At 41.6% G+C, this 121,885-nt stretch overlaps 1 protein-coding gene and 1 long non-coding RNA gene across 5 annotated transcripts; both read left to right on the forward strand.

The window, feature by feature from the left end:
• The first annotated feature begins 19,653 nt into the window (after positions 1–19,653).
• Positions 19,654–21,667, forward strand: LOC130527630 (uncharacterized). Its single transcript, XR_008951085.1, has 3 exons — positions 19,654–19,818; positions 20,424–20,696; positions 21,507–21,667. It is a non-coding gene; the product is annotated as an uncharacterized LOC130527630 (long non-coding RNA).
• Positions 21,668–33,505: 11,838 nt separating this feature from the next.
• Positions 33,506–102,841, forward strand: LOC130527137 (VPS10 domain-containing receptor SorCS1). 4 transcript variants are annotated; one of them, XM_057035330.1, is made up of 28 exons: positions 33,506–34,301; positions 65,850–65,917; positions 66,977–67,076; positions 72,147–72,305; positions 72,699–72,772; positions 74,516–74,580; positions 75,721–75,839; positions 75,946–76,035; positions 76,565–76,744; positions 78,649–78,795; positions 79,244–79,346; positions 80,317–80,393; positions 80,827–80,918; positions 81,304–81,411; positions 83,752–83,869; positions 84,893–85,026; positions 86,480–86,593; positions 86,928–87,099; positions 87,548–87,734; positions 87,864–87,997; positions 88,705–88,828; positions 90,643–90,755; positions 93,237–93,356; positions 94,824–94,923; positions 97,517–97,622; positions 98,627–98,781; positions 99,693–99,754; positions 100,368–102,841. In XM_057035330.1, the coding sequence occupies exons 1-27, from the start codon at positions 33,660–33,662 to the stop codon at positions 99,713–99,715; spliced, it is 3,624 nt and encodes a 1,207-aa protein (XP_056891310.1). In that variant the 5' UTR covers positions 33,506–33,659; the 3' UTR covers positions 99,716–99,754; positions 100,368–102,841. The 4 variants fall into 4 exon arrangements, 2 of the variants coding, with proteins under 2 accessions (XP_056891310.1, XP_056891309.1); XM_057035329.1 differs by lacking the exon at positions 99,693–99,754; XR_008950941.1 differs by lacking the exon at positions 100,368–102,841 and having other exon boundaries at positions 33,508–34,301; positions 98,631–98,781.
• The last annotated feature ends 19,044 nt before the right edge of the window (positions 102,842–121,885 follow it).

Raw genomic sequence — 121,885 nt, forward strand, 5'->3', positions numbered from 1 at the left:
TGCAGATTAGTGCATTTTTAAGCTTTTTTGATCAAACAAAGGCTCATACCAGCTTATTCTTGTGTGGAGCCAACACTTCCAAGGTTCTAATCGGTCACAGTTGCTCCACGCCCCCAGCCTCGTTATGCTAACCAGACTCCAGCTACCCTCCCAGCTGACCCCACCTTAGCCTGTTATAACAGCTCCTCTTCCTCAACAGTCCTGCATGTCTTTGTAATGTTACTTAAGGTTCCTTTTGCACAACTGCAAATCAAGCCTTCAGTCAGCGTGTTGGGATCCACTTGGATCTACTATTCAAGAGGGCGTCTCTTAACTCTTAAGTTCAAAGGAATTGGAGATGTTTTCCCCAGCCAACACATTTGATGACTATCTAACAGGGATTTTTTTCCCCGCTCCGATATTTATACGTTTATTTGTGAAGCTCATGAATTCTTCACCACAGACTAGAAGGCTGCTGTGACTCTTAATCAGTCCTGCTGCAGTGCTGAATAGAAAACCAGGGTGGTACTTTTCTTCAATTAGAGAAGAATAATGGATAGTTCTCTCCTTACGGGGGCCTTTATATGAGCTGTCACACTGTTCCCGCAGGCTGTTGCCAAGACAGCATCCTTCGGTCTCAGTGGAGATGTGAGGATGCTGGACCTTCAAAAAGAGAGTCAACGTCAGCAGGGTAGAAACATAACCCCACTGCCAGGGATTAACCAAATGATCACTCCGTTAAACTGCAGCATTATTAAAAATGTGAATTCTGTCCTTTCAGAATTTTTAATCCCAAATCAGGCAAAAGTACGAGAACTCTAAATGTGAACCAGCAAGGGATAGAAATGACTTTTCTGGCCGTCCTGGTTCTTTCACTGCACTAAACCGACTATATTTCCTAGAAGAGGTCCTAATATAGGGGTGCAAACTTTAAAAAGGTGTCGGAGCCTCACCCTTGAAAGGTTTCAGTAGAATATAGCACTGTTTTAATAGTGCTTGTTTGGGCCCCCGGATGCAGTTTCAAAACTAGTTTAAAAGCCAAAACTTTGCCAGATCTTTTCAGTTTATTCCCTGGAATCAAGTAATTGCTGCAGAAACTTTGTGCTACTGAACTTCAGCTCAAGGAATGGGTTTTACCATCGCTGTCTTCTTCGGGAATAACGAAAAGCAAAATGTGTGAGATGGAGCCCATCGACAGAAACGGAAAGGCAGGTTAAGAGTGCAGGAGTGGGAGGAAGACCTTATTTGGTCTTCCTCCCAAGAGTCTCAGAAGTGAACAAGGCTGACAAGTCTGAGAGCGCTGAGCACAGAACTTCCACAGTGTTTCTGAAATGGAGAGGAATGGGAAATGACAACCAGCACCAGGAGAAATGATTCACGGGGCAAGAGGGCAATAAATCAAATCAAATCAAATCAATCTTTATTTATATGGCGTCTTATACAATCAAAATTGTTTCAAGGCGCTTTCCAGAAACCCAGGGCCTGACCCCAGACAAGCAACAGTGGCAAGGAAAAACTCCCCTTTAACAGGAAGAAACCTTGAGCAGGACCAGGCTCATGTAGGGGGACCCTCCTGCTGATGGCCGAATAGGGAACATGACAGCAACATTACTGTCTGTATAAAAAGACCACTCTTGAATGATTTTTTTTAAAAAAAATAACAGAATACAGTTAAAATATTATTTATGTTAACGTATTGAGATTGTAATCATTTTATTTATGAGCAATTTTCAAGTTTCAGTTCTCCCTCTATTCTTCCACACCCAAAACAAAATTATTTATTATACTTCTTCAAGAAAGAAATTAAGTGTGGATCATCTCACAACTTAATAACTTTAAATTGTAGACAATATTGCTTTTAATAAACTGATTATTTGAATGTAAACAGAGAACAAAGACGACCGGTGCAATTCGCGACCTTGCATTTAATTGCCGCATGATGGCGCCAAAGTACTGTGTTCAATATATTCCGTTCCAGTTATACAGAATCACTTTTGTATTTAGTGGCTGCACGCGGTCTTCGATGGGGATTGCACAAATCAATACACCATCATTTACCTTCAAACCGAGTAAGGATTAATGCAACACATGTATCATTCATTTAGTAACAGCTAATTATCCTTTTCTATGGTAATTATGTGAGTGTCTCTCAACACAATGCAGGGCAAAATCCAGCTGATAGCAGGGCGATGTTGCTGTGGGTTCGCAGCAATAAAAGAAGTCTCACAGAGCCACCTCAGACACCATTTTACGGACCCAGCTCATGTACCCTTGTGCATCCATGTGCTCATGAATACACGAGGGCATCTGTTGGTCACGGAAGCTTGAAGCCATCTGTGTCATTCCTGCAGTACAATAATAAATAAAAAAAACCTCACTTAAGTCTACATCCTGGCAGATGAAAAGAGGGTTACTGCATGGTTAAATAACACATCTTTGCTTCAGGCAGATCTGAATTGATCCAATTTAATGATGCCGATCCTTTGCACGCCCTGTTGTAGTCACGCAGCGGTTTTTAAAGCTGTGAGGGGATTTCTGTTCCGATCTGACCCAGACCTGAATGAAGGTCATCTCAAATCCTTTTGTTAAACTTTATTTCTTTATCAGTCACTGAACATGATATGTGTGAGAGCTGTCACTCCAATATAGGGTCACTTTAGTTCGGGACAAAAGAGGAGATGGACCTCTTTGCTATCCCAGGTTGTCATTCACAGGTAGCTTCATTAATAAAGGATAAAACGTGCACGCTGCCAGCTGCCTCTGCCTTTGATGCCCCCCAACACGGAGGCTGCTGGTCATTTTCAGTGCAGAAAAGAGTGCATTAGGTGCATTAAACCAGCCTGGATAACAACTGAGTAAAAGCGGCTACAGCCTGACTCTTGAGAACGATGACCTGGACACCCCATCAATCAGCGAAGAAACTCACCTCATGTGACACAGTGTTGTGCAGAGCACTTTCTCCAAATTCACAATATGAATTATTCATTTTCTCTCAACTGAACATAGTCTCTTTTGACAAAGTTGTTTGTGCTTTTTGATTGTGGGAGGAAAGAATCTCTTCCATAATCAATCATAATATTAAGGCCTGCAAAACATCTTTAAACATAAGAAGTCAATAAATAAATAAAATTGCATAAAAACACATTGAAATCAACCAAAGGCCTGAATTTGAGACAATGTAATTATGCCTCCTTGTTAATAGTAATTATAATAGTGGATTTGGAGGGATTCTTTCCATCAGAATCATGACAGCTTTGCTGTACATTATGCAAATAACATCAAACATGATTGGATTTACTTCCACCTAATGGAACATTAGCTAGCTCAGGGACTGCATGTTCAGCTGCATGTGGCCCTGACTTACAAGCGACAGGAGAGAGTATGCATGCATCTATATGTGGATGTGTGTGAGCAATAGAGAGTTGGACAGAGAGAGAGAGAGATTCACAAAAACAGGGAGGCTGCAGGGGGATTGTTTCTGGTCACTGGTTCAGTTCCCTTGATACTAATGCCCCCTGTCAGGCTGTTAAGATGAAGTGTGAGAAGCAGCTACGGAGCAACATAACTAGCAAATACAGACACATGGCTGCGATTGCCCAATGTCGTTGTGTAACCACGTCCTGATGCAGCTGGGATTAATAGTTGATGATTGATAGCTGAATGACAGGTCTGCTGGCTCCACACCACCTCAACGTCGCCCTGCATCTCTCTGCATCTTTCATAATTGTTCCAGTTGCAACCCAGCTAGCTTTAGCAGGAGTCTGAACTTGGGCTTTGTTTAACTGTTGCAGCAATGCCTTTTTCACGCTGAGCTACAGTAAACTGGTGGAAGCTGAGTTTGCTGGTGTAGTGGCTTGAGCCAAAGTGGGAGGTAACCAGGAAACGCCGGTGACGGTGGACATACATCATGAAGCTGGTGCAGAGCCAGTTGCTGGAGGGCACTGTGCACACTTACTTGTTCCATTTTGCCTCCTACGGTGGCCACAGATTGCGTTGAATTAGGGCATTGTGATGCTACATGCTAACGTGTCTGCTGAGTAATCCAGCAAAAGCCTTCATGAGAGTGACATCAGCGAACGGCCAAACGTGACAAATATTTACAACTTGTATTGAAAAATGCTCTTTTATGCTCATTTTGTGTTATCCTAATGTGAGCCCTCGACTCTGCCTGGCAGAAGGAAGATCTATCTGTTGCCATTTCGATGCATTTTACACAAATCAGGTGGTAAAACACTGTTAAATAAAGAGTTAGTTGCTGCTCTTTGCTACAGGCAGAGGAGCTTCCTCATGACTGTTCACTTGTCTTTAAATAAAAAAACAACTTTGACTCCAGACTTTTATTATGGAGACTTCTTCCCCACCACAGCCTCCTTATAATATACACAATACTTGTTTTTTATTCATCATGAACTGTTTCCCACCCTGTCAAGGTCTCCCTTAGTATTTTTTGGGGCTTTAAAATAATTCCTTATCATCCCAAGTAGCCAAATATTGTTGTAACTGTGATGATAAGGCTGATTATATCAAAGATCAGTCAACATTCTGTTGAATGCATCATTATTTTGATTACTCGGGGTGAGAATGAGGTCTTTTCATCGGGATTATCGCTAGTACCCAAGATGTATTTGACAACTGCTTCCCTCTCTTCTGGGGGAGGTTATTCTCCTCCATAGTTACACCCTCATCAGCATGCTGCTGGAGCCCAGAACAGCTCTCCTTGTGCCCACTGGAAGCCCAGTTGTGCTTTTCAGTTTTGAATCCATTGACCTTTTCTCTGCTCCCATTGAGAGCAACTATCACACATTCCCACTTTAAACTGCTGAGCGAGGGAGGTGTGAACGGAGACGAACGGAGCAAATGTCTCATTTGTCCTCATCTAAAAAAGTCATCAGGTCATGCTTCTATCTTACAGCCTGTTACCTGTTGGCCTTTGCGCATGTTTTGTTGTTCCGTCTCTTTACCATGTATGAAATAACCATTATTTTCTTTAGGGCTGAGTTGCCATTTCAGCAGCCAGCGGTGGCATCTGAAAGGTTGAAATCAAGACAATAACATGGACCAAACATTGAGATTAAGAAGTAAAAGTATGCCTGATTGCTAGATAACAGATTTTGTTATATAAAAATAACAAAATAATGAGTTGCTATTAAGAGTCAGTAATTTTTTCTTTAAAAAAGGACATATATGCTTTCTGCTGAAGTTTAAACAACAGACCTTATTCATGAGTGCAGGCAAAAATAGACAAAGATGGAGAGAGAGGGAGCAGAGGAGTGTAGAGTGACTGTTTAGATGCATTATCTTCTTATGTAATGTCACAAGCTATTGTCCTTACAGGTCAAAGCACATTAGCATAAGTGGAGATGGTTAAATTATGACAGTGTGGAGTTGTATTTTTTCATATATGGAGTCATGTTTTTGAGGTGAAGAAAAAAGAAGTTGGAATCATTCTCATTCTGCTTGGATTTCTCATTCCAGAACTGTGGCTGGGGAGAATGATAGAAAGAGGGAAGTCCGATTACAAGGGCTGGACTCCAGCAGAGATGCCCTTTGACACATACTGTGTTCATGATCTTGATGGGACGCCCAAGAGGTTCGGGTTAGAACTAGAATTCAACTTTATTATCATTTCACATGTCACAAGTACAGAGCAACGAAATGCAGTTAGCATCCATCCAGAAGTGCTTTAGAAAATATAAATATATTACAAATGTACATAGAGTATATGCAGGCTCGCTGTAGGGAATGTACAGGCTATGAACAAATCAATTCAATCTTTATTTATATAGCGTCTTATACAATCAAAATTGTTTCAAGGCGCTTTCCAGAATCCCAGGGCCTAACCCCAGACAAGCAACAGTGGCAAGGAAAAACTCCCCTTTAACAGGAAGAAACCTTGAGCAGGACCAGACTCATGTAGGGGGACCCTCCTGCTGATGGCCGGCTGGGTAGAGAGAGAGGAGGAGGGGGAGGACAGAGGATAGAATAGGTAGGAGAGGAGAGGAGAGGAGAGGAGAGGAGAGGAGAGGAGAGGAGAGGAGAGGAGAGGAGAGAGAGGAGAGGAGAGGAGAGGGAGAGGGAGAGGGAGAGGGAGAGGAGAGGAGAGGAGGAGGAGAGGAGAGGAGAGGAGAGAGAGGAGAGGAGAGAGGAGAGGAGAGAGAGGAGAGGAGAGGAGAGAGGAGAGGAGAGAGGAGAGGAGAGGAGAGGGAGAAGGAGAAGGAGAAGGAGGGAGAGGGAGAGGAGAGGAGAGGAGAGGAGAGGGAGAGGGAGAGGAGAGGAGAGGGAGGGGAGAGGAGGGGAGGGGAGGGTAGAGGAGAAAGGAGGAGAGGCACAGAGCACAAAAAATACACTACAGGTTTTACATATGGAAACAGACTATTAATGTAAGTATATGACAGGTTATACCAGGCTATAGATATGAATGCAGGCCCAGATATAAGGTGCAGATAGTTGTAAGTGGTGGTTTAGTCCATGCATTATTGTTGTGTATATGAGGATACAGTCCGTGGCCCCCAGGGGATTTGAGCCCAGAACCTTCTGGCACCATCTTGCCAGTGTAGGATTACAGACTAAAGTCTAAAACATTTTTTAACCTGTCAAAGTTAGTGAGGTCCATTCGGCAGAGTGGCAGCACCGCATGCAGAAGAATAATCCTATTACATAGTAATTACATACAGAAATAGGTAATAACTGATTTGCTTTGACAGACGAGCGCTTGCCTTGCACAAAACAACAAAACCCTATCAGCAAATCTAATGTTCCTATTGTTTAATTGTCAACTTCTGGGAGCAATTGTCTCCCCTCAGACTCCAGCTTTGTGTCGCTGTGTTCATTATTATATTATTACTACAGTGTTGAGACACAGAGAGAGTCTGTTTGGGAGGTGTAATACAGGGAGGTGTAAATTAGTTCGGTGTCAAGTCAACCAGATGGTGAAGGGATTCAACACACACACCAACATCGAGCACAATCTTGCTTCCTTCTTGGTTTTGTTCTGTCAAACCAGCTTAATTTATACGATTAAGACAATTAAGACTGATTTCTAACATTAGTATATTTAGTTACTGGGGCAACCACGAGGGTTTAGTGTTCCACCTGTGCTCCTGTGCTGCTTGTTTAATGTCCGTGATGGGTCTTGTTCGTCTACATCATGGATGATCTTCCCCTCCCACATTTAGCCGCGAGTCAACCAGACTGGTAAAAGAAACTGGAAGATGTTCTGCTTCTCATCCAAGAACCTCTTCCCAAATACTCATTTCTTAACAGCTTTGCCTCTTATGATTCATCAAAGTTTAGCTCCTTCAGTGTCTTTGCTCGCATCCAGGGAACCTTGTGGAACAGGTTCTGTTCTTTCGCTGGTGTCAGAAGTCTCCGTATTTGCAGCGGTGCTGACAACGAGGCATATATCAACGAGCAGCACAGCAGCAGCTAGCATATGTAAATGTTAAAAAAATGCATATTAAAATGAATGCATTAAAAGGGCCGAAATTACAGAGTTTAATCCACTGATGGTGTTCAATGACTTAATTTTCATCTCATTTAATTATTCAAAATAGAAGCTTTACATGTGAATAAAATCCTATTTTCCTTGTAGCATTTGAACACTGATTAACAAGCCTCGATATGTTCAGTCTTCAATTAAATCCGTAAAGACATATTTGTGGTTTTCCATTATTTCTTTGCTCATTAAATCTTTTAGGCTTCATGGTGTAGTGTGTGTCTCTTCTGATATAAAAGGAAAGGTAAAGATTTTAAAAATGACAGCTTATTCTTTTATTCAATATTTGTACAGTGGACACATCTCTGAGTACCTGAATGGGCCTAAAAACCCTCAGGGTTGGTCAAACGGGAGCAGCGGATCTTCCTCCTGAGGCAGTTGACACATGCTTCTCCCCACCAGCATCTTCAGGACCTTTTTCTAAAGGTGGGGCCGACAGACAGCATTTAAACCTGACAAACCGGCGGCAAGAAAGAGCTGCAGAGGACAGTGGCGGGGGGGGGGGGGGGGGGGTCGATGGAGTGCCCCTTCTCTGTCCCAGAGCGCTTCCCAAGCTGCCAAAGCCCTCAGATCCTCTGAACTGCTGCCATCAGAAGAACAGTTGTGGAGTAACCGGGGCAGAACCACCTGATCAGCAGCTGAAACGCTGACGCGGAACATAACCACTACTGCACCTTTGCACCAGTCACTGTGGCAACTGTGGACATTTTCCCCAAATTTAGACAATTAACTGCAGATTCTGCCTATTTTAATGAAGGAACAATAGGAACCTTCGCCCCATCTCTTACCCCCATGACACGGAAAGACTTGTTCAGGCTTTTATCTCTGTCCGGCTGGATTACGACAATTCCTTGTTAACTTGCTTCTCCCCAAATTCTCTGAACCGTTTCCAGATAGTGCAAAAGTTTGCTGCGAGACTTCAAGCCGCTCTCACACAACTGCCATCCAGGCCGCTTCGCATTGGTTACCCTTTAAATGAATCATTTATTTTAATATGCAAAGCGCTGTGTGGCCTGACTCCAAGTTCCACCAGTCAGCTGCTACGTCCTCACGCGCCTGTGAGATGATGATCGGACTAAAATATCCAAAGGTTTATGAGACTCAATTAAAGAGTTATTTGTGGAATTAAAAACGAGTAAAACAGCAGAGTTCTGTTGACGATCTTCGCCTTTGAACCCCCCTTGAAGCCCTTGAAATGAAAACATTTAATGAGGGGAAGAAGAACACACAATGTAAGTGTGAGCCAACCAGAAATGACTGTCTCATAGTAACATCAATCAAGAATGAACCCAGTCTCTTAAAGCACAGAAAAAGATGCAGTAGGTTCATCAGACAACCGACAACGTCTATAACAGCCGAACAGGACACAATCGGTTAAAAATCAATTAGCTACTATGCATTCCGCTCTGGTTTCACACTTGATGACATAGCACGCAAACTTCAAAAGGACACTGCTCCTGAGACATTCGGAGGAGACGGCGACCGCCTCCCAGCAGATTCTCCACCTATGCTCTCTGCCGCCTGAAAGCCCCACTGACCCTCGGTTCAATGCCATCGGACATATTTTCAATAGGCTCATCACCTTTTTCCCGTATGGCTGAATAAATATCGGAGCGACCTGAGCCTCATTGATCGCTGATTTTTTGTTTTATCTTCATCTCGCTGAGATGTCTTTAAGCTGTACGATAACTTCCATGTCAGACGCTGAGTCATTATAAATATTAGCAACCTTGGAGCTTCTGCCAGTGATGGCGTTTGAACCTGCTTCACATTGCATCCTTATATGACAACAAATATCAACTAGCTGTGTTTTAGACACTGCCACAACTTTCCTTTTGAACTAGATGAACAAAAAGGGGACTGGGAGCATTTTCATCAACACTTTAGTTTAGTTTAGAGCAGTTTGACGGCAGATGTTGATCGAATTTGAGCTATAACGTGGAGCGAAGCACTCTAGCTCTGATATCAGTGAATTTACTCTCCCCATTAGATAAACTCTCCCTCTCATCATCTCCTCTGTGGAGGCCAGTGGAGAGGCCATCTCTGCTACAGCTAGTACCAGTAGATTGAATAGAATCCTTATTTCTCACTCTAAATGATCCAGCTCTCCTCATTAGGTGACTTTGACCTTTCTTGTTTGGGGCATTAATGATGTCTGACTTAGTCTATGCGTGGACTTTAGATCAAAGACCTTCTGTTATTGACGTGCATTCAAAAGCCATAATCTGTGATGCACATGGCACTGCCAGTCTCTTTAACAGGAAGCATTAATGGAGAGTTCGAAACACATGTACATGCAACAGCTACCTGTGGCTCAGGTAATGCGCTTGTTGCTCCAGTGATGCGGCGGTCGTGTGGTAGGTGTATGATTGTTTGCATTCTGATGGGGGAGTTTGGGACATTGGGTCAAATTTTACCTCAAAAGAAACAATTTCATCTTTAAATTTACAACAATTTAAAAAAGTCTGCATATTATCATTATTATTATTAATGTTGTTATTTTTTCTCAGTATTATCATCATAGCCAGGATAGCTGATGTCTTGACACCACCCCCCCCAACTGCTCTGTCAGCTTCTCATTTTTTTAAAAATGCAAATAATTAAAAATATTAATGTAATTCTCAAACATTTTCTCCTGGTCGCATTATGGCCTGAAGAATAGACACGTGAAGGCAACAAAACTGACACGTGACTCATATTGATATCAGTTATTAGTGTATTCTGTGAATTATTTAGCATTTATAAGAAGCCACGCTTCACCGTCGAATGTACAGATTCTCATTTTATCTTCTCATCTTACTCCTAAACACAGGGAGATGCTGATAATTAGACCAAAGGTTCCCTTCAATTATTTGCTTGTTGAACAGCAATCTGACACTCTTCCCTCTGTTTGTGCGACTGTTAATCATGTCTGTTCTCCAACTTTTTGGTTCCAGATGGCTTTCGTAATTGCATTGTTTCTTCTGCAGATGTTCAGTGGTGCAGCGTCGGAGCACAGCCTGTGCTGGGCTGATAGAGAGTGGGAACATTAAATGGGGAAATAACCATTTTTGCAGACAGCTTCCAATTTTTTGTGACACGGTGGAATCACCACTAATGGGCTGGTAACCATTGGATGGCTGGAGACCACATTAGCATGGTACCATTATCTGGAGGACAAATGCTAATTTATATCATGGTGGAGGCTGGATCGAACACGCGGGAGTGAAAAAATGGGAATCATTTGGAACTGGAATTTAAAGGAACGCCAAGACGTATGCAGGGGCTTCTCATTATTTTGTAGGGATGAGGCAAGCGTATATTTTCATGCCAGAGAGGACAGCTGCAGCAACAGAAACACGAGTTCCAGTTCCAGGGATTAAGTTCTTGTAGAGTTCCCTTGCTGCTCTGTTTGTTTTACGATCCATCTCACTGGTGGAAATGGCCAGAGTATGCAAAATGAAACCGTCTTTTTGTTATGAAGGCAGTAACCGTTCAGTAGTTGGAAGGCCTTGGAACAGATTTACCATTAATTCTGAGATTGCTATAACCTTAAAGGCTTAGGAGTGTAATGAGAGAGGGTTTGTGTTTATAGTGTTATTGCAGAAAGATGCAGAACAGAAACCTGTTTTCCCCAGATGGACGTGTGAGCGCGACCCCTCTGATTCCATCTGAATGTGACAGATGTGCTGATGAGAGGAGGTCAGCGACGTAACAATTGTGAAAACAGCCCAATTTTCCCGCCCCATTGTCTGCATGGCAATAGCATCGGCAATGAGTAGGAATCATATTATCCTGCGGATCCCCGACCATCAGCTGTGCCATTTCAGACATTGCCAGGGAAAATGAGACTCCTGCATGCTCTGACTCATCTAGATGGGCTAAAGGTCTGTTTATGCCGGCTCTCGGGTTTTGACCAATCGTAAGTAGCGCGGAAAATCAACAACTACGCAGCTACGATTAAGGTCATTTTTCACCCACAGTAATCACGAATGTGTTCGACAATTAGCTTGAACCTTGGCACAGTGCTCCGATGATAATTTAAGATTGTTGATTCATTTAAGCTATTATACCCACCCCCACCCCCAACTCATGCTGCCAGGCCTCAGTGAGACAAAATAGGTGTTAAATAAAATAGTCCTGTAGTCTCACATTCTTCTATGTTTATTGTAACTGACCTTAATTGTGGAACAAAGACTCTCTATTGGGCTCTCTATTTCTGTTTTGCAGAAACAGGAAGTGTTTGAGAATGTAAATGACCAAAGTGAGAGTTTGAATCACTGTTCCATCAAGAAAAGCTGATAGAACCTAATAGAAGGCTCTACTGTGAATGCCGGTACTCTTGTGCTTGCTCTTATCTTTAGGAGTAGATTATCTTTAGAAGTCAGCCCCCCTACTGTGGAACCAGCTCCCTTTCCAGGTGAGGGAGGTGGTCTCCCTCTCTACTGTTAAGATTGCGCTAAAAAAAAACCTTCCTCTTGTAGAAAGCTTATAGTGGCCTCAAAGGATTTAGAGTGTACTGTTTCCTCACATTCACCTGTCTGCACAGAATTAGCAAATTTCACTGGACAGTAGTTTGGACTTAATTCTTCTGTTAATATTAGTCAATGAAACGGCCTTAAATATTGTGACTTTAGTAGAGCTGAAGCAGTAGCTACGACCCTTAATTGTATAGGCTGAAGTGTGAAGCTGAGAGTATAGTGTTGAGTGAACGGTCTCACATCAGGAGCAAATGTGGACGTTCATGCTTCAGAGGATTGCTTTGATTAGGATGGAAGTAAGGCACATTGGAATATATTAAATATATCCTTCAGTCATTTATCAGAGTATTCTGTTTGGATTAAAGCAATGAGGACACTGAAAATGTTCAAGGGCTGAAGAAGGGAATTAGATTACACGTTGTGCTGCTGTCCAGGATTTCACCAGACCACAAAATTGTTCCGCAGCAATAAATTAGCAATAAATTAATAATCTCTTCTCACTCACCAACCTTTTTAAAGACTCAATCTCAAAGGAATTCGTGGGCGCATTTATCTTAACAATAGAAGTTCACACAATGTGCAGCAGAGCTGATTTATACTGGGGTACCTGAAGCACTCGCATTAATAAGCCATATGTGACATGTTCAATTAATTATTCTGCACAGCAAGTGACCCTCCAACACTGTAGTCTTTCGCTCAATGCTCAAGGCCTTGAAATCCAGGTCCCCATTCACCTGAGACGGAGGGAAGACAGCTGAAGGAGTAATCTAGTGGTGTGTTTGTGTGTGTGTAACAAGGTCAGTAAAGTTTGAGTCTAGCACTTTCATTAATTATAGAAAGTGAAATAAAATAACAATAAAAATAAAATCAGGAAAAGTGAACCTTTTTTAAACAAATTCTCCATGTAGATGTGTAAAAGCTTTTATGATGAACACACATTAACTTAGAGCGTTTGTTCAAGGAGACCTGTCTCGAGCATTTTTAAAGCTGTATGGAGCAAGGATGAACTTTTTAACTGTAAACATTAGCTTGAACACAAGAAAGTCTTTTTTTGTTTCCCCTTTTTTCTGTTTCCCGTCTTCTTTTCATTTTGAAACCATACTGCGGTTTTCTTGTGAATCAACATGTGAATGAAGACTTAATTCCTGCAGAGGTTTATATGAGATTTGTTCACGCTGACCGTGACCAGGAATTGGCCACTTTTCTCTGGTGTTGCCTTTGGTTACACACCGACTGTATTTCACTTTGACTTTAAGCAAAGAAAGAAAATTGGGCTTTTTAATGTATGGAAATGTCAAGAAATCATAATAACGAGGTAATTCAGACAAAAGGATTGCAAATGTCACTGTTACATGTGCAGATATTAAGGACACAAATCAATGTTAATGGTTAGTGTTCAAATCTACGTGGTTGTGTCCTTTATTTAGGAAATCGGGGCTGTACAACCAGGAATATCCGCCTGACACTGGAAAAATTGACAAACAATATAAATTAAATGGTAAAACAATGGAATAGTAGATTTTGACTGTCAATTGCTTTCCGATTTTGTCTTTTTGAGATACGGACCTCTTGTCACCTCCCAAAAAAAGAAATTACAGGTGGTTTCTCTGAGCTCTCGCTGAAGGATCAGTAAGTGCTGACAGGGTAGATCCCTCTTGATCAACAAGGCAACGTGAGGACAACAGGAACGTTTGTATTTTCTTTTAAAATCCGGCGACAATGTCCGGAATCCTCGGTGAAGTTGCTCGGTTGAGCGTTAGAAGCCAATCAATGCAACAATATATAGGAGCTGCATGAGGGACCAAGAGCCTGTCTGACCTTGGCTGGAATCAGGAAGTTTTTGGCTGTGAAAACACTCTGGGGGACTGTTAATCTGATGGCTTTCAAACATTTTCAGCTGATTCATTTCTGTCTCATCAGAGGTATTACCATCCTCAAAAGGATTAGAGGAGGTTTTAATCAATAAGTCCTAAATTGTTCTTGTTTATAGACTTTAAAAGCTTGACTAGTGGGAATTTGAATTAAGGAACAGCTGCTTTTGTGCTGCAACGAAAGATCTCTGCAAGCAGCAGATATTAGAGGCAGCCCACTGCATCAGACACTTGGTTGTCATTCAAGGATTTCAGGCAAGGCAAGATGTTCAGGCAGGTAGTCCAAAATCAAGGTTGTCCCGAAGTCAGTTGCAAGTCGCTTTTGCCTGACGACCGCCGGCAGACCTCGCCAACAATATTTGGTATCCTGGTTTCATCTGAATGACACAAATGCAATTATCAGGGTGACACCTCATCAGAATTCATTAGAAGCTGCTTTCTCTGTGAGACAATGTGACTATTATGTCGAAATCCATGTCAGCTATTTTTATCATATCTTCTGCAAATCTGGTTTTCAGAGGATTCACAGGGAGGTAATTACCTCACACTTGGGGGAAAAACCCAGCATGGAGGCTGTTAGACAGAAAGATAGAGGGTTGGCATGAAACCCCAAGGGGGCTATCACAACAGCAGAGGTGTGCAGGCAAAGAATTGAAATGTATGAGATAAAATCACAGCGACATTGAAATTCACAAAGCCTCGTAGAGCTGTAATGGAAAGCTAAATGTCAGCAGCAACGTTGAGTTCGATTAAACACACCCGAGAAAACACAACTGTTTTTCAGGAAAGTCCCACAGTGTGCAGGATTTTAGAAATTATAAAGTTTAAATGAAATGGTGGACTTGACAATGATGATATATGAAATTTGAAATGTTGGTAATAAACTGTATTGTATGTTTTCTTCTATGCTTGCTGTTTTAATTTGAAACTTTTGTTCTCCCTGGTAGCCAATTTTACTTCCTGTCCTGCCTTAGCTGATTATTGATGTGTCTCACCTGTGTCTTGTTTTCCAGTCTATTTCAACCCTCCCCTCTGGGTCTCTTGCCAGATTGTCTATTAACTTTGTGTTACTTCTAGTTTGCCTCTTGTGTTTTACAGGGTTTGTTGTTTTTATTTTTAGATTTCCACCTGCTTCCTTCCTATTTGGTTGCCTGAATCTCAAGCCGTTTCTTATATGACCTTGTGCCTCTTATTGGGTCAAAGGTTACATAGTGGACTTTGTTCCTCTACTTGGCTCCCTCTGGTTGCCCCTGGGCCCACACTATCCAGCCTTCACCAATTAATCAAATTAAGAGTGTTATCTAAAGTCAATGTATTGAATAAATGTATGTAAATATGTCATTTTTACTGACATGATCCTCTACGACATCTGACAACAATGTCTGTGGCTGGTTTGCACCATGTAGCACAAACTTACTCAATATGTTTTATTTATTTATTTTTTCTGGTTTGACAGCGATTGCACAATGGCTGCATAGAAATGCCATGCATGGCAATGAATGCATTTTCAAACGAGGAGAATTTCCCAGAAGGACGCTCATACTGAAGGTTAAATTGTCTCTATGTTGACAGCACGCTGCGTCACATTACTGAGCTTTCCTTCTCTTCAGTCCCTAGCAGGTTGGCCTGCTCTTGTCAGATTTGCACCATTGACGCCTAAAACATGTTCACTACATTTAAATAATATTCAATCCAGCCATTTTGAGGTCAGTCACCACAGAGTTAGTTAGACTAGATGTGACAACGACTAGATAATGGCCATCGCATTAGGACACATTTACTCAAATATTCAAGAAAGGCAGCAGAATATAATCGCCTCCCCTGATCATCACCGACAGCCTCCATTGCTGATAAAGATGTGCTTCATCTTTCATGTTCTTGTTCAGACTCGCTGCCAGCGAAGACACGGAGGCTGGCCGGCTCCGATGTCTGCACGCCAGCTGACACAACCAGCGTTGATTTAGTCCAGAGACCATCCTGGCAGGCATCTGGGGGGGATTATTGATGGTGTTGTGGTTAATTGCATTTATTTGTGTTTATGGCGTGAGAATTACTCTAAACAAACTACTTTGTTTCTTAGTTGTGTCAGAGGAAACCAATCACTGTGACAAGGATCCATGGACCTATTTGGTGATGCATCTGGTCTTCCTCTCAAACAGCTATGGGTTCTGAACCCTGCTGAAGGAGAGGATGTCAGAAGAATTTGGATCATCTTGTGGTTTTCATCGGTGAATGGTGCTAACATTTAACTTTAGGCCACCGCGAGCTAGTCTATGTGATCCACGCATGCGTTAGATTTGACCTGGTAGCAGAAGTGTCCCACTGGGCTGTTTCTGAACAATCTGCTGTGTGGTAGCAACAGGTGGGAACCAAAGGTCCGGAGACCCCTGCGATGCTGATCGCTGCCTTTGATGTAGCCGTGGCCGCTATCTCGCTGGATCGCTTCTTTATGGATTGTTGTGGTGTGACATAGAAGGTCAACCGCCGTGGTCAACAAAGTCATCAGCTAGCGGGAGGATGTGACTCCACCTGTAATCCAACTACCCCAAACTGCATTTACATGAAGTCTGGTTGTGTAAATTATTCAGGCCACTCCAGTGAGATGTGTCTGATTTAGAGGTGCATGTAAACACACCTATCATACCTGACTGACGTTCTTTAGGGGATACTGGAATTCCCTGAGTTGTTATCGGGATCCTTCTCTCTGGTCTCAATTGCTGGCAAAAAGTCAGATTCAGTGAGGGTCGGAAGCCGCCAAGGCTTTGACCCTTTTTTGTTATTTTGTCCATAAACTTCAAGGACAAGTGTTCTAACCTGTGTCTGGAGGGGGGCCATTTTGGTGACCTCAGGATTGGGTCTCTGCTTTTTTATGCAGATGATCTGGTTCTGTTGGTGTCACTGGGACATGATCTCCACTCTTGGTTGGAGGGGGGATACAAAGGTTTTTCAAAAGTCCCTGCAGTGAAAAGTCACATTTCTGAGTTACTTTTTTTTTTTTGCAGGCTGTATAAGTTTCAAAATGCTGCTTTGGTCCAATTGCAGTTTTAAAAATGTCTAGACTACTGTTCAAGGAATGTGAGGCAAAATTGAACACTGAAGCTTCCCAGAATACCACTGGTGACATCGCTTATAAATTTGAAAGTAGGGAATGAGTGTTTACCCATTTGGAATGGTCATTAGGGGTGATTAATTGAAAGCAGTGGTCTCTAAATCCCACAGACGATGTTGTGATCAGTCAACATGACTGTTTAAGAGAATTTGTGGGATGAGGTCTTAAATTGTCATGGTGTCCTTGTCCCACTCAAAGGAGGGATTAAGCAGGGGGATCATGGAGTGTGTCTGTGCATGAATCAAAGCCTTGTTTAAATACACACACACCACTACGATTTCAAATGAGACCTGAAAGCAATAACTTCTTTTATAAATTCACACATATCGTTCTTTTTTTTGTGCCCCTTTTTAGATTTTATTTAACTGGGTGTATTTTGAATTAGTCCATTTAGATATCACAATTAAACACCTTGTCAGTTATTAGTCATGATGGTCTGGAAAAGCAATAACCTAGGTGATCATTTCTCTAAATCTTTTTCTTTTCAGATTTTTGACATGTTGTATGGTGTCTCCATTTTATTTCATTTCCTTATGATGGGGGGAAAGGAGACACATCAGATGTAAAGTAGTTCTGGCAAAAACGGCATTGATGTACCAAAAATGTACCAACAGCAGTTATAGCATCCGTATGAAGATTTACCTAATCTGCAAAAGCAGCAGTGTTAAATGTTATTCTTGTCCACAGGATTCAGTAGCTATTATCTATTTATGACCCTTCATGTTCATTACGCCACATTAACACATTTCTGAAGTGTTCTCTTAAATAAAATATGACCGTTAATCAGTATTGCATTAACAAGAGAGCATATTTTAAAAGACTGCGTCTCAGCTTCAACTTTGCCTGGGAGTGCTCTGAAAAAGATCCCTCAGTGAAAATAAAGGTGGTTATTAGTAGCCAGGGAACTTGCAGCACTTTCTCATGATGCTTTTTGACATCTTTTTGACAGCTGACTGTGACATCGGTGCACAGACACTTGATTGGTTATTGACGTCTGGTGATTAGGATGTCTGCTCCAAGTCTGGTCACGCTTTCTGAGTCTGTTGAGCTGGATGACGCTTCATCTGCTACAAAAAAGACGAAAAATGAAGTTAAATGAAATGAAGAAGAGAATACGTGCAAGCTGTATACAATGATCTGTAAACCAATGTGCAAAAGTTTAAGGCAGGTATAAACTGTAGAGCTGAGGAAGCCTTTGAGATTAAAGGAGAAAAGTCTTGCATTTAACAAAATGCAGGGAATCAAATCAGTATTTGGTGTGACCACCCTTCCGCATTTGCAGCATCAATTATTGCAGGCATTGGCTATTGGAGAAACCCGGCTGGTTGGCTGTTCCTGAGGTTTGGCTATCAGGGAGTCCATTTCAGGCCCCCAGGCGCTGACGGAGAGAGGGTTCAGTTGAGCCAGTACCCTCCTCTCCCCCACCACACCGATGGAATCCACAGACTGAGAGCAATACATGTGATTGCCTGTCATTTGGGTTCAATCCCATGTGATGGAAGTCCCATTTGCCTCACCCACGTGCATCTATATGGCTTGAATTAAAATTCTATGGCCTTTGTGACACTTCTATTTCTCCAGTGTATTAATCAAATCAATAACCTTCAACACTACAACTGATTATGTGCCACCCTCCTCCATATTTTATTTACCTGTGTGGCTTTATGGATGATGCAACCAGTACAGCAGGGTAACTGTTAAACCAAGATCATAGTACCATATTGATTTAAAGCGGTGTTGCCTTGTTGCGTTGCTATTTCTTCCTGAATCAGCAAGAAAAAAGAGGCAGCTGCCCAAGAAAGAAATTAAAACGGGGGCACCAGTCTCTCTGCCGCTTTGTGATGATTCTCACTCTTTTATGAATCCTCAGAGGTGTAAAGGTTAAGAACTGTCATCAGGTTAGCCATTGATTGCCATTAGCGCTATCCTCTGCTAAATCACCTTTGTCCATCCTGACTCGTATTGATTGCCAGGCCCATTCTATTAGTTTGGATCACAACGGCTGTCCTGTCAGGTGTACAACCCGATTAGCAGCGCTCTTCCTTCAGCACGACGCACATGGAGCCTGAACGTCAGCATGGAAGAGCTTACTCAGTCACAGGCGGCTGATCTGGTGAGGCTGGGGAGCCTGTTAAGCCTATTACAGTACATTACACAATGTAAAAAAAAAAGAAAAGCAAATAGCACCAAACAATCAGAACAACACTATTGTCTGATATGTCTGTAACCTAGCTGGCAATCATCTTACCATTGGCTTCTGCTCGAAGCTTTGGCCCTTTTTGTCATAAGATACATGACTAAAATGACCTCCTGTTCCTTCCCGCTTCCTCCATCAAACATACTGTCTCATACGCTCACCTGTGACTTGGCTGCAGTCATAGTTTCAATCTGGTCTGTTGTCTGTCTCCCCCCTGTCCAGACTGCAGCAGCCAGAACCGCAACAGATGAAATATGCTTGTTAGTGGATGCTAAACTAAAAACTAGATGTAAGGCTGTTGCTGGTTTGCTTAAAAATTCCAAGTCGAAGGGCTGCTTAAATTAGATTATTTTACATCTCAAACAAATCCACATAAATCCATACTGTTATTTAAATGTATTGGCATTTTTTTTTGTTGCATTTCCCCCTTTGTGCAGACCGGACTCTATGAGGGTACATGTTTAATAAGGGCAGGGTGGTATAACAGTTGTGTCAATAGATATAAATGTCAGGGACCAGACGAGAACCCAAATGCGACACCAGAGTTCGACTGAACACCGCTTTATTGTCAGGAACAGACAATAGACAGGATTCACCGGGGAGCGGGCAGGATAGAATAGTCGGGGACAGGCAAGGTCGAGACCGGGCAGAAAGCAGACAGAATTTACTGGGGAGCAGGCAAGATAGAATGGTCAGAAACGGGCAAGGTCGGAACTGACGTCCCCAGGAATATCCAGGGTCACCCTCATGGGAAGAATGGGTGGGTGGGGGGTCAGTACTCCTGTGACCCGGATGACTCCAACCCACGGTCCTCGTTCTCCGCCCCCACGTTCAGTTCGGGCCTCCGAGGTCTGGCACGACCTGAGAAGACTTGCTGTAGAGCTTTTGACACCCTTTTGACTTCAGCATGGTTCCGAGAAGACACACCAAGACACACCTTAGACACACCAAGTGATGATTTTTTTCTCCTCACAGGCTTTGATTTTCTGCTTCAACCGGAGAATCTGAAATACAGCATGAGACCTGGATGAGGTGGCATTCACGTCAGCAGGGTGCTGTCTGAAGAATTTCCTCAATCCATTCCAGTCAGTCCAGCGGGGACGGGTTGTGCGCTGGGTTCATTGTTAGCCAGATCGTACTGTCAGGGACCAGACGAGAACCCAAATGCGACACCAGAGTTCGACTGAACACTGCTTTATTGTCAGGAACAGACAATAGACAGGATTCACCGGGCGGGCAGGATAGAATAGTCGGGGACAGGCAAGGTCGAGACCAGGGAGCAGGCAAGATAGAATGGTCAGGAACAGGCAAGGTCGGAACCGGGCAGGCAGGCAAACAGGAAAATGCTGGAAAGTCATCAGAACCACGAACGACGATCTGGCAGGGAGCTGGCGTAACTCCGGGAACTAAGAAGGGGGCTCATTAGTGTTCTGATTCATAACAGGTGCGTGGAGCGAACTGACTCACGGGCGAGATTGCCCACAGCTGTGACAATAAAAGATAAAAGTACCCAGATTTTGGAGGGTCTGTCTGCACTAACAGGGGCCGATAACGAATGTCCAAGAGCCTTCTTACTGCAGCAAATGTAAGAATCTTTAAATCAAAATGAATGAATCAAAATGTCAATGACTTTAGTCTGGACACCATTTATTAAGTTAAATTAGTAACTTGCGGTACTATTTTCCAGGACACCGGGAGAACAGTAATGAAAAGCGTAACCCGTGATGACCTTATTCTTAATCTAATTGCATTGATATGGAAGTATTTAATAAAGTAAAGTAGAAATATGTGTGTTAGAACCAAGAGGTTTCCCTTTTCCTACAGCGCTCTTTCTTGTTCTTTCCTGTTTTTTATTTTTTTACAAAAACAACAGAAATGACAGTGAAGGATCTGCTGTGTACATTAACATCCTAACAGCTTTGATTACCTCAAATACAGGCAAATCTGTTAATTACATCTAATTAAATGCATGAAAATCAAAGTCATCTGTCAGGGAGGTCCTTTTTACAACCCCCGTGTGATGGAATCCATCTACATGCTGCATTCTTTCATTAGATGTGGAGGAAAAGTCTCCCACCATGTAGACACAAGAGAAGCCCAAAACAAAAAAGGCGAGGAGTCATTAGCGCACCTGCATTATTAATCTCTCAGCCCTCCTCTGATATTAGGCGGCATTGATTATCTATGATCCGTGAAGCGCTTCCGTTTAATCGGTTGTCAGGGGCAAATTTCACATAGGAATCAGATAATGAAATAAACATAGTTGGGAGATACAAATGGAGCGCCGCCATCTCTTTGAACGTAAAATAGTGAATTGTTTTAAGATGGCAATAAATAAATAAATAAATATACACACACATACGTGTGTGTGTGTGTGTGTGTGTGTGTGTTCAAGAACAGAAATATGACTAATCAGCTGGAGGGGTCCAATCTAACTCCAGTCAGGACTCCGCGGTCTCTTCCTGCCTCTCAGCGCTGTACACGGACAACAACTCAAAGGCTTTCGGATGCTGCATCAGTCAGAGAGAGATGGAAATTTTTGTGTCTTTGAGTTTTCAAAGGCAGGCTGAGTCTGATGCGTATTACCTGAATATCTTGTTGTTCTGCTTGTCGACTTTCTGATTCTGTCTTTTTCTTTATTCCGCCAGGATGTGGAAACAGGGCAGGAAAAATCCAGCATGTTTGGGTTCGGGGCGACTCTCCGTCAAGCTGAGCCTGATCCAAATCCTCAATGTCTTCCTGCAACCCCCCAAAATATTATTTTTTCCCCCATCCATCCCATCATTAAAGCCTTCAACAAAAGTGGCGGTTTCAGGGGAAACGGTTCACCTCTTCAACTGGTTTGTATTCTCTGTGATAAATCACAAGCTCTATCAGCTTCCCCTTTAAATCCAGGCACACATCACACTGGGGAGGCCACAACTTGAGCAAAAAAGCTTAATTCCGTCTGTAGTTGTAGCTCTCGTACTTTTTCATTTTACATTAGAAAGAAATCAATAGTATTCTGCATTCACTAATGATTCTCTGATTGGATTTTCCTGCTTACTGAATACACAGCATTGAAACTAATTATAAAGCTTCAGAACCTTGGCTCGTTCACGATGGAGAGGAATCAATGAAATCTATTATCCACCCAACCTAGAGGTCTCACCTTTACATCTCTGTTTCAGCGTCCGTTAAGTGAATTTAAGTAGTTTCATGTGAGAAACAGTCGTTTTCATAACTGACGTAACTACACTAAAATGTGACCTTTGTGAAACAAAGACCTGAATTAATATGAACCCTTTCACAGTCAAATCTGTTAAATGTTGGGCAAAACTCTTCCTTTTCATAAACAGCTACGATACCCTTAAAGGTCCTGAAGTGTTTTTGTTGTTTCCTAAATCACAGACCGCAGTGAGAAATAGCTTTTACAGAAGAGAGAGTCTTGATTTGCACTCCCCCAAGTATATCAAGAGGTGTCAACACATGGTTGCTTTTAACACATTAGCAGGATGGAGCTACAGTAGGAGGAGGAGGAGGAGGGGAATAGAGATTGGAGAGTCTAATGTCATTCAACGCCATTCCAGCACCCTTTAAAACATATATAACTGTCGCTGCTAGAACATATATAACAATCTACCTACCTAGCTACACTTTCTATCATTATCATTGTTACAACACCTATTGTCATAAGACCGACATCAGGCATATGAAAGTATGCCTAATAGCTTTACCAGACTTGAAACTCTACAAATGTTCAGCTCTGGTGGATTTTGTTCGATCTTGAGAGAGATGAGCAGGTTTCTGAGCCTGCATATGGGCTGGAGATTGAGCAATCCTGGGAAGATGTGTGTTAGAAGGAGGTGTCGCACAATATGATGGTCAATGGGCAGGAACCAGTGACCATCTCATAGGGAGAAGGATCGAAGAGCTGGACTGGCTAAAGAAGCTGATGGCAGTCCGGTTGCTGAACCGACCATCGGCCGATCCAGATGTAAATACATAATGTGAAGCCTATTTTCATTTACTTGTTTTATATTATATGTTTATTTTTCTGAATTGATTGCCACATGCATGAAGGATCACTCCCTGTCTTTATTTTCATATGTTGGCCAGTGACCAGTATCTCTGCAACTCAATCTGTATTTTAAGTCAGGATTAATGTAAATACAGTTTAGGATGCCCAGTGTTATATTATTTATTCATGCCACTAGGTCAAATTCACTCATGCATATTTATCAAGAATGGAAACATTTAAAATTCCAAACAAAATCTCAGTCCTTAAGATTTGAGTTAAGCAACAATCAATCTTTATTCATATAGCATCTTTTACCATCAGAATTGTTTCAAGGCGCTTTCCAGAATCCCAGGGCCTAACCCCAGACAAGCAACAGTGGCAAGGAAAAACTCCCCTTTAACAGGAAGATACCTTGAGCAGGACCAGGCTCATGTAGGGGGACCCTCCTGCTGATGGCCAGCTGGGTAGAGAGAGAGGAGAAGGGGGAGGACAGGTAGAGGATAGAATAGGTAGGAGAGGAGAGGAGAGGAGAGGAGAGGAGAGGAGAGGAGAGGGGTAGAGGGAAGGGGAGGGGAGGTAGAGGAGAGGAGAGGCATAGAGTATAGAATATACATACAAAAATACATTATATGGAATTGAATAAGCTGCTGGTTGAGTGGGTCAGCGGGGTTGGAGGTCAGTATACAGCTCTGAAGTTCAAGAGAGAACAAAGTAATATTAGATTGATCATCCTTGCATCTGTCTAATAACTTGATTTTCCAACATTATTTCAAGAAAAAGGGTCTAAATTATTGCATGGAATTTGAACTTTTATCCTTCCAGGACTCATGTTTTGGGAGACTGACAGGAGGTTCAACAAGGAACAGCCAGAAAAGGTCTGCATGCAAATAGAAAAGTTACAATGTCTTTTTTTTCTGTGGATATCAGAAAAAACCTCTAGGCCCAAATGCAGGACTCCTCCATGTGGCTCCTCTACAAGACAGTTGGATGTGCCAGTTGTAGGAGACCCTGACCATAAGCCCATGAGCAAAGGCTGGGGTCTCCCCCCGACCAATGTTATTTTCCATTGTTCATACTCGACACTTTATTCACATATTTAGACACACACAATTCTGCGATAAGAAAGCTCATTAGCCATCTTTCACTACTTGGTAACCTCCTAATTCTGCCTCTGTTTTTGGAAATCAATCGATCGATTCCTAACTACGCTGACATGTGCTCAGGAATCAACCACTCATCCAACTGCAACCAGCTCGCTGTGAGCCTTCAACCCCTGGGAGACATTTGGCGTTCCACAGACCTCTGCAAATCAAGTGTCCAATTTAAAAAGGAAGTCTGGGAATTGATGCTGTAGCAAAGGACCCATAATTGGCATCCTTCTTGTCTTGTTAAAGGGAAAAGCACTGGGATGAATCCTGCAAGTCGGGTCTTGGCCTTTAATAGAAGCTCGTGTAAACAGAACAGTTTCCCATAGAAAATGACAGAATGTAAACTACACAAAATCCACCCGTTTAACCTTTATACACTATGTTGCATGTGGATTAATTAATAAATGACGATAATTGCTGACGATAATATTCTTCCAAATAATTTTTTAAGCCATAAATACAAAACGACACAGCCTGTGGTTTCTGTCATAAATCTTTTCATCAAATCACTCTTTTCATTCATGCTCTGCCTTCAACCTTCTCGGTGTCCTGCTGCACGGAGGCAGCTTTGATGGATGCACAGTTCCTCTTCGCGGCCTCTTCTGGTTCAGTAAAGCATGTTGGTTTAACAAGTCTGTGCCAAGAACTTAATCCCCCACGGGAGGAAACAAAGACAAAAGAAAGTAAAGAAAAGATAAGAAAAGGTGGAATCAGTTAGTTGACGGACTGACTGTTTATTAGTTGCTGGAATTCTCTGTCTTGCTAGTAATGAAGGGAACTTTCAATACACGTTGCTGCTGTTCCAAATCCCAGCTGGTTCCACAACCACCAACATCTCGGCTCTGTAGGAAATCACAGCTGTGCAAGCAGCCTCATCCCTTTATGAGTCTTATTTAGAACATGCTGACATGCCAATTAGTTGCTCTGGTAAGTGAGCTGTATTGTCATTTAATTAATATTTCCTTTGCCAGTTGAATGAGAAGGCACAGACCTTGAAATGACTCTGCAGACGGCTTATCATTGACGAGACATTCACAATTAAATCGTACCCCGGTGGGTTTCTTTAGCGGCTTGTTGTTCGAGTGGATCAACATTAGTCCTGTTAGCCAACGCCTATAAAAGCACTTATATTCTATAATACATACAGAACATCACCCACTCTTGATGACTATAGGAAATAAGTCTTTTAGGTGTGATAATGATTTTTATTATTATTATTATTGCTACCATGATTGGGACAGATGGGTGGTTAACAGAAATCCATCTTACTTTTAAACAGCTTGGACATGAGGATTTTATTGGACATCAAAACAATGCTGAAATATCCCAAAGGAGAGCTGCAGCTTGAGAACAAGTATATAGTTCTTATATAATGTTTAATCCTTTGATCCTCACATATTTGAGAGCTGGAGCACCAATATCTGCTCCTTTTCCTCCTGTAGCCATTTGGATGTGTGTGGGATTAAAGGAGGTTTATGTAGCCAAATGCTGCATTTAAAGTGTGGAGACATTTTGGAAGAAGTGAAAGCGGAATACTTTGAGTTGAGTCTGATTTAAAGTAGTTGTGACAGAAGCGGTGACAAAAATGATGCTTCTCTTCAGACCCATCAATAACGGTGCCTAATGGAGGTATAGAACTGGAACGATGTGGAGTTTCACTTGAAGTTTTCATAAATCATTCACTCAAAATGGCAGATATAAAAATGACTTGCAGCGACAGGCTGCATTAGGAAGCTGCAGGAGGAAACACTGTTACTTTGATAGTTAAGAAGCTATCGGAGAACTTAGTGTGTTTATGGGATGTATGGATTCAAGTGAGACACCAGTTATAACATAAAAGATACAGTAACCTACCAGACAATGAGGTACAGTACATGCTTGTCACCATTAGATTGTGGTGAGACCTAAATGACCTACAGCAGAATAACTAAGATGAGGGTCAGACACCGCCTTAACTACGGCAACTAATAACAATCTAATCGGAGCATTTTTCCCAGGAGCCACTGGGAGATGAGAATAAAACCAGAAAGGGGGGCTTCTATCCATTGTATGGTAAGCTATAGATGTTTTGCTTCTTGTGTTTTCTATGCTGGTTGTTGTTTGTGTTTTAACTGTTGGTCTGCAGGGCAGTGGGACGGACAATGTGGATGATTGGCCCCCCTTTTGGCTCACTGGCTGATCATTTGTGACCGTTTGGTTGGTTTAAACTCACCTGCTGATTATTTGCGACCGCCTGATTTACGGTATTTAAACTCACCTGCTGATTATTTGCGACTGCCTGGTTTATTAAACTCACCTGCTGATCATTTGCAACCACCTGGTTGGTTTCAACTCACCTGCTGGTCATTTGCAACCACCTGGTTTATTAAACTCACCTGCTGGTCATTTGCAACCACCTGGTTTATTAAACTCACCTGCTGGTCATTTGGGACCGTCTGGTTGGTTGAAACTCACCTGCTGATTATTTGTGACCACCTGGTATATGTATTATTCACTGTGTCTCTCTGTTTTTTCATGGTTCGAGCCAGATTGAGTCACCTCGCAGTTTTTGCATTCATTAAAGTTTAGATGTTTCCTTAAACCCAGGTCTCTGCACTTTAGATCCTGGTGTTCAGATCCTGTCACAAGATGGACTACTAGCTCTACAATTACTAATTATAAACTGAAGAAGTTTTCCAGGCTGATGTTAAATGTGGAGATGGTGTCAGCCTACCATACTCACAGATGAGCTGGTTCCACCGCTGCCTGATCGCAAAAGTCTCAGTCACCCATTTGACTTTTACTTCTGGTTTCCAATATCTTTAAAACAGTCTAATGGTTTTTTTTATAGTCATATGGCGCTATCAGCTCCTCCTAATATGATGGCATTTGTCCTTTAATGACCTCACTGGTCAGGAGGAGTATTTCAAAGTCTGTTTTTTAGTTTATGGATTGCCAATGAGGAGAAAGTTATGAGAGAAATATGAGATTTCCTGGCAATTACTGCCGCTAAAGCGTTTTGAATGAGCTGAAGGTATTCCAAAGAACACTATGGGTATCATAATCACATAAGTAATTATATGACTCTCATGACAATGAGTAGAATTGGTCCTTGGGAAGGACCTTGAGGGCTTGACAGACATGCCGGTTAAGGAAATCCATGTTCAGGATTAGAATATTGTCTGTTTAATCCAAATGGCTGTTCCAGCAAACTCAGGCATCCTTAAATAAGTCTCAACACACATCCACCCTCTTGGTTTCGAAAATCAGCAAAACATGCATGGATAGTTTACATACGGGACGAGGTTGACGCGGTAAACAAGTCCATGAAGGTTCTCATATATCCAGGTCGGGCTAATCCATCATGGTTGGATTTGCTGTTAATATTAGTTTCTTCCAACAGTTCAGTAAACTCTGTTCAACCTTGATGGAGTAGTGAATGAAATTTAGGCAGATTGACTTTTCTTACTACGGAAACAGACACATGAGGCGTATTTCCACTGAAAGCAGTTCTGGGTAATTTTACAGGGCCGGGGCCATTGGTGCGTGTCGCTTTCTGGTTTTGGTGACATCCGTTAGAAAGGGACACAATGATTACTGCCGAGGGCTCGTATCCCACAGTGCAGATGCAAACATTGAGAGGGCCAAGGGAGGGGAACGGTTCTTGGAATTTCCCAACCCCCTGGGATTTACAGGGGGCTGGAGCTTTTACAGGAACTTCTGCAATGGAAACGCACCCATAATTCCGGTCCTCTTCTTCATGACCCAACAGGTGGCAAAAATGATGATTTATGACAGTTTATTGGACAATCTGATTTTAATTTCATTCATCAGCTAGAGACTTCCATTACAGCCATCGAATTATTGCTCCGTTGAACTTTTCGCAATCATTCAATTGTGGAGTGTTCCACAGGTCAAAGTTGACTGATTAGCAAAGGCCACTGAAAGTTAAACACCTCATTAGCAAAGCCTCTCTTCCTATTATTCTCTAAGGGTGGCAGGTCTGCGCGGAAGTTTGAGCAATGAAAATCAGGTGCATGAAGGCAACGTGCAAATTCTCCCATGAAAGGTATTTTGCCAAATGTCATTAACTCAGACCAGTTTTAAAATGTAATGGTTCAAGAAAGGGTTTCTTTAATGATAACTAAGACGAAAGATGATCATTGAAGAAATGTCGATAAATATTAAATGGTATTAAAGTATCAGAGTAAACATAAGTGTGATTAAATGATCTACGAAAGGTGCAGTCCTTCACCTCCATGAATAAGTCACCTTTTGCACGCGGACATACACAAATGTAGAGTTCTGACTCAGAGCAGAGAATTGGAACAGAATTTCTACAATAGTTCCAACCCAGCTGGTAGATAGCAATGCTGAAGGTCACAGGGACGTTGAAAATGAAATTCATTAATAATTATCGCTTCCTCTTTCTGAGGACACTACTGATGTTTCTGAGCAGCCAGGATTAATATTTCAGGCTCACTCGGAAAGCTTTTTAAAACAGTCCCAGTCCACCCGTCTCATGGACTGGGTCGGCCTCTGTCCTCACCTTGTATTTCACAAGACAAGTCGAGATTTTGGCAGAAAACCACAGTGGCAGCTCCATAAAACCTCCCCCAACCACCTTATATATTTCTTGGACAGTTGAATAGAATATAAATAAAACAGCAATTTGAAATAAAAAAATTATAACATAATGAAGGTGAATATGTCCCCCCAACCAGCAAGACCCCATAGTTTAACCACATAAGATGTTTAATCTGTCCAGTGCATCCCGGATGAATGAAGTTTAATTCCCAGTTTGTCTTAAATACTCATTTGAAACAGTTTTGTGAAAGGACATCTTGTTTTTAAAGTCTTTTTAACTTTTATTTTTCAGTGTTCTGATCTCATGAATTCACTTGCTTGCCTTGTTAAAAAATCTGGTTTTCATTTTCTTTGTCTTTGTCTGCTTATCCACATACATCATCTACCAGCCTCAGCAGTGACACCAAACTCCCAGAAAACTCATTTCTACCTTTTGTATTGGCCATCTTGTCCTTTTCAGTAATTACTCAAAGCTTGTAACCGCAGGTGAGGGTTAGAACATGCACCGACATTCCATTTGGCAAGATGTGACCTCCATAAATGTAAATAATTCTAAATTCACAAGTTCCAGCTGAATTAATGTAAGATAAAAGTAACTTTTCCTGCTTGATGCTAGTCAAATGGAGGGTTATTTTTCATGAAAATTTTGGATTTTATGCCAAGTGTGTGTGTGCGGAAATCAATGTTTGACCACTGAAAATGTCTAAATCTGGTCATCCAAATGTGCTGTTTTGTCCAAATTTCAGTACTTTTTTTTGCAGAAAAAAACAATAATAATAAAACATCCTGTGTAATAGTTATTTGAGTGTACTTACTGTCTCTGAAACAGCATCACACATTGTTGGTCTGGGAATTATATTATCCTTTTGTCATTTTTGGCCGAATGTCCTTAAACACAAATAGCGGACATCAGCCAGCAAGGCCATATAATAAAGTGTCACTTCTTTGATTAAAAGTAATCTCTGTGCCATGTTCATCTGTTTTTAACTTTGAGGTGAGGTCGCGCTATAATGGGAGAAGCATGATAATTTTGTGTCAGAATAAGTGAAATATGTGTGGGTGAAAGGATGAGTCAAAATGAAATATCTGGATGTCAAATTTGGGAACAATGCGTCATTCAAAAAGTTACAATGAGTTTGCAATGGAAAAGGTGAAAAAGGGAAACAGGTGGCAAAACAAACAACAAAACAGCAGTCACTTCTCTAGTCCTTGGAGAAAATAAAAAGTACGGCAGCTACCATCCGGGGAGGCAAACGACATCACTCAAACATTAATGATGTGTGTCACCGTCGACAATCAACCATTTTCATTTGTTTTAGACCTGAAGTTGTGCAGATTTATGGACTGTGCTGAAACTTGCTACACAATCCCCAGTCAGCAGTATTTTTCTGGCGGACATTTATTTAAGTTGTACTCAGCAGTTTCCAGCAACATTGAGAAGCCAACTGCTAATCAAGCATTAGCCCTGTTAGCTTCCTAGCCTGATGGGACAATGGATAAACAAAAGCCTTGAGCTTGAAACGGAGCTCCTTTATCCACCAGAGTGTTGAGGAGCTTACACTGAAAGGTGCACATTAGCTCAAGATGGCTAAAGAGTGAAATTAGGTGTGTCACATTTGCCGTGTGTGGCGTGTTGCTTTCAGTTAGCGATGAACGAAGGTTTGTTGTCACAGCGCAACTTCACAGGCACTGTTGCCATAGCAACACAAATAGACAGTCATTTCAAGCACTTCAAACTAGCGTGCAGGTAACTTGCTTGGTGTTTTTTGACCCCCTTATGATGGCAAATCAGTGTAGAATTCTGGAAGCTATGGCCCCCGCGGCCTGGACCACAGACATCAAATGTGCCAAGGCACAACTACTTAGTAGGAGAAATGACTCACACACTGGCCTCACAAATGGCCAAAAGTGCACCACTGAGGGTGGTCCGTGCTCGCTTTAATGGTCCGTGCTCGCTTTAAAAGTGACAGTCTTGCTTCCATAGCAACCGAGCATGATTCATACTATAAAGATCAATATTTCTAAATGGATGAGAAGAAAGAGGCGCGCAACTTGTTACTAACAGAGTGAAACGAGACGTCAGGACAGAAGACGCGCTAACAAAGAAGGCCCCACCTGGAACCCTTCTGGATGTGTTTGGAAATGTGTCTACCGGCGAGACCATCACAGGGGAGTAATAATGATGATCGCACATTTTATTGGTGTGTCATTGACATGGATCATAAAGATAGTTGTTACTGTCACCGTTGAATCAGCAGCAGGTTCACGCTTGCAAATAAATGTTTATTCTGTTTGAAATGATGTGAAATCAGAATGTAGTTGTTCTTGTGGTTAAATGTGGGCACCGATTCTTTAACGGCAACTGTGTTGCGAGAAATTTAGTCTGCACAACACAAAATTTTCCATGTCGTGAAAGACTATTGACGTCACCAAACCACCCGATATCTCAAATAAAGCCAAGAACATGCGTCTCTTCAGTAATTAACAATCAGTAAAAAACTTGCAGTAATTAATCAGAATGTCTGTTAACCAGAGTGAGACAGATGTTTTCAGGAAGTAACGCTTCACCTCCTTTGTTCAGTCTGTGTCTACAGGGGTGACTGGTTAACATATTTCAGCCCTCACTTCACTGCACTTAAATTCCCCTGTGGATCTACACAAACATGCACACAATCATGCATGTCCTTGTAGGGCGGTTTAGAGCACCACCGTTCTGGTGCTATGGTTGCTATCACAGCCTTTTGGTGCCAGAGATTTGTTTTTATGGCAGAACGTACATCATCCATAGGTTCCATAAATCTCCATGTAGACACACACTTATGAGGAAAACCAGCACTTACTGCTTCAGGAACTTACACAAATGGGTTCTTATGCATCAGGATGTTCTGTCACGAGCTCCAAACATTTTAAATGACCTTTGTACACTTTATGGATCACCATAACACTTTAATGCACGGGCACTAGTAGATATGTGTTTAAGTGTATTAATGAGGCTTCATTATTCATGGCAAAGCTAGTTGTAGCCTCGTTGTGCCTGGTAGTTAACGTGTCCCCAGTAACATCAAGCCTTGGCTTTAACATCTAAATAAAAGGTGTCAAAAGACTGAAAATGATACGGTTAACATCGTTAATTGATTAAATGTACTTCTTGAGAATTTCCTTAAAGGAACTATTCCTCAAGATATTTGACCTTTAATGGTTATCAATGGTCCAGTTGTGTATATAAGGACTTAATGAGCCTTTGAGGATTAATGGGCAAATTGAGTTCCAATTAATAATTACAGGCAAGTGTCCAATCTGTGACACAATGTGTCTTACATGTGAGTTTTTCTGGTCTGAGGCTTGACTCTGTAGCAAGAACCCCCCAAAGTCCCTCATTGATGATACAGGTGCTGGTCCTGGAGTCCATAAGAGCTGCTAGGGTGTGAGGAGCATCTGGGAGGAGGCTCGGGGCTTGAAGGGGTGGCTTTAAGGTGTGCGGAGGTTTCAGGAGACTTGGACTCTCTCCAGGGACTGATAAGCTCTCATTGACTGAATGTCCGAAAAAGTCATTGGCAAGCCGCTCTGGCAATGGCAACGTGTCTCATCCAGGATAAAGGAGGTGTGACCCAGCTGTGGACGGAGTCCAACTGGTGGAAAGAGAACTCCACAGGACGGAGGCAGAGCAGATGTAATAAATTGTCTAAATCTGTACATTTAAAAGTCTGTTGCAAGTCAAATGCACACCCACACCCACAGACACACACCCACAATATAAATAGTTTCAGGACAAGAACGGCCCCGTGTTCTTCCTCCATCTGTTGACTGGAGTCGAGGTCCCAGGATGACAGCGTGATACAGGTGACACAGATACAACCTGACAACGTGACTCCAGCTTCTTCATTTCCAGCAGGCGGCCACAGAACATCTATACTTCAAAGTCTGGGACTTGGGCCAAAATGACGACCTTCTTAACATGGATGAACTTGTGAAACATTTCAGTCCAAGGTTACAAAAAGTCAGTAATTCTAACATCAGATTACACGTTTTGGAATTTCAATTTAAAGAAGTATTTTTTTCTTCCTTTCCAAATGCTTTAAGTTATTTTTAAGTTGTATTTTCACACTGTTTGTGTATTCAATAATAGTTGAATTCCAGTGCCATGCAGTACAATTATATTATGAATTGAATTGGGTCTACATCCAAAACGAGTCAGTAATTTTATGAATAAAAGTGAAATCTACCAGTGATGCACAATCAGCTGCAACAATCAGACAATGTGTTAAAATGGGTCTCCCTAGTTTGGCCTGTTGAATTTTTTATTGCTGAATAACAGCAAAGATCGAGCCTGACGCTACATTTAACTGCATATTAACACGTTCCAATTAGCCGGAAACCCGCTGCGACCTGAAAAATCTGGATCTAAAGTGGTCCATTGTGGGCAGAATCATTCAATTTTCATTTAGTAAATGAAGAGATCTGCTCCCCCTGAAGGGAGATTATGATGAAATCTGTACCAGGAGAGGCTCGGAGGAAAATGTGCCTGGGAGGAGAAATAAGAGAGCAACTTGCTGCATCGGCTTTTACTGGCTGTTTTAATGATTGGCTGACTGAAGCATATTGTGAATGCCATAAAATTATCTAAAAATAAAGTCAGCCCCGCATTACATCGTCAATTTCTCCGGCTAATTTCTCAGCTCCTCCCCCTTGTGTGCGGGGCTTCAACTGAGTAAATCCTCCAAGTTGGACCACTTAGACTTTTGCAGTGCTGCATTTGGGCAACGGCACAACTTGCGCAGCAGTTTCTCTTCCAGCGACGCGCGGAAAAGAGATTTGGGTTCGTAGCGGCGAAGCAATGGAGAGGGGGATCCAATTCTCTCCTAAGTGGCAGAGTCTGCTTTTGGCTTTGCTCTTGGTGGCCCTTTGGTTCTCTCGCTCCTCAAAATCCGAGATCACCTGCAGGTCATGTCAACCTGGAAACAAAAGGCGTCCGCAGGAACTGCTGCTAAAATTCGACGCGGGCATAAAAGGAGAGGTTTTTGGAGCCGTGAAAGGGGCGACAAGTGCAGAAAGTCAGCGGCGTCGTTGCGCGGAAGGGTCCACCGAATGCGTTCAGCAACGCGCGGTGTCAGTGATGGAACGGAATACGCGCCACCTGCTGCCAAGCGGCGACCCCGGCGAAAGCTTCCGCTCAAAGACGAAAGTTTCCCCGGTGAGTGGACAGCAAGAGGTAACCGAGGCTTCCGTGTCCGACACCGAGCTCAGGAAGCGTCTGAGGAGGAACGCTGATACTAAAAGTGAAGGACGCCTTTCAGCCCGGACGCAGACGCTTTCCGCGAGTGCGGCTCCGCGCAGAGTGACGCGCTGGAGCGGAGAGGAGCGCAAAGCGGCTGCCGCGCGGCAGGATGAGCCCAAACTGAACAGCTCCACCTTCGCCTTGACTGGAGACTCATCTCACAACCAGGCTATGGTGCTGTGGTCCGGCCAGAACAGCAGCGTGAGTCCCTCTGCCCATGTCAAATATCACTCTGCCAAAGAAGAGAGTCTGTCTGTCTGTCTGTCTGTCTGTCTGTCTGTCTGTCTGTCTGTCTGTCTATCTATCTATCTATCTATCTATCTATCTATCTATCTATCTATCTATCTCTATCTATCTATCTATCTATCTATCTATCTATCTATCTATCTATCTATCCATCCCTGAAGGGTCCACTATCAGGGGTCTAAATCACCCATCATTGCAGAAAACTTCCTTATCCTCTCTTCTCTTGGGGGCATCATGGCAGTAATTAAAGCTGCGGCTTCTCCAAGTGAATCAGAAGTGGAGAAATAACCCGTTTGGGTTTATTTCTGGTCAGAGCTCACGTTCCAGTCACTTCATTAGAGATAGATGTGTCCAATTTTTGCTAACAAGAATTCCAATTATAAGAATAAAGATTCCTATCGTCCAGCCTGTAGAGTATGTGAAACCTATTAAACTCTATTGTAGTATTTTTTGTTGTTATATGTGTATATATAAGCATTCTAATATATACTGTACACTATACAAGTAAAGCTGAAACTGAAAATTTACCACTGTAGCAACTCTAGAAGTATTTGGCACGTAATTTATTTGGCAAATAAATTACAACATCCTGGATGTTAAAAGAAGAAATAAGAATCTATTTATGTCATGTATGTTTACAGTTTATTTCTTACCATACAATCATCTAATAATATATGCTTTTCCCCAAACTCGCTATATTTACAATTATGTTGAAAATGTTAAGAAAAAAAAAGAAATCTTACGGATTTAAAGTTTATAAACTGCCCCATAGCCACAATTCTAATAGTTAATTCATATTAGAACAACAATAATAAACCATTATACATATTAAAATCAGTTATAACCCCAACCACAAAATAGAGAATAAAGACCGTGGGATTGAATGTTGAGTATTATCCTCTTTTTGGAATGTTTTAAATACTTATTTTACCAGCTGCCTTGTAAAGGATGGTGGAAAAGTAAAATGCTTAGCTTCATATGAAAACTGCATTTGTTGTGCATTCGTGTTGTTTTGTGCTTTTTTCAAGTGTGATTAGCAAATAGCAGCAGGCTAAAGGCAGCGGAACACAAGACCTACTTTCCTGCTGGGAAACAAACCTTTGAATGCTGCTACAGAAATTGAGGAAATTGGGAATTTGTCCTCAAAGAGTTCCACAAATCCTTGCCACCGTCGTCCGGCTCCCACGTCGAGTGTGGCCCCCCACACCGTTTAACTCCCTCTGTAACAAAACCAATTATAGTCGAGCATGTATCAGCGGCTCCCATGCTCTGCGAGTGGAAATTCCATCAGCTGCTTGAGGTGGTTCTGTGGCCCAGCCTAAGTACTGTAGCTCATGATGAAGTGGAGTTGCAAGAAAACACCCCTGAAAACACCTGAAATCTGAATTCATTTGACTTGAAATATGCAAAAAAAAAAGCAACCATTATTATTTAAGAGCTCTATTTGAGTTTCCTAGCAGGAACAGACATAATAAGGCACTTGTGGAACTATAGAACAGATTTCCATTGTTCTTCCTGTTGACAGACGCTACTTTCTTGAGGCTGCGGGAGAACAACAGACCAATCCCACATGGAATATGCAGAAATGTTTCTATGCAGGAACAGACGTTGTTTCAATTCCAGCTGCAGGATAAAGAGCCCAGTCGTCAACACGATGCTAACAGAAGCCAACAGGATGCTGAGGGTCAAATATCATAACGGACGCACGGATCATGCTTACATGTAGCAACACACATGATACAAACATGTTCGGTGGTGGATGTGTGCTGGGGGAGCAGCATCAGTGTCAGAGACTCAGCAGAATCAATAAACGGATTTGTTAGGCAGGAAAAGAAAGAGACAAAACATGGAGATGCTCAAATCAGTGAAAGAGCCGATGACTGTAGCTCAGGTTCTAAGAGTCATGGTGGTTCGTTTGATCCCGGAGCCTTTTGAGCTGCACGTTGATGTGTCCTTGAAAAGGCACTTCAAAAGTCACGTCAAACTTTAATTATAAAGCACATTTCAAATCAGCAAAGTTGCTCAAGTCTTCCGCAGATAAAAAGAAAACATAAACTCTACAAACGTGTGTGGGACCTAAAAAAAAAAAGCAAGAAAAAGGATGCTGTATCAATCTGAGTTGATGGCCATGGCAAATAAATTCCTCTTCAGAGAGGACCTAAACACCTCTGGGGTCTGAGCAGATCTTATGTGAAGCTATTCCAGAGTCTAGTAGCGGCCACACTAAAGGCTCGGTCACCTTTGGACCTCATCCTGGTCTGAGGGACCACCAGCTGGAGCTGACTGGCTCACCTCAACCATGTTTTGGGAACATAAAAATGTAAAAGGTCGGATAAATACTGAGGCCTCCACACCATGTAAGGCTTAAAAAACCATCAATAAAGCTTTTAAAATAATCCCAAAATGAACAGGGAGCCAGAACTGGAGAGATGTGTGTTCCAGTGTTCCAGTGAGGAGACGGGCAGATGAATTTTGTCCCGGCTGTAGGCGATGGAGCAGCGAGTGGTCAATACTGACATGCAAGGAATTGCAATAGTCAAGCACATGTAATAAAAGCACGGGTGACCTTTTCTGAATCTGCGGGAGACAAATAACCTTTAACCTTTGCCAGAAGCCCAAGTTGAAAAACTGACCTGTGAGTCAAATAAGATATCGAACCCTCTAAAAAGTTCCGGAAACTTTGTGGAAGTGGCCGTTCCTGTGAGTCAGTGTGTAACTGTGAGGGTGAGTGGATCCATGCAGACTTGTTCTTTCAGTCCAGTTCCCAGAGAACTTTTATCAGCAATGAAATCCTGGACATGTTTCACCTTTTAAAACACTGTGTTAACTGTTACCCAGTACTGAGTGCTGGTTCCAGTGGCGCTCTGGTACAATCGGGTACCATCAAGCCTAAAGAAAGCCGTAACATGAGAGAGCACAAAGATCACAGCAGATTTAGCCCAAGACCCAGCTTCATTCACAAAAGTAGTTGATTCTGAACCAGAAAATAAATGAGAAAATAACAATAGTGGGCAGAAAAATACAAAAGTATGAAACTTCAATAACTTCTCAGGATTAAAAGGAGTGAAAGTTGAGAATGTGTGTGTGATTCGGACAAGAAAACACAAGGCTAGTGTCAGAGACGGAGGTGGCCTGTGTGGGCTTTGGAGGTCATGTGTTCAGTGGGAGTGGGTGAGTCGAGCTGCAGAATGGGCATCCCAGTAACATGGCCTGCCCTCTTCTGGAGTGGCTCTACTGATACACTCCTGGCAATGTTTTAGACTTTGTGCTGGGTGTTACAGGCAGCAGTTCTGAACTGCAGTTGCATTTCATCTCTGCTATATAGATCTGGTATTGGCTCAATGAGCATATGACGTTCTTCATTTTCACGTTTTCCCTCCTGGTACTTAGAGTGACGCTGGAACAGGTGGAGGTCATCGTCCTGGGCACCGGGGGAGGGGATCTGCTGGTGTTGCTCAAGGTGTTGGAATCCACTGTAAGCATCTGGACTGTTTCTCTGGGCTGGCTTTATTATATAAGACAGTGATGCTGTGCGTTCGTGAACAGAACACCTCGGCTTTTGTAACTGCCGGAGAAGAGACACCTAGGACGGAGGCCAGAGTGGACAGGGACAGGCAGTGGTGCGCGTTCAAGACACTGGGGGAATTGGTTTGCATTATCACTCTCCAGCCCACTGTATTTGGATTCTAACCCCCGAGTGGCGTCGTGCACATACGCCAGCCGTTAATTACCATTGAAGAATATTGCAGCAGTGGGAGAGCGTCATTACGATTCTGAGGGAAAAAAAGGTTACAAGTAAAGATCATTCTTTCCACAAGAGTGGTGACATATTACGCAGATGGATGCTCAGCAGACACAGGGGCCGTTTGATTTACATTACAAAATGTCAGGTGTTGAATACTTTGCACCTGCTCCTGCGATCGAACGCTGGGTTTTTAATATGGCATATGTGCTGCTCAAAGTCGTCCTCCAGTCGAAAAACGGCTGCGTTAAAATAGCAATCATAAAAAATGAAACATCCCATAATTTTCTTCTAGAGCATGTGTTAATGTGAGCCACATACAGGGCTCCAGCAGCTCCTCCAAGGGAACATATGGAATGCTTGAGATTGCACTGTGACGTCAGACAATCTGCACAATAGAGTACACTTACATCCACCTGCATGACTCCCCCATAATTTCATTCTTTTTCTTCTTCAGCAGAGGGGATGCTTGAAGATGCTAAAGTGATTACATTTGAATCTACCACCACGTGTTCAAATGTTTTTATAGTGTATAGTGTGCAGCAGCGGTGAGATGAATCTACTATGAGCTCGTTCAACCCACACTGGACTTGCTGTAATCAAGCCGTTGTTACTACATCAACACGGTTGGAGATGGTGCGAAAATTTACGAGTGGGTCTGTTTATCCATCTAGAGAGATATCTGCAACTGTTATTAAAAGAGACATTGTTCATGTTAATTTCTTTAGAAATGTTAAAATAGGTGCTTTTTATTGACAGTAAGATTGTACAGTGTCATCCCAACCACTGGTGTCCATATTGGAACGGCTGTTGTAGGTGTTGAAATGGCCTTAATTTATTTTCCTGAACCTCTGGATTCATTGTTCTACATCAAATCAGACTGGATACATTCACGTTATAACATGTATCCAGTTTAATCTCTGTGCTTTCAGACCTGTTACTGAACCTCCCGTGAGGTTGCAATTAAAATAAAGACACACTGAAGCATTCAGCATGACCAAATCCACCGTGTGTGCCAAGTGGTCCTCCAGGCACGTGCCCGAGAGTCCTGATCTGGCTGGCATATGGCGTCACGCTTCAGTGAGCAGTGTTTACTTGCCATCAGGATGCAAAGCTCTCCGTCCTCCCTCCAGAGGCAAAATGTCCATGTGAAATAATTACAAAAATGAGTTTATCAAATGTAAATGTTGTAGAAACCTTTCTGATTTAACATGAGTATTCAGTCCGTGAGTAGGAATCAGCAAAGAGGAGAAAAAAAGACAGAAAAAAAGAGGCTGATTAAGAGTTCTAGTGGATGCTCTTGAAATACCATAAACTGACAAGAAGCAATGCGTGATGGGTTCTTCTCTGAGGCCTTATAATGTTTTGTTTTCCTTCCCAATAGTAAAATGAATAAATTCCTTTTTGGTAAAAAACAGACTTTTTCCACTTTAATAATTCCACCTTAATAAATTCTACCTTGATAATTCAATTGAAATCCGTACATTTGAAGTGCTGTACCATCATCACGTTTCAACGTCCTCAGATGTGTTTTACCCCCTGATTAGTATGAGTGAGATTATGGTGGTGGGTTTTGGAGTTGAAAGGTTTTTTAAGATGAAAACCATGTTTTGAGACAAAGGTAGTGATAGATCCAGAGGATTCAGCAGTCACCTGAACCAGGCAGCTTCTGGAGTGGTGGATCAGAGCGGATTTAAACCCTTTCTGCCCATTCTCACATTCTGTGGACGTCTCTTGCGCAGACCTCTGCATCCCATTTTTTTTGCTGTCTGCAGATCAGCATTAATGAACATGTGCTTTCCCATCTTCCATATTCATATTTCCTCCACTTCCTCACATGAAAAGCAGCAAACGCAGTGTGAGCACTTGGAGTTCATTATGTTCATTTTAGCTCGCTGGGATGGCGGTTTAGGACAGAGCGGTTCTGTCTGTGAACTCAGTGGAATGAGGTGCAGAAGAATTGAATATGTTACTGCTAATGATCAAACATTAATGAAGAAATGTGTTGAATATTCAGTTGCCTTGATCTTATTAACACCATTAGAGTTACAAATATTTTCTGCAATAACTTTGTTGCCTTTAATCAAGATGATTGAAAGGTGACGCTGCAAGATTTAGTGCCTCTTCCAGTTTGTAACTAATATCTACATCAGCATCTGTGCATATAATGACACATTTGTGCAAATTAAGCAAATGAGTTTCAGTTCACGGCGTGAAACTCACAATCCATAATCCATAACTAAATGAGTCCCAATTATGGTTTTCTGATGGAAACAGGTAGGAGGGGAAGAGTTTTGGCAGGCAGATCATTGTCACAGTGTAGCTGTTAAACGGTTTGCAGGCACGTTGCGGCATTTTTTTTCTTAATAATGCACACCGACTGTGGGGAATTACAAATTCCTCAGGCTGTAAAGACTGAACTATGAATAAAAGACCCACTATTAGTTTCTGGGCGAGCGTCACACTAAATACTTACTTTAGAGTCCTTTGAAATCTTTTCATCTTTTGTATGGAACATTGTTATTTGTAGTGATTACTATAAAAGATGCATCAAAGGGTCCCACATTCTTATTACGCCTTGGCCCAAGTCATGGATCTTCAGCTTTCTACTCTGCCACTTGCAAGGCCTCACAAGAGGTGCCCGTATGTTTTATGATTAAAAAATGTCTGCTCCACAAAATAAATCACTTCCTACTCTTTGACAGGCTCCATCTGTTTGTGGAGCCAGCCTTGAAAAGGCTCAGCCAGGACAGATGAAGACGTCTGGAGATGCGCTACCTGCCACATTTGCTAATGCTTAAACCGATTAAGCTCAACCGTGTGAATTACCATGTATCACTCTGATGCTTTGATCAGCCCAACTGCTTTTGTCATGGGCCTTGAAATCCACATCCAACCATCATAACCTATTAGAGAGCAGCAAAATAAACAGTATATAGTGCAGCTTCAGCAGCACATCATAGTGAGAGCCTATTCACCTGCTATTACACATGATTGATTCATGTGATAATGGTATATGTAGATACGTGCCGGAATTAACCCTGAATTTCCGTTCAGTCATTCCTTCACCTTTTGGTTGGATAAGTGTGTTTGACTTCTACTTAAACCTCATCAGAAGTTCAGGTCTTTGTTAAGGGGCATCAGTAATACAGGGGTCTAATTATTTCACCTTTCAGTGCATCCATGGTTGAATACCTCATAAAATGGGTCTAAACAATATCAACCTACTCAATACTTCACTTGCTCAATCTACTGTATAAATAAATTAATCTGTGAATGTGGGAAATCTGGACCTCTCTGCTCGGCTGCTGCCTCAGTGACCCACCTCTGGATCATGGTTTCTTTGTTTAAGACAAAAATTTTCACAGATTGTGGTTACAGCCAAGGTGTCAAGAGAGCTCTTGGGTCTTCCTGACTTTTCTCAAGTCTCTGTCCTGGCATTAGTCTCCTCTTGGCCTTTTAATTCTATTTTAATTATAGACCAGTTCCTACGTGGTAGTTTTAAAATATATTGTTCGAACCTTTGTGTCTTGATTAAGCTGTATTTCATTACATAAGCTCAATGTTCTTGATGTTCTGCGGGTATAAGTGAGAGTAAAGGAGATAAAAACCCAAACAGATACAGAGTGCAGGCAACGTAACAAATGGCACCATGTCCTGCCAACAGGGGGAGCTGCAGCACCCTCAGCACCCACCCTCCAGCAAGCAAGTTGTGCTTAAGAGAAGCAAAAACTCATAAAGTGTGTGCAAATTACTACAAACTCATTAATGGCTCTCTCTCTGTTTTCTTGTACTCACACCCATCGAGTGCACCATTGAGGTCCTCTTGTGTTTTCCTCCTGCTCTGCTCGGCTCCGCTCACTTCACGCTCCGCTGCCCGTCATCTACGGTCTGGGCAGGATGGGTTGTGCATGTGTTCACTGCCTTTTTTTGTGCTGATGAGATGACACAAGTGACGCAAAAGTGATCGACTCTAACAGTGACGTTTAGCAGGCATCTTATTGGTCATGTTTTAGATCAGATGAGTGACAGATACTGTACACACACAAAAAAGCAATAACTGTGGAAAATTTAATCTGATTCCACTTGAGTGATGGCAAATTAACATCTGTTTTAAGCTAGAATATGACTGTAATGACTGTACATTAGGACTGGTGCTGCTAGTATAAATACTGCCCAAGTTTTTATTGCAGTGGTATTGAGTGAAACTCCCCTCATTTGATGTGGCAGCAACTCAGGCAGTTGAGGACTGGGCCAGGGGGTCAGAGGGTTTTCTTCTTCGGAAGCACGGTACCAGCATGATAGCAGGTCCCCAACTGCTCAACACGCCTGTTCAGAGCAGATTGTTCACTCTGGCTCTTCTCCCTCAATGATTGCACGTACACGTGTTCTTTATATGTTCATGTACTTATGTGATTACTAAAGAGAGTAAAAACAGTGATTCCTCATCTATGAGGACTTAACAGATTAAAGCTCAGCTTCGTTTCTGGACATCCTTTTATCAGTTGTTGGGGAGGGTGTTGGACCTCCAGCAGCACTAGCTTTTGATGTTCCTTTACTTACTTTGGTAACCTTCCAGGCTGAGGACACACATCTCTGAGAGGACATTCCATTTCTGGGGAGATGCCAAGGCCCAGCTTGGCAGCTTAACCAGGTGCTCGTGGTTCCAGAGTCAGGGATGGAGTCAGTTAGTGTTCTTCAGTCCAGATGGCCATTCCATATGGCTGCACCACCCAGCTCCCATCGTGCACCTCCAAAAACCAGGAAAAAAAGGGCGAGACGTAGAAAAACAAATGTGTATTTAGATGGATCCAATGTGCCACCTCATTTCAAAGACTGGGCATATTTTAAGTCATTTAAAACATTTGCCTCAGATGTTTATTAGGATCTGTACACCTGTGTCCTCAGACTCTCAGACCGGGTCAGAAATAACTTTAAAATAAAAACATTTCTGGGAAAAAGAAGCAAAGGGAGAGGCAGAGATGATTGATGCATCTTCCTGGGATGAACACAAGTGCAACAGAAGCCACTTGTTCAGAGAACAACAATCATGATGTCCAAATACAGAATTTTAAGTGTATCTCTGCTAATTGAAATTACATCCATGAGCCCAGGTGCATCCTCTGATGTCCTCATGTGGGCTTCTGGACCACTCAGTGTTCTCTCCTCAACACACTGAACTTGTCCCCACCAAGCCAGCGAGCTATGACAGATGGACCGTATCCGGGATCAGTAAGAGTCGGAAAAGCAAGACAAGGCCTTGGCAGTAATCCTAACTTTATGTCAAATAAGTGTAGAGAAAAATCAGGGAAAAGAAAGCAGAACAAGAGAGAGAGAGAGAGGTGCCCCAATGAGGCACATTGGAGTTTAAGCCTGTAGCAGCACAACTGAGGAAAGGCCTGTGATCACCTTAATTATAAGCTTTATCACAAAGGAAGCTTTTAGGTTTGGTTGTGAACACTGACCCGGACTGGGAGCTGGTTCCAAGGAACAGCGGTCTGAAAGATGAAGGCTCTGCCCCTCAACTACTTTCGGAAACCCTGGCAAATACATTAAACCTGAGAGGGCAGCACTAAAGTCAGAATATTAGGAGTTGTGACAGTCTTGAGAAGGTGCAGAGCTGTGGAAAGGAACAATACTAAAGGCAGAGTCAAAGATCAGAAGCCTTTCTGCGTTGCTGCATTGCAAGTTTCACGACCACTCTGCACAGCGCACACCCCCGCAGGCCTCGGCTGGGTCCCCATTATTGGCAGAGGAATCTGCAACATCATACTGTAATCTGGAAAAAGCGGCTCAACTGTTGGCACATGTTTAACATCCCTGTTGTCATTTGCTGTCACTTACCATCTGATTATAACCTTACTTTATCGGACAAACGCTTATTCTGACATAGTAAGGCTAAATTTGTATTCATAAATCAACGCTTTCCTGAGATAAAAGTCAATGGATCCAAATGAATGGATAAATAAATACGATTTAAAGGAATAAAGACACTGCAGCAACATGACACCTCTTAGATTCCTCTAAGGCATAGAGAAAGAAAGGAACATCATAGCCCTTATGTAGGTGTAAACCCCCCCATCCCCACACACACACACACACACTGCTCTCAGATGTTGACTGAATCAGGTTAGATACAGGAGACAGAAGCATCACTATTGAAAATGACAATGCCTGAGCCCTGTTTGAATATTAGCCGCAACCCCCCCACCCAAACACCCCCCAACTCCCCCGCCAGCAGACTGATGCACCAGCGTCTGTAGCAGCCGCAGACACAAACCCTACCCTCATGATTACACACCAAAACACACAATAGAAATATGAGTCCACAAAATTCCTACGTTGGAATATTCCATCAAATCTGCGCAATTTGATGCATCGCTGCTTTGAGCACTTTCGCTTCCATGTGGAAATTTGCAGCTTTTTTATTGTTATTTTTTTGTGCCGCTGGGGCACATCAAGAGAAATGAGGGGTCATTTAGGCTGTGGCAGTTCTTTCCTCTATCTTTAAATTTGGAAAACATCTCAATGATAAACCAGGGTTGACAAACTGTAATGTGCTTTAAACTGTAAAGTGCCTGAAGGTTTCAAGTAGTTTCTCAATTGAAGTACTTTATATTTATACCTTTAAGGAAAAATAATGGAGCTTCTCTCTCAAATGTTCTTGAATGTGGTCATTGTTTAAGGCTTGTTTTATCTTTTAAGTAGGATGTTAAAGCTTTTAGAATCAGTTTATGAGTCTAGTTTTCAATGACAGAGGCCGATTCATTTCAATGTCAGTGTACAAACAGGACCAACATCCCCGTGCTTTAGTTCACAATTTTCAAAAGAATTTTTCTTCTGAAGTATCAGAAAAATTTGAAAAGACAAGTTTTTGAAGGGGAGACCAGAGTTCAGTTCAGCCTCTCATTGGATCGCCAAGTATCCTCAGATTTAAAGTTCCATCTACAACTTCTTTAAAATCAGTAATCATCTCCATACTAATTAATACAGGACTCATCAGCTGCATCTCCATGACAACGTGCACAAGATTCATAATATACTTTTTCCTTCAACTAATCTCACAGCACTGTTTCAAAAGCACCTCTAACAAAAAGTATTTTTCTAATATCAAATAATGTGAATTCATATAATTTATTAGTAAACGTTACAACTTTGCAATAATATGATTACTGGGGGAAAATGAGAGGATTCTCTAGGATCCCTCTGGATTCCCACCTATGGGGAAATGTACAGTATAAATTGCTTTTCCATTAATCTCTGCCCATTCAAAGGGCTTCTAATAGTACTTATTTAGTTGGATTGATTCCAGAGTTCTTCCCCAAATAGTTACAAGGCGGAACCTTAATACATCAAATCAAATCAATCTTTATTTATATAGCGTCTTTTACAAACAAAATTGTTTCAAGGTGCTTTCCAGAATCCCAGGGCCTAACCCCCAACAAGCAACAGTGGCAGGGAAAAACTCCCCTTTAACAGGAAGAAACCTTGAGCAGGACCAGGCTCATGTAGGGGGACCCTCCTGCTGATGGCTGGCTGGGTAGAGAGAGAGGAGAAGGGGGAGGACGGGTAGATGATAGAATGGAGAGGAGAGGAGAGGCACAGAGCATAGAAACACATACAAAAATACACTATTTATGCAAGCCGAGTGGGTCAGCGGGGCCGGAGGTCATCACGCAGCTCCAAAGGCGGCGATACCTGTAAATGAATACAGAAGGAGTGGAGAGGAGAGGAAACCATGACCCAGTGGGGTGACAGAGGCCTGTCAGGTGATCATGTTTCTGGACCCCAGCAGCCTCGGCCTATAACAGCATAGCTAAGATATTGACCTAATGATTAGACGACCCCGTAAGTATGATAATTTGTCTATCTATGATAGTAACTGGAACTACTGAATTAGTAACAATAAGCTTTTTCAAAGAGGTAGGTTTTAAGTCTGATCTTAAAAGTAGCGATGGAGTCAGCCTCCCGTACCTGGACAGGGAGCTGGTTCCATAGCAGGGGGGCCTGGTAGCTAAATGCTCGGCCCCCCATTCTACTCCTAGAAACTCTGGGAACCACAAGTAGACCAGCATTCTGAGAGCCGAGCGGTCTATTGGGCTGGTAAGGTGTCACTAGCTCCTCCAGGTAGGATGGAGCTAGGCCTCTGAGGACCTTGTAGGTCAAAAGAAGGGTTTTAAAAATTATTCTAAATTTAACGGGCAGCCAATGAAGAGACACCAGTACAGGAGTTATGTGATCTCTTTTGTCAATACCTGTCAGAACTCTGGCTGCAGCATTTTGGATCAACTGGAGGCTTTTTAAAGAGTTGTTTGGACACCCTGATAATAAAGAATTACAATAGTCCAGCCTGGAAGTAACAAATGCATGGACTAACTTTTCAGCATCATGCCGCGTCAGTAGCTTCCTGATCTTTGTGATGTTCCTCAGATGAAAAAAGGCACTTCTAGAGACTGTTTTAATGTGTGAGTTGAAGCAGAGATTTTGATCAAAAGTTACTCCTAGATTCCTCACAGAAATACTAGATGTTAATGAGATACCATCTAGAGTGATCATGTGATCTAATCTATCCCTAAGAGGTTCAGGACCAAACACCATGACCTCAGTTTTTCCTGAGTTAAGGAGGAGGAAATTTGAAGACATCCAGGACTTTATGTCTTTAAAACAGGTCTGAAACTTCTGTCTCCTCTGGTTTCATGGATAAATAAAGCTGAGTGTCATCAGCATAACAATGAAAATTTATCCCATGCTGCCGAATAATGTTCCCTAAGGGAAGCATGGACAAGGTGAAAAGGATTGGTCCAAGTACAGAACCTTGAGGAACTCCGTAGCTAACCCTACTGTATGAGGAGGGAACACTATGGACATGAGCAAACTGGTATCTATCAGATAAGTATGATCTAAACCAGTCTAGTGCTGTCCCTTTAATCCCAATCACATGTTCCAGTCTATGTAACAGGATGCTGTGATCAACTGTATCAAAAGCAGCACTGAGGTCCAGCAGAACCAGCATAGAAACCAGTCCATGATCTGAAGCTATAAGAAGATCATTCGTAACTTTAAGAAGTGCTGTTTCTGTGCTGTGATGAGCTCTAAAGCCTGACTGAAACATCTCAAACAGGCTGTTTCTCTGCAGGTGCTCCAGTAACTGAGTCACCACAACCTTCTCAAGAAGAGATAAAAGGAAGGTTGGATATCGGCCTATAATTTGCTAACAAATCAGGATCCAGTGATGTTTTTTTAAGCAACGGCTTAATCACTGCCACCTTGTAGGACCGGGGTACATAACCTGTCACTAAAGAACCATTGATCTGGTCCAGGATAGAACTGCCTATCAATGGTAAAACATCCTTCAAAAGGTGTGTTGGGATGTGATCTAAAAGACACGTGGTGGTCTTGGATTTCTGAATTAGCGATGACGCCTCAGAAAAATATATAGGACTGAAGGAGTTTAAGGGCTCGTTGGAGAACCTGTATGTTCCCACAGTCAGCACATCTGGTGATGGTCTAGTTGTTGGGATGGCCTGGTTAGCTTTTTCTCTGATAGCTAGAACTTTATCAGTGAAGAAACTCATGAAGTCTTCACCACTAAGGGAAGAAGGGATACGTGGATCTAAAACACTGTGACTCTTAGTCAAAATGGCCACAGTGCTGAAAAGAAACCTGGGGTTGCTCTTATTTTCCTCAATTAAAGAAGAAAAATAAGCTGTTCTAGCCTTGCGAAGGGCCTTTTTGTAAACTAATAGACAGTCTTTCCAGGCTACATGATAGCTGTCTATTTTACAAGAATGCCACTTCCTTTCTAGTCTGCGCACTTTCTGCTTGAGGGTCCTGATATGTGAATTATACCAGGGGGCACACCTCCTCTGATTAACTATTTTCTTTTTCAGGGGGGCAACAGAATCAGGCGTGATTCTCAGTGAGGTTGCTGCACCTTCCGCAATAGAGTCAACCTCAGCAGGGCTAAGATTATAATGACATGATGATTAAACAGACGCCATGTTGAGAATAGTTACTTTTTAAAATGCATGTTTATCATTCTGTATCTACTCAGTTAGTTCATGAAATTGAATTACAACCAACACAATAGTTGATGAATAAACACTGCAGGGACAGAGAAATGATCCTATTCTGTTCAGATTATTCTAATTCCACTAAGATTGTATATAATGTAATTTTTGATAACATTGTCTGCAATGTTATTTTTCTTTTATTTTTTGGTCAAATGTAAGTCATTACAAGGGGATTTCTCACAAGGTGCCACCAGGTCATCAAAAAACCCTTCATGGCACATTTGGAACAACGTGTTGCTTTGTGTCCTGCTCAAGGACACGGCTACACAGAGAGCACAGGGCGAAGGCATCAAACCAGTGACTTCTGCACTCTACCGCTTAATAGCGGTCAGCTCTGAGCATGTGTGACGTCTTTAAGTTGTCGCAATGCAAAAGGTTTGGGTGGAGTTTTGGAGTTCAGACTCTTGCTCAAGGACACTTCAGCATATAGACTGCAGAGGCGAGAGATTAAACTTTCATAACACTAGAACAATTGCTCCAACCTCTATCATCTCTCTCCTTCACTCATAACAACTTCATCAAAATGCCAAACAGCAAAACCACCGATGTAATAATTTTCACAATAGGCCAATTTTTTATCTGCTGCTCTGATTCCAGTCTGGTTGCAATGTTCAGAACATCACACTTAAATTTAAAAAAAACAAAAAAAAACAGACTAAATGTACTATTTTGATCAATCACATTGAACTGAAGTGAACCAATAGGGCCGAAGGCAAAATAAACCCCAAATAATCAACAAATCAAAAAATATTCCATAATGAAATAACCGATTAGCTAACATATGTCACATACATAGCAAGACTGGCCACTATCTTGGCCTGGGAACAGGTGTCTTCCTATTAGTATGCAGACCTGGTTTTCATGTATTACGAGGCCATTTTATATTTGACAGGACGCTTCTAATTTTGCTTGCACAGCAGCTCAGGAAACACTTGGACCAATTGGATATGATTTAAACCCTCCCACGATGATGCTATTCAGCCAATGATGTCTATGCATTCCAGCTGCCTGGCATCCAGGCACAGCCGCAGGACTTCTGGAGACACGGGAGTTCCGATAGAGGTGTGGGACAAACAAGGGGAAGCAAAAAAGAGAAATAAAAGTCCAACAGAGAGAGAAGAGATGAGGAGGGAAAAACTACCACTCATGGCACTGTTTAAGAAAAGGGTAGGCAGAAAAAATAGAGCTAGCCCCAAAATAGACTTGTGTTTATTCATCCTGTAGGGAGCATAAAGTCACTGCATCTGATATCGGCACTCTTTCCACGTGGCAGTATGAAAGAACACCAACGATGAGACAACACAAACCTTATAACAAAGCATAGCTGCTCAATTCTGATCTGAATAAAAAGATTTTACTTTAAACACAAGGTTCAAGATGCTCCCATAGGTACTGCTCCACCCGATTTGCTAAATGCAAGTAAGCTGCATGCTAGCACACGCTAACATCTGAAATGTTAATATAGTCTTGAACCCATCAGAATTATCTGACTGACAAAGAATGGTGATGAGCTTATTACAGCTCTTTGCTGACATTTATGTGTAATTACAGCTCAGGGAAAACAGTAAATAGCAGCCTTGTTTTTTCTGTTGCTATGAGTCAGATCACTCCTTGGGTGAGAGGTGTTGAGCTGAGTGATTTGTATTTACGCTCAGACCAGATTCCAACCTCACCATTTGAGCGACATCTAGTTTATTTTGATTTAAATCACAGCTTTTTGTTGTTTTTTTTGCCTCCCACCATCAGCGTGTGGGTGATGATCCACCTTTTGTTACCATTTCCCTGTTTGTGCCAATCCTTCAGTGCACAACTTGCTTTCTGATCTTCTCCCTGGAGCTCCTTAACTTTATAACATTGAGGTTATTTTGATGCAGCCTTCAGCACGTCGACACCCAGAGGAAGGGACAGGTTGTGTTTGCTCGTCATGGCTTCAAACATGAACACTTGCAGCATAGCATTGACTTTCTGATTGCTATTGATGTTGGGGGCAGAGAACATTTAGGTTGCTCCATATCTCAGTCTGTAAGAGTGATCATAAGTGTTCTTCTCTGATTTGGAAAAAACCTGAATGTAATATTATTAAAAAAGATATGCATTACATTTTCTTTAATATTGCCATATATTCTGTGTTTAGTGGTTATAAAATACACCTTTGTCACGGTCAAATGATGCATTGCCCATGCAGAAAGCAGGAGTTTAAACATCATATAAGTGAAATGTCAGTTTATTTTGGTGCTATTGAAGTCCAATGACATGGATTCAAATTCCAGCCATTTAAGTTGGAAAAGAACCCCTGACTTGTCCTCCTTTTGCAGCGGGCCCGGACAGACAGCTGGGAGTCTGTCTGAGGCCACTCCAGGATTGTTGTCTCTATCAAACTACTGCAGAGAAAAGAGCTTTATGGAGAACTGCATTACTCTGCATAATTACAACACATTGTGTGCCACCATTTGTCATCCCCCAAAAAGCCTGTCAGACAAATGCTCTCTGTCTCTTTTACAATATAATTTTAATAAGAAAAGGGTCTTTTCAGAGGCCGTCAAGTAATTATGGATTTTTGTTATGTTCTTACAAAGGGAAGTGAAGGTGTTTTAACCATCTTATACGCATAGTGCTGTTTATTAGTATTTCCCCCATTTCTTCTTTCTTTCTTCTCACAAAGATCTCCCATATACATCCTCCATGCAGTATTTAAATGAGGATTTCCTTTCTTAAGGTAAAAACCTGGCGATATGTGAAGAAGTGATTGTCCCCATTGTTAGATCCTGAATGAACTGTGATTAACCGCATTTAAAGCTAAACTCATGAGCGTAAACTCAAGTTCGCACTCGCTTGGATTTATGTCGCAAAGATGATGAGAAAAAAGTCTGACATTACTCTCAATTAGAACTAATTCATTTTTCTTTTTAGCTATATGTAAATAGACACATTGCTGGCTGAAGTGGGTGTGAGACCAATAACGCTGGGGCAAAAATTTGTTGGATTTTACGAGTTTTGATGCAACGTCTTTGGCTGCAGATGGGTGAGGAAGGCTTGCCGAGCCTTTTGTTCCTGTTGTCAGCGTTTGCCTCCTCCTCCTCCTCCTCCTCCTCACGCTGCTGTATTTTACCTGCGAGCATGGATTGATTTGTGACTCCGAGGCAAAGCAGCTGCGGGAGAAAGAAAGTTTTGCATTAAACTCATTAAAGTTTGCATCATCCAGTGCTTACAACAGCAATTGTAGCAAAAGGGGCCATCTGCTCAGGGGAAGCGCCGCTCCCATCCCAGCCTCTCTTAATATCCTAAACAAAGTTTGCTACTCCTGTCATAAATCAGCAACCTAATCGTGAGACCAGAATGGTTACCACACATCTATTTTCATGGGGTCGACATGCGTTTATGAATGCTTTCAGCTACCGGGCTACAATATTCTTGAAAAAGTCCTATTAACACAACAACAGTAACATATTTTATCATGGAGGTCGGTGGATGACATTAGCATAGTTCTGCTTCATGGTCCTGGAAGCATTGTAGGCCACATTGGTGTCAGGTGTTCAGGACTATAATGATATGCTCTCTCCTTAAGGAATTATTTAATCTCTCTCTCCTGTAATAACACCCTGCATGTCGCTGCTTAATTGGTGCGTGTTTTCTTGTGCATTCTGCTTCATCACATGCTGACAGCATGTCAGGGGTCTTTGCATCCCCTTTAGACACGCAAGACAAACTCTCACAGTGATGAAGAACCACAGCGGAATTTGTTCATTTTACTTTATTTTATGATGTATGATGGTATGACGCAACCTGGCAACAACAGGTAGTATTGAACAAGATAGTAATAACAGTTTCCTAAGTACCTGTCGAAGAGGCATCAACTGGCAACGGGGAACACATAACCCTGGTGAAGCTGGCGTCAAGCTACAGGAACCATAACTTCTCCTTCAAGCTAAGGAAAAGTAGATTCCAGGAAGCTACAACCAAGAAAAGAGGCTCCCTCCTTCTGAGCGGTTATGGCATGAACAGATAGAACAAGGAGGCTCAGGATGTGGATTTCAGAAGAGGATCTGTGACTCAAAGAAATACTAATGGGCTCTCTGGCGCTGGCTTGATTTTTAAAAGGGTAGAAGGAATGACAAATGCTGGAAAGGACATAATGGAGGACGTTGAAATGAATATTTTAATTGTGATTAATGTAAACAACTTGAAATCACAGGGAATGACTGTCGAGACCAGAACCAGCTGCTGAGACCCGACAAGAGACTGAGAGAGAGAGAACAAAGCTGAGCAAAGCTTTAATGCACCGAGCGCTCCCAGTACCAGCGCACCAATTACCTGCCTGCAACCACAACTCTCAATTGAAGAGCAGAGTCGGGTGAGCAATCTCAAGGACTCGGGCAGATGAAGGAAGGCAGCAACAAGGTTAGTTATTTTGGAAATGGAGAATGCTTTTGCTGATACACCTGGAGGCCAGGCCAAGAGTTGCTGCCATAGCGACTCCCAACTACAGGCCAGGGAGCAACGGAGGTGTGTGTGTGTGTGGGGGGTAATTGCACGCTGGACCAGTAGGTGGAGATAAGAGTAGACATGTGATAACAAGTTGTCTGAAGAGCCGTTCTTTTGTGAAGCCAATGTGAGATTGGGTCTGCACAGACTGCATATGAAACGAACCCTCTCTTCCAACTTGGGCTCTCGCCACTGCTTTTTGCTCCTGCGTCTGGTTCTGCCAAAGCCCGGATGGCAAAGCAGCTGTGATGAGTAGGGCCAGTTGGTCACCTGTGGGCGCAGAGCAGACGGCTCCGACACGTCACTCGGCCCCTTTCGGTCACTCACCACTCGATCAATATAACATCAATATCGATATAGCATAACAGTCCAATTTCCATTCAATTCAAATTACCAAAAGGTTTATGTGGTTTAATCGCGTTATAGCACCCGTCACCAACCATCCAAATTCTGTAGAATATGCTGATCTTCTTCACACTGAGGTCCGATGGTTGAGCCGAGCTAAGATACCATAGCACTTTTCCCCCCCTTGCTTATGACATCAAGGCTTTCGTGGGAATGAGGGGGGAGGATACCAGCTTGTTAACTGGATCTGTGTGGTTGTTGGATCTGGCTTTCTTGGTGGATGTGTCGGGAAAAAAAGAACCACCTGAATCAGCATTTTCTGATATGAAAAGTACCGTATTTTCTGGACTATATATCGCTCCGGAGTTTAAGTTGCACTAGCCAAAAAATGCATAATAAAGAAGAGAAATAGATATATAAGCCGCACTGGGGGGAAATTTATTTGATAAAATCCGAGACCAAGAACATACACTTCATCTTGAAAGGCAATTTAAAATAATAATGGATTAGCAATAGGGTTACAGTATGCTAACGTAACAAATTCAGCAACATGACCCACAACGAACTGAGTACGTGTCTGCTTTGGTAACGTAACATATTAACAGTTATTCAGATAACTATAGCATAAATAACATCGGAGCAAGTTTACCAAACAATCAAGTCTAACTCAATAGACGTAGCCCTGCTTCTTCTTCTGTGTCGCTAAAGGAACTTGTTCCTCAGGTACACACGGCTAGAGCTCCCTCTTGTGGTTGTCAGTGTGAAAATAACATGGTTTGCAGGCTTTTCTGCTTGATGTAGTAAAATAGTAACGAAGATCGACCGGTAATAATAATGTTTTTATTTAACATATAATTCGCTCCGGAGTACAAGTCGCACCCCCTGACAAACTATGAAAAAAAGTGTGACTTATAGTCTGGAAAATACGGTAAGCAGTAAAGGTGTTTGGAGCAGCGGTAAAAAAAAGGGTCTCTTCTTACAACTAGTAAGCAACAGTGGCCAGAAAAAAGTTTCCTTGAACAGGAAGAAACCTTGAGCAGGCAATATGATGGGGAAGGGGGGGATGCACATCTGCTCCCTGTAGGTAAATCCTAAAACTTTGGAAAATTGAAAAGCCAAAGATGGATTTGAGGTCTTTAAATGTAAAGAGAATAATCCACTTCCTGTGCTAGTGCAAAACTGGAGAAGGAAGGAAGGAGAGAGAAAATAAAAATTGATCTCAGTTTTGTGAAAATATTGAAAACCACCAAAGAAAATGACCAAATTGCCGCTGTTTCAGTCCTTAATAGACAATTTTTTTTGCAGCTTTAACATTATCAATCATTGTAATGAAACTACGGGAGTCTGTGTGCAAACGAGTCTCCCAGAGATGTGCTTCCACAAAGGAAAACACATATGTCATGCATTCACAACCTGCTCAAGTGTAGAAAATTTGAGTGTTATTATTATTATGTTATTTAAGTGTTGGTGCTCTTGAGGCTTATCATGTTTCCAGGAGAATTGTTAGCAGCACAGCTGGAAAATAATATTCTAAGTCGTGTCTGGGAGAACAATTAATCATCATTGACTTAAGTTTTTGCATTGTGCATCACAATGAGTCCATCTCCTGCACAGAGCTTCACTTTTCTGCACATTTAATCCTCAGCCACACTTTTGGTCATTGATTTATGATCATTTTCTTACTATTTTCCACCAAGCATGTTATTATCCATCCATCCATCCATCCATCCATCCATCCATCCATCCATCCATCCATCCATCCATCCATCCATCCATCCATCCTCTACCGCTTATCCGGGGCCGGGTCCCGGGGGCAGCAGCCTAAGAAGAGAAGCCCAGACTTCCCTCTCCCCAGCTACTTCTTCCAGCTCATCCGGAGGGATCCCCAGGCGTTCCCAGACCAGTCGAGAGACATAGTCTCTCCAACGTAGTGGTGAAGGTTCCTACCCTCACCTATGGTCATGAGCTTTGGGTCTCTGGATCTTCCCGGGGGTCTCCTACTGGAGGGACATGCCCTGAACACCAGGGAGGCATCCAGGGGGCATCCTAACTAGATGCCCAAGCCACCTTATCTGGCTCCTCTCAACGCGGAGGAGCAGCAGCTCTACTCCGAGCTCCTCCCGGATGGCAGAGCTTCTCACCCTATCTCTAAGGGAGAGCCCAGCCACCCTACGGAGGAAGCTCATTTCGGCCGCTTGTACCCGTGATCTTGTTCTTTCGGTCATGACCCAAAGCTCATGACCATAGGTGAGGGTAGGAACCTTCACCACTACGGACCGCTGCGGCGTCCGCAGTAATGCGGACTCTGCACCGATCCGCGTGTCGATCTCCTGCTCCATTCTTCCCTCACTCGTGAACAAGACCCCAAGGTACTTGAACTCCTCCACTTGGGGCAGGATCTCCTCCTTGACCCGGAGAAGGCACTCCACCTTTTTCCGGTTGAGAACCATGGCCTCGGATTTGGACGTGCTGATTTTCATCCCAGCCGCTTCACATGCGGCTGCGAACCGATCCAGTGATAGTTGGAGGTCACGGGCCGATGACGACAACAGGACCACATCATCTGCATCTGGTTGGGCAAACTCCCATGCACCCTCGAAGACCCTGCTGAGGGTGTAGAGCTGGTCCACTGTTCCACGCCCAGGACGAAAACCACATTGCTCCTCCTGAATCCGAGGTTCGACTATCCGGCGGACCCTCCTCTCCAGTACCCCTGAATAGACCTTACCAGGGAGGCTGAGGAGTGTGATCCCCCTATAGTTGGAACACACCCTCTGGTCCCCCTTCTTAAAAAGAGGGACTACCTGTTATTATTAACAGGTAGTAACCTGGGTAGTAACAGGTAGTAGAACGTGTTGCATGTGTGACTTGTAAATGACGTCAATCTCCTGGCGAATCAGAGTTTTAACAGGCCTCAATTATTTGGCTTGAATCAACGCTGGCTGAGTTCTTGTTATTTTACTACATCTAGCAGAAAAGCCTGCAAACCATGTTATTATTATCATCAAATATATTCTTTTTTAAAGTTACAGATATCTTTCGACAGGGTTTGCAGGCTTTTATGCTAGATGTAGTAAAATAGTAAGAACTCAGCCAGCGTTGATTCAGGCCAAATAATTGAGGCCTGTTAAAACTCTGATTCGCCAGGAGATTGACGTCATTTACAAGTCACACGTGCAACACGTTTGTGAAAGCTATCGCTTTGAAAACCCTGTAACAGTGACAGCGAGACAATAATGTGGTCCAACGATGGGGGAACAGAAGCTTTTAGGAGCCTTGGAGCTGCTAAGAGAATCCAGGGGGAGCTGGACGGTGTGTCCTGAAATGAGGACTATCAAGAGGCGTCTGAGGCGATGGCTGCTCAGGGGTACCAGCGGGCAAAAACACAATGTTGAGAAAGGCTTCAAACCCCAAAGGTCATTACCTGAGCATCAAGGATCACAATGGTCAAACGGGAACAGTCACAAAGTACTGGACCTCCAGGTTACTTACTTACTCCACCTGTGATAATAACATAATCATTCTCTAATTATTCTTAGAGGCTTATTACAGTTTGGATGTTCCTGAAGTGATTTGCTGTAATAAAGAATGAGTTCTGTCAAGGCCACAGACGCTTCCTCAGTTCTGCCACGTTTGCGTTGCATTTCAGCGGCATCAGTAGAGTTTTGGCTCGCGACGGAGACCCTGACCGCGTCGGCCACCACCGAGAGCGTGAAGGGCTGAGCCCTGTCGTGGCGACACTTGTTGAAAATCGCAATAAATCCACCCTCAGGATTTTTGCATAGGCAGCAGCTCATTGCCATTCGGGGGGGAATGTGACTTTGACTCACCATGACTCCCCGTGGGAAAGTAGATAATTTACATAGCTAACATCTTGATTTGGATAAAATCAGATTGGGACCTGTCCAATTTTCAATTAACTCTGTGGGTCGACTTGTAATTACCAACTCAGCGGTGCCCCTCTCTGCAACGAGAGGTACTGAGGGAGCAGAGAGGAGTCTGGATGGGGGGGCAGCAGAATGACAGGCTGCTGCTTCGTCATGCTTTTATCAGATATGACCTTGGCAGTCATAGTGGGGACGAAGATGCTCCGTAGCTGGAGAAGAGCCACCTCATCCATAAAATGAAAGTTAATGACATGCATCAGCATCTGTGGTCCCATTATTGCACCTGTGCCAGTTGGCCATATTGAATGTTGTTTTTTTGGTTCAGAATTAGGATTTAAAAGCGTAATAGCCTTACATCTAGTCAAGATAATTGTCTTTAATAGTTCAAATTTCATCAATAGCATAAAATGAGACACCAAAGGTCTCATTGAACTTTTTTTTCATCTTTAATCAGCAAGTTACAGATTTGCTTAAACATAGTCAACATAATGCACAAAATACATATTGATTATCTTCACTAGTCTAATATTAATAATGGTAATAATCAGAATAATAATTTAGAGAAGGAAAATATGCATATTTACAGTCTCATAGTGCCTGGAGTTCATCAAAATTCTGGCTGAGAGAACATGATGAGAAAAAGCAGGTGAACAAATATTTCTCAATAATCTCTTTCTTTTGGTGGTTGACAGCTTGAGGAGGCGACGCTGCTGCCGCGGCAGCGTTGGGGCATTTGTGTCTGACATCCCATCACGGGATGGAAACTGCAGTTTTCCTGCTCTTCTTCTGGAACGATTCATCATTGTTCCCCATTTATTTTAATGTGACAGAGGCCACATCCACCGTCCTCCTGCCTGCCTCCTGCCTCCAATAAGGGACTGTTTTCCTACATCAACTGGAGAATTTTAGTTGAACTTTTTATATCATGAGATATACAAATAATAACAATATTGATGATACCCAATTTGAATGATTTAAGCTATTTGACCCAAAAGTTAAATATTAATTTTATTCATGTGTGTACTGGGAAATATTTAGCATGAGCTTTTTTGATAATAGGAGTCTACAGTTGCTCTTGCTAATTTTGCATGTGTAGGTGACATCAGCATTTTCTGGTCAAAAACCCCTCACCTTAATATTAAATAAAAAATATGCCTCACATTGCATAGCCTTACATATTAAATGTAGCTTACTGACAAGAGATGTTGATGCTCTTTGGAGACAACTATCCATAGCTGTTATTTATAAGACAACAGCTTTTAGAAATGATATCGAAAAATACAAAACATAAACCAAGAATTAGAATCAGCTGGACACATAATGTTCATTTAACTTGCATTTATGATGAAGTTAATCCAAAACAGACATATCTCGGAACCTGTGGACATTTATTTTCTCTGTGAAATGGCTCAATTTATGACACACACACAAACAGACACACACACACACACACACACACACACACACACACACACACACACACACACCACACACACACACAGATGAAATGACTTCTTTTAAAAGGGTGAAGTTGCCTCATTTGTTGATTGACCATCACATTTGCATCGATGAAACACACAATCTGCCTTATTATTAGACTTGTTAGACACATATTAGTCCTGAAATTCCAGAGAAACTGTGTCTTATGCTTGATTTTTTAGGAATAAATGGGGAAGGGGGGGGGGGGGGGGGGGGTGTTAGCATTTTTAGCATGTCTGTGCACTTAGTATTGAGGAGTTAGCAAAACCTATTAGCATCATAATGAATAGGATTTTAAAGGCTGCTTCTTATGTGATGGATTTTTTTTCATTCCTTAAATGGTTTTAGATCGGGAATGTGCATGTTTATCCTGCCATTTTTGTTCTGCTGACAACAACATTTCTGCTGGCAATGACAATCTGCCTCAGCTGGTTATGGTAATATCGTCTGTGTGTGTCGAACCCTGATAAGGAAATGTGCGGTGCTATTCACTCCTAAATCTTTATTACTCTTACTATGCAACTGCCTGCAGAGGTCCCAGGGAAAGGCATCTTCAAAGGGAATCTTTTTGAGGAATAATACGCAACATTAAAGTTGCATTAATGCGGCTGAAACTCTATCTGTGCGTTGGTGTTGTACTGCATCTTTCTGTGGACGGATGTAGAACCTCAGTATATGTTTCAAAGTGTTTCAACATCTTTTTTTAACCTCTTTTATATAAATTATTATTTCATTCCGTTTAGTAGAGCAATTATGGCAATGGGAACACCTCCATGGTGCACATTATAGTCTGGTTTTCTATATGCAGTTTAATGCTTATTTTATGCGCATGCTAAGAACAACTTTTTTCCACATTGGTGAAATAATTTTTAAGGGCCAGTTCTTGGTTAAAAAAATGATGAGCGGATGTCATGTTTCTGAAGTTAGACAGATCAAACTGGCATGCTGATGTGTGGTAATCAGGGAGCTGAAGTCAGAGAATTGCATCAAATTGAATCATAAGCTTGGCCAGGAGTGAGGCTTTGCTGATCCTTGACCTTCTGTTTCAGACTGGAGGATTTTAAGTAATGAGGTCCATGCAGTTAAACAACTCCAGTGATGACCAGACATTAACATGCTGGAAGGGAAAGCCTGGGAGGAGAGTCTGTGCCACAGAGCGCAGTAAATGCATTTACCATGTACTTGGTGCCTAGGCACCAGTGACAGATACAGAGGAAATGCAAGAAGATTTCCCACATTTTGCAGCAAAAAGTAGACCTTGCATTAAAGGCTGAAGGCCTTAGAATCTGTTTTGAGTTGAATTTATTATCTTTTGTATAGATTATCCTCAAGAAATCCATATTTACTTTCACTTGCATTGATTTTTTTTATGGGTTTTATACAAACACATGCATATAAGCATGCAACCTCAAAATTAGCCAAATGACGAAGGTGCAGTCATCAGGACAGGTTGCAGGTGTAATTCCATATATTATGGGAAACAACAAAATGCCTGAGCTGGTGTTTAGATTAGCTTTTTACGGATTTACCGAAGTTCACAATCTCCATGTTGGCCCACCAAAATCTCATATGATCCTAGACTAGAGAGGGCAAGTTGGGGCTCTTTGTGGTGCTAGAGAAGCTTTTCAAAAGCCTTTTATAGACTTGTTTTCTGTAGTCAGAAGAAACTTCACAATGACAGTTTCATAATGAATCAGTGTAATTAACCCAAATGGATTAATTTAGTTCATTATCTATCTTTTACAGACTGCTCACGGCTTGCCAAGCAATGCTTTCCATTAACAAATGGATATTATGGGTCTTGAAATGCGCTGAACCCTATGTTAAACAAGTATTTCTTTCATTAGTTTGTTGAATTTATTTTTAATGAGGTTAGGTCCGATAATGATGAAAGAGCATAATAAAGGGAATCTGCTTATCCAAAAAAAGCATCATTAATATCCTCCAAATCATTGATCTGAGACCACATGGCACCAAAGTAGAGCCAACCCAAGATGGCAGATTTCCATCGAGTGGGATTTGATTTAATTGTGCTCGTCGGCGTGAGTGGAGTCGGTGCAGGTGCCTGTGCTGTTAACTGTAGGTTGCTAATCCCTCCCGGCTAAACAATCACTCAATATGTTCACCATGGTCACAATGATGCTTTCCACCAAACACAACATTTTACATATAATAACAACAATAACGATAACTATGATAAATCTTATTTTCATTGCTTGCTTGAGTTACATTTTCAACAATTTATCCTGTGCAGTGTAATAATGATGCTAACGCGGACCTTTCTATTCTGTTTTCTACAGTGGCCTAGAGGGACAAAATACTTTTACAAAGCTGGAGACAAATTTACATTTTAGAAAACATTTTTACAAATCAGAAAACAAAATGACATTGCCATAAAACATTTACAAGTTCTGAGACCAATTTACATTTCAGAAAACAAATTTACAAGACGTGAGACACTTTTACAAAGCTGTGACACATTTACAAGTGGCCAAAACAAATTTACAAGTAACTCTTTCAACCGGAAAAGGAATTTACCAACTATCAAGGAGAACCGGAAGTGATAAAGAGGTCATGGTAACCCAAATTTGATGCAGAGCAAGCAGTCTTTTGCCTGTTTTATGGCACATATATGAGCCTGTATGCATAGGTGAGTTGCATTTATGTTGCAAGAGCACTAAGTAATCATTTACTAATGTACAATATTGATTTCTAACCGCTTAACCAGACCATTTTCAATATGCCAGATTTCCCATTGTGACCTATTTTTCTTTTTAAAAACACACAAAACCAAACAACAAAAACTCAAACATGCCCATGGATGAACAACGAGCCTTATGAGACACGCGGATGTCTTTAGGCTTGTCAGTTGAACCCATCACATGGAGCCACCTATAGCTAGAGGTCGTTAGAACAATTATATGGTGCCATGTTGATGCCTTGTGCTTTACTTGCCTCAGTTAGTTCTTGCCTCCAGCTCAACACAGATGTCTTCCTAATTTGAAGGATCAGTTAAAAAATAAATAAAAAGATTCTGTCCAGCAGCTGAATACTTGCTCAAACGAATTGGATGGAATGGTGGAAGAAAGAGGATGGAAAACAAAATCTTGAGGATGAAATTCAAAGTGGACCACCATGTTATTACAGACCATATTTGTAGAGCATTGAAAGGCCGTAATAACACATTTATACTGCTTAATATCCAGGAAAACTTTTGGAATTAAAGCCCAATTTATTAACTAAATGTAACTTAATATCGTATGGCTGTTACACTGCTGATGTGAGATTGTCTGCCTGAAAACATCCCTTCCAGCTGTTGTGCTATTTCTCCAGTTCCTTTTTCCTGATGTTGCTCTTATTTAGCATTGCCATCACAGTCCTCTTGTGCCTTCTGTCCACCCCAACAGTGTCCCGCTGGTTCGCCATCACCTGTTTGTCCATCTGTATTTGAAACGTCGCAATGTGGTCTCCACCACCTTTGGTGCATGAATGGTAGCATTCCGTGGACCTGCTGGCATCCTCTGTCCTCTGATAGTATTTTTGACGTGCCATTTCATGAATTTAGCTTTGGTCCATGCTGCGCAGTGGTTTGTTGTCCCGTTGTGCTTCCAGCTGTTGTTCCCCAGCATCCTGCCTCAGGTATTTATTTAGCATCTTTTCGCTTGGCCACCTTTCGGACCGACTCATTGATCCTTGCTTAAATTGGACAATGTCTCTGATGCTCACTAGTTCTTTGCCTCCCTCTTTTCACTGTGTAAAGTATTTCCAGCTCTCTGGTGACATCCAGACCTATTTTGTTTAAATGTGCAGTTTAATCTTGAAATAAGCTTCAAAAACACATAAAATAATTCCAGCCCGATATTTCTTCAGTTCACCCATTGAAATGGCAAAATTGCCCCAAACTTAACTTTGACAACTCTTTGGAACAATTTCTCTTTCAAGTTTCAAGCTTTAGAGCTCCTGAGAGCCCAACCTCCGAACACACAGCTGTGGCGAAGGAAACTCCTATTAACAGGAATATATTTGAATATTTATTCGTCTGGATGGATTTCTTTAGGCTCTACATTGCCTGTGAAGAATGTTGGGGTAATCTTTAATCAAGATCTGTATCTGTAGTTTAGTGGCTCAGAATGATGCTAGTCCGTGCATTCGTTAGTTGTAGGCTGGACTATTGGAATTCAATGTAATCACGATGTCCAAATAGTTCTTCAGCTCAGCCTTCAGCTCATTAGCAAGAGAAACCAGATTTCTCTTCGTTGTCTGCCCATAAAGATTTCTGCTGCCCTGATTACATTTAAAATACTTTCCCTTGACCTACAAGGTCACATCAGCACATCTAGTAATTAGAAAAGCAAAGCTAAACAGGTTGTGTATTTTGTATGTATATATGCTCTATATGTTCTTGTGTTGAAAAAAAACTTAACTGTAACTGCCTTTAGTAACATCCATCCATCCATCCATCCATCCATCCATCCATCCATCCATCCATCCATCCATCCATCCATCCATCCATCCATCCATCCATCCATCCATCCATCCATCCAAGTCACAACTGTTAGGTTGCACTCCAATGTGGACTCCAACACAAGCAATCGGCCAGTTTTAACTGGTACCATGAAGCGGTCCAATTGTGATATTTCCTGAGCTCCCCTTTTCCCCTCCTTATCTGAGCTGAGCGTCACCAGAAGGGCCCCCTCCAACATTATCTGCCATTCTGAGGAAAGAAGACAGTCGGGACAATTATAATTCAGATGGGAAAAATAAGGGTAATTAGGGTGAAGAGATGTCGATAGGAGACAAGAGGAGATGGAGGGAGGGAAGACAGATGTTTAAACTTCATTGTTTGACATATTGACAATTCACAAGGGCTACTTTACTTTGGTTTAGTCTATTAATGTGATATTATAATCACATACTGGCTTACTGTATGTTGCTGACAATGACCTCTGAGATTCCCTCACGAGGCCACATGGGCTGCTCAGATGACTATAACGGAACATTAATCAGTGATAATAATCAAAAGTTAAACTTTGTCCACCCACCTTGCTTATTTGTCCTTGGATTTACAGAGGAGCCAAAATCCTGCACACTGCTGCTCGACCTTGAATAACCTCCTGGGTGGGCAGAGTTGAAATTTTGGTCAGGCCCAGCATCGTGGGGAGATGCCAACAATAACTCGTGACATACAGTCCAAGAGTGACCTTTCTGAGTGAGGGGGTGATATTTTGGTAGCAACCAGCAGCCCGAGTACAGCTGTGTGGACATTGTTAAATCTCCTAGGAAATTAGGCCTGGTTGTCTCATTCATATAGTGTTGAGACGAGGTTATGACCCATGTAATAACAACCTCCAGAGGTTCCGGGATCCAGTTTCAACAGCCTTTGTCTGTACTTGCTCAGTTTAGTTAGTTTAGGGTTATTTCCGGTTGGGTTTCTTCCCTTTCTGATCACGTCTCCCCTCTGAGTCTGTCTCTGCTGCTGTTTCACTAGTTTTAATCATCTTGAAGAAGAACTCCGGCCTTTTGGATTATAATCATCAACTTTTCCAAAGTATTATCCAATATTCACAACTACTATCCTTTGACCTTTGACCCCTCAGATCTTCATAGCTTGTCTTAAACAGTTTTGGTACAGGATTTTTGTCCAGTCACATTTAATGAAATGCAAATAATTTCTACATTTTACGTAACAGAAAAATGCAAAATAGTAAAATAATTATGTTCCTCATCACTGATGTTGGGCTCCCCAGGCAGGTCCTTGGGGCAATTCTTTGAATCTAGTTTCACCTCAGGCATCAACTCAACCTCAAGTGAAGGAAATAAGACAATTAGTGAGGCCTCAGCAGAGAAAGCAGCTTTTGATTTGTTCAAAGTTTGCCAAAATCAATTTTCTACTTGTAGATGTAGTAGAAACTGAATTTTAAGACTAGAAAATACCAGGCTGTTTAAATCCAGCCACAGCGTTTTGTCTAGTTCCACACATGAAGAGGGCAGAAGATAAAATGGTGGAAGAAAGATTCTGGAAGAAACTCTTCATCCACTTTTACCATTCGACAATCTCTCATTTTCTATTGGTTCCAGTAAAACCTAATGTGTTCATGCCGGTTTATGAATGTTCCTTGGAGCTTTAATGGACTGTAGGTGGCCTCTCAGGAGACTAACTGCTCACAGAAAATCACTAAAGGACGAGTGAAACACACACACACAATCACATTCTTACATTTTCATGCTCATGATTTTGCAGAAAAAATGATCCTGGCAGAAGAACAAAAACAGGATCAATACTTAATGGATGCAAAAGCGAGGCCGGACGCTGATCAATGCGGAAACCTGTCTATCATGCACCAAAGATCTTTAACAACTATCAAGTAATTTGACAGTTTACCATCATCCTTCTCGAAGAAGCCCAAGCTTGAGTCATGAAAATAAGAAATCAGCTCTTTGCTATTTAATTGAGAGGCGTAGGTTGATTGGAACATCTCTGTGCATCGTGGAACAACCGTGTGTGACAGCTAAGGGTGAGGAATTGTTATGGTTAGAGGGTGAATTGGATTACGTACTAAAAATTAATGCATATGAAGCTACAGACGGACAGAGAGTGGACACATTCCAGGAAGCAGGAAGTTTATATTCGGGCTTAAAATGATGACACTTCAGTGATATTTCCCAGCATAACGGACACATGTTCAGCATTATTCAGAGATGCAAAAACATTCTAAGATTTGAAGCATTGAAAGTTAATTTCACAACTTCAAAGCAAGACAAGTGCCCTCATGCTTGTCTGCACTTGTCAGTGCTGTCAGCGCTCAGAAGAGAGCATGTGTCTGTCCGGAGGCTGCCTCCACTCGGTCGGCCTTGTTATGGTATTTACAGTATGAGAAGCCCTCAGGCTAAATTGACATGGTCAGTGATGGTGTTTCCAGCGGGAGCCCAGCTGACGGGGCGTTTTACTGATAATTGCCTGCAAAGACAGAACGACAGATCTTACTCACAGCGCGTCTTTCTGGTAATAAGTCTTGATTTGTTTTTGTTTTTTAAAAGCAGATCTTATAAAAAAAAAGAGCCTTCTCCATCCACAGAAGCGCAGACTACTTTATATGGCTGCACTTTAACAGCTACAGCAAATGGAATGACTTTTGTTTTCATCATGTTTCTAACATTGACCCGCAAAAAAGCTGGGCGAAAAATAATGGAATGAAGAAACAGAGGCTACGTCTTGATGATGCTACATCGAGATATTTCTGTGGCATACAATAAGATTTGATTTAGCAAGGTTCTTACCAGAAAACAGTCTAGACATGCAGAGATGCCCAATTAAGCAGAGAGAGAGCATAAGGTCAATAAAGGGAACAGTACTGATCTAATGGAGGGCATTGGCCCAGTGTAATGGGCTTGATTGTTGCCCCAATCCTGACTGCAACTTTTAATATGGTGAAATTTTAACAGCCTACCAATTAATCAATGTGAGTAATGATCGCAGGCTTGTTTCACTCTGCAGGTGATTTTGATGCTGACCAAACTCTTTGACTTCAACCTCAACAGCGTGACAGAGAGTTCATTGTGGAGGTGAGTTTTATACCACACGTTCATAACGGCGTACTGTCCCCACCAGCCTGTGTCGGCTGCTGTCTGAGCCAGACTGTACGTGTATGTGTGGATGTGGCATTTTGCAGGAAAGGGATTATCTCAGCAGCATGACCGGGCTTAGAGGATGGAGGTTTGCAAACTAATGGGAGTAGAACACAAAGGTAGAGAGGGATTTGTCAGGAAGTGCAGGAAGAGCCTAGAAATTTGCTGCAGATGATGTCATTTACCAATAACAGCAGAGATGCTGATGAAACTGGATTCATTAAGTATTAGGAAGGTTTCACTTACTAAAGAAACCAAATCATGACATACATCCACGAGTTATTTACTACAAGATGTATCGAATGGGAGAAAATCACCTGTGAGCCATTGATGGGTTCTTCCGCTCCAAGAAACCTGTATACAACAACTTTAGTTTGAATTGAAAGTAAAGTATCAGAGGAAAACACTACAGTTGTTTCGTGGTATTACAGAAAAAAAACCTTGGTGCTTGGATTTTCTTTACCTTTACATTTAAAGCCACATGGCTCCTTGACTGAGCGTCAAGCCTTATAAAAAGCCTAAATAGACCCGTCAAGCTCTGATTTGTACTTTATATGATGGTCTAAAAACATGTCTGTACATTGTGCATGGATTGCAAGCAAAATCTGGGGCTTGTGCACACGCACGTTTGTGTGTTTGCTGCGAAAACACTAAACATCACCTCATGCATTAGCCAAGACTGCCAGCACATATGCCGCATAGCTCGTTAGCGTTCCTGACATTTATAGCATTGTTTAAACACCTCTGAACATCATTTCTGACCATCGTGATGTACACACAGTCACGCCCTCTGGCTCTGTTTAATTACAGCAGCTCTAATCCTCACGTAAAGATCACAAGGAAGTGGCCTCTGTTCTGCTGTGCTGGACAAAAATGGCAGATTAAAAAACACATTTAATTACATCAGGTTTTTTTTCCTTCTCTTAATCTATTTGGGGCTTGAATTGTAACTTTAATTGATAAAGTGATGATCTAACCTCTCTCACTGAATTTCAGGTCAACTGACTATGGAGGAAAATACCAGAAGCTGAACGACAAAATAGGAGCAAAGACAATCCTCAGCTACTTGTATGTGAGCCCCAACAACAAGAGGAAGGTTTGTGTTTTTACTTGTTCTTTGGTGACGTTTTCCTGCATTCATCACGTTGTTCAGCACTATAAAACCTCCAGAAGAGGCCTATAATCATAAAAAGGCCATGCTTCCTGAAGATGGAACCCAGCTGGAGCAAATAAAGGGAGCTCACATGAAAATGATAACTCACAAACACCAACTATGGAGAGTTCTAGCATCGAAATCTGATATGCAACCATTGCAGGGCTGTGCGGCTGATGCCCACATATGGGTTCAAACAGAAAATTAGGACCTCCTGGTCCCCCTGTGTTCATCTTTATTGTTGTTTCCGGTATTTTGTCCTGTCCTCCCTGCCTCGTCTCTATTCACTCTTAATACCTTTATGTGTCCCGCCTGCGTCTAACTTTCCCTGCTCCCCTTCTCATGGATTTAAACCAGCTTCATCTTCCCTTCTTGTGTTGTGGATTATAATATGTTGGATTTTTACTGGCTGGATTATGGTCCTGATCATGATTTTGTCTGCCTGTTTGGTCAGATTACCGGTAAGAATCTGATTGAGGTTTAAATTTTCTGACCCGCCTGATGTCTGTTCTGCATTTGGGTCCTGCCAAACTGGTTTTGACACACTGGTTCTGAAGTAACCATTTAGCAGCAACTCACCCAGGTTGGTCGTTATATCCTTTATGAATTTCATGGCATGAAAGATAAACTAGTTACACTATATTAATATTAGTTTAAAGGGCAGATGAAGCGTCTCTTTCCCATAGGCAACAATCACACAGGTAGAGTCCAACGCTGCTGAGCTCTCAGCCTTTCTACTATTAATCTGATAAAATGGGCTCACTTTAAAATAATAGAAGACAGTTGCATAACCATTTTTATGTTATATATTAAAACTTACTGCAAACTAAAACAAATGTACTATTGTGGAACTCATTTACTCTTATCTTCATGACTGAATTTCAAGTTTTAATGAATTTTTCAAAGTTTCTCTATCGTTTTTCATACTGCAGGAAAAATGTGACTTAATATTTATTTTGCCTAATTAGTTGTCAGGGAGATAGTTTGTTAAATTCTTTTGGCATTTGAACATCCCCTTAAAAATATTTAATTAAAATTTATAATTAGTTCTTATTCTATAGGACTGAACTATTTTGAAATTGCAGGATTGAGAGGATGATTTAAGATTTTTTCCCTTTTATAAAATCAAAACTAGTTTCTTCTCTCAATACTATTTGAGATTGATGGTTTATTGATATTTATTGAACATAAATGTTTGGGACAGCTTTTACCAGAATGAAATTTATCTATAAATGAAATCAACGCCAACATACATCTAAAAGCTTTTGCTCCAGGTGCGCAGGTAGCTACACCTTCAACGTTTTCCACAGTTAATTGTAAAATCACACACACTTGCTGGTAATGAAGGTTACTGAAGAGGATGCTGGGCAATCTGCTGCCCCCCTCCCCCGCGGGCGTGGTGCCATGTGAGCGCTGCTGGCGGTAGACAACAGATCCCCTCTTCAGCCTCTAGTGGAAGTAAAGCAGGCCTGTGTGGCTGGAGGGGACGGAGGGAGGAAAGCCTCAGTGGGTGGAGAATGTGGTGACACAAGCTGCACAGAAAGCAAAAGAGACAACTGAACCTCTTCAGAGACGATTGGGAAGCAAGTAATTATAATGGTTTTCAAATCCTCACAGCTACATGATGTCACAGGAGGGAAAGTCATTTGAGGTTTACAAGAGAGATATGAGAGAAGCCTCAGCTTGTGACAGTAGATGACTTCAAATGGTGAATGATGCTGCTGATGCTGCTTGATAAAGATCATCGTGTCATCGTGAAAAATAGGTAATTCAGAGTATATATCATGTATAAAACAGGATGTAGGTTATTTTCTCTTCACGCCACATTTAGCTGTAAGGAACAACGGCCATTTGACATTAATGTATTGAAATAAACCATTCAGTGGGTTGGCTCTCTCTCTCTCTGTCTGTGTCTCTCTATCCCTCTCTCCACCTCTCTCTGGGTAATCATGTTTTTGCATAGCTTTCAAAAACAATTATGGCCTTGTGTGGCTCAGTAGTGAACGCCAGACAGGTGGGTGGAATGTGAATTCACCACCGATGGGACTGTCAAGCTTCAGAGACTTTTGTTTATTGAAGTCCAGAGTTAAAAGCAGACTTGAATATTTCATATCGTCAAATCTCAACATGATTCACAAACAATCTGAAGGTCCACAGAGGAGGAGAATCATGCAGAAATTTAGAAGAAAGGCACACTCATACATAAATGCAGATTATGCATATCATGCTGATGTGTTGCTCTGCAGCAGAGTGGCCATAAAACAAAGACAGTCTTTATACATTCATGAGGAATTAGAGGGACAAAATGTCTAAATTACAGAACAGAGCAAAAGATACTGAGGTTCATATCATGAACACAATGAGAAACTGTTTTAAATAATGTTTCCAGTGAAAATAAACTGCATGGATGTGGTTAAACTGAAAAACAGCAAAAACAAAAGTTGATTCAGAAACAGGATCATTTCCATCAGGACAAAATACAGACTTTAGTTGATGTTGTTGGAGATTGTCAGACATGTTGAGGAATGACCGTTAGAATTATTATAAATTAAAACAGCCCACCAGGATTTTACTTTGAGCTTTCCACTGATCTCACCAATAATGTCTCTTTAGTTATTCCAGATGAATTTTCTCCTCTAGTGCTTAACTGGAAGACTCTGTGCACATGTCCCACAGTGACACCTCATTAATCCAGCTGTATTTTATTCAGCCTAGTATTGATCCTCCAAACACTCCTCAAGGTTGTGAGTTAGAGTATCTACCTGGTAAACATGTGTGAATGCGTTAGATTCATCCAATGAACTGGATCACAGTCCAAAAGACCTCCTTTTATTGTTTTTGGACACACCGTGTGGCAAACAAGTACCGGTATCTGAAAATGGTCCATTTGTTGTTGGCAAGAGTGACGTGCACACACAAGTGGCAATGCCATGCAGGACAAGCTGAAGTATGATGGTTTCTTTTGAGTTGGTGGTGATAATGGTGGATGGATGCAACATCTGTCAGCCCTAAGGTACCCTCTCAACATGGCTGTGATGTGTGATGTGAGAGGCGAGCACCCCGGAGCCTGTAAAAAGACATAGTGACAGAGGAGAGATGGGATGATAGACCAAAATCCAGATGGATGGAGGGATGGAGACAGGATAACAGAAAAATAGATAAAGAGTGACATAAAAGTTGGACCAACTGGAAACGCTGGTAATGCTCCACCAGCAAAGATGTTTGGAATCATTTTTAAATCTCAAAAACACATTCACTATTCTGAATAAAACATTAACGACATGTCGGACGCCCAAACTGACATTTTACTCTTTCATAAAGATTGTTTCATTTCGAATTTGATGGCAGCAAACGTCTTTCAAAAAAAGTTGGAAGTGGGGGCATCAAAAGGGTGCAGGAGGAGCATCTGTGGGGGACCATCCAGCTTGTTATCAGTGGGTAGTTCAAAACCCTGTGACAGTTTGGGGTGTCACTAGAGGCTTATCCTTGCATATTTCAGCAAAACAAAGCTAAATCATATTCTGTGTCCATCACCACAGCAGCAACACTGTCTCAGGTTCAACATCTGATGTCTGGCTTTTGTTCTTCTTGGAATTAAATAAGGGTATAGACAGACAGATGTCTGCTGGTCCTGGGGAGCATAGACCCCTCAGTGCCATCAGTCTACTGCTGGAGCACCTCCACAGTTTCTCGACTGTTTTATAGAGAGGATAAGAGGCATTGTTCACGCTGGCCAGCAGTGTGGCCAGCACACTCCGCTCCACCACCTCCACCATGGTAACCAACTGAGAGTCTACCTTCCTGATAAGTTTGTCTTCTCAATCCTTCTCCACACCCCAACTACGATTGTGTTGTCTGCAGCCGATGCTGCTCAGTGGTGTGTGGAAACTCAGAAGTGTATCTGGTGACTAAAGGTGACTATATATCCTTTATAACCAGTAGCTAGTAGTTATATGTAAGAAAAGTTAATAGTAACATGCAGAATAATTGTCAAATTGTAGATCTTACTTCTTCCTGCTGCCCATTTTGTACCACCCTCCGTCCACTTCTTCATGGCGACGCAATTTCATAAATTTTCCAACATAATATAATGCACAAATGACAACAAAGTAAATGTAAAGCAAATGTAAAACTGTTAAATCGAGTCCACTTCAATCTGCGCAACGAGAGTGAAAGTTTTGTATTGGCTGAGGATTTGGCATTAACAAGTGATGTTATGACCTTTAGAGCTGTAGCACGTCTTTACGACTGACATTTTTAACCTCTTGTGAATACTCCGCCCTCCCGGGGCCTGATGTGCTCTCCTTCACGCTTTATCTCCAATTAGAAGACTCGCTCCTTCCAGCATGCAGCTATTTTTTGTCTTGGTATGAATGTTGATATGGATGTGAAGTGATCTATAGGTGTCTGCGTGGCCCGCATATATATGTGAGGGTATGCTGTTCTGCTATACATGGATTCATCAACACAAAAAAAACAATAAAAAATCCATTGTCTGTCCATCTGTCTGCCCGTCTTGTAGCCACATGTCAGGGACGCTCCTCTCCCAAGGCTTTCCCAGGCCAGAGAGATACACTCAGTCTCGCGTGTCCTAGGTCTATCCTGGGTTTCTTCCTGGATGGACACACCTGAGGTGTCTGTGAGGCCTCCTGGTGGGACGCCTTAACCACCACCAATGGCTCCTCTTGCAGAGCTCTACTTTGGGCTCAGTTATTATTAGCTATTGTTACATCTCTAAGGCTGATCCCAGTCACCCTAGGAAGGGAACTCATTTCAGCCTCTTGTATTAGTGATCTATACCCAAATTAGTCTTTACCCACAGCTCATGACTATAGATGAGGGTAGGAACCTGGACTGACTGGTAACCAGGGAACCTGGCCTTCCCCCTCTCTTCACCACAGCAGAGTGATTCAACAGGACTGGAGATGCTGCCCAGAATGGGCAACCCACCCTTTTCCAGGACCATGGTCTTAGATTTTTGAGGCGAATTTCTGACACATTTGTCGTCTGCAGATCATGCTGTTAACGGATCCTGAAGTGGAGAGCAGTCTGCTTATCAGCTCTGATGAAGGAGCTACGTTCCAAAAGTATCGGCTGAACTTCTACATCCTAAGCCTACTTTTCCATCCAGAGCAGGAGGACTGGATCCTGGCCTACAGCCACGATCAGAAGGTGAGAAAACAGGCGAGACTGGTCTAGTCAAAGGCATGGAGAGAATGCCGTTATGCCACATCAGAGAAAGGAATATTTCATTTTTCTATATTATAAGCTCATTATTGCAAAGCATTCATATTTAGTGTTACTCAATATTAGCACTTGAAAATCAACACAATGACAACATTAAATGACATTTTAGTTCGAATGTCTCAATTCTTTGAGGCATCCTTTTAAACCGGGCGTGTCAAAGGTGCATTCTATTGAACTTTTTCTTTCAAAGATAAAATCAGTTGGAGACATTAAAAGTGAGAATGTTGATTTTATGATCAAATGTAGAAAACAAAGCCGTTTTCAGTTTGTTGAAGTAAAACACTGCATTCTTAATTTGGCCTAATTGTCTGACGACAGCTCTACAGCTCCGTGGAGTTTGGGAGGAGGTGGCAGCTGGTGCATGAGAAGGTGGCTCCCAATCGTTTCTACTGGTGGGTACAAAGATGAGGACAGCACTGAAAAGTATCAAATTTCATGATTTTGCCTTTCTGTGGATAAATTCAGCATTTATTTATTTAGTGATAATGGATTGTATGGTCTACGTCTCTGCTTTCTCTATTAAGGCCAGAACAGATGAGTCAGAAAGCTACTTAAAGTGTTTATTATTCATGCTTATGACATGCCCAATCTCCCACAGCAGCAAATATTATGCATTTTGACAAAGCACATTGCCTTTTAAAGTTCTTTTTTGACTACTGTTGCCCTGAAATGATGCAATGACTCATATTTTGGGGCGTTTTTAACTCTTTATTTTGCAAATGCTGCAGCTAGCATTCATTCATATAGCGATGTCCGGACTTAGCCTTCCCTTTATTCGAGCGGTTCCTGCAGAATCATCTCAGTTTTATGTAAACTACAGTAACTACAGTAACATGAAAGAAAAACTTCTGCCCTAAAAGTGAATGTTGTAACAAGCTGATCAGCCAGGAGGGAAAGAATGAATGGCTGACGCTGCAGAAGCTGGAAGAGATCTATTTGGGGCGAGACACTACACTAGTTGGGGAGGAAGCTGTGAAGCTTCTTCCTGCTGTTCATGTGGCCACACAACACGTAAAGATGAAGAGTCTCAGTTTTGTGCAATGAAAAAAGTCATGATTTTCATACAGTCAAGTTGGAAACTGGAAGCAGAATGGCACAATTTTATTTTTATTTTTTTGGTTTTGAGGAATAAGTGTTAAGCTTATGTAGACTTTTCATCTAAGATTATTCAGCATCACAGTTCAAACAGACCATTATTATTAATGGTGCTAAACCTAAAGGATCATCATACAATAACCTTGACATACAGACTTACAGAAGCCCCCTTTAACAGTAATGTAACCACACCGACACACCACTAACTTGAAAAGTGGTGGAGTCAATAGATGGTGCTCACTCTAACCAGAATATAGGAACCCAGCATAGGGCGATAGTCGTAGGGATGTCTGTTGGCCAGCCGACATTAAAACAGTACTTCATGTGTAAAACTGAAGCAATACACAGCACACACGACTCTTTAAAACAGATTTTTGTGTGTTTGAGGGCAGAGGATGTGACTAAAGCTGTCACATTTTAAGGACTCCAGAGAATTATGAAGTTATCACTCGTATTTGCGGTCCCAAAAATAGAAAACCATATTTAAAAAAAAAGATTTTTCCGTGAAAATAGAATCATTTCATAAAGTGCCATCCCGTTTGCAGTTGTGCTTCATCTGGGAAATCACCTTTACCGCCAATAACTCTGATGAGCAACCACTCCTCATTCCCCTCATATAGACACCGCTCAGGTCTTTTTCTGTCTGGCCTCATTCATTCTCTTCCCATGTCTCACTCCACTTCGCTCTGGGTTCTCTGTCTTTTCCTGACCTCTGACCCCCTCCAGCCTTGTAATACATATTTAATGTTGAGACGATTAAATGTGTTCCATCTCTGGACATCTCCACTGTTATATTGGAGTTATTTATATATTTTCAATGTCAGGCAATGTCTCTTCCCATTTGTTTTCATGGTAAATCTTCACATTGGACTTATTTTTTCAATGAACTATGAACTGCAAACAAAGATTTGCTGAAAATTGTTACCAATTTACCAATTTGTTTTATTTCTTTGTCAGTATTTATGTCCAGCATGAGGTCACCAGCATGTGTTTTAAATGAGTTGTGACCTAAAACACCTTGAATTTTTTTTATTTTTCAGGTCAAAATTGGGTTTGGACAAAGAGCCTGGTTTAATTCACCTGGAAACTAGTGTCTCTGAAGGACGTAAGTATTTGAATTTAGTGTTGAACGGTTCATTTTTGTAATTTATTTTTACCCGCAAGTGCTATGTTGGAGAGAAATTGGGAGTTGATGGACAGTTTTATTGAAGGGTAATGTACAGGGACAAGCAGTTTGTGGGCTTACAGTGACAAAGGGAGAAAAGTGGAGATAAATATATGGATACAGTACTTTTAAAAAGGATTTACCTGAGCTGCATGGAGAAATTAGAATATTGTGCTGAAGTTATTTCAGTTCAGTAAATAAACCCCAAAAGTAAAACTCCTGTAAAATTCCAGACAGAATTAAATATCACTTCTTCGTTTTAATATTAATGATTAGGGCTCAGAGCTGATTTTCAGTGCATTGGACAAATTTAATATCTCATCATGACAGAAAAAAATACACAATTTATACAATATTGTTAAACCATCCAGCTGCTGAAAAGGAGGTTGACTGATGCAATCATGATGCACCAGTGTGATGATCAGCCTGTAGCACTGCTGATGTGTTGTGGAAGCCCAGGTTGCTTTCATTGCTTCTGCTGTCTCTAGACAGGTTTTGGCCATTTTGGCAGCGTGTGCAGATGCAGGGTCCTGTTGTAAAATTAAATAGGCATCATAAAGCTGGTCAGCTGGTGGTCAAACGGTCATCCTAGTCGACAGCTGATTTAATGTTTTCTCCGGTTCTCGCTGGTGAGCGGAGGTGTGTAAGTGCTCTACGTGCGTTAGCTGGGTTTAAAGTTTGATAGAATTAATTGTGGATTGATTTGAAACATTTGTATTTCAGCCTTGCAGCCGTGTGAGTCACTACTGATTAAATGTTCTAGCAGAGCTGTGAGCCTGGTCCTGCTCAAGGTCTTTCTTCCTGTTAAAGGGGAGTTTTTCCTTGCCACTGTTGCTTGTTTGGGGTTAGGCCCTGGGATTCTGTAAAGCACCTAGAAACAATTTTGATTGTAAAAGATGCTATATAAATAAAAATTGAATTGAATTGAATAGCACACGGAGCAGGTCAGACTCTTCTTAGTGGCGTCGCATTTAAAGCCAAATCAGCAAACAGCTCGTGTAGCATTGTTTTATTCTCCAGTGCCATGACTGATGCCCTTGCTTGACCTGGGTGTGTTTGTGTGTGTCCTTCTGGGAGCAGAGGCATTATATATAACCTGCAAGCTGCAAAACTGCACAGATGCCAACAAGGCCAAACCGTTCCCTGGCTACATCGACCCCAATTCTCTGGTGGTGCAAGACGAGTACGTTTTCGTGCAGGTGTGTAATCGTCCACTTTGCTCCCGGAAAATCATTGTGAAAAACAGTTACTCTGATTGTAAAAGTACTTTTTCATGCTCTTTCATCAATGTCATTTCTTATTAAGGTGTCAACAGCAGGGAAACCAATCTACTATGTGTCTGCTAAAAGAGACGTCTTCACACCCTTGAAGCTTCCCAAATACACCCTGCCGAAGGTATAAAATAAAAATGCATTTAGTGAATTACATATGTACCTTCTAGTGTCTACAGAATGGTCTTCATCTAGGCAGCACATAATTATAAGGGCACAGTCAAGGCTTCCTCACCGGTTCTGCCTGTTAGCCTTTGCTATTTTCAAGGAAATCAAGGACAGCATTAACAGGTATTAACGATGATCCCATGCTGCTTCACACGTCCACGGTCTTGTCACGTCCGTAGAGACAATTAAATGTGTTTTACTTAATCAAGTCCTCAACACCTTCATTTGTATCGGCTCATTGCAACGTTGGCGGCACAGCCAGAGGTAGATTATGCGCAGAGACAGCAGCATGGCCACAGGTGAATAACTCAGCCCAGTAACTACATTAAAGTTATTTAAAGACAATGCCCAAATGTTTAATGCCATAGCTCAAAAATGCATTGTGACAACAACTTAATGAATTATAATTCATTTGGATGAATGCATGCAGAACTGAATTGTGTATTGTAACTACCGCACTGTTGTTTGCGTTGCTGTTTTGCCAGGACCTGCATGTGATCAGCACGGATGAAAACCGTGTGGTGGCAGCTGTGCAGGAGTGGAACCAGAATGAAACCTATAACCTGTACGTGTCCGATACGTTGGGGGTCTATTACACCCTGGCCCTCGAGAATGTGGTGAGCAGCATCGGCCCCGAGGGCAACGTCATGGTGGATCTCTACGAGGTCAGGAAACATCATTATTTAGGTCATGATTTACGGCATACAATCTGTGCATGTATCACTTAGTAACTCCTCATTTAACTGTAATTTCACAATAACGCCGCCACAAACTTGTAGTTTCCTGTGATCGACCAGTAATGCCAGCTCCTTAAAACCATCACAAAGGCACAAATAAGTCATTACATTACATTTAGATTATGACAAGAACAGTATGAAAAGGAGGAAAAGAAATAAAAAGAAAAGTGAATACTATTAAATCTATAGTCTTCCTAGGCAGGCTGAACAAGAGCCTGCTAAAGTGTGCGGCCATCCTCTGAGTTTACTGGGAACGCTGATCAATATTTCAGAGCTGAGGGGCTGGGATGAGGAAATGTATTAGCCTTGTCATTTTGGATAGAAACCCTGCTGCAGCAGACCCGCAGCCTTGAGAGCACGTTGTGTGAATACGAACCCTCTTCAAAGCGCTGACATCAATAAGGATATGAAATGGATTGTGCCTTTTAAGAGGCAGCGATTACTTACTTTTTAATGAATAACTGCAGATATCACTCCACCTAATGCACCTAGCCTGGGGGGAGGGGGAGTCGTCAAAGGCTGATCTTAAGGCTCTACAAGTGATATAAGGAGGTCCAGCAGGAAGATAAAAATGACTGGAATAATCAGGCTGCCGTCTGTGCCACTCACGTTTTGCTCTGAACTCCGTCAAAGAATAAAATCCATGGATTGTGGTCATCACCCGTAACATGACAGACAGGAAATCTCTCCCCCACGGGACAATGAAGTTTCTGTCAGCTAGGAAAGTGGACTTTCATTGCCATTAAGGACTGTTGCTGACTCATTGCAGCAACCTTTAGCTGTACTAAGTGAGATAAATTTAAGACACACATTACTTGCTCTAAGTTCCCAGCCAGTCCGTCATTTTATTTGGAATAAATGATCCCCTCCCCACCTTGTGCAATGCAATCTCTGAAATTCCAATTTTCCCCTTTAAAGCGGCTTCAGCTGAAGGTCACAAAGGTCACAAACTAAAAATGGAAAGGTTTAAAATAAGCGCCTGTAAGGTGCCCTGCAGAAGCATTTATGCCCCTTGGACCTTTTCCACATTTAGTCAGGTTACAAGCATAAACTTTTTTGGCAATTTTAAGTCAAAGACCAAGTTTGTTATTTAATAAGAGGCTGTTTCTCAGTTGTTGTCTAGAAAGCGGGTCAGGCAACAGGGTCAATACTGAAAAAAACTGCATTATAAAGACTTCTCAAATAGGTCAGGGATGAAGGTTTAAGGCAGGTTTAGGATCTAAAAACATGTTAACAAGTTTGAACGTACAGTCTTCTTGATGGATTGGACTCACGGTCACCCTAAAACTTCTCCAGAGATCTGCCGCTCAGGTGGGAGAATCACTCATGCATCCCTCAAATCTCAGCTGTTGTTGGAAGGAAGCAATAAGTGGTTCTGTTTGCAGTTGAAGAGGGTGCTGTGGTCAACTGAAACATAGTTCAACTTTTCCTCTGGAGGAGGGTGGGTTCATGGGAGGTGTGTCGTGATCAAAAAATATAACTAGCTGAAGAAGTAGCCATTAAACGGACCTTCTCTATCCAGTCTGACTGGACTGCAGCAATTTAGCAAAGATGATTGGGCCAAAATTGCAGCTGTAATTGCAGCAAAAGTGTGGGGGAGGTTTCAATACATATGGACCCTATACGTCCACCAAAAGGCTTGCGACGTGGTCTAACTAAATGCATTCACTGAAGTGTTGTGCTTAATAACCGTATTTAAAGCGTTCAGTGCCTATATACTGTGTAGGCTTGGTGCTACAGGAATGCTGGTAGGAAAATGAAGGGAAGTACAAGGCTGTTAATATTCCACTCATTTTATTTGGTGCTGTAAGCTGCTGCCTCTTGCTTACCAGGTAGCAGGGATAAAGGGGATGTTCCTGGCTAACAGAAAACTGGAAAACCAAGTGAAGACATACATCACCTATAACAGAGGCAGAGACTGGAGGTTACTGCTGGCCCCGAGCCAAGACCTGAAGGGCAACAGCATCCACTGTGTGCTGGTGAGCATCTCCCAGCATGCTGCTTTCACACTGTTTTGTATGTGTGGGCTTCCATCAAAGCACAGCCTTGAGAGGAAATGAATGATCCCCTGTCATTTTGGGGCTCTTTGCTCAGAACGGACAGTGTTTGTCAAAGAGTTCTGGGACAGCTACTCCGAAAGGTCGACCATCGTGATGTAGTCCAGTAGGCTGACCTCTCATTTAAAAAAGTGCACAGAGAAATCATTTTCAGACAGTAAAGCTTCTGTTCTTTTCTTCAAAAAATGACATTGATAGATGTCAAATCGATAATTAGGAAATGAGGTTTTCCTCTTATCTGTGGTGCATCGTCTTCCATGTATTTATAGCTGATTAATTACCAACTCATATCTGAAAAGTGTTGCTATATTTGCAGTTGCTTGGTTTAATCTGCAGCCCTTCTGACTGGTTTCTGCTCTGTTCTCTGCAGCCATATTGTTCCCTGCATCTCCATCTTCATGTGTCTGCAAATCCCTACACGTCTGGGAACATTGCCAGCAGGGAGTCGGCACCGGGAATCATTGTTGCATCAGGTGGCAGCGAGGGAATCTGATTTGATGTTAATGCTCATTCTTTTCAGGGGTTTTTGCCATCACTTTCTCTGGTCCTGTTGTTGAAACTGCTCAATTTTCTTGTTTTTTTTAAATATTATTTGTAATTTTTGGCTTTTACTAAATGTAGAATAGTTTATAATGACTTCATTATGAGGAAAGGAGAAGGAGTCTTCTTTTTATGGATGAAAAAGCCTGCCTGCTTCACAGATTTCCATTTTCCCCTCATCACATGAGAAAAAAAATGTATCAGATTAGAGTGCTGAAAGTTGAGGTCAATCTTCCTGACTCAACAAAAGGAAAGAGACTGGGCAAAAATCCATGCATGGGAGAGTTCCAAGGCTGTCTCCGCTGCTGACCGAAAGAAAAGAACACAAAGACTCTGTCTCACTGTTGCCAAGAAACGTCTTGAGCATCTCCAATAATTAGGGAGAAATGATTCTATGGGCTGACAGGACAAAAGTTGATGTTTCTGGAACGTTTGCGTTAGATGTAGGGTAAAAACGACACAGCATTTGATGAAAAGAACTTTACACATTGGTCAAATGTGATGTTCTGGGCCTGGACAGCTTCCTGTAATGAATGAAATTCTGAATTAACTATAAACTGTGATTCGGTCTAGCTGATTAGGAGACTATCTGGCTCATGGTTCCAGGCTGAAGAACACTTTGATAACACCAGCAAGTCCACCTCAGAAAATTTGGGAAAAAAACCTCCCAAAAAGTTCTGGAATTGCCAAAGTTCAGACTTAAATCCCACTAGATGCTGATGTGAACAGGCAGTTCATGCTTGAGAACCCTCCAAACCCTCCTCAACACTCTTTATATTTCCAAAGTTTCTTCTTTTCATATTTTTTCAAATCATGAATAAATACATTTAATTGTGGTACAGTTTCCTGTTTCTAACACTCGTTTTTCCTATGTCTGTTCCCGTTCCCATGTCGGACCTCCAGGCTGCACTGGCTCTGGACTGAGCAGCAGCAACGTCACTGTGTTCATCACGTCAGATGCAGGAAACACGTGGAGACAGGTTAAGTTACGCCATCACATCACTCTGCTTACTCTCCCCATGGGTGTTATGGCCTCTCTTCTTCTGATGCTTCTTTTAACATTTTCTTTGTTTTTTCATGTTACACGTTTAGAGCCAATTTGACTACCTTAAATCTCACCCCCTTTGTTTACATTTGTTTTTTGAAGACAACCACTTGGTCCTGAACATTCCTGGCAGGAAGCCCTCCCCTCACTGATCCTGACATCTTCAAATTTATGGGCCTTGTTCTTAATTAAACTCAACCGAAGTGCAATTATTCAGAAACCATTATTTCTGAATAATTTGCCTCACTTGTGTGTTCTTTGTTATTTATTTCACTTTATGCTATGTCACGGCTCCGGTGATGCTGACTTGCTCCCAATATGTGACGAGTCACTGCAGCGTAAATGAGCTGCCGTTTCTGTCCCTGCAGATCTTTAACGAGGAATATGCTGTGCTGTATTTGGACCAAGGAGGAGCCCTCGTGGCCATCAGACACACTCCACTTCCCATTCGACACCTGTGGTGAGTCAAAGCCATACAGCCATGTGTCACTCTTGCATTAGTCAAACAAAAGGGGGAATTACTTCACTAACAACAAAGGCATTTTCTAATATTAAGCTATAAACAGTCGTACTCAGATACTGAGGTGTTGGAATTGATTAGACCATTCATTTCAATGATGTCTTATTATTTTTGTCAATTACTCACAATCAGAGTAAGGAAACAAAAGTTTAAACCTGCTGTATTACCACTGTTATGCCTCCAGGTATTTTATTTTTATTTTGCTAATCCAGTTATATTCAGAGCCTTCGGCTGCTGATTCTATTTTGTAACATGATAATTAAATGTTACCCTTTTGAACAAATGAATAGGGGCCATAGTTCAGTAATGCTGGTTTTGTTCCTAGGTTGAGCTTTGATGAAGGGCATTTCTGGAACAAGTACAGCTTTACCAACACCCCTCTGTTTGTGGACGGAGTGCTGGGAGAGCCTGGAGAGGAAACTCTCATCATGACGTACGTAATAAATGCAGTTATTTATATGCTCTTTTGACCAACCCGGGACTAGGACCAGAACTTTACTGGTTTAGAGCATTTCCATGAAACTGACTGACGCTGTTGGCTGTGACCCGAGTGGCCATTCAGGTGGACATTGGAATTCTCTGGCAAACAAGAGGCTCATAACAACACAAGCGTCTGGTCTACATGGACTCTCTCTGGCAACAGGGACCCCCCACCAAGTGACTGTCAGTTACTGAGGGCTCCCTGTCCAAAACCTTGTCTTCTCTCTTTAAAGACGCGCACCAGGAAGTTGACGCGAGCTTCAAGCTCATACGCTTTATTTTGAAGAACTAGACGGTTGGTCCCCCGAAATGCCTCACCGACGGACACCGCTATCTCCTCGCCCTCTCCATAGTTCTATGGACTCAGCTGTCTAGCTGTGCCGCCCTTTTGATGGATCCGGGGAAATAATCACATGGCTGCATGACTGAAGGCTCAGAACAGGAGGGTTTGACGGTTATACAAGTGAAACTCAAGGAGCCCGATCGAAAATGGACATAAAACCCTTGATAAACAAAAGCACTTTTCAACTTAAGTGAGTCATTTTCCTTCTTGCTCACAGATCAATATAAAATAGAGGTTAACAGATGGGTGCAGGCGGTAAATCCAGGGTGGAACTATCATTGTCTCACAACTGGTCCAGCTAGACTGCAGCCCAAGTTGTTTCCAGTGGAACAGAAGGTTCTCAGCTTCTTCTTTACTTCCTGTTGTCCCTGATGGTGTGCCTAGATCACAGTGTGAGGCTGCATAGGTCTCTAATTCTGGCTCGTTCTCAGAAAGTTTATCCCTTTTCATGCCTTTATTTCCACCCCGCTTTTCTTATTGATGAAAGCAGAAATCGTTCTGAACAACCACCCTGCATCAGAACCTGTCCAGCTCTGTGATCCCTCAAAGAAATAATCCCTTTTATCCCCCAGAAAGTTTGACTGGTTGGCAACTGTAACCAGGCAAGTTTTAAAAAAGTTTTTTGAAAACCAAGTTTCCAGACATAAAGTATGACTTGTAATTTATTAAACTTCCTTTAGTGCGCTCACATATATTATTAGAATAGTACTGAGCTGGACTGTAGCAGCTGGTGTGATGCAGTACTTCCATTACTGAAGTGGAGCTGTAAGACTGGGAAGTTACGAAAGGCCGTTCACAGCCATTATATTAAAGTTTCATGAACGCTGCCACAAATGATGGACTGACAGGTGGCTCTACAGCTCTATGGTAGAGTGATTTCACACAGCTGGAGAGACAGTCAGAAATGGCTGGAAAGAACAGGCTGGCAGGGCTGCAGGGAGAGACCTCCAACACTAGTTCGGGCTGGCAGACGTGGCATTAGGTTTCATTGTTCTCGTTTTTCTTTTCGATTCGTACTCATTTTTACAGTGTTTGTCAAGGTGAGTTGGCTACTGTGTAAATTGAAAAATTGATTGTGATAAATCTGCTGTGGTCTGCTTTGCCAGAGAATCAGTTGTCTAGTTCAGCCAGAGATGGAATATTTATCCTATTAGTCTAATCAGAGTGAATTCTGTGGGTTTTCAAAGAAATGTGGATATTGCTTATGATCTTCGGCAAATGTAATGAAACGGATTGTATCTTTTGTTTTTGACACACACACACACACACACATCCATGCACTTCTATCTTTGTGAGGACTTTTATAGGCATAATGCCTTAGCCAGTTCCCTTACCCTCACCATCCCGACTAACCTGCTAACCCTAACCCGAATATAAACTCAATTCGAACCTCAACCTTAAAACCAAAGCATCATCCTCAAACAGTCCGTTGAACTTGTGAGGAACATCCAAATTGTCCGCACCTTCCAAAAATGTCCCCACTTCCCAAAAATGTTCTCCATTTTGCTTTTAGAAGGCAGAGTTTAGTATTCCTTATGTAGAAAGTACACACACACACACACACACACACACACACACACACACACACACACACACACACACTAGTTTAATATTTGAAGCTCCCAACATTCACAGACATTTTATACGAGCAACTTGCGCCAAACACACAACTGTTCAGGTATTAACCTGATTACTGAGCGATCCATTCATGTTTTTCTAAAGACTTTAGTGTTTTATTTGTGTGTAAAGATCTCTGTGTAGATTCTCAATCATAGTTATCCAAGGTAGTTTTCTGTGTCAACTGGACTGTTTTTCTTCTCTTTTGAAGACATTTCGCCTTCTATCCAGAAGGCTTCTTCAGTTCTGCTCATGGTCTCTTCCTGTTAAAGGGGAGTTTTTCCTTGGGTGTTAATTTATTTATTTATTTTTTTTAATGCATCTACTTTCCAGGATATTTGGCCACGTCAGCCATCGTTCAGAATGGCAGCTGGTGAAAATAGACTTCAGGTCCATCTTCAACAGGAGGTGTACTGAGGCAGACTATCAGACCTGGCATCTCCACAATCAGGTATGCATCAGATCATTATCAAAATGGAAAAAAAAGAGCCTGCTTTGTTCTATATTTGATCCTCCATATTAATTGTATTGATGCAACACTGACTGCAAAAGCATTTTTTTCGCGATGATTATCCAAGAAAATGTCACTGCAGTTCAGCGTGAACATTAACCGCCCATTAACGGGCATTTTAATTAAAGATATTGAGGATAATTACATTCAGCCTCCTTTTGCTTTACTAAATCAATCAAAAAATAAAAGTAAAAAGTCTGTAGAACTTTATATGTAAGAATTAGACCTTGGAATTTGGAGTTCCATAGTTGTGGTGTTTAAAGTAACATAATTCATAATACACGGCTAAAACAGCCGAAAATGGCAGGATAATTGTCAAAACGAGACTCCAAAAATAAAGAAAATGCTTCCAAAACATCCAGTATGTCCAGTATACTGACCTAAAAGACCAGTTCACTGGGAACAAGCTTTCTGTTTAAAGCCCGCTGGAAAAGTTTTCCACATTTTGAAAAGCTGCGAGTCTTCTGGTGGCTTCTGGCGACCCTTTTCCCGCATCGCACTACTGACACCTAATGCATAAAAATAGAAAATTCTGCTAGTAGAGCGGGAGCAACGGTTTGGAGGATGCATCCAAAAGTCTGGGTATATCTTCTCAACTTATTTTTGTGCTCCATCTGATTTCATATTCACTTCCCATGTATAGCGCTAAAAATGGATGGCTCGCTGTCAGCTGCAGCTCCTTCTCATTCAGACATCAAAACATCACAAACAAAAACTTCTCAAAAACAGTACATTCACCGCTCTGACACTTGGCAGTGGGGGAGCTCAGAGCAGCACACAGCACAAACCTGTAAATATTCACTCAACAGCAGAAACGAGGAGCTGGAGCCAGGCAGCTACACAGTGTGACACTGCACACGCGGCTGGTCGCATCAGCTAAATTATTTATGGTGGCAAGTGAGGAGAGTGTCCCCCTCTGTTCTCTGTCCCTCTCTGTTCTCTCTCTTCGAATTGGGCCCTCAGGGTGAGCCATGCCTCATGGGAGTGAAAAGAATCTACCAGAAGCTGAAACCCACATCCAGATGTGTGATGGGGAAAACACACTCGGTGTCAATGATGTCCAGCTCCTGTGAATGCACAGAGGCTGACTTTGAATGGTGAGTGCACGTGTTGCCCTTCCAGCAGCCTTAGTCATCATGAATAACACAATTTGCAAGTGGCAAATCAAACCTGCAGCTGTTATAAACGGGATATTTTGACATGTTGATGTTTTATGCACATAACTGGTGTATTTTAGATATTGATTCATGCATTTGCTTAGTTTTATAATTTTCTGCTAATGGAAGCTTTCACGACAACGGTCCACTCTAGACGAGATAGAATGCAGATATACAGAGGACGAGGGCCGTAACTGAACAAATTAGACAATATTTAGTGGATTTTGTACCCACCTTGGACGTGGTTAGGTTTTTTTTAAAAGGACTTCTAGAATGTTAAAACACACATTCGGATTCAGCTCCTAATCACGACGTTAGTTTCTTCTCAAGCGTTCCCGTAGCGTCAGCCATCAAACCCGTTGATGTTCAACATCCGTTGACTTCCCGAAAGATCCTAATTTCACTGCCTTAAACCATATGCTGATTCTATAAATGCTCGGATTCTGTCTCAGTTCTTGTGCCAGTGGGTGCTGGGTTCCTGCCTGATTATTGGAGGATCTATCTAAAGGCTGATCGACAGTGATTTTCAGACATACGCAGACATGAAAACACCCAAACATGCTTACTGACAAGTATATGCATGCTAGTGCTCTTTTACTACCTCTGTATTCACTGCTGCACTGTTACTGACCTCTTATCTCATATTTATTATTTAATGTACTTCTGTTTGCCCTCTTATTTACCCCACTGGGATAAATGAAGGTTTTTTGGATTCTGATTTGACAATTAACAGAAAACATCACAGAAGTGATTTTATTGGGGCTCATTGTGCACAGTACACAGTGTATATTGTTGATCAGTGGTTTTCAGAAGACTTCACATAGATGTGGGATGGAGGGATTAATGCCATGACTGTGTTTATTTCTAAAAGACACAAACACAGAGAAGGGTAATTACATGTGCAATCACGGACAATTTTCTTCTAAATCTTCAAACGAGCATAAATACTCCCCCCTCCCCCGTTTGGTCCCTTATCGACAGACCTCCTTGCTGGGACAGTTGATGAAACCGGCACATTAAACCCGTAAATCACAAACCGTAATAGCTTTCATTAGCGCGCGCTGCAATTTTGTGCCTGTGAGCATATGCTGTAATTGGAGTAAATTTTCCTCCATTTTGGGAACCATTCTGCTTTTTTCATTGTTTGACAAATTACTCATTAGCTGTGAGTGAAAGACTCCCAAAATAACAGCAACTGTGAAGTCAGGATCAACCCTGGTAACATGTTTATGGCTTATTATGGTAGTTTTGGCATGGTTATTGCATTATTTATTGTATCTTATCGGGGAATTGAACATCTGTCCACTTTTTTTGAATTGCCTCCGCCTGGAGCTCCTCTGTAGTTCGTCTGTAGTTCCTCAGCTGTTTGCTGTTCTCTGCTGGATCGTTGCAGTGATTATGGATTCGAGAGACAATCAAATGGCAAATGTGCGCCCGCATTTTGGTTTCACGCCTCCTCCGTGTCCAGAAGGTGCACCGCAGGAATGATGTTCCTGAACACCACCGGGTAAGCACAGGCCCGGGGCGGGAAAAGAACTGGCTGCAGGCCGTCAGCAGATGCATTTACGTTAAATCGTTTGTCACCTTAATTAGTTTCTTTGGGACATGCTTGAACAAAAACTGCACGTTGTCTTCTTATGCAATAAGTGTTTATTATAATTTTATGCCTGGTCGTCGAGATTTTCAGGGCCAACTGGCTGCCTAAATCAACCCTTGAGTACACATCCAACACAAATTTTAATTTGTTATTCTTTCAATCCTTCCTTATCCTTAATCAAATTGAAAATCATTCCACCTACATGATACATCGTCCTAGTCCTGGCTCTGTTTTTCTTTCCCAGCTACAGAAAAGTCGTCTCAAATAACTGTTCAGCTGGAGTCAGCATGGAGTACACAGCCAAGAGGCAGCAGTGCCAGGTCCAAGCGCCCAAAGGTCTTCACCTGGTGACCAGCGAGGGCACGTTGACGGCCACCCTTGGCTCCAACGTCACCTTCCTTGTTTTTCTAGAGGAGGTAAGATAATCTTATTTTAACGAAAACACCATCAACTGTCTGACCTTCATCAACCATCATCAACCATTAAGAGTAGACATCTCCTTTATGCTGAGCTTTGCTTTTACTTCAGAAGCGCCCCTGGTCTGGATTTGTCCGTCTTAGTGCCAGTTTCATTTTTCTTTGGATTATTTTGTGTGGTTTCTTATGTTCTGCCCAACCAATTATCATTCAACACCCACACGGCAGCTTTGTTGTGGCCTCCAGAACACAATAGGGATTAAATGTACACTCAGACACACAAAGACATTTTACAAATTCCTTTTGTGGAGGAGCTGGAGAGAGAGAGAGAAATCAATTCTGAGACCACAACATGGTTAAACTGGGTGGTTTAGCCCCAGCTGAGTGAACCCTTACTGGAAATGTGGGTACTGATTCTTCTAAAGTGTTTTTTTTTCCATCCGTGCAGGGCGACAGTGCAAGGACGAGCATTACACTGGACTTCGGTGACGGCCGTGCTCTAACCTACTCCAACGTCAGCGCCATTGAGGATGGCATCAAGCACATCTACAGAGATGTGGGGATCTACCGCGTGGCTGCGATTGGGGAGAATTACTTTGGATCAGAAACTGCAACATTGTACCTGCATGTGACAAGTGAGCTCCTGTGACTTTAGACGTTTAAATCACGGCACCTCCCATCTTAATTAATTCCCCCAAAATACCCCCTGATTCTTTTCAAAGGGAGTTTTCTGCTCTGTGTGATGTATATGTGTGCCTGAGCAGGCCAGCTGGAGTCCATCCATCTGTCAGCTCCTTTAGTGGCTTTGAGGAACAAGGAAGTGAACTTGACTGCTGTTCTGTGGCCCAACCAAGTGGGAACAGTCACCTATATCTGGTGGATTGCAAATAACACTGAGGTATTTCTACATCTCCTTAAGGTTGTTGAAAGTTGTGTAGGAAAAACATTATAGGAAGCTTTTATTTTTGTACATCCAGGTTAACAAAGTGAAACTGTTTTGATCAACATTTAAAAGTGAAGGAAAAAAAGCCCAGTCAGTCAAGTTTTGTTCAGCGTGTTTTATTACCAAGGAAAGACATTCCACCTTTTAAATAGAGGTTTTTATACCTTAAATTGAGTTCCACAAAGGTTACATTCACATTTTTTGCCACTGTTTGAATAGACTCTCAGCTCGTTTTTCCTTTACTCTTCTGTTACCAGGTCACAAAATCTATCTTTGAACAGTCAGCCTCATTCAGGAACTGTATGTTCTGATTAATTAAGTTCTGAAATGCTTTCTGAACTAGTTTGAACAGAATAATGTAAAGTGGAAATGTGGCTCAAAATCAATAAACAAACATTTTTAATGAGGTAGTAATTGGACAGAATGCTATGATTGGTTCTGGATTCCTCTTTTCCTGGTAGGGCACCAGGAACTGTAGCAGATTCATAGTGAGAATTAAACTGCCTTTCCCTCAGGGAACTCTGTAGGTTCTGACAGTTTAAACTGAGCAACTTGCTCCTTTAGTCAGTCGTACATGTGCATGTTGGGGTGTCAGTATCAGTAGTGTAAGAATGTCTGGAGCCTTTGACCTGCTCACCCCCTGCCTTTCCCTTCCCCAACAGCCAGTTATCACCCTAGAGGGAAGCCTGCCGTGCACATTCTCCAGGGAAGGCATCAGCACGGTCACGGTGCAGGTGTCTGCTGGGAATACTATCCTGCAGGATAGAAAAAACATTGTTGTCCACGGTGAGCCGACCCTGAGGTTCCATCTCCAGTGGGACTCTTTCACTATCTTAACTCACACACAATGTTTCAGAACAATTCGGCTAATTCAACTGTGAAGCAGCTCAGAGATTTCTACCGCGTTTCTGTTTCTATGCATTACATTTGCTAGCATTTTTCTGGCTTTGTGCTGTAAGGCATGACTTTTTAAGATAACGCATGGGATAAAGCTCAAGGTTGGTTGGTTTTTACCACCTCAGGTTAGCGAGCTGGAGCACCAGCCAAGTCACATGTAACTAAGTGTGTGTTGTTAGTTGCCTAGTCAGGTAATCACAGAGCAAATGTGAAGTCATAGACAATTGCATTTAACACCCAAGGTCAGGTTTCACATCGCTCGCCCTTCAAATCCAGTGCCCTGAATCTGATTAGCCTCCAGATTAATTTTTTTCCAAATGTTTAAAAATGACTTCAGTGTGAATAGTTTAAATTGCGATTCCAGGCGTTTTCAGCATAAGGCTATACTTTCCTATTAATATACTTATAAAAGAATAATAAAATACTTTATCTAAAATGTTCCTGTTGTGCAGTAGGTCTGTCCGTCCCACTTAGCCATGGCAGCATATAATAGGAGCCAGTAAAACATTCACATTAGTTGTGAGCCTACCTGCCTCCCAGGGCACAATTAAGTGGTCCAACCAATCAGAGGACAGGACCGCGGTTCTGCACCATTTATTTTTGTTTGTTTAGTGAATGTTCTGTTTTTGCTCAGAAGCTCTGATAAAACCTTTAATGACGGAACTGGCATCTGATGTTGTCTGTAAAAGGTGCAGTTTTGTGGCTTTAATAGACAAAAATGTGTCCTCTGCTGCTGAGATGCAGGGACAGATAGACATACAGCACAACAGTAGCAAATCTAAAACTATTGGGAATGTATGGCCACGTGTTGAACGTTAAAAGTTGATGGGAAAGAGCAGTTAAACATAAAACTCTCAATTTTATAAGATATTTGCAGACAATTGTTGAGCCTGTGTGGTATGTATGATGTCTACAACCTTGTCCCTCCACTGACTCCCTCTGCTGTCACCGGGTTTGTTGTGAGGGGTCTCCGGAGACTTCTGCCTGTTTCAGCCTGTGAAATGTCGAGGTCGCATTGAATTCCGATACGAATCGCATTCTGAAAAAGGCAGACCTGTATTTGAACTGCATTTGAAAGTACTTCAAGAGGATTAGATTTGCTGTTGTGAAAAATAATCAGATCTGGGTTGCATGAGGGGGTCCAAATCAGATTCAGGCCACCTGAGCTTGTAGTGTAAACGGAGCCTGAGCCGCCAATAAATGCATGCTTGTTTAATGTGGGCGGAGCCAAAGGAAAAAACACAACAAACAAATCAGGGATACAGTTTGATTTAATATCTAAGGGATCTCCAAATGCTCCCTTATGCTTCTGATTGACCAGGATACCCATCTTACCAGCGAGAAAGTGTCTTAAGAAAAAGTTGCATTTTTGTTGTGAATGTTTAATGTATGCATAGAATAACAGTCTCACATATCTTTGTTTGTAGAATGAGTGCTTTGAGCTGCTGTGGCACCGTATTGCAGGAACAGGCTGAACTGACGGTGTTTACGACCTCACTGCCTGTCGATGCTTATAATTCTCTGCCTTTACTTTGGGATAATTCTGAGCAACGGCTCCAAAAATATAACACGTTTTTTGAATGAATCTGTTTTTTTTCCCCCTGTAAAAAGCAGATTGTGGTGCAGATGAGCAAAAGACTGAGCAGATGAGGGATACAAAAGGAAGAAAAACAGGCTCAAAGTGTATTTCCTGTTCTGTGCAGAATATTTCCGATCGCATCTGCTAGCCTTTTCATCTAACCTGGATGAGCAGAACCCTGATGTGGCAGAATGGAGGCTGGACGTGAGCCGTGTCATCAAGAACGCTCTGATCCAGGTACACATCTCTCTTTCCCTCCCTCTCTCTCTTTTCTCATGGGAACCCATTGCTTCTATTCTGTTAATGTCTGACTGGATAAGTGATGGTCTGCAGGTGCAGCGTGACCCAGGTGGGTCTGACAGGCAATGATTCTGACTATGAGGATTATAAATGAAAAGCCAAGGGAGGAAAAGGGTCAAAATACATTTGAAGAGGTGCTGATTTCTGCGGCTCATGAATACACGCTGCTCAGAGGAATAAACATCATTATGTGGCTCACGTTTGATCTTCAAGCTCAGAGTTTATGTCTTGAAACCTCTCAGAGAGAAATCGCGGCCAGATTTTGTTCATAAGTTATTTTACAACATACGCAGGTGATTACATACCTCATTTTGAAGGAATAATCTCCTCCCTGTTTAGTTTTATTATTCAGGAGTGATAAATATAAACCTGGCTCTTCATTCTTGGGTGAATATTGGGTCTGTTTTGGTATATTTTGCTGACGTCATTCTTCTGTCGCAGCCGTAGCCTCCAGGGCAGAAGTCAGAAAGGCAAAATATGACATATAGAACAAAATTCCCTCCAACCAAACCCACGCGGGAGGAGCTGCAGCGGCACGAAAGACTCTTAAAGTCACGCGTGAAGTTAATTTTCTGTTTGCTGTAAAATCATTGTCCTCCCACGTGGATGGACGATATTATTATTCATGCACAAGTTTGTTTTATCAGTATGTATGAATCCTGAAAAATGCTGGCAATTATGAACTCAGTAAAATACTGATGCGGCACTGATGCACTCAAGCTGCAACTGTACAATCTTCTATTCATTTATTTGCTTCAGTGTGACCCCCCCTTCTCCATTAAAATTAATATTATTACTCACTCATCAGTGAGTTGCCTTTCTGTGATGGAGGTGAGTCAGATTTGGCAGATCTTTGCGCTCGACTCCGCTGTCGTCCTGAGACGTGTTTATGAATTCAGCATCAGAGGAAAAGTGAAACTTAGGTCATTAAAGTTTGGTTGACTTCAGCTGACTGGGAAAATTTCAGCATTTTGATCAGCCCAGAGCTTCTGGGAGACATTATCCTTGCCTTAACTTGGCCATAAAATGATGTTCTCTAATAGAAGGCATAAAAAGAGATGCAATTACTGCACATTAACATCATAGGTACTTTAACATTTTGACATGTCTTTTACAAAATGTTGCCAATTGCAGTGTTTCAATTTACTAGTTAAATAAAAGAGAATCGCTTCACAGAGAGTAATGTTATGCTGGCTGATTTCTTTCTGTGGTAAAGTCTCTAAAACCTAAAACTATCATTTTATTTATTTTGGTGAAAGTACAAATTGTTACAGATTCGTTTGTGAGGCTACGGGACTCTGGTGAAACACGCTCAGAGCCGGCCTGCCAGAATTGCTCTAGATTATATTAAAGCACACTGGCCTCAGATAAGGTCAGAATTCATGACTCAGCGGTAAAGAAGTTGGGTAGAAATGGCAGCATGGGAGGAAACCGCAGCCAAAACCACTGAGCTTCAGCGCTGTTCCATCAGTCATACATGGATGTGGAGTGATGTCCGGGGGAACCAGGCATTGTGATTCAGTGTACCTGAATATGCTGATGGAGAACATCTGGCCACCAGATCATTGCCTCAAACTGAAGAACACTTGGGTTCTGCAGCCAAACACCCCAGCAGGTTCACCTCAGACTGGCTTATCGGAAAAAAAAATAAAAGGTTCAGTCGAGTCAAAGCCGAGACTGAAATCCAACTGCTGTGACCTTAAAGGGGCAGTTCATGCACCAAAACCCTCCAATGTAGTCGAGTTAAAACAGTTCTGCAGAGGAGAGTGGGTCAGAATCCCCCAGAGCACCGTGAAAGTCTCAGTGACTGCAGTTGTTGCTGCCGAGGAAGATTTGGAATTTGTTTTTTTCCCCCCTCTCCTTCATAAATAAAACCATCGTTTTGAAGCTGCATCGTGTCTTTAAGTGGGTTACCTTCGCTTGAATTTGTGTGATGATGTGAAACATAAATGCGGCAAATGTGCAAATAAAAACTAGATCAGGAAGGGGTCAAATTTGTTTTTCACAGCGCTGTGTGTTGTTGAACATTAAATAACAATGAGCAGCAAAGGATATTGACTGACAGGCTCAACTCACATTCTCCATCATTTGGTATGATTTAACTGTACAAAAACTGTTGAGCAGGAGACTAAAGAGAACATTTTTTGAGAGCTTTTTCTTCAAACACAGTTGTGTTTACATTAGAGCTGTTGGCAGCAGGTATCAAAACCCCATTTTGTCATTTTAAAACAGCTAAATGCCAATCAATAAGGCCCATCTTTATTGTGCGCAGACCTCAATATTACATTTTATGGCCAGTAAGAGAAATTATACAGGAAGTTTGTCTGCATAGCACGGCATCCAGAAGCATCAACAGTCAATGAGGAGTTTTCAGTGGGATGACTGGAGTAATGTGGCTCCCTTCTCCTCTCTCATTAGTCAACAGGCGTGAGGGAGGAGCAGCTGCTGGTCACCGTCCTGCCTGGTTTACCCACCACAGCAGAGTTCTTCCTGTTACCTAGCAAATGGTTACAGAAGAGTCCGGCTCATTTAGATCAGGTGAGTTGACGGCTGTCTGTTCCTTCCCTCCATCCATCCGCTTTTGTTTCAGATTTGAACCGCCACCCGCCTCAGATTAAAGTACCTTTTCTATCCAGCAGATGTCAGTCTCGCTCTGTCAAACATGCCTCCATGAATCCAGTTGTTCGAGCATTAAGAAGCTCTGCAAAAGCCTCGTCTGTAAGCCCCACGAACATTAACTAGCAGGGGGAATTACTCTAAAAATCTCTGGTGTCACATCCTGTGGGATGTTGAAGGCATAGATTAGGAAAGAGAGACAAATCGGGCGTCACAGTCGATCAATGTGCTAAAATCATTGCGCATCAAGATGAACTAAATAAGCCTTGAGCTTCAAGTGATGAGTGATAACGTTGGCTCTGATCCCAAAGAGAGACCCTCACACAAGTCAGCCATAAATCTTCATTCAGGGCTGGCATGTTAAAGGCACGCCGTGTGCTCTGCTTATTAGAATCCATAATATATATACTGATCCTGACATTCAGTGGGAAAATAAATTAGTCACACATCTAAATTTAACCTACTAAGAAATAAAAAGGGCAGGATGAAGCATTACAGTAATTATTCACATCACAATTTCACTGGCAAATGAGGCAGATAAGATAAATGCAACTTTTAGCAGAAGGGGAAAAAAGAATCTCCAGAGGAACATTGAGAATTTTGTTTATTTTTGTGATTTCTGATTATAATTTTATATGTTCTTATTTTCTCGAGTGCTGAGTATATGGGGGAAAATATGACTTTGCTTTTGGAGTTTCCGTTAATTTTTCAGTTTTAGATGATTACAGTTACATATTTGCACATAAGACATTTAATTTATTTTATTTTAAATACGCTAATAAAAGTGTTTTTTCTGTGACATATTTACATGTGGTCATAGGATTTTGTGTTTATTTGTATAAAACTGCATTCATTCGTCACTTTGATTAACATTTAATGAATTGAAGTTGCCTTCATTCAACATGTTTTAGAAGTAAACAGTTTGTGTTTTTAAAAGTACAGAAGAAAAGAGCTTGAGTAGACCTCAAAAAGGCCTCACTTGATCTCAGCTTAGTGGAGTGTTGATGTGTCATTGACTGACAGCAGCCGTCACTGTCAGACACTCCAAATAAATATGTTCCGGATGTGTTCAAAGGCATCTGCTCTGTGTTTTCAGATGGAATTAGCTGCTGAAAAGAGGTGACTGTTCTAGGTCCATTATGCTCCTACTAAATGGCTGAAAGCTTGGCGTTCATCATGAACAGTTTTACACTCTAGTTTTCAAATTATAATACAGATTGCCCACTTTTAGTAAATATCCCTTGGTCTGACATTTATGACAAGGCTATAATTTAACAATCAAGATATTTAGTTCATCGCTTGTGTCAATAAATTTGGAGAATGAGTTAAAAACTATAAAATATTGAAGACAAAAGAAGCCTTTTATTCTGTAATTCTGTGTTTCAACAGCTTTCTGAGATGTTGCTGAGTGCCTTAAATCAAAACCTGGTCCAGTTCACGTTAAGGCCCGGGATTCAAGTCACTGTGTATGCAGCACACCACTCCGCCGGTGAGCAAACACAACTACCTCTCTCAATGGAAACATGTAAACATTGATCCATAAATATGTTCTAATATATCATAATTAATGTTCACATTTATCTAAATCTGAGCTAAAAGTGGGATGAACTCTCATCGGGGGAGGCGGCGTCAGCCTGACAGCAGAGGGACTATTTATCCACTCAGTAGAGGACGGTATCCTAGTCTAGCCTTGAATGTACGAAACCCTGTAGCCTTTGGTTTGCCCATTACTCTGATGGTTGAAAACTCACTTAAGCACCAAGGGCTCAACAGAACCCCCTGCCCCCCCATACCCGGAAGATGAACTGGGATCAGTTTTCTGAGACTATAGTCACCCTGAAGCCAGATGCCATGTAGGACATGATCCCTCAAACCTGTGTCTGACCTGTGTGAGGCCCAAACTAGAGCTCTCCACAATGTGGTATGAGAACATAGAGCTCCTTAAATACATTGTTTGTATAGTCAAATCTCATCACTGTAGACCTTAATAGAGCGCAGGTCTACACTTCAGTTTTGGAGATTCTGTTAAAGCTTTGACGTTGGCTGAGGAAGGGGAACCTCCAGACAGGAATAAGCTTGTGAAGGAGAGGAGAGAACAAGAGCTAGCATAGGTGCCACTTCCCAGTGGTGAGTCAGGAACCCAAACAGCTTCCAGCGACCTTGACAGGAGGAGATTTTGACTGGAGTGTTAAATCAGAACCCAGGAGATCACATGTTAGTAACACACATTAATAGCCTTTAAGTAGCTAAGAGCTTGAAGGATGATACGACTTGCTAAATTGCTGCATCCAAAATTACTTCCTATTCCCTATACAGTGCACTAACTAGGTAACTACGGTGCATGCCACTTTAGCTACGTCAAATGTGACCTGAATCTGATTTGTTTCTGACAGTGCGAACAGCACTACTCACATCCAATCTGACATTTTCATATCCGCTTCAGGCCACTATAAAATGCAGCTTTTAATCAGATACCTATCAGATTCTCTTGAACGCGACCAAGTTCGCATGTAATGCGACTTTGACATCTTTCCGGAGCGGCACGTGTCACAATTCTGTGCCATTGATTAACAGGAATGTCAGTCGCCATGACAACAATAAACATGGCAGACAGTGATGATGGAGTAAGCCGGCGGAGAGATAACAAAGTCTCAGACTTAAATAGTATTTGGAGTGGCACTTCAATGCAAACCAAACTAGAAGGGTCTCGCCTTATTGGCTCGCATCCCTCCTTTTAGCCGACACCCGCTCACACTCTTTCGAAGAGCCAAACCAAAAAAACCCAATTGAGCAGTAAGACCTGTGAATGTAGTCTTTGTCAGGCTGACTAAATGTTATGGATAGACGCACCCTATTTAGTGCACTCAATGTAGCCGATAAGGCACTGTAAAAAGTATTGCATAACTAATGTGTTTACCACGCAATGTATACCATCCCCTTTTTAAGGTTGGATGCAATAAGCCAGACATGACGTTAATTATTGAGTGCATTCCGGAACGTCAACAAAAGAAGAACCAGTGAGCATGTTGTGTTCATTGCTCAGTAAAAGAATTCTAAAATTACTCGACTGCGCTGATGTTGATCTGCTACATATTCATTATCTGAAGCTCTGACGCTGTTTAGAGTGCACAGGCTTAGTGTCCCAAATCCGATTTTTCAGTGAGTGCACTAAGTAGTCCACTCAAATCCTTGTATAGTGAGAAAGGACTAGTGGACAAGTGTGTGATTTCAGATGGAGCCTCAGAGTCTTCATGCTCTTTTCTAATGAAGTGATGAGACGCAGGTGTAGAGGTGTAACTATGGGGACGCAGTGTTTGAACCTGTCTGTGTGTGTGTGTTCTTGTACTTGCTACATAGTGAGTACCAAGAACCACATTCTACTTGCTAAGTGAGGACATTTCTTGGAAGTAAGGACATTCTGGCTGGTCTTCACAACTGCAAAGGACAGTTTAAGGCTTAAGACTTGATTTTAAGGTCAGGGTTAAAATTGGGTTTAGGTTATGGTAAAGGTCAGAGTTAGGGGGTTAGCTAGAATGGTTAGTGTCAGGGTAGGGACTCCTCACAAAGATAGAAGTACAAGGATGTCTGTGAGTGTGTGTTTGGTTTCGCCCCGCTCTCCCTCCCTCCAGCAAACCGAATGACCCTCATGTCTACATTATTACCTGTTTCCAATCACCCCCACTCCTCTCCTGGTGGACTTAAACAGTCTCTCTTTCCCACTGTGATCGTCCTTGTCCTCTCCTTGTCCAGATTGTCCAATGTCTCTCTCTTATTATTGTCTCTGGAACTCTTCTTGCATACATTGTCTAGTTTTGGAATCTGATTTTGCCTGGTGACTAGAATTTGTTCGCTGCTTTTAGACTGAGGGTGCGGCTGACCTTGTGTTATATAGTACAGAATATAAAACAGCCAAGAAACCTCGATTCAGTGAAAAGTGATTCATAAAGGTTCGTAAATCTGGATTTAGGTATCGGTGAACCTGTTGAACGGTACCTTCATGACTCATGAAGGTGAAAATGCAACTGATGTTTTTTCTCAACTTCATACACACTTACCTGCCTGTTCTTTTTGTGTGTCTGCAGCGCCCCTAGTGGACACCAGTGAGAACCAGAGTGGCTCTGCAATGCTCATGCTGCTATCAGTAGTTGTTGTTGGTTTAGTTGTGTTTATCATCTACAAATTCAAAAGGTAACGTGTTCATGGAACATCTATAGAGCCGTCAAAATGTGTGTGATGGAAAGGAAGTAAAAGCTTTCACGGAGGATCAGCTGAACAGATGCTGTCTATCAGACTGCTGGGGTTTGACAGCGGTATATTCATTCACTGGTATATTTTGGATTTCTCAATAGAAGACTGGCTATTCCCTCACACATCTGAAGGAAAATGACAGTGTTATTTCATTTTTAAATAAGAACAGTCATTCAGCCATCAACATGTGTAAATAATAAGGGCTTTAAACAGCAGCTAACCTTTCTTAAATTATGTGGCCTTGACAACCAGCAGTTACAAAGGGAAAAGGGTTAACATTTATATACCACCACACTTCTCAATGTTTAACACACATGATGCTTATAACACATCACAACTGTCCACAATTTATATTGAGCAATGGGCTGATTACAGGAGAGGTACAAGGACACTGAGGTGCCCCAGAGCAAGATACCAAACCCCCAAAATGCTCAGAGGTCCTGTCAAGGACAAATTACTCACTCTCTATTTTAATGATTGCATGTGCCCGTGCTCATTGTAGGTTAATGTATACTGCATGTAAACAAAGAAGAAAGCACTTTCCTCTCCATGGGACTGATAAAGGATTCTTAACTACAGAGGAAATAAATGTTCCAGATGAGGATAGTAACACTGCTGCCTGTGAGATAGCACCCTCAGAGCAATTTGGCATCTCAACATTAACATTAATTAACATGCCAAGTTGATGACTGAGCAAGTGGTAGAAGACAGTCTTCACAATCAAGGCCACAGATACTGATTGAGAGGCAATTTATGGACCGCTGGCTATTTTTATTGTTTTCCATGTGTCAGGACTCACATCTACTTTATACTCAGACAAGAGATAAAGACAGCAATAATGCAGAACACTAACATTAAGTCAATATCAATTCATGCCAATAGATGTGAATATTTATTCCAGGATAGGTTTTATTACCTGGCCTCACTGTAAATCTTTCCTCAAGGAAGATCCCAGGCCTCAACGTCTATGCACAGATGCAGAACGAAAAAGAACAAGAAATGACGAATCCAGGTAATCCCACAGAGGCGCGGCCCAACTCACAACGGGACGTGCAATCTTTGGAGATTCTGGACACGGAGTTTAACTCCCGGCCAGTCGGTGAATAAACACTCTTGCTCTTCAGTCTCTTGCTCGATTTCTGTTGTTTTAGTGTTTGTATTCGTGTTTGTGTTTTTCTCTACATCTACATTTATTTTATTAGTATTTTATTATAACTGTGCTTCCGTTTCTGGGGAAATGGTCCAAACAGTGAATGAGGGCTGAACACAAAGGCCTATGACATAAAGTTACTAAGTGGCCATACCTGCCGTGTTTGTCCAAAACCAATAAATTTAGTCAGATTCTACCTGGCATCAGCAGCAGGGTGCCGTTCAACGTCTGTTCTAGTTAAAAGGGAGTTTTTTAAAAAAAAATCAAAGTATATTGTATTAGAATAGATTATATTATTACATGCATATTTCAACATTAATTGTTCTATCTTTATTTTTATAACATTCTAAATTCCATAAATTCAGCAACATTTTTCAGATGTTATTGAACATGGAACATGTTATTGGTGTTTTTCTTCCATCATTAGGAGCGACTGATAAGCTTTGATTGATGCGCCAGTGGTCTCGTGTTGTCCAGTTGTTTTAGTGCACTAAATGGGTTTTTAAGTGCAGTACTGCTAGGCCACCAAACTTCGATGCTTCGTGTCCAAATGAAGTGGCAGCTCCCGTGTCATCCTGTCATTATCAGTCTCATCAGCCTGTGCACAAAACCCCCAAATTTAACTAAACTTAACTCAAACTTTTAAACAACTGTAACTGTTGCCATTTTCAGTAAAAATCTGTACATTCTGCTATCCAGATGTTTTAAAACTACCTCACAGTTTGAACCAGCTGCTGTTTAGAATCATATGATTATTTATCATAAGATGTTTGTCCTTCAGAAAGATTACATTCATTCATTAATGTTTTTCATGTTTTTCTTCATGTTTGTCTTGTTCTGTCACCCATCTGTGGATTCAGATATGAAGGCCAAAGATAATTAGTCTCATCATATCTGTGGCTCAATCCTTCTCTTCCCATTTGTGAGTAAACATCTTATGTTTCATTCATTTTCATTTTTTCTTTCAATGGAATCCAATATTAGTGCACATTCTTTCTTTTCTTTTTCATTCTACATATTCAGAATTATATGAACTCCTTAAATATAGCCAGTGAGTAGCCTGACATGTTTGATTCTATCCATTGTTAATGTCCATACACTGCACAGTGCGCATTCTGAAATACTTTCTGAACTGTTGGTTCAGACTGGATGGATTGCAGACCTCAATGTAATTTAGTTACCACTTCAGGGCCCCCTGTGGCACACCCCCCTGGATAAAACCAATATAGTTTCCGTGCAGCAAACAGTCGTGTAATGCTCTGATAGCCGCTGCATGCTAGCACTGGTAAGCAGAGTGGTGGTTCTCGCTAGAGGGTTAAAGCTGAAGGAAAAATAATGGAGCCAAAACCCAAAGAATATTTAAACTCTAATGATTCATTCATGAGGCTGCAAACTGACTAAAAATCAGTGCTAATTATTACAAAGCATCCATCATCACGTTGATTGCTAAAATCACAATTTTAACTTTTTGTACATATAACAAGATGTTGCATTTAAATTAACACACTCCTCTCTCTGGCATGTCTCCCTGGCAGGATGTATAAAAGCTCCTGTACATGTGAAATTCTCCACAGAACTCCCCTCATACATCGTGTAGACTTTGGACTGGACTGCTGTTCCATTGTGGTCACATTTTTACCATTTGGAACCAAATGGTTTTGAGCTTTATACCTGTGCATGTTGGACCCTGCTGATACATACTGTGCTCTGTGGAAACCAGAACAGACTGTGTACAGGTTCTAAAGTTATTATTACATAGAATATGTCTGAAAAAACTACTTTAATTATTTATACAGGACAGACATGGAATACAGAATGGACACCAGCATGAAAATGACAGGGTTAAAAAGAAACATTTTTTAGATTCCTGTAGTACGATGCTATTGTGTTTTATGGAGTTGAATTATACATTTAATTTGTCATGGATGTCTATTTACAACTGTATTTAAAAAAAAAAAAATATATATATATATGTATCATGCTTTGTAGGAATACTGCTGTATAAAACATTACTAGGGTACTTAAAAAGCTTTGGCCCCTGGTAATTTTCTGGATTCAGTGTAAACTAAGAATTCATCCCGGTTCAGAATTCTGTTGGAGAATCTAAAGAGTGCTGCAAAGAGATGGAACAGCACTTCTCTGGGTTGTGATGCCCTGAAAGTTTTCTGTTGCATAGAATATGAGGAGACCGACTTCCTGCATAGTTAATGTGACCAACCAAGCTGAAGGCTGTCTAAGGTCGCTGACACATTTAGGCTAATGTCCTGACACACTCTGAAGTGGCACACAGCTCATTATATCACGCTGTTAGCAGCAGGAGAAGCAGGCCGCAGACATCTCAGGCTGTGTGGGCAATTCTCTTACACAGAGCTGTCATGCCCCGGTTGATCATATCTGCCATCAGTCAGTAGACAGCCTCAGCAGACAAGCCTACAGCACTGCCTGTCCACAATGTTGCTATGGACCTTATAGAATAATGACAATTGGACAGCTGCATGCGCTACACACCGCTTTAAGAAACCATCAGTTTCCCCACGAACTCAAAGACACTTTTGTTGCTTACAAATGTATAAAACCACCCTATATGTGTGAAAAACCTGATGACCAGTCTCAAATGGACCCCCCGCTAACACAATATTATCAATTATTATATTAAGATTGGATTAAAACATATTGTGCACATGATTTATTCTTTAAAAATGATTTACAGCTCACAAGCAGCCATGGTGGTAATGTTTCGAACTGATACTTGAACTATACAAATTGTCTTGGCTTTTTTGACATTGAAAGTCTGATCCGTGTTTAGTATTTAAAATTCATACTCCCTGTTCAGGGCTGACTGGGTCTGTAATAACCCAAAGACTTGACGCCAGAGCAGATAATTGTGACAAGCTGTTACTGCGGCAAGACTGAGACTGGGCCATGATATGACATTTTGGAGTGTGAAGCCAATATTTAACCAAATACACTCCACAATGCCATCATTCAAAACTAGTTATATTTGCTGAAATATTAAGGATCAGAAGGCCAGCAGTTTGTTCCTAACTTGCTGTCCAAGTGTGTATCCAGATTTTGTAATAAGACTTTGAGAAGTTGTTGCTCTCACTGATGACGAAAGGCTTTACTGGTTGAGTCAGAGTTAGGTTTTGGAGTGAACCTGAAAGTCCAATGTGACACCATCGGCTTTTCCACAGTTGTAACTGCTTCATGGTTGTATCATGAGATGACAACTAGATCTGTTCCATTTGTGTCCACAACGGTGGAAAACTGCACAACAATCGCAGGTTCCGCGACGCTCCAGGTGTGCAGTGCATTCAGACGCAGGGATTAGCATTTTCATCCAGCTACAGTGGGACAAATCTGTATTGCAGCAGTGCTTACATTTCGTAGCTGCACGCTGAGATGATTTGAGTAATAAATATGCATCCATCTTCATTTTCTACTGTGTGTTTTTAATCTGAGGATACAGGACACCAAGCTGATTTATTAGCTTTCACAGCCTGGTTGTTTGAGGGTCATTTTATACATTTTAATTCATTTATTTTTTTCACAGAAACCATCAGCGTTGATGAAATGTGCAACAATATAGCAACAGATATTGAGTACTTTTCTATATTGATGGAATATTAAGAAGGATTTCTTTTCACAATTTTGCAAAGTCAGGGTACCAAGTGAATGTCCGGAAATTAAAAGTGTTTAAAAGTCTGTTTTGATCCCGTCTGAGATCCAGTCGTCTCTTGCTTTGTTTCTATTTCCCCGCAGCATTAGCAAAATTATTATTTTTCTAGACAAATTTAAATAAAATGGTTAAAAAAAGTTTTATTACTGTACAACTTTTATATAAAAATAAGTGTCAGTGTTTTTGTTCAACCTTAACTCTGCTGTGTGCAATTGTTTAATGCATTTATAACAATATTTATTAAATGTTAAGGATTATGTTAACTGTGTTGTTTTTTTTTATATTTGTAAAAATACTATTGCTGAACCTATAAAGAAATGAAAGAAAGGATGTTTTGGCATTTTCTTTTTCACATATTCAGCCAAAAGTAAATCTAGATATTCAAACATATAATTACAGATATAACAGGAATGCAAATGTGTAGACAAGTCATTGTAATATTTTTAATTTAATTTAATTAATAAAAGATAAATATATTTTCTCAAGCCTTCTGTAATTACGTAGTAGATTAGAAATATTGTAAATCATTTGTGAATATTTGACCTTATGGGATCACCTTTTTTCATTTCACTTCATTCTCTCATGAAAAATAAAAGATGTCCTGATCTGTTTAGTGAATTATATCAAAATACCTCCTTCTGATTCCTTTAAAGTTATATTGAAATGTTCACTTTACGTACTCAAAGACTTATTCTAGCATTCCTACCTAAATTATTCACAGACAACTTGGGACTTGACCAACTTAGCCTGGCAGTCATTTTGCTCAAATTTTTAAAAAAAAAGAAAAAAAAAAGGGATGGAGAAGAAGAGACCCACTTCCTCTTCGCCACCACTGCTGTGGGCAGTTTAGACCAGTTTGTCATATAAATAGGTATGGGTAACTGAGCACCCTCATTAAAAATGAACATGTCCATTTCAGCATGTAGAACCTTAACAAGCCTCAGCGTGGAGTATAATGATGCTGAAATGAGCGAATAAAGATAAAAAGTAATTACAGCCGCCTTTCCTGCTTATGCAAGTCCTAAAATAACTGTTGGTTATAGAGGCTTTAGCCTTTTTTGTGCTATCTTTTGTGATAAAGACAGGGATAACATGCAGACAGCTTGAAAGTAAAGCATATTCTAACTTCAGGTATGTGTTGGCATCAGAATGCTGACCAGCAAAATGCTGAGTCCCCGAGGGCCCACATTGTCTCAAGAAGAGCATAGATATTCATGGGTGCTGCCAGGATGGATATGCACTGATGCCTTTGTTGTTGAGGGTCGAGAGGTGCTTCGTGGTTTAATTGTTGTTGATTATGTTCGACCTCCTTTGGGAGCGAATGGATTACCAAGATATTAACCAGAATAAAGCTGGTTCTGCTGACATCTCAAGGTAGTTCAGGCCAGGGGCTCCCACAGGAGCAACTGCCAATAAAGCCCAGTATTAGTGAGGGTTTAGTGTGAAGGAGAGAGGCAAGGGGAGTGAAAGGATGTAGCAACAGGATAAGCTACAGTATATACAGTTACTGGGGACATGAAGGTGAGAAGGCCTGTGGGATAAGCTGGAACCTATAACATTGGGATAAACCCATATCGTTATCTTTCCCCAAAGATGTAGATTCTTTAGGCTTTTATCATCAATCTAGAATAGCTCCCCTTGATGTCTTTTTTTGTTTGTTTTTCCTGCAACAAGTATTTGGAATTTTACCATTTCTTAGGGGGAAAAAAACTCTTTGCAAAAGAACCTTGATAGCCTGGACCTTTGCTTTGTAGTTGAGTGAAAATGAGTCTTACAGTACATTAAAAGTGTATTTTCCTCCGGGTGCCTGTGGCCTTTGGCTGCTTAGATCAAAACAAAAAAAAATGTTGTTAAAAAGTCAAATATGAAAAATATTGGAACTCTAAATATGCTTTATGAGGAGCATTGTCACGCTAGGTTAAGCAACTTCTGTTACATTTCTGTTCAGGAAAAAAAGAAGCTTTAAAGTTGTTCATTGGCGAAACAGATCAAAAAACAAAACCTCTTGGCAGGAAGAGGCGACGTGAGGTTGGGCCATCAGTTGAGCTGCACCTAAAGGGAAAAGGAAAAACACAAATGGAGACCACACAAAAAAGGCAACACAGAAACACAAACACCATGACATTATCTTCCCCTCAAGGGATACCTCCTGGTGCATTACCAAGCACTTCAGGAAAGTCCCTATAAAAGCCCAACATTGGTCCTCTATCCCATCCCAATCCATTACCAATAGTGACCCTTGTGGTCACCCCTGTATGAGCTGAGCACTGATGGCGACAGGTTTAATAGTGAGGCACAAAGCTGCAGTCTGCTAATTTTAGGCATGCTAGGTTTGATTAGCTTTTCAGTCACATAAGGCCCAACATACCTTCTGAATAGCTCTGTGTCTGAAGACATCCATACGATGGCCTGGCTGATACTTAGAAGCTGCAGAGCAATTCACCTCAAGGCTAATCTGGTCTCACGGCAGACCTGGCAAGCTCGCTGTAGAAGAGACTGGATAGCGGGCAATGCTACCGCACTACCCTGGGCTTGGAAAATGGCACGGTTGATGACAACCTGACCAGTTAACTGTGGGCATATTCTACTCAGTGCAGATATGGGAGGAGAATCCAGGACACTGGTCAGAGGTGATATCTTGAGGTGATATCTGTACTTAAACAGTAGGTTAGCTGTCCCTAGAGAAGAGAGAAGAATAGGGAAGAATTATGAACTGAATTGTGGTAAATTATTCCCCACAACAGGGCAAACTTCTGTCACAATTCTTCTGGTCTTTTCTTGGATGGCGGACAACCACAAGCACTCCTGGATCAGGGAAAGAGTCTGATGGTTACCTTTGACACACTTCCCTATGTTAGAACACCAAAAGAAGATAGTGTCTTCCTTGGAGCAACTGGATAGGCCATTTGGCCGCAGCCTGGAACCTTTGCTTAGCCACCTCCAACTGTCTCTTCAACACCACGAATCCTAAGAAACTAACAGAGGAGATGTGAAGACGCTACACTTTTACTCTGACAGGGGGAGTAAAAATCAAGGAGGGGGAAGGGACACAGGAAGTGAAGGAAACAAAGAAACAAAAACACCATGACACTTTCTCTACTCAGTATTAAAAAGGAATACTTATTTTCTCTCTCCATCTGTCCACCCTCCGAAAGGTCAGAACAGGCAAGAACCTGACCTCAGAATTCCCATTGCTGATACAGAAGCACAAAGCACTAATTTGGATAAACATATACTGCAATCGTGCTATTAGGTCTAGCTGTTTCTCAGATTCAGAGACTTGAGCATGCAAATATTTAATGAGTGATTTGTGTTCACTAAACTTTTGAAACCTTCTAACTGGACTGAATACTTGCATGTAGGCAGGTTTAGTATTCAGACAAGGAACCCTGAATTGATCACAGTATGGAAATGTAGCACACTTTATCAGATATGCATTTGCATTCTGCTTATCATGCCTTAAATCATTGTTGAAGTTTTCTGTATGTTTTCCTTTTGGTATGTAAACAGGGTGCTTTGTTTTGGCGGCACTGAGGCATGTATTTCTCCCTTGGCTGTAGCATAAATAGGTGCTAACAACGAGACATAGCCTACACGAGGATTTACGACTGACTTTGAATGAGAAGAATTGTTTTTGGCCGATTTGCATAGTGTGCATCTGAGCAGAAAGACGAGGATGTTCAACTTGCTCTGTTTGTTGAGACCCAGCGATTCATGTACAATTGCGATGTGCAGTCATTAAAATCAATTTAACTTCAGTAAGAAAGAAAATTATAGTGTATGAAATGCAGGCTCGCATTATGCACATTATCTTTCAGCTCTTTGAGATCGTGCACTCTGGTAGACAGTAGTTACTGAACAAGATGTAGAAGTTGAGATTATTTTGGAGTCATGGGGTAAAGAATTTAATATATGTTTAGCTTTAGGCCATTTTAGAGGCATTCACAGCACATGTCAACACCGTGGACCACCAAAAGTTCACTCAGGGGGTTGTGCAGGACAATTGCCTGGTCTCCTTGATCCAAAAAGGCAGACATCTGAACATAGAAGTGAACAGGAAGCCAAACCACATGAAACGATACCTGCTTTCTGCCTCCTACCAGACACAATCTGGGTCTCATTAGAACCCTGAACCACCAGGCTGAAAATAATCCCATCAAAGATGAGGGCAAAGAAAAGGCCAAACAGCACAAACATGTGGCTTCCTTACACGTTCCTGTAAAATGCAAAAAGGAACAGGACAGACAAAGAAAAGGATTGACGGCAGAACATCATCTCCTGTGTTGCTGGTATTTCCTAAAAGCTCAGTGGGATCAGTAGCAACCTTCCCGTTCCTGTTCATTTTAAGTCTGGCAACACTCACAGAGGTTGGTCCACCCAAAGGACAGAAATGCTGATGCTGGGGACAGAGCAGTGAAGAATCCTCTCTAGCAGACTTTAAAGACAACATGGATGAACGAGAACCCTCATGGGTTTATTTTAAAATGACTTCACTTTAACTTTCCAAAACACATCATCACGCTAACTAAATACTCCAAATGGTTTATAATATCTTTATTGTAACAAATGATTTGGGGATATGAAGAATGTGTTGCTGATCTGTTTGAACTTCAGGTTTTATTCTGACGCCACATTTGTCGAAACAGACGCAACATCATTCTGTGTTTGAATGTGTTCAAAATTTGAAAATGAGGCTTTTAAGAATGCTGAGAAAAAGATATAGAAAACTGAAAGAGGTGTATTTCCTAAGATTGTGATCTTGTTTGTTTATTTTTAACCTGATTTTTCTCCCTTCCTGGTTTCTTTTTTGCATATTTGCAATGCTTAAATGTTTCATCTCATTAAATAAATATAAATATTGGACAAAGATAGCCCAAACAGGGTCATGTAGCCCTGTGTGTAAAATAAGAACTGGGTGGGCCACCATTAGCAGCAACAACTGAAAGGGAGCATTTGCAACTTGAAATGAGTCTGGATTCACTGTGGAGGGATTTTACTCCAGGTCAGGTCAGGACTTTGACTCAGCCACTCCAGAGTCTCCATTTGTTTTTCAGAGGAGGAGTTGTTGGTGTGTTTTGGATCATTGTCCCACTCCTAACTTAAGTTCACCTCACCTTGAGGTCACGAACAGATGGACGGACATGATCCTCCAAGAGTTTTTGGTAGACAGCAGAAGTCATGGTGACCACCACCAAATTTCGCAGTTGCTATGATGATAACTTCATGCCAGATGTGGTGGGACACACACCTTCCCAACCGTTCCACTTTTGTCTCGTTATCATCAAGAAGTTTTCTGGCAACATTGAGATGAGTGCTCAGCATTGGTTTCATCTTAGAATTCTGCCATGCAGGCCAGTTTTTGCCCAGTCTTTTTCTCATTTAATCATTGCTTCACACTCAAATAATGGAACCCTTGTGCACAGAATACAACTTGAATTTGTTAAGAGTACAGAGATGAAAACGATTATTTGTCCAATTTGATCATCTTACTTGTGGCTTTTGTGTTCTGAGCACAGCCATGAATCATCTCATTCCTTTTCTTCTCTAGATTAAATATCATTTACCACTTCAAGGTGCTCAACTGTAGATTCTCGGCTATTTACTGCATAATTGATGCGACGGGAAAATGTGGTGCAGCTCTCAGATAAGACGCTAATTATTTTCCATCCTAAAATAGATTTGGATGATTGAAACAATATACTGATCTCCAGATTAGGAGACAGAAGTTTCAAAAGATGAATTTCATGAAAAATGAGAACCTATATAGGAATCAACTGTACATTATTTCCAAGTGTAGGTTGGTTTATGCAACACAATACAAGACATGCACTTTAGACGTGCATTACACATATGTAACCTTGCTAAATCAGTCAACCTTTTCACACTAGATGGCACTGCGCGCTTGACAACAATAAACACTGCATCAAAGTAGAGAAAAAAGAATGAAATCAATTGTTAATGATCCTGTATCGGCGTTGCGGTTTGTATTTAGAAATCCATCCCATCTAAGCTCTGTTGCTGTGGCAATCGACCAAAAATAGGTAGTGATATACTCCCAACTCACCACCATCAAGGTGAGCCACTTAAACATGAATGGCGGTTTAGTAGAGTCAGTGAAGGGTCACAGATGACAATGCTGCACAGTGAGAGGGTTCTATTACAGCCAGGTTCAGAACCATTAGAACTTCTGGTCTGGATACAAAAGTCGACTAAGACCAAATTCATATGCTGTAAAAGCTGCTCTTGTATAATGTCAGCAAGGCTAGGTCAGTTAATACTGAGCAGCAGCTGCACCATCACCTCATGTCTATTTAGAGTCATCAGGGTTTAAAAAATATAAAATGTAATCTAATCCTGATAAAAAAGAAAAAGAAACACAAGCCAAATGTTTGTGACTGGATAAGGTATCAACAGTAAACTGTGGGGATTACAGTATGCATGGTCTATTACTAAAATTACAGTGAGTTCCAGAAAGTGATGTAGTATTTGGCTTTTGACAGTATAAATCAACATTTTGGAATAAAGAATCTTGTTTTGTACTTCTGACCAATTTCTCTGGTTTATTTCTCGCTTGGATGAGAAAGCCAACAAAGCACCAGGGTGGCATCAAAAAGTGAACATCGTCTGAGGTTCAGCGACGAATTTAAAAATCATTCATGAAAAAAAAAAAAGCACTGCACAGAAACAACCGGGTAAATACTATCCGGGGTATCGTGTTTCCTGAAGAACTCGAAGATGCTGTGAGCCATTTCAGTGTGTCTTGGGGAAAAAAAATCAGTATGAAAAATTTGAGCAATGATCATGTCTTCACATATGTTCAAAACGTGCATTTTCCGTCTCTACTGCTTTGTCCTTGAGTATCGATTTACCCCTAGAAAGCACTGTACAGTATGTGGATACAGATTTACTGTACATGCAGCTGTACGGTAGTTTTGTTAGCTAGCACCATTTCATTAGGTCATTAAGTATTGAAGTACAGGCATTCACACAAACAAAACAGACTTAATTACCTATCATTCATTTGAAAGTACATAAAAGATAATAGATCTGCAAAGTTTAAGAGGTTTTAGGATGTAGAATCAAGGTTGTGGTGTGAAAAGGTTCTGTTGGGCTGCCATTACAGAACCTTCTTCAAGCTTCAGGTTATCAGTTAACCTTTCAGGCAAGACAGACAACTCTGAAGGTTTTGACACTTTATTTGGAATGTTCGCACTGGCAGGCAAGTCCAAACAGGCAGGCAAATTCTACAGCAGACAGACAGCGAGGAGGTCAGTAATAACAGAAGCCAGTATAATCCAAACATAAAGACTAGGACACCAAGTGCAACACTCCCACAAAAGACAGTCTGGCACAGGAGACTCAAGACATGGGCTCAATTACACAAGGAGGAGAGTGGGGACATGTAGGCTGAATCCTAATCCGAGCCCTTACAGCTTCCCCTTCGCCTCCCTTGTGTCCCTCGAAATGGAGTGGCAAGAGGAAGGGGTGAACACATTCACCTAAGAAACGGAACACCACTTGATTACTGCCATGTCGGCAAATGTTGTCAGCTGCTAGCCGGCTGTGACAAACAGTCAACATGCCATCATTAACAGATAGTCCCCATGGTTTTGGTGGTATTTCTGTGCCTGACTACAACAAGGCACGCACGAAATGCAGCAGATTGCAGTGACTTTGCCACTGCTGAAGCCTTCGTTAACAGTTGATTGCTAAAAAAAATGATTACAATTTCAAGCATGGCTACATATTTATGTGGAGTAGCCAATGATTTAAGGTCTGATTGTCACTATTGTTACTGTGAAATTCAATAATGGTGTTTGGCTACATTTACATGCCTCCTTTTGTTGTCAATGCTCGGGCCATCACGATTGTGGGTGCGCTCTGTTGGGGGATACAGTATTTACCCCTTGTTTTCAAGTGAAGTTCTCAGCTGTCTTTGTTTCAAAGGCTGCGTCACGCTGCTTGTGAACCTTATGAAAATTTGTACGCCCTTAATGAACGTGCAAAACCAAGAGCTGAGGGGTAAAACATGGGCTAAAGGTGTGACAAACGAGGGTAACAGCGGAGGAGACACAACAGTCAGATCCTGACAGACACCAAAATTACGACCAACCTTGAGGAAGAGTTACGGAGCTACATTCTTCGTAGCAAAAATTTCTTGAAAATAGGAATTCTTGAAAATAGAAAAGTTGAAAATAGGAATTCTTACATGAATTACAGGGTGAGAGTGCTACACATAAGCTTAATGTTTTACTGATTGCTTATAAAGCTTTAAGCAGCCCATGAAAATACAAATATAAATATACATAAAGGTGCATCAAGTAAATAGTTGAGTGAAACACAGATACACACACATCAATGTAGCCTAATATAACCTAATATTGTGTTGCAGTTGAAATAACCATGGCTCATGAAGCCGTGAATGTGTGCTGTGTCGTACCAACTTGTTAGCAGCAGATCCTGCGAGTGGGCGGGGCCTCCGTGCATCCGGTGTGTTTGCGCAGGACATCTCAGAGATGCTCAGTAAGTCGAGGATCTGGGGAATTTGGATAACAATTCTACACCTGAGAGGCCATTTGCGACCTATACTGTAGTTAGATACCAAAAATCAAGAGAATTTTTTAAAAAAAAACCATGTGGAACATTATTTGACTGAATCGCATCACATGACATTTCAAGAAACTTGCTGACCCCACATACCAATAATAGATTTTTTGGGGGGGGCTAACATATTTTGTTTGCAAAAGCTTTTAAACGTGTGTAAAATTCTACGTAGGAAGTTTACTGGGGGAAAAAAAGAGGTATTTCAGGCTGACACCGCATTTATAACAGCATGATTTATAAGAAATAATGGATCAAAAGTGTTAGTGCGACGTTGACAGTGGATCATCTGTATGTGTTGAGAGCAAAATGAAAACACTTAGATTTTTGTGTCTGGTGTGGCCAAAAAACAAAAGAAGAGAAATAAAAGAATCCCAGTGTCCCACTGTGATAAATGGGCTCTTGGTCGTTAAAGTTGAGGTCATCCATCATGAACTATCATGTTAATCAATCTTATAGGGGGCAGAAAAGTCTAACCCATGAAACGCTAAAGCAGTTCTGCTGGTTCTTCAGCTTCAATGGCCGTATATGCACGGAGCAGTTTGCAGTGACCATCAGATCAGGATACACAGCAGAGAGGCATCATGGTTTTGCTTCCTGTTATCTGCTGATTCCCTTTTGCAGCGGGTGTGGCTGGCTGAGGTGGATCCCAATGAGGCATGACTGGTTTTTATTCCCTGATCACCCTGGGTTTAAACACAGGTCTGCTGTGCCAGATTGACAGATTGTGGACGTCTCCTCTCAGGTGCAGCACACTAGTCGCTCACACCTTTGCCCCCAGTGACCATCTGCACCAGCCGCCACCCCTTAATGGCTTTGGTTTTATGATTCTTGAGTCTTTTTGTCTGCCATCTTTGTACCCCGGGTCACAAAACCAAACTTCAACCCTCGTCACTTACGCTCTGTTAGCACTATTTTCCTATTTCTTCATGTCACAAAATGGGGGCCCCTGTTGTTGAAAACACCATTATTACCAGTACTGCTGTGACTCTTCCTAAAGTGAATTAGATGCAATTTGAGTCAGTTATTTTGCACACTGTAAATGACACAAACGGGAACCTACTAGTGCAACAGGGATTATTGTAAAGTGAGTTCAGCCCTTTACGAGCGGCGTCTAACGCCCTTTATAGTGTAATCTGAGAAATAGTATCGCTTCATTGGTTGATTTCTTTTGGTTGGTTATTAATGTGGGGTGTAGCAGATCCATTGTGAGGCAGCCGTGCTGAATTTCTGATGTACATGTTGCCATATATGTCAATGTGATGTTATGCACTACACACATCAGTGAACTTTACTCACTGTGCAAGATGGAACCACCGTTTCAAAGCCACAGCTAAACATATTCTACTTTTCCTCTGTGATCTTTGGAGCAGACACATACATTTACTTAAAATGCACATTGGCCCTTTAAAAAAAGACTTCAAAACCATCTTTCATCTTTCAAAAGTTCTGCTCTATTGTCTTTTTTTGTGACTGACTCTGATGTACTAGAATAACCGTTCTTGTCTTTTGGTCGGGAAATCTCAGTGGGGTACCACCACAGTGCCCCCGCAGGATTTTGCCGTTATTACAATGGATGTTATAAAGTAAGTGGTTTTTGGATTTATTAAATCAATAATAAAATTCATAATAATATGTGTCAAGACTCCCACATCTTCTTGCCAGGTGAGTGCTGGAAGAGGCTCATCACCACTTTCACTGTAATTATTAACAACATGAGGTATTACATCAACAAAAAGTGCGTAATAGTCTCATTTAGTTTCAATCAATCAAAGTTTACGCACATGTATAATAACTAAGTAGTATCCCTCTGTCTTCTGCCGACTGCTTATGCCTAATCAGGATTGCACAGGGGGCTGGAGCCTATCTGTGCTCTGTGTGGGCCTTATAAGACTGTATGTTTGCTCGTGGAAACAATGCTTAAGTGCAGGTCTAGATATTCACTTTCATCTGACCAAGTGTGTGTTTTCCACTGTAAAGAGGGCAGAAAACTGTATGTGTGTGTGGGGCTGCGTCGGCGTAATAGGTTATGTGTCAGGGTATGACGAGAAAAGCAAAGATGTGTCTTAATGTCGGAAGTTTGATTTGCTATAAGTCGACGCAAAAAGGGCATCCGGCAAAACAAACAGGTCAATCCCATTCACAGTGACATATCTAATAACATATCTAAAGGTTATGAAATCTGCACCGGGTGCAGGGTGCTGTGGGAAACTCAAGGAGGCTGGCTGAAAATGAATAGTCCTCCTAAATATGATGGCTAGCTCTAAACTTCAGTTCTCTGACACTTAATTAACTACTACTAATTCAACTAAGATATGAAATATCGTTTTTTAGGGGAAAATTAAAGGAACTAATAAATGTCTCGGGTCTTCTTTCAATTTCTTTTCCCTTCATCCTGTCATTTCTCCTGACTGTGTGAATCCATCTCGCCTTATCTCCTGTGATCTGAGCGATATATCCTGCTGTCCTGGTGAAATTTCTCCCCATTCTCACAATCACTCAAACTCCTCTAGCGTTGTTTATTTTCCCTCTTTATATTTGTATTTGTCTGAGCCAGAGTTAAATATGGGCAGATATCATGAAGGGAAATTATCAGCCACCATCAGTCCTCCCAGGGCTTTATAAATATGGTATTTACCACAGAAGCAATCCACAAGCCTCCTTCCAATATATCCTCGTTTGACAGCAAGCAAAGTGATAAATCTCTCCTTCAACACTTTTTGACGAGTTAACTACTAGAAGTACTCTGGAAGCTAGCATGAGAGCTGAATAATTCATGTGGTAACAAAATGGTTTACCAATTATCCTGCACGTTTACAGCGCAGTTGTATGCCGTCTTGCTTACAGTAAAATGCAAGAGTGGGGAGATAAATGCGAAATCAAAGTCTGCTTTTACAAGACGCCGCCTGTGTCATCATTCCACACACACATCACTGTGTGTGTTAGACAGACGCTGTGCCGCTTCATCCCCTTCTGCGGTTTCTCCCCTTTAATGAAACACACAAAGAAAGCACACAGCAGAAAAACAGAAATTACAACACGGAGCGTGTCAGGGGAGGAAAACAATTCACTTCTGTGCGTTTATAAAGAATTATTAGAATTAGAGGCATCTGAATTGTACAGACCGAGAATTATTTCTTTTCAGAACCCAACCCAGGGACCAGGCAGCTCAGGACATCTCCGGAATTTAATATTTTCAATTGACAGCAAGGGGACAGATTGTGGCTGGAAAGGTTTTATGGGTGGTTTGGCAGACACGCTCTGTTATTAATGCCCTCTAAAAGCCTCAGAACTTCCCAGTTGATGGCAATGCGTCTATTGAGTCATCACACTGTGTTTGTTGTTTTGTTTTAGACTCTTGTGTTTTCACAAATGCTATTGTGCCTGATAATATATTAATACAGCCTAGCACCAGGCCATTGATCTGGTATTTGATTATTAAAAAGGTTAACAAAGGATGATGATAAATCTGCCTCCTCAGTTCTTGATTGAATTGGACTGTTGCCAGGTGTTTTTGTTTCTCTGTACAATAATTAGCAACACTGTGTCTCAACCATCAGCCGTTATACATATGACTGGTTTTACACCAGAAAGTTCTGATTGTTCTGTCATTATTCATGGGATCACACTTTTTTTAAATGATCTTTTTTTTATGGAAATGGAGCCTTTTTTTCCACCCCAGTCAATATTTATCTCAATATTGTATCTAATCCACACAACTCTGACAGGTAGAATCAATTGTTCAGCCAGTAAAACGAAGCCCCTGGACCGTTTTTACATTTTTGAAACATAGTTTGTTGCTGTTTGTTTTAATGGCTCTGTAAGGTGGGCTTTAGGGATGAGGTGGTGTTTCAACATTTGGCCTAAATACTGTTTATACCATGTCTCCCCTGCTCCTCCTCTGTTACCCAGGTGGCCATCAGCAGTATCTTTCTTCAAATCTGAGCCTGGTCCTGCTCAAGGTTTCTTCCTGTCAAAAGGGAATTTTTCACTGCCACTGTTGCTTATTGGAGGGTCAAGCCCTGGGTTACTGTGAAGCATCTAGAGACAATTATGTGTTCGGACAGTCGTCATCTTTGTTTTTGTATTGGACGAGTGTGTGCTCCTCTTTTTCTTTCCCCTATCTATAAATGTAAACTGTGTGTGTTGTGACGCCTGATGGGTCTTCCAAAGTTCAATCACCTGCTGATTGATGGATTGCTGAGGAAGGACAGACTTTAAACCAGAAGATGGCTGCTGCCTCTCAGCTCCTAAACTTCCTCAACAATCCAATGGGTCTCAGACATGTTTCGTATAGTTTCTAAACATAAGAAGAGTAGGAGTGAACAGCCATATTTTTGTTACATCGCATTCTGATTTCTGCCTGTTGGGGTAGATTTTGGTTGTTTCTTCTCAGTTAGATTGATTCTTTCAGTTATTTTGGCTGTTAGTCACTCCAAGGACATTTATTAATGAAACTTTTGGAATTTTTAATAATCCATAGCTGAAATAAACACCTTTGTTAACTTTTGGATGGACTTTGAGTTACTGGTTACTTGGAACTTGAGGAAATTAGGGTCTTCTTTGTGTTGCATCCAGAGGTCCGAGACTGGTCAAAACATATGATACCATATAAAGTTTAGTTGAATTGAAGACATCTCCATTTGTGTTCATTACAAAGATGTGTGAGGCCTGACATCAAGATAAGAAACTTTGTAGGGAAATCTTGACAAAATATATTTGGGTATCTCTTACTGGATAGATTACTAGTTTTAGTAGTAGTATTAATTAAGTCACATGTAGCCAGCTGCAGTGGACATGGTGAGCCAAGGGGAGTCCTTCCACTCAATATCTGTCGTGTTATGAAATAATAAAGAAAAACACTCACTGATTTGATTGGATGTTTAAATGTATGTTTAATTCTGCTTTAGATTACAGTGAGAGTAACTCTGTGTCACATGTTTTAACATAAAATAAAAGTCCTCCATAAGAACAAAGGCATACCTTGGAATGTGTCGCTGCTTTTGATTGATGTGCACAGTTGGGACAACAGCACTCACTTCCTTAATTAAAACCATTTTGTGTTGGAGCCTCATTGTATTGATTAATTGTTGGCTGGGCCAGGCTCTCCTCAGGTCCCTCATTGCCACACACCTGCGCTGCCTCTGTTGTTGGCTCACCTGGTCCACGTCAAATCATCAAATCGGCTGCAGGATAAAAACCTGGTCCCACACTTGGCTGTATGCCAGTTTGCTGTTGAACACTGGTGGTAACTTTGTTCTTGGCTCTCCATGACCCTTATGTGTGTGTCTTTGTTCTGCTTCCTAATTATCCAACCTGCTGTTTGGGCTCTTAACAGTGCTCATTCATTCTCTGTTTGACCAGCCAGTCTAAATTCTAGTTCTGTTACAGCAATAAATATTGTTTTAGCTCGTCAGCAAAGTGTTTCTTTCCTTTTTTCCATCGATAGACCACATGGATGACATCGATACCAAAATGAAATTGATTTCATCCTGGCGGTCTCTGGCAAGAAACTGTCATGACACTTTCTTTTAAATCCTTGTGCTGGAGACAAACTAGTTCTTTGAAAATGGATTGCTGGGAAGCACAGATGGCAAGTTATCCTGTTGCTTTATCCCCCTCCCTTCAGTAGGCAGCATTCATCCATAAAATAATGCCCATGTAAAATAAACTTCACTCTTTGAATACCCACATGGAACTGATATGGATTTCAGCCTTCTTTGGTGATTGAGAGGAAATATTAAGATGCAACAAGCACATTTGATTTTTTTTTTCTTTTTTCCGTCTAATACTTCTATAAATTTGAAGTCAATTCAATCTTGTGACACTTGACTGGTAAAATACAATCGCAAGATGAACCCTTTTTATATTATTCATTTAAAATAAACTGGCTTTGAAAGTCCCTCTATCACATTACAAAGGGTGTAAATTTCCTTAAATCTGTGTTAAACTAGTACTTTGGGTGTGGAAAAAATAGTTTCTGAACATTTTCTATTTAAATATGATCTATAACTTGAAATATTCAATTGGATAAACAAATTAAACACTAATGTGTCATAGCACATTTTGATCTCATTACAAAAGTCAATCTCTAAAAAAAGGAGCATGGCGCACATTCTCCTGTGCACAGCCATCTTCCAATTGACCCTCGGGTGTTTGATTGGATCCAAATATGAGCTCCAGCAGGGTTGTTCCAAAGCATCAATTAAGAATAAAGCCGGGCTTTTGTTTATCTGAATGTGTGGTCTTCAGCTCTAATCAAATCAATCTTTATTTATATAGTGTCTGTTACAATCCAAATTGTTTCTAGGTGCTTTACAGAATCCCAGGGCCTGACCCCCAACAAGCAACAGTGGCAAGGAAAAAAAAAAATCCCATTTAATAGGAAGAAACCTCGAGCAGGACCTGCTCATGGCCGGCTGGGTAGAGAGAGCGGAGAAGGGGGGGACAGGTAGAGGAGAGACTAGGCAGAGATCATAGAGATACATTAATGGTACAAGCTTCTGGTATAAGAGTAGAGTGGGTCGGCAGGCCAGCCTACAGCTATGAAGGCAACTAGACCTGTTGAGGGATACAGGGGAAAGCGGAGAAACTATACAAGAAATAACATCAATGATCTACTCGGAGAGGAGAGGCAGCCATAACCCAGCAGGGTGACAGAGGCCTATCAGGTGATCATGTTTCTGGACCCCGGCAGCCTCAGCCTATAGCAGCATAACTAAGATGTTATCCTAATTAGATGACCCCCTAAATATAATGATTTGTCTGTCTAGGATGGTAACTGCAACTACAGAATTACTGACAATAGGCTTTTTCAAAGAGGAAATGTGCAGCTTTGTGCCAACATTAACTATAATTTGAAACCGTTCATTAAGTCCTCTAGCTACCAGAGGACTGCACCGGATTTGATGTACTTTGTATCAAATGACGTACACCATACCATGAACGCACACTCCTCTGCTTCCAAGAGAAAAAGAGAAGGGGTCCTGTCTCTATATCCAGCTTGTCATGCTGTTTCCAGTCAACACACATGGCGTGACTGGCTCTGTAGTCGTGGTCCAGAGACATTGGGACCAGAGGCTCCATAACCTCTTCCCCTCTCCAGAAATGATGAGTCTGACTGTTAGCATAGTTTTGTTCATAGTGACGCGGTGCTTGCAGCTAAAACCCGTCTGCCCTTAGCAGTCATGTAAATTTGGTACCATTTGAAGTGCCAGCAGCAGAACTTTGATGCTATAAACCTCGTCCTTGAACAAGACTGGTTAACTCTGAAAACAACCAAGTTGCCAGCATGCACTGGTTTGCAAGCATATGATTTTACCCTCACTGTAACTATTTCAGCTTATTTAGCTGTTGGAATTGTTCATCTTATGAGTCAACTTTAGAGGGAAAGTTCTGGCATGAGCTGTTTCGGTCACAAAGAACTGGACACGAAGAGTAACGCTCTACACGTTCACTATATTCTAACTCTGAAGAGGAGACTTTAAATATAAGAGAAGCAGGAGCAGTTAAGCCCCTTTCTCATATGCCAAACCTTTTGAACGTGCGTACTGTGTGCATTTAAGAGGAAATTTAACAGAAGAAAATTTACATCTATGCATTCATCTTCGATTGGCATGCAGCGTGAACAAGAGGCCCTGGAGCACACACACATTTTTGCAGTGACACCAATGTCAACGACATCGAATCACGCTGGAAGTTGGAACAATATAATCAGGAATCATACAGCATCTTCGGCTAGAACAATTGACCTCAAACTTGGAAGGCCACTGGTGAAAATAATAAATTCTAGTGAGGATCCACGACTACTACTGCCGTCAGAATATGGATCCAAGTTTTGCACATGAACCGCTTATAGTTTTTGGGAAAATCTGACCATTGATCTAAGATGAATTATGTATTCTATAGCAAGCCTGAAACACACACACACACACACACACACGCACACACACACACACACACACACACACACACACACACACACACACACACTCTCTCTCTCTCTGTCCTGGTCAATGAAATCAGTAATTTAATATCCAGTTGTTCGAGTCCTAATTAGTTGTGTCAAGAGTTTGTTTCACTTTGCCCGAGTGCACATTTTTTAGAATTCTTGTCAGCGCTTTCACTGCAGCCGTTGTTGTACGTTGGTCTTAATGAGCTCTGAATAAGTTGTTTGAAGCGAAATAAGTGAGATAAAAGTAAGTGAAGAAACCACGATTATTGCACTTTTCGCAAGTCTGGGGTGAGAATTTCCCTTTTGGGGATGAGGAAGAATATAAAAGGAAATATAGGTTTGGCTGGTTGATACAGATATATTTTGGAATGTTTTCCTCAAAATATTGAAGATGTTTCTAGATGTGGAGTGTGCATGGCTTTTCCTCACAGACTATAAAACATTATACTTTTGTATACAATTCAGCTCTATCCTATATCTAAAGGCATCCTGTAGGCTCATGTCACATATGGACTTATGTGAGATCAGCTGTGATTGTTGTTTTGGTCATTAATTATGTATGGCCTCACAAATTGGCATCCTGGTTTGAGTGAATGAGAATATTCCATGTGTGGAATCCATAATATGGACATAAACCCTGATATGAATCGGCAGGATCCTCCTCCCCAGCTGAAAATGACTATTTGATCTCATGTGAGGTTATAATCATCGCCACCTTCCCCAGAATCGGAGATTAAAGGGGCGATTAGACGTGGGCCTGTAATTTGCTAAAGTATCAGGTGAAGGTTTTTTTTAGTTTTTTTTATAGCAATGGTTTAGTTGCAATTTTGAAATCCAAAACTACATAACCTGTCACTAAGGATAGCTTGATAGATTTTCTTTAATAATTTTATTATCAACAAATCCAACTGTGCTACCAGTAGCAGGTGTGGACCCACAACACTACACACACTCTTGTACTCCCTACTCGCTAGAGTTGGGTTGAATGCACTCACTGAGCTGAAAACCCACTTCTGGGCACAAAGCCCACCCACTTCAGATGGACATTAGATGAGGATTTTCTTTAATTGTGTTTATTAATTAAACATCACTATCTTCTCTTCACGTGTGCGACCACTAGGAATGATGGGTTTCCTTGCTTGGCTGACTTGGCGTCTTTTCACAATGCATGATGGGATGCAATAAGTGCACTAACTGGAGAAATGATCCTCACGTGACACCCCTGCAAAATGGCATACACCCTAGTTAGTGCACTAAATAGGGAATGGGGAGTAATTTTGGCCGCAGCTCCTGACCCCAGGTCAGTTTGGCTACACTGCTGAAAAGAAACGTGGAGTTTTTTTTTTTTCAATTAGAAGAACAATAGGCAGCTAGCCAGCTGTGCTTTCATCTCAGGAGCCATTTCATGTGTGAGACCCTGCTTGGTAATTAATTCAACTTCCTACAAAGCTCAAGGGATGAGTTTTGTTCTGACTGATATTCAAACTTAACTGACCTTTTTTTTTTTTTTTTTTTCTCAGTTTGAGCTGGAGAAATTTAAGGAGCACTGGTAGGCTGGTATTGTCTGTTTTGTGTCCCCATAAATAAAACAGTCAGGCATTAACCTGGCAACATGCTTAATCTTGCATTTCGTCTCTGAAGTTTGGCATTGACTTTTGAAAATCACGGCATCTGCCATTTTAATGACATGCACAGCATCAAGGACAAGGACCAATTTACCCAGGAGTGAAGAAATACACCAGGTTGCCTTTTTATATGCAATTCCAGATGCCTCATTAGAACCTGGTGTCTTTCATCATTATTCTTTCATGTAATTCTGCAGCACACAGCATCTGCACTGCTCTCCTAGTGTTTGTTATTTATGTAAATCGCTTTCATCAAAGGGGCTTTTAAAAATCAAAATTGAAAAGCAGAAACTGAAGAGGCAAGATTGGCCCATTCCAAAGGAGTTCTTTTTTTTTCTGAAAGTCAGACAATCAAGAAGTGGAAACACCAGCTGTTGTTTCCCATTTGCAGATTCAAGCAGGTGACGGTGACATCTTTTCATTTCCACCCTATTTGCAGCTATTTCGCCTTACTCAGTCAGTCATACTGATCAAAAATACTTGAAATTCCAGGTAATCATTGTCAGACCCTTTACATTAGTTTCTTTCTTTTGTTTTGGTGAAACAAATCACAATAGGAAAAAATGGTGTTGATGTGATTCCTTAAAGTGGTTGGTCTCCCCCATGTACTGAAATCAGGCAACCAGTACTGATGTAATCATTTTTACATATAGTATCTAAATTCTTAAACTTATCATTTCACCTCTTTAAATTTGGCTGCCTAGTCCTTTTGTCCTGCAGAATAATAAAGTATTACATTTTTAATGTTGCTAATTCTTGTTTCTGGTCCATCAAAACTAATTTATGGTTTGAACAACCTTGGTTTTATTTTCAGGTTCCCTTTTTGATTTTATTCCAGGTTTTCACAACTATTTGAGTCAGATGGATAAAGTGCATTTTAACAAATTATGCTAGGAGCTCTGTTGTCTGGGGCTTTATGCCCCTGGTAGACAGGGGCACCCATGGCAAACGGGCCCTAGGTGAGGCATCAAACAAAGCATAGCCCAGGAACCCCTAATGATGAGCAACATTATTGGTTCCAAGTTTCCCTTGCCCAGACGCGGGTCACCGGGGCCCCCTCCCGGAGCCAAGCCTGGGAGTGTGTCACGTTGGTGAGCACCTGTTGGCCGGATCCCTGCCCATGGAGTCTGGCCGGGCGCAGCCCGAAGAGGCAACATGGGACCCCCTTCCCGTGGGTTCACCACCTGCAGGAGG

This window comes from Takifugu flavidus, chromosome 6, assembly GCF_003711565.1.
Source record: "Takifugu flavidus isolate HTHZ2018 chromosome 6, ASM371156v2, whole genome shotgun sequence".
Classification (NCBI taxonomy): domain Eukaryota; kingdom Metazoa; phylum Chordata; class Actinopteri; order Tetraodontiformes; family Tetraodontidae; genus Takifugu; species Takifugu flavidus.

Excerpts from the sequence above, each read along its gene's own strand:
- LOC130527137 (XM_057035329.1), top strand. The coding sequence starts at position 33,660 with ATGGAGAGGGGGATCCAATTCTCTCCTAAGTGGCAGAGTCTGCTTTTG. Across the intron at positions 72,306-72,698 it reads CCTACAGCCACGATCAGAAG|CTCTACAGCTCCGTGGAGTT; the intron begins GTGAGAAAACAG and ends GTCTGACGACAG. Across the intron at positions 80,394-80,826 it reads CAGGAAACACGTGGAGACAG|ATCTTTAACGAGGAATATGC; the intron begins GTTAAGTTACGC and ends CTGTCCCTGCAG.